We start from the raw sequence: 121,896 nt of genomic DNA, 5'->3' as shown, positions 1-121,896 counted from the left end.
GCTTCCCCTCAACGCCCCGCCCCCAGCCGGGCCCCGCCCCCGTCCCCTCCGGTGCCCCCGCCCCTCGCTATAGCTAGACTTCCTTCGTCCTTCTATGGGTGACTTGGCCAGACTCTGGCTTCAGCCCCACCTCTCGCACGCAGGAAGGCTCCGAACGCGCCTCAGCCAATCGGCGCCCGCGGTTCGCTCCCCGCCTTCTCAAGCCTCGCCCCTGCCCTTAATCCTGGCAGCTTCCGCCCCGTGGGCTCAGAGCCACGCGGCGCGGCCGGGAGCTTCTTTTCGCACCCGCCACCGTTACCTCCCGGGGTTCCGGACCGCCGCCTTCCGTACCCAGGGGCCCGGATCTCCCCTCCCGGACTCCAGAGCCTGGCTCCCCTCTTCCCGGAGCTTTGTCTCCCGCCCCCCAGGTTCAGGTTCCCCAGCCTCGGTTTCCAGGACCCCGGCACCCCGGATCCCTGCCTCCTGGATCTCCGCTACCAGGACCTGGCCTCTTGAGGACTAGAGCCGCGTGGACGTCTTCAGCCTTCCAGAGCCAAGGACCCCAGGTCCCAGCCTGATAAACTCCCGTATTCCCATCCCTGGGGCCGAGAAACCCAAGTGCTCCCAGATTTCGCCCGCCGGACGCAACCTGGGAGAGCAGAAGAGCCTCAGCGCCCAGCTTGGGGAATCTCAGACATTCCAGGAACCGAGGCGCTGTGAATTCCCAACTCCAGGGAACCGTCCAAAGTTCCAGCCTCCAGGCTGTGTTACAAACTCTCCGTTCTAAGGAACGCCCGCGTCCCAGGAAGGAGTCCCAAGCGCGCCCAGCTTCCAGGCGCTAAGGAACTCCGGGGCGTTCATCATGGTGGCCGAATCGCCTCGGGGAGACCCGAAGGGGTTCGCGGCGGCTGAGCCCACCGCGAACGGTGCCCCGACGTTGGTCCCTCCAGAGGAGCCAGGCGCGGCAGGAGGCGGATGTTCCCGGGACCGGGTGCGCCGCTGCCTTCGCGCCAATCTGCTGGTGCTGCTGACCGTGGTGGCGGTGGTGGCCGGCGTGGCTCTGGGTCTGGGGGTCTCGGGGGCCGGCGGCGCGGTAGCTCTGGGCCCCGCGCGCCTGGCGGCCTTCGCCTTCCCGGGCGAGCTGCTTTTGCGCCTGCTGAAGATGATCATCTTGCCGCTGGTTGTGTGCAGCCTGATCAGCGGCGCCGCCAGCCTGGACTCGAGCGCGCTCGGCCGCCTGGGCGCCTGGGCGCTGCTCTTTTTCCTGGTCACCACGCTGCTGGCGTCCGCGCTCGGCGTGGGCTTGGCGCTGGCCCTGCAGCCGGGCGCCGCCTTCGCCGCCATCAACGCCTCGGTCGCGACCACGGGCGCTGTGGAAGAGGCCCCCAGCAAGGAAGTCCTCGATTCGTTCCTGGATCTTGTGAGGTCAGACACCGCCCCCCCGGTGGAGTGGGGGGGGGAAAGGGGGTGCCTCAGCCACGTGGGGAGGGGACGCGTGTTAGGGATGGCGGGAGTGGCCACGTGAATAGGAGAGGGCATCCCCGGGGCCTGGGAAGACAGGACGGGATGGTGAGGGATGGTGATGGTGGCCCTTTGAGGGTCAGAGGACAGCGGGTGAGGACAGACCCCTGGGGAAGGAGGCTTCTAACGTGGGCGCCTGGAGACATAAGCAGGGACCCTACAAGAAGGAGATGATGAACAAGGAGGTCTTATAGAGGGAAGAGAGAGTGATGCTTGGGGAGTTTGTAGGGAGGGAGGGGACATAAGAGGGTCTCTTGGGAGGGGAGAGGATCCTGGGAGGCGGGGAGACTTGGAAGGGGATTTGGGGGCTAAGAGCCTTGGGATGGGGCTTTTGGATCAAGATTTTAGTCCAGGGTCAGAGGGCTTGTAACCCCTGGGTAAGGAGTCCATGGGGGACCTCGAGGAGATCTGAGTGACCTCCAGCCCCAGGACTCCCCACACTACGTGTCACCCGGACACAACCAGGTTCTTTTCTCAGCCTCCCTTCCCCGCCCAGTCTGGCAGCTTCCCTTTTATATGTTCCTGCTAACCCCTGCCACCTCGTCGACTTTCCATTCCATTTCCTCCTGTCTGGGGAGCCTGTCTGGGCTTTCCCTCCACCACCACTGCCCCCCCCCCCAAACCCACAAGAGGCTGCTTAGAAGGGAGCCAGTTAGAAAGGGAGCAGACTCTTTTCTTTCTGATCTCTGCTCCCCACCCAAGAATGGCTCTCCCCGTTTTGAGGAGGGCAGACCTCTGGGTCCACACGGCCTTGCCTTTGGGGGCTGTTGATTCAATATCTCCAGGCTGGTTGGGGACTTCCTGGAAGTGGTGGGAGGAAATGATGAGTCACGGAACTGGGTTCTCCCAAGCACTTGGGGCCTCCGGGTCGGCTGAGATGAGAGACTTGGGGGCAGGCTTGGTGTCTGGAAGTTGCAGTGGGTGGGCGCCTCCTGGCTGGGGGAGATTAGCAGGGTCCTGACCCTGCCCTGTCGGGCCTGGGCGGGTACAGGCCTTCTGGCCAATGGGCACACCCACTCGGAGACTTGATGTGTACAGGCTCCCGCTGCGTGCCAAAAGCGGACTGCTACTCGGCCAGCTCCCCGGAGGCTTAGCTGGAACATCTCAGAACCGCACAACTTCAGAGCCAGCTGGCACACAGCTGGACACACACTCAGCCGCAGCTGCGGCCTCTCACGCTGACGCATGGCCTTAACACCAGTTGTCACACGTGCACTCGCGCACACAGGATACTAGCATCCCTTGATGCAGCCACTCAGGTGGCAGTCACCACGCCAGTACATCGAGCGTTGCCCAAACATCCGTGCTCAAGAGCCCATGCACACCAACACTGTCCCACGGCTCTGAACACGAACCCGCACAGCTGTCCACCCACCTCCGGGGAGGGGGGCGCGGGGTGGTGGTGGGCTGGAACTACGCAGCCTGGGGCTGGGGCAAATCCCAGCTCGGCCACTTCCCAGCCAAGGCAGGTTTCTTTCTCTTTCTGTGCCTTGGTTCCCTCTTCTATAAATCGGGGATCAGAGGGCTGGCGTGAGGATCAGATGAGTGGATTTAGGGGCACCCAGGCGGCTCCGTGGGTGAAGCGTTGGACTCTTGATCTCAGCTCAGGTCTCCATCCCAGGGTCGTGAGTTCAAGCCATGCTGGGCGGGGAGCCTACTTACTTTTTATTTATTTTATTTTATTTTTTTTCAAAGATTTTATTTATTTATTTGACAGAGATAGAGACAGCCAGCGAGAGAGGGAACACAAGCAGGGGGAGTGGGAGAGGAAGAAGCAGGCTCCCAGCGGAGGAGCCTGATGTGGGGCTCGATCCCAGAACGCCGGGATCACGCCCTGAGCCGAAGGCAGACGCTTAACCACTGTGCCACCCAGGCGCCCCCTTTTTATTTATTTTTAAAAAAGATTTTATTTATTTATTTGAGAGAGAGAGAGTGCACAAGCAAGGTGAGGGGCCAAGGGAGAAGCAGACTCCCTGCTGAGCAGGGAGCCCGATGCCGGACTCAATCCAGGGACTCCACAATCATGACCTGAGCTGAAGGCAGACGCTGAACCCACTGAGCCACCCTGCTGCCCTGCGGGGAGTCTACTTAATAAAAAATAAAATAAAATAAATAAAGGAGTGCATTTACGTCAAGCACTTCAGGGACTGTAGACACATTTGCTGTAATTTTCGTCCCACTCTGAGACACAAGAGGCTGTTGTCCCACGCCCTGACATGCTCCCTGGGGTTGAATGCACGCCACCGCACAGATACACATTCACGACACAGACAGCCGTCCCTTGTCACTCTCTCGCTGCCTTTCTGACACACCTAGATCTTCCCCATACCCCCTGACCCACTCAGCTCGGCCCCTGGGGCCCGAGCTTTTCTCAGCCCTCTGGGAGGAAATGGCTGATGCAAGATGCCCAGGGTATTAAGTTTGCTGCCTGGGGTGGAGCTGAGGCCCTGGGTGACCCTGCCCGATCCTGCCTTGGGAAGCCAGCATTCCTCACATCCAATCCACAATCCCTTGGGGCTGGCCGGGGCTAGCAGGAGCTAGCAGGCCAGCCTGCAGGGCCCTAGCAGGTCAGCTCGGACTCCCCACCCCCTGGGAAAGTGAGCAGGCCAGGACCCAACTCTGCCTGCCCACACCTGGCCTGATGCTTGGGTGGGGTCCACTTCTGGGTGCCAACGGGGCCTCCAAGGTTCTTCCCATCCCAAGAGGCCAATGCGGCCCTTCAGACACCTAGCCTCCCCCTGGGGTATTTAATAACGTGCCCCCCTCTGTGTCTGTCTCTGCAGAAATATCTTCCCCTCCAACCTGGTGTCTGCGGCCTTCCGCTCAGTGAGTCCTTGGGGGTATGTCCCGAGGGGTGGGGGGCGGGCAGGGAGGGAGACAGCCAGTTGCCCCCACTGGGTGCCTGCTTTTGGGTGGCCTGTGAAACCCCTCCATTGCCTATCATCGAGAAAGGAGAATATGGGTTCTGAGCCCTTCCGGGTTCTCATTCTAGCTGGGTGGCCCTGGGCAAGTGCCTTTTCCTCTCTGAGCTTCTGGAAAATGGGCACATGGTATGAAAATCCCGCCTCAGTGGGGTTGCTGGCAGGATGCAAGGAGATGGTGTTTAGGGGTGCTTAGGAGCACTGTTAGCGCCAGGACGGGGTGGGAGAGCCCCGGGGGGGGTTGATACTGACTCTTTCCCACCCCCACTTGCAGTACAGTACCTCCTATGAGAACAGATGGGTCAACGGAACCAAGGTGAAGGTGAGAGCCGGGGAAGGGGGGCTGGGGCCCCATCCCTCGGCCCGTTGTTGGGGTTTTTCCATTTTGTTCCCACCCCAGCCTTTGTTTGCTCCCCCCACCGGTGTCTTCTGACGTTTGGTGGTATTTGTTTTATCCTCTCCGCAGCCGCTGCCCAATTTCTCTTTTCTGGTCTCTCCACTTTTGGCCCCTTCTTCTCCCTCCCCAGTGCAGACTTCTCTTCTGCCCCACCCCACCCCACCCTGCCCTGGCCCCCTCTCCTGTGGGCCCCTGGCTCCTCCTGTCCCACCTACCCTCAGCCTGGCACAAAGTAGTCTTTCCAAAGCACAAACCTGACCTTGTTTCTCCCCTACCCAGAGCCCCGTTATGCTCCCTAGTGCCCTCGGAAGAAAGCCCAGGCTCTTTGCCACAATCCGTGAGACCCTGTGAAGTCAGGGTTCTGCCCAGCTGCCCACCCAGCCTCTTGTCTTGACTGTGGCCGGCCTCTTCCAGCCACAGTGAATGTCCTGTGTTCCCACAAGGTGCTCTCATTTCCAGACTGTTGCACGTTGTTTCCCCCTCTCCAGAACCTTCTACCACCTCTCTTTATGTGATTAATCCTCCCGTTCTCCTGATCTCAGCCCCTTCCTCCATGAAGCCCTCCCTGATTCCCCCACCACACCACCCGCCAAGCGGGCATCCCCCCTCAGTTCCCACACTCCCCTGGGTTTCCCTATTCTAATCACTCTTGATGACAGGTCTATTTCTCGTGGACCTGGACTGTGAGCCTTGGGGAGAAGGGACAAATGAGCTCCAGGAGCTGTTTTGTCCGCTTTGGGTCCCAGCAGGGCCCAGGACAGGCCCTTAGTGACTGTGCAGGTTGACCGAGCAGCCTCCTCCCATCCCAATCTGTTCCTTCCCCAAAGGTGCCCATTGGCAGGGAGGTGGACAGTATGAACATCCTGGGCCTGGTGGTGTTTGCCATTGTCTTTGGGGTGGCCCTGCGGAAGCTGGGGCCCGAGGGGGAGCTGCTCATCCGCTTCTTCAACTCCTTCAACGACGCAACCATGGTGCTGGTCTCCTGGATCATGTGGTAGGTGGGGGGGGAGGGGAATGGGGATGCGGGAGGGGGCCACCCTCCGTCTATCTGCTCCTCGTAGCCAGATGGCCTGGATTCACACCCAGCGTTCACCGTCCTCTGGCTTTGTGACTTTACGCAAGTGACCTGCCCTCTCTGTGCCTCAGTGTCTTCATTATAAGATGAGGGCAGCGTTGTAGTCCGTGGGTGCCGAGACTTGACACCAGCACTTTCTGGATCCTCCTGGAAGTGACAAAAAGCCAGCCGAGCTGTGGCCACAGCTTAGTGAATGCATCTCCCTTGCAGAGATTTGAATGGGATCAAATGTCCCAAGTTACCGTGAAGATGACATGAGTAATAGGAGGTCTAGGTAAAGCACTTATAAAGTGTTTTCAATGTCTAGCACCTCCTGAACGTTCACTTATGTTAGCTATGAGCATGATCATTAGGACTTCCCACCTGTGTGCCCTATAACAAGTTCCTTATCGCACTCTGCCTTGGTTTCCCCATCTGGAAAATGGGACTGACAGTACCAGGCACAAATGAGTGGAAACTTCTTGGGACACCGTCTGACCTATAGCATGCCGACAGTGAACAGTATCGGCTAATATGTATCAAGTACGTCACTTGTGTAACTCCTGGGCACATGCCCCTGGCCGGAGCTTGGGCATTTGGCCAAACCTAGCTGCGCAGGTGGCTGGGCTACTGGGCCTTTCTTCTGTTACCAAAGAGGGGAAGGGGTTTGGGCGACAGCTAGCCGTAGTGATCAAACCGGGACAGCAGTTTGGGAGGCCTCCTGGCTGGGAGGCACGAGCCCCCCTGGGATCGTCACTCCAGGAGAAGGTGATGATAATTCCAGCAGAAGTTTATAGACCACTGTGTACAAAGAGCTTTCAGGGCACTTCCCGGGGCGCCCCACTTCCTCCAACATTCCTACGAGGCCGGTAGCCTTAATGTCCCTGTTTTACAGACCTCTTACATTTTTTTTAAAAAAGATTTTATTTATTTATTTGACAGAGAGAGAGACAGCCAGCAAGAGAGGGAACACAAGCAGGGGGAGTGGGAGAGGAAGAAGCAGGCTCCCAGCGGAAGAGCCCGATGTGGGGCTCGATCCCGGAACTCCGGGATCACGCCCTGAGCCGAAGGCAGATGCTCAACGACTGAGCCACCCAGGCGCCCCTACAGACCTCTTAGATTTTAAATAGGAGCTTGTGTGGGATTGTGGTAAAGATTCAGTCATGTCCAGGGCTCAGCTCATCATAAATGCTTCGTATCTGTGGGTTGTTATTAAGACACGAGCCATGGACTTTTTATTTCTCGTGATGTGGGGAGAGATTGTATCGGCTTAAATCGTCCTAGCTGCTTTAACAAACGAACCCAGAACATGTCAATGACTCACTCACGGGGGCCACGTGTTCAGTGCAAATCTGGTTAGTGATTCTACACCAAGTGGCCATAGAAACCCCAGGCTGCTTCATCGCCCTGCTGCGGTATTTTCAAGGGGAGAGAGCTTGGAGGATGGCAAGGAAGGTGCCCGAACTTCAAACGCGGCTCTGGGTGTTTCCTGCCCGCAAGGGAGGCCGTGGTCGGGCCGTGTACTGAGCACAGAGCCTGGTCCTGCGTGGACACATGGTCAGAAGCCGCAATCTGTCTCCTGGCCACTTAGGTATGCCCCAGTGGGCATCTTGTTCCTCGTGGCTGGCAAGATCGTGGAGATGGAGGACGTGGGGATGCTCTTCGCCAGTCTCGGCAAATACATCTTGTGCTGCCTGCTGGGCCACGCCATCCACGGGCTCCTGGTGCTGCCCCTCATCTACTTCCTCTTCACCCGCAAAAACCCCTACCGCTTCCTGTGGGGCATCGTGACAGCGCTGGCCACTGCCTTCGGGACCTCTTCTAGGTACGGCCTTGGGACAGACGAGTGCAGGATTTTTAAGCTTTAAAGGGACCTGGCGTGGGCATCAGATAGCTGGAGACCCTTGAAATTTTGTATTTGGGGACACTGGATCTGGGTACAGGGGCCATACTTTTGTGAGTTTCTCATAAGATTCTGGAACAACCTCCCCCCCCCCATTAGAAAACCACTGTCTTAGAGATTTCTTCTTTCCTTCCTGAGAACCCCTCCTGCTCCACAAGGCCTGGCCTTGGGGGACAATGGTCTAGCGCTCCACCCTGGATCCAGTCTCTAGGAGCCCCACCCTGGATCCGCTCTCTAGGAGCCCTTTCCAGCCTCTTCTAGGCATTTTGTCCACTTGTGCCCTCAGCACCTGGCCCTCCCCACAGCAGCGTTCCCAAGAGAATAGCAATTCTTAGCCAAGATCTGTTATTGGTGGAGCGGGTAGGGAGTGTAGGTCAGTGAGCTCCGAGGCATTATAGAATTTAGGCTTGAATTTTTGTGTGTATTTTGCAGGATAGCAGTCTGTACTCTCCCAGCGGGTCCAGGACTCCTATATTTTGGAATCCTGGCATTCTGCAGGATCCCAGAAGCCTCTGGCTTTGGGAAAAGAAGGGCAGGGAGGGCTGGGGAGGGCTGGGGGTGGGTGGGAGGGGTCTAGGCTGGTGGGCGGAGCCTGCAGTGCGCTGATTGGCCAGTGGGTGGTAGGATGGGCGGGGCTTCGGCAAGGGGCGGGTCACATACGCTGACTGACACGCCTCCCCTCAGCTCTGCCACGCTGCCGCTGATGATGAAGTGCGTGGAGGAGAGGAACGGCGTCGCCAAGCACCTCAGCCGCTTCATCCTGCCCATCGGTGCCACCGTCAACATGGATGGTGCGGCGCTCTTCCAGTGTGTGGCCGCGGTGTTCATTGCACAGCTCAACCAGCGATCCCTGGACTTCGTGAAGATCATCACCATCCTGTGAGTGTGGGGCGGCAGCGGCCAGGACCCCCGGCCCATCTGACCCCTTCCCCGAGAATGGACACAGGCTGGAGGGAGCCAGCTTCTCCCGCTACCGAGGCCCCTCTCCTTGACCTCCGCGCTCTTCCCCCAGGGTCACCGCCACGGCGTCCAGTGTAGGAGCTGCGGGCATTCCCGCCGGAGGCGTCCTCACTCTGGCCATCATCCTGGAGGCAGTCAACCTACCGGTTGAGGACATCTCCTTGATCCTGGCTGTGGACTGGCTAGTGTAAGTGTGGCTTTGGGGCTTCAGGGGCCTAACGGGTAGCTCTCGGGGAAAGGGGGTGAGCAAGAGGGTCATTGAGAGTCTGTGGGCAGAAGAGGAGAGGAAGAAAGGGGATGGTATTTTGAACATTGTAATCAGTGGGAAGGAAGGCATCTTGGGGGTTCTAAGAAGGACCCCAGAGAGGGAGTGTGCCCCAGTGGTTAATAGCACCGACTCTTAGGCCAGGCTGCTTGTGTTCAAATCCCAGTGCCACCTCTGATAGGTACTATGACCCAGGTCGAGTCCTTTATCTCGTCTCAGTTTCTCCATCTGTAAAATGGAGAGAATAGTATCTCCTTGAGGATCAGATGACATAAACATGTAACTCCCTTATAAGAGCCCCTGCTAAGAGTTACTGTTTCTCAGCCACATCGCTCCTAGGTATAATGCCAAGAGAATTGAAAACATGGTCACAAAAACTTGTACGTGATCATTCATAGCGGCATTATTCATAATAGCAAACAGGTGGAAACAACCCAATGTCTGTCAACTGACGAATGGGTACATAAAGTATATATCCATAACAATGGAATATTATTTAGCAATAAAGTGAAATGAAGCATGGGCACATACATGCTATCACGTAGTGGACCCTTGAAAACCTCATGCAAAGTGAAAGAAGGCAGAACACAAAGGACCACGTATTGTACGATTCCATTTCTGTGCCATGTCCAGAATAGGCAACACTATGGAGTGTAGATTAGCAGTTGGAGGGGGGCTGGGGGAGGCGGAGGGAATGGGGGATAACTGCTTGGTGGGTGTGGGGCTGTCTTTTTTAGGGCAATGAAAACGTCCCAGAATTAAATAGCGGCAATGGTTGTACAACTCTGAATATACTAAGAACTGCTGGGTGGTATACTTTTTTTTTTGAGAGAGAGAGAGAGAGAACATGTGCATTCGTGAGGGAGGGGGCACAAGGGGAGGGGCAGAGGGAGAGAGAATCTTAAGCAGGTTCCACGCCTAGTGTGGAGCCCGACGCAGGGCTTGATCTCATCACCCTAATATCATGACCTGAGCTGAAATAGAGTCAGACATTCAACCAACTGAGCCACCCAGGTGCCCCCCGATTGTATACTTTTAAAGCGTGAATTTGGGGCGCCTGGGTGGCTCAGTCGGTTAAGCGTCTGCCTTCAGCTCAGGTCATGATCTCACGGTCCTGGGATCGAGTCCTGTGTTGGGCTCCCTGCTTGGTGGGGGGTCTGCTTCTGCCTCTCCTTTTACCCCTCCCCCCTGTTCGTTCTCTTTCACTCTCTCTTTCTCTCAAATAAATAAAATCTTTTTTTTAAAGGGTGAATTTTCTGGTATATAAATTATAGCTCACTTCTCTAAAATGGCACACACAAAGTATAAAGAGGAAGTGAAAAGAGATCTTCAGGATTATAAGTAGAAAGGCCTGAGTGAGGAAGTAGTATTTCAGGGGCAAGAAGAGAGGTGGATGGGTCTTCTGAGGCCCCAGGAGACGGAAGGTGGAGCAAGTGTGGGATACCTTGGGATTCCACAGGAAAGAAGAGAGAGAGGGGGCCTCTTGGATTCTGGATGAAGAGATCTTTGATGTTCTAGGAGGAAGGGATACTTGGGATCCTGTGAAGATGGAGGGATGAGCTGGGTCTAGGAGTCGAACAGGGTTCCATGAAGGATGGCGCCATGGGGACTCCAAGCTTTGGGGGGAGAAGCAGGAGGAAAGCGAGAGGGTTGGGCCCTACCCTCTCCCCTCCCACTCACTTCCCTGTCACTCCTGCCCCTTTAGGGACCGGTCCTGTACCGTCCTCAACGTGGAAGGTGATGCCTTTGGCGCGGGACTCCTCCAAAATTACATGGATCGCTCCGAGTTGCGCAGCTCGGTGCCAGAGTTGATCGAAGTGAAGGGTGAGGCGCCCTTGTCTTCACTGCCCATCCCCACCGAGGAGGGGAACCCCCTTCTCAAACGCTGGCCGGGACCTGCTGGGGATGCGGATCCCTGCGAGAAGGAATCAGTTATGTAAACCCCGTAGGGAGGTTCCCTGCCCTGATGGAGGCGCTCTGAACATGGGGATCAGGAACCGGGGCTCTGGAGACCCTGCCTGCACTCTCAGGGGATCCAGGGGCCCCCGCCGCTCTTCCCACTGCTCGGACATCAGATCTGGGAGGCCTCAGTGCTGGGGTATATGTGTGTATGTGTATCTTCTCCCCACATCTTCCCCAGCCCTCAATTCCTGTTCCCACGCAAGGCTAGGAAACAAGATGGAGAAATAATGTCAATGTGTCCTTCTGGGCTCCCCCTCTTAGGGCACAGGTCGTCACATGGACTTCTGCCCTCTTTGAGAAGAAGGATGTTCCAGTGGGTTGCTGGCTATTTTGGTGGCTGTAGTTGTGTGTGTGTGTGTGTGTGTGTGTGTGTGTGTGTGTGTGTGTGTGTTGTGACTCTAGGGTACATCCCACCCTGTCCCCAGGCCCTCTGTTCCCTCCACAGTAACAGAAACACTCCAGAGGACCCTGCCGGGGTGGGGGAGACCAAGGACAAAGACTGCTGTCACTCCAAAGGACCTTTTTTGAGCAATAAAATTGTCAAGCCTATCTCATCAGATGTGTTTAAGGCTAAAAGCACGAGCCACACAGAAAAAAACAAACATGATAAACTGGGCTTCGCTGACATAACAAGAAAATACCTGTTCATCAAAAAACACCACTGGAAAAACCACGGTGGGCTGCCAGCGCACACACTTGGAAAGGCAGAAAGCAAGTACCGAGTGTGGCCGAGGAGGTGGACTGATTGGACAGGAGCCCCACGCGCTGCGGGCGCGAATGCGTAACAGTCCAGACACTTTGGAAAAGTCGCTGGGCAGTTTCTTAATCAACATACCTATACTTAAACCAAGCAGCCCAGGAGTCCCCCTTAGCAAAGAGAAAAGAAGACCTCCGCCCACCCAAAGCCCAGTACGCAACTGTCTGTAGCCACTCTCCCTAAGTGCCAAAATTTGGAAATGTATCCATTGATAGTAGAATCGTTCCCAGGATGGGATGGCCATGCAGGAAAAAAAAATGTACGGTCTATTCAATTTGGATGCATCTCACAGATAACATTTTGAGTGAAAGGAGCTGGAAATAGTTCATGCTACCTAGTTCCATTTCTATGAGGGTCCGGAACAGGCTAAACTGGTCTGTAGTGAGAGAAATCCAAACCGTGATGACCTAGGAGGGTGACTTCAAGCCTGGGAAGGCGTCCAGGAAATCTAGCAAACGTTCCATATCTTGAGACAGGTGTTGCTTAAACAGACCTAGATGCTTAGAAAAATTCACCTGTACACTTAAGATGTGTGCATTTTAGCCTGCATAGACCATCTTCTCGTTGAGAAATTTCATACGACTCCTGGGAAGAAATTGATTTTCCAGTGTAACCACCTACATAGGAATGCGGGTGTCCCCCTGATACTTGAACTCTCACTCTCCGGACAGGACAGTGCCCGTAAGGACTTGTCCCCTCCCTCTTTTTAAACCCCGAATTTGCTATTTGAATAAAAACCCCTGCTGTGCAACTGTTCTTTTTTTTTTTTTTTTAAGATTTTATTTATTTATTTGACAGAGATAGAGACAGCCAGTGAGAGAGGGAACACAAGCAGGGGGAGTGGGAGAGGAAGAAGCAGGCTCCCAGCGGAGGAGCCCGATGTGGGGCTCGATCCCAGAACGCCAGGATCACGCCCTGAGCCAAAGGCAGACACTTAACGACTGCGCCACCCCGGCGCCCCTGTGCAACTGTTCTTAAGTCCTGTTGGAGTCCAGGATGTGGATGACATCAATCGCGCCTCACGTGCTCTGACGATCCTGCCTTGTACATTGCTGAAACATGTTACACATTACTGATCGTTATCTACCCCTCCCAGGGCCCTATGTGGGCCCCTGCCAGGTGCCTGGAGGCACCACCAATCTGAGTCCAATTATAGATGGTATCTTGAGAATCTTTATTTTATTTTATTTTGGTTTATTTAGTTACATCTCATGATCATTGCAGTGGGGACGGAAAATATAATTCATATCTGATTCTGTGCAAAATTGTGTATCGCACACAAACATAACCGCTAATGAGTTCATTAAGTGTTTAATAATGAAGTAATTGGCGTTTTCAATGCTTTCTATTATGCCAAAATCCTTGGTGGGTGGTTATAAAAGTGTTTTAAGGGTTTTAATGGTATTTGGGGAAATTGGTTGGGGTCGTTGGAAGGAGCTGGGAGTGCATTATTTTCCCCACTTAAAATAGTTGTTCATCTTCAAATTTTCTATTTAATGCTTTGGGGGGAATGGGTCAGACTTAGATTATGAAGGATGCCTGTTTAAAGAGAGGTACACACGCATGTGTAATATATTGCATATCCTATGTATACAATATGTATACAAAGGAATCCATAACTAGGCCAAGTTCCAATTTCCCCATTTTTCTTTTTTTTTTTTTTAAGACTTTATTTATTTATTCGACAGAGATAGAGACAGCCAGCGAGAGAGGGAACACAAGCAGGGGGAGTGGGAGAGGAAGAAGCAGACTCATAGTGGAAGAGCCTGATGTGGGGCTCGATCCCAGAACGCCGGGATCACGCCCTGAGCCAAAGGCAGACGCTTAACCGCTGTGCCACCCAGGAGCCCCCCAATTTCCCCATTTTTCGATTCCATTTTCAAGACTTGCTGGGCACATGCCACTAATTTTGCCTAAGATGCTGGTCTGGGTCATTTAAAAAGTCTGGAACTGTTTCAAGCCTCCTGTGTGTGGACAGGGGCTCCCAGACCTGGTGTCCACTAGCATGTGCACTCCACGAGGGAGCCATCTCTGTCCTGTTCACCACTGTCGGCCCGGAGTACAGCATGGTGCCTGGCACATGCGGAATGAATGAATCGGGCTTCATTCAGCTACAGCGCTGCCTGGCTAGAAGAGGCTGTCACCTGGTTGAGGTCCTGCTTCTGTGGCCTGCCAGCACTGCCTCCTTGTGTAAGCACGGTGGAGTCTCGCCCTCTGGTGACGATGGCTCTGTTATGCCTCTCCCAAAGGCCACTGTGAAGGTTACATAAGAACAGAAGGAAAAGCACCTGGACGGCCACCCTCCCGGGGCCCTGCTCGCACCTCCCTCTCCCTTTCTCCATCCACCCCTGTTTTTGGGACACCCCTCTTGCTCCTTCGAAGGAGCCTGGCTTGGGAGGGAGTGCTCACACTAGCCCTGTGTTGGGCTTGGACCGGCATTCTAAAGACTCATAGTAACGGGATGAGGGGGCTGGCAGGCGCAGGGGAATGACAGCTTTGTCTCTCCTTGCGACAATGTTTCTGGGCCTGTCGGACTCCCTCCCCCAATCTGCTTTTTTTGGGGGGTGGTCAACCTTATTAAGGTATAATTTGCATACAATAAACTACATCCATTAAAGTAGGTAATCGGATAAAATGGACAGATGCAGAGTTAGTGAAAACCACCACAATCAAGATACACGATATTCCCACCCCACCCCCCAAATAACCCGGTGCTCCTTTGCATTCTATCCCCCCCTCCGCCCCCAGGCCCAGGCAACCACTGATCTGCTTTGGGTCACTGAGGATTAGTTTGTCTCTCAGAGAATTTCGCATTAGTGGAATCCTATAGCAGGTGGCTTTTTGTGTCCTGCTTCTTTCATAGCATAATGCCTTTGAGATTTAGTCATGTTTCTGCACGTATCAATTTATTCCTTTTCGTGTTTTTTTTTTTAAGATTTTATTTATTTATTCGACGGAGATAGAGACAGCCAGCGAAAGAGGGAACACAAGCAGGGGGAGTGGGAGAGGAAGAAGCAGGCTCATAGCGGAGAAGCCTGATGTGGGACTCGATTCCATAACGCCGGGATCACGCCCTGAGCCCATGGCAGACGCTTAACCGCTGTGCCACCCAGGCGCCCCATTCCTTTTCGTTTTTAATCACCGACGAGTATTGCACTGTCTGGGTGTACCAGTCTGTGTATGCAGTCACCTGAAGTGGACACTGGGTGGTTTCCGGTTTGGGGCTACTGTATACAAGGCGCATTTGGACACAGGTGTTTTGCCTGCCATCGACTTTCCATAGCAAATCTTCTGTAACGCCCAGAAAGGATACACGAATATTTACTGCTTGGTAAAGGGAGCAATGCATCCAACAGCACTGGAGACATGAACCTCCTTCCTTCCGGCTGTGCCCCGTGTTAACCCTTTGGCTGCTGGGGTGCTGGAGGGGAGAAGTCCAGGGAGTCCCCATGGAGAGCCAGGGGGGTAATGATGGGGGGAGGGGTCGTCCATGGCGATGACCATTTACCAACAGATCAGTAAGCTCTAATGTGATATTTTCATGTTTTAATCACCATCGTGGCCACAGCCGTGCATGTGTTGGCTTGAATGTCAGCTCTGGGAAAATCCTCTGGGCTCTGCTGAAATGAAGGTCGTAGATAGTATAACCTACCTGCACATGATTCACATGATTTTATGTTATTTATTTTTTGAAGTTGTTTGTTTTATTTATTTATTTATTTATTTATTTATTTAGTAATCTCTACCCCCAACGTGGGGCTTGAACTCACGACCCTGAGATCAAGAGCTGCATGCTCTTTCCGACTGAGCCAGCCAGGCACCCCTGCCCAGGGCTCAGATAATTTTTTTTTAAAGATATTATTTATTTATTTGACCGAGAGAGCCAGAGAGCGCAAGCGGGGGGGGGGGGGCATGGCAGAGGGAGAAGGAGAAACAGGCTCCACCCCACCCCCCAGCAGGTGGCCGGACGCGGGGCTGGATCCCAGGACCCTGGGATCATGACCCGAGCTGAAGGCAGACGCTCAACCAACGCTCAACCAACAGGGCTCCGATCATTCTTAACCGGGTTTTGGTTACTCTGCACTAGTATGGATGTGCTGGTTTTTACAATATCGAAATACTTCTGTTCTGGCTAATCGTACGAGAGGAATTGAGAAAGCACTAAAAGGCAGTAATAACACATCCTAATATAAACTCATTAATTCAAGTTAATTGTTGCAATAGGTCTTCTGTTGTACGATTACCCAGTCGATGATAAAGGTACTGATTACACAGAGCTGTCAGGCAATATTATAAGAGCTACAGAAGTTTTTAGTCTAGTTGTTGTTAGTTCAGGAACAAGGAAGAGAGGAGAAAACGCCAAAACACTGTGGATAGTGCTAAGAAAAATTCTTTATCTGCTGAGACCCCAAGTCACCTAATGGCACTCGGTTTAATGGGAAGTTGCCAGAAGCACTGGATGTGGTTCTCTTATCAAATCACAGCTAAGCCAGGGTTATTTTATATATATTTTATATAATAAATTAAGTAATTAAATAAATGAATATATATGTGTATGTGTGTATATATATATATATATATATAGCATATCAATCAAGAAATTGCACCACCAATTTCTAAGTAAGTTTCTAGATCAAACAAAATCATTGCATGATTTAAGAATGATTTGAGCTTCAGCTTAGGTTCTTGGCAAACAAGTCAAAGAAATATGTATCTAGAGAGAGAGCGTTTCCATTCTTCAGAGAAGAAAAAAGAAATATTTAAACATTTTGATGCATATATTAACATATATATTAATTTATATCATCATACCAGTTGCAAAAGACTTCGAACATCACACTTCCATGAATGTCCAATGGGACACCTCAAAACCGGGCCGGTGCTTTATTGTTCGGAGACATCCTGCAGTATTATGACATCTCCGCCCCTGGGCTATGCCTCCCAAGAGCCAAAAGCACCACCCCATCCCAGTGATAACCCAAATCATCCCCATATGTTTCCAGAATGCTCCATGGAAACCCAACAGTCTCTGGGAGCCATTTGCAGGTTCAGTGGCTAAAAATAGAGGCTGTGTTCTAAGAAGTTGGACTTTGGATGTCTGAGCCACGTTTGAGATTGGGCCCGACTTGCATTACCTTCTCTTGCTGGTCTGTGACGCAGCCTCCTCCAAGGGCTTCGTGCTTCTGCAGTATCACCCATCCCCCACACCCAACCTATAGGTCCGAGGAGGCAGTGACTTGCCTAAGATCACAAGGAAGTAAGTGGCCACGCTGGGAGCCAAACCCAGCCTTGATTCCTGAGCCCTTTACCACTCCAGTGGCTCACAGCACCCCTGTGGGGTGAACGTTCATGACCCGCATTTCCCAGGTGCAAAGCAGAGGTTCAGAGAGGCAGGGTCACTGTGGCCCAAGTTCCCAGTGGGAGAAAGTGGCAGCACTGGGTTTTGACCCCAGGCCTCTCATGCCTCAGAGCCCGTGTTCCCAAAAGCTGGCTACACACACCCAGGGGGTGTGCAGGACAAGTCACCGAGATGAGCCAAGTAAACAAAAACCTCTATATTTATTTTAAATTTTAAAATGGAATAATTTAAGCCTTATTACTCATATACAGAACGATCGTAGTACCTGTATATAATCTATAAATAAATACGCATATTGGGGATGCTTGCCCAAACAGCGTTTACTCTTGGGCGCGTGATGACAAAAGGAAGGCCACCATGGCTTCACCTGCTAAGTGGTGGGGCCTGCCGGGACCCCCCTCTCATGTAACGTTGCTAGAGAGGGGCAGAGCATCCAACTTCAGTGTGGGCTCCAGCCTGACTGCCCGGGTTCAAGTCCCTGCTCCGTCACTTCCTAAGCTGTCTGACCTTGGGCAAGTGACTTTCCCATTCTGGCCTCTGTGTGCTCGTCTGTAAAATGGGAATAACAGCAGCTCGCGCCTCAGAGGGTTGAGGTGAGAGGTCCATCAGTGAATCCTTGTCAAACGCTGAGAAGGATGCCTGGCAACACCATACGTGCTGAGTAATGTGAGCTATGATTGCTGTTTACCCCGCCTTGCAAGCGGGCTAACAGGTGCAGGGCGCTAAAACAATGAGGTAACGCAGTTAATACGGAGTGGGTCTGGCATCCAGAGCCCGGTTCTTAACCACAGCAGCAGCTCAGGGCTGAGTCTGTTTCCCCCTCTGTAGGATGGGGTTAACAGCAGCATGCACCTCACAGGGCTCTCCCAGGAGGCAAGGAGATCCCATTCTGGAAGAAGGGAGATAGCCATTCTTCCCCGCCAGGACCAGGGGATTAGAGAGCCCAAAGTCTCAAGAGTTAGGAAAGCTACCGGAGGAGGTCCCGGGCTTACCCGGGCCTTGGCCCCAGAGCAGGACGAAGGCGCCCTCTAGTGGCCGAAGCAACCCCAGCCACCAAGCGCCCGGCAGGCTCTTTGTGAGCTACGCTGCGAGGGCATTCACTAAATCCTGGAGGAAACGGACACGCCGAGAAGCTGGGACACTCGCCCACGCCTGCATAACGAGTAGGTGGTAGAGCTGGGGTTTTAATCGCGGCAGTCCAGCCGCAGAACGTACACTTCTTCCTCTTTACAAAGCTGTCCGTGCTCTAAATAAAACCCAAGCTCTTGGAAATCTTGGGCAGGGCATGTCTTCGAACTCCAGGACCGTGCTGGGCCTCACCAGGCAGCTTGGCATCCCCGGCCCGCCCACCAAATGCCAGCAGCACCAAAGCAAAGGACAGCTCCCCGTGCACGCGTGTTCTTCACACCCCAGGAGCGGGGGCTGGAGCTTCAGCCGCTTCCTGCCAAACTCAGGAGTGACGGGTTGGGGTACTCGGGGTTCTCGATGACCCCGGGGCCAAACTTGAGCTCCAGGAAGCGACGGTAGTTGTTAGGCGCCTGAGCCACGAAGCCAGCAAAGGACAGGGGCACGAGAGGCTGCAGGAAGTGTTCGGGGAACTCGACATCCTGCCGGTGGTCCAACCACGTGTCCTTGGTCATGACCCCGTTACGGGGGTAGAAAGGCCACAGGTCGACGTGCAGGTGGTTGCTCTCGCTGTACTGCACGCGGAAGAAGTCGCCCTCTACCGCCTTCTCCCACACGAAGCCGCGCTCGTCCACCACCGAGCCCGCCTCGGCCCCTCGCAGCTGCTCGCAGTTGCCCACGTCCTCCAGGTAGATGCCCAGGTCCACGTCGTAGTCCCACGGGATGATGTCCCCGTGGCGGGCAGCCCCGAGCAGCGAGCCGCCCTCCAGCCAGTAGCGCACGCCCGCCGCCTCCAGCACGCCCACCACATAGCGCGCGGTCTCCCGCAGCGCGCGCAGGCAGCACGGGGGCGTCCAGCGCTCCTCGTAGAGGTAGGCCGGCGTGTCGCCCACCACCGTCCCGAAGCAGCGCGGGGTCTCCTTGCTGCAGCCGAACCACTCGAGGCGCCCGCCCTCCCCGCTCACCAGGCGGATGCCCAGCGAGCGCAGCAGCGCCGCCCGCCGCGCGCGCCCCTCGCGCTCCGCCTTCCAGCGTGCGTGGGCCGTGGCCAGGGGAGGCTGGCGCGCGGCGCCGAACGGCTGCTCCAGCAGCTGCACCGCCCAGCCGCGCAGGGCCGTCTGCAGGAAGAGGCCGGTGCCCACCGGCCGGGCCAGGGGCGCCGACAGGTTGAAGAGGTCACGGGCGCGCAGGAGCACCACGGCGTCTCCGTCCAGGGCGTCGCAGCGGGGCGCGGAGGGCGCGGGGCCATAGCGGGCCGTCCATTCCCGCAGGCTGACGTTCAGGGCCAGGCACCGGGCAGGGTTGGCCGAGGCGACGGGGGCGGCCACCAGGCGAGCCCCTCCCGCCCGGAGCACCTCCACCATGCGCTCCAGCTGGCCCGGTGCCTCGGCCCTCGCCCCGTCGGGCACCAGGGCCACGAACTCGGTGGCCACATAGGTCTCAGGGCGCGAGGCCGCGGCGGGCCGGTCCAAGGCGGGCTGGAGCAGCGCTAGGCGAACGTTGGGAAGGCGGGGCAGGGCCAGGGGCGGGTAGGGGAGCGTGTCGGCGGCCACCACCACTGGCTGGGCTGCGTCCTGTTGCAAGAAGGAGTCCACCAGCTCAGGCACTGCGTTGTCAAAGGCTTCGAACTCCCGCACCAGGACGGTGACTCGGGGGCCGGCAGCAGCTCCACGGCGGGGACCCCGGGCCCGGGAGTTCCTGGGCTGGTGCTGCAGCCATGAGACATAGAAGAGGACCAGGAGGTTGAGCGTGATGGCGGCTGCCAGGGCAGCCTGGCAGCGGGTGAGACGCATGGGGCCACAGTCAGGCCCTAGCTGGGCTTCCAGGGCATCCTGGGGAGGGGAGAACGAAAGGGGAGGCTGGAGCTGGTTGTCAGAAGCCTCCTGCCCCACCCCCACCCCTCCCCTCCTCAGCGCTGCCCTTCTCTCCCATCCCTTTCTCTATTTGGTTTCAGCTCCGACTTCGCCTCCTCCAGGAAGCCCTCTCTGACCTCTCATCCACCCCCTCTGGGCTCCTTCAGCTCCTTGGCTTCTCCCACCCTAGCCCACCACTCCACCCCATTTCTGCGTGGGCACAGGTATCTGTCCTCCCACTGGGCAGGTTCTGAGCTTGGTTCAATCACTGCTGGTCCCTAGTTCCACCCAGCACAGAGCCTGGTGCTCAGCAAGGTTTTATCGAATGATTTACCTTCCCTTCTTCCTTGTTCAATCGCACCTACTCTTTATCCTTTTCTTTGGCAACTTCTCATTCAGGTTCCGGTTCACTTATAAATGTCCCACTCCATTCCCAGGCCCAGCTTGTACCTTCTGCTCCACCATTCCCTCCTCCAGGAAGCCCCCCCTGATCTGTCTCTCCTGTCCCTCTCCCACTCTGGCTTGGGCTCCAGGGTGAGGCTGCTGCTTCAGCATTGGCCTGCCAAGCCCCTCCCCCACGGTCCCCTTCGCACTTCCTCAAATCCTGTGCCATCTGGTCATCTCCTTCCCGATGGTCAGCCAGATCGGTTTGGTTTTGCAAGGGAAGCTAGAAGTGTTTTCTTAAATCACAACTATCCCAATTTTTAATATTGACCAGTAATTGATTAAAAAACAAAAACCAAAGCAATTTTACCATGTGTTAACTAACCAGAATTTAAGTAAAAACCTGAAATTAAAAAAAATACCTTGAATGCTAAGTCCTACCAAATAATAGATAAAAAATAAAATAAAAATAAAATATCTATATCTATCTATCTATTTTAAAGATTTTATTTATTTATTAATAGAGAGATAGACAGCCAGCGAGAGAGGGAACACAAGCAGGGGGAGTGGGATAGGGAGAAGCAGGCTCCCAGCGGAGGAACCCGATGTGGGGCTCGATGTGGGGCTCGATCCCAGGACTCCGGGATCACGCCCTGAGCTAAAGGCAGACGCTTAACGACTGAGCCACCCAGGCGCCGCTATCTATATATTTTTTTAAAGGGGACTGGGCAGCCTCTTAAGATACGTGGCTAGGGGCCATCGGACACACCCACCCTTCCTTCATCCGCGGCACTCCTAAGCAACCCCCAGATGGCGCTGTCACCCTGTCCCCATCACAACGCGAAGCTCTGGCTGGTTTCCAGCACCTGAGGTGTAACTAACTCTCTGGGCTCAGCAAATACTCAAAAAAAAGTTTCCCCATGAAGGATTTCCACAGGTTTCTACTCCTCCCAGAAAGCGGACATCAGAGACCTGGCTAATCTTCCTACCTCCTCAATACTTTTTTTTTTTTTTTTAAGATTTTATTTATTTATTTGACAGAGATAGAGACAGCCAGCGAGAGAGGGAACACAAGCAGGGGGAGTGGGAGAGGAAGAAGCAGGCTCATAGAGGAAGAGCCTGACGTGGGGCTCGATCCCAGATCGCCGGGATCACGCCCTGAGCCGAAGGCAGACGCTTAACCGCTGTGCCACCCAGGCGCCCCCTCCTCAATACTTCTGACCACAGCTCCCCCTTCATTCCTGGTCCACCCAAATCCCCACTCAGCCTCCCCTGGTCTCTTGACCAAGTCCGCTCCTCGTGACACCCGGAGGGGTCTTCATAAAGCACAAACTTGACCTCTCCCTCCCTGAGCAGAACCTGCCATGGCTACCCAGTACCCTGAGGAAAAAGTTCAAGTTTCTTACGACCTCCCGCAAGGCCTTGGGTGACCTTGGGTCTCTTGCTGGCCCACCAGTCCAACTCCATCTCCTGCCATGTGTCAAACTCTGCCTAAGCCACCGTGGACTTTTCCTCCAACAGATGTTATTTCTAGGCCTCTGTACATTCTGTTCTTTCTGCTTAAAAGATTTCCCTTCCCGGACACCCCTTCTCCCCATGCTTCTTTTCTCCTGGAGAACTCCTCCTTATGCTTTAGGCCTCAGCTCTGATGCCTCCTCCCCCAGGAAGCCATCCCTGAACCCCAGGCTTGGTCAGAAGTCCTCTATGGGCTCTGGAAGCCCCTGGGCTCCCCATCCCAGCCCTGCCCATTCTGGCTGGGTATCATCTGAGGATGGGTCTGTCTGCCCTACTAGACTGTGAGACCCGGGAGGGTAAAGCCAGGGCTTCCTCGATCACCTCTGTGTTCCTAGCCCACGGGTGGGCGCTGAAAGTGCACCTGGTGGAAAACTGATGCCCAAGGCCAGGGTTCTCGGAGTCTAGAAGGCCTCAGGTTCCTGAAGCCAGACTCTGTACTGTGGCTTGGGGCCCCGGGTCTTCCTGCCTCCTCTCTCCTCTCTCTCTCTTACCAGGAATGGCCTCCTACCCCTCTTCACCTGTCCCAGGTCTGCCTGTCCTTCTCGGACCCAGCTCGCTGGCTCTTAAGAGTCGGAGTTGCTCTTTAAAACCTTGGAATCACCTTCTGGATCTTAGACTGATTCTTCCTTCGGTTCTTCCCTCTTTGTGGAACTCCTACAATATGCCAGGCATTGTTCTAGGCACTGGGGACCCAGCAGCGGACACAGAGCACACAGAGACAGACAATAACCCTGACCTCACATTACTGGGGGGGGGGGGGAGCGGGCTCTGGAACCATAGAATCTTCTGGGGTCTTCAAAATCTTAGAATCTTAGAGCTTATGTACACAGAAGCACAGGAGAGACCACTGATGGTTCTAGAATCTTCTGAAGATTCTAAAGAGACCATCTTCCTGCTCTGTTCTCATCCCCCCCAGTCTGTTCCCCACTCAGCCCCCCGAGGGATCCTGTGAAAACTCAAATTCGATTTGAGTCCTGCATCTGCTCAAACCCTTCTGTGGATTACAACTCACTCAAAGGAAAAGCCAAAGTCTCCACCGGGGTCCGTAAGGTCCCACGTGATCCCTCACCCTCTCTCACTGACTTTGTCAGCTCCAGCCGCACTGGCCACCAAACACCAGTCTTCAAATACTCCCAGGGCATTGCGGCCAAAGCACTGGCTATCCCCTCTGCCTGGACGCTCTCCCCCAGGTATCTGCATGGCTCCTCCCTCATGGCCCTCTGCTCAGATGTCACCTGTCCAGTGAGCCCTTTCTTTGTCCACTCTTTTTCCAAATGCATCTCCCTATCACCTACAAATTTCCTGTGCCCCATCCCTGCATTCTTCTCCCCTAGTCGTTATCACATAGATTTTACTTATTATTTTGCTCAGTGCCTGGCATACAGCAGGTGCTCAATAAATGTGTGTGGCACGAATGGCTGACTCCAGTTGTTCCAATGGGGAAACTGTGGTTCAGAGACAGAAAGGACTCAAGGAGAACCCTGATCTCTACCGCCCAGGCCCTGGCTCTCGCCATGCCCTGTCTGGCTGACTCTGGGCCAGAGGTGCCCAGAAGGACAGAGGACAGAAATCGGGTCCTCAGAGACCAGTGGGTACTATAGCCAGACCAGCAGGTGAGGGGACCAGAGAAGAGAAAGGAATCATCCAGTACCCTAACACGGTTGGTCCTGGCTTCCCCAACTATAAGGGCTCAAAACTCCTTTATGGAGGCAAAGGGTATGAAATGATGATTCTGAAGGTCCAAATGTTCTGTTTCTCTGACTCACAATACGATGATAGTATCAACAATTCTAGCTGCTCACAATAGGCCGGATCCCTTTCTAAGCACCTTACTTAAATTACCTTGTTCAATTTTCATGTTCTGATTACATTTCAAGATGAGGAAAAAGCACAGAGAAGTGAAGTCACTCATTCAAGGCCACATAGCTGGGAAGTGGTGAACCCAGGATTTGACCCACAACACTGGCTCCAGAGCCATGTTTTCAACCAATAAGCTCTGCTGTCTCCCTTGGGTCCACTCAGACAGCCCAGCTCACTGTCCACCTTCAGTGAGCGTTCTGCGGCCCTAACCTGACAGGTGTTTTCAAAGCTGAATATGGCACATTACTTAATAAATTCAACCCATTAGCCCAAAAGACAGATATTAACTGAGTACCCTGTGTGCCAGACCCTGTGTTCTGGGGACAGGGAAAGATCGAAGCAGTCACTGGGCAGGGCCTCTAGAGGTAGGAAGATAAAAATCACACACAGAACTTCCAGATAGGTCAGGAAACCAGCGGGGAGGGGGGGCTGTGATAGAGAAAAGGTGGTCGGGGGGGAGAGGTCAGTAAAGCTGAGACTTTGTCTCTCCATTCCCCACAAAACAATGTAAGCGGATCTGGATTCACTTTAGGCCTGGGTTCACCTGGCCTGAGCTCTGCTCGGGACTGAGCCTCAGCTGCTGCATCTGTGGAATGGGAACGTGACAGGCAAAGAAAATGAACGATATAGGGGAAGGGCAGTTTCCACAGGAGTGCTGGTGACACTGAGGAACGTCTTACCTCCTCGGTTGCTGCGGGAGCTCCGGGTGGGCAGTTCCAGCCCAGCTCAGCCGCACTGCTGAGGGAACGAGAACCAGAAAACCCCAAATCAGCCAATTTTGCACAGTAGAGTACGATTTCACCTTACCTACAAAAGTGGCAATGAGAAGGTCAGAGAATCCTTTCTCTTTGAAGTTCCATATGCTCGGGCACCACCTGGGGTGTCGTAGGAATGGGTGGGAAGGATGTCAGTTATCACAGCAATCTATAACCATCCCTTTCTTATGAATGTGTCCAGAAAGGTGGGGCTAGAAGTGACCAAAGCTGTTACCATGACAACCCCTTCCCTAGACCTACTCCATCCTGAGACCCAATCTTAAAACTGTCCTCCACCTTGGTGGGCCTGGTTCTTAAGGTCACGGGAAGGGGGACTGTCCTTGTTACCATAGTAACCAGGGGTTGGCCTTCCCTGTTTCCATCTCCTGGTCCAGGCCCTGTAACCATAGCAACGCCTCCTCAGCAGAGCATCTTCTCTAAATAAAAACACCTGGTTGGTTTGGTCCATGGACCTCCCACCATGAGAAAGAGGAGGGGAAATGGTTGCCATGGTAATCCCAGCTGGGTGGCTACGGGGAGGGGTTGGGAAAGAGGTGTTCTCTCAGCAATCAGTGTCCTTGGAGCTGGGGTCCTTTCTACCTGGGTGCTAGGTGACGTTGCCATAGTAACCAAATGAAGGTGGGGACAGAAGGACCACCAGGGACTTAGGTTACCTTAGCAACCTCCTCCTGGGGCAGGGACAGGTGAGGTTTGGGGCTCCAAACCACAAAGGGGGAGGGTTCCAGGCTGGGGAAGGGTTACCATGACTACCGACCTGGGCCAGGATCAGAGAGGATGGGGCCATTGCTGAAACCACCCCTGGTGGTCGCCCTTTCTCTCAGAGGGACAGGGTCAAGGAGAGTGACACTTCGGTCTGGAGGGAGTTAGAATTTTCCTTTGGGGCGAAGCAGGAGGAGAGGGGCAGAAAGCGGCTCCTCCCAAAGTCCCGCTCTTCCAGGCGCGACCCTCGCGCTGGGTCTGGGTCTCAGTTAGCCCTCCTCGGGGCCCGCGCCTCCGCCCCGCCCCTTCCCGCCCACCCGCACGTGCGCGCGCGCTTTCGGGGTCGACCCGGGTGGGCGAGGCGCGCGCCCGGCCTCGTTCCCATCACCGGCCCCCCCCCACCCGGCCCCCGCCGAGTGCGCGCGCGGGCGGGGGGGGGGGGTGGTGCGGCCGCGCAGGCGCGCGAGACACAGCGGGCGCGCGGGCCGGCCCCGGGGCCTCCATGATGGAGGAGCGAGCGGCCGCCGCGGTCGCCGCCGCCGCCTCCTCCTGCCGCCCGCTGGGCTCTGGCGCGGGCCCCGGCCCGACGGGGACGGCCCTGCCCTCTGCCCCTGCCCCGGGGCCCGGCCCGGCTGGTAAGGGAGGCGGCGGCGGAGGCAGCCCCGGGCCTACAGCGGGACCCGAGCCCCTGAGCCTGCCCGGGATCCTGCACTTTATCCAGCACGAGTGGGCGCGCTTCGAAGCGGAGAAGGCCCGCTGGGAGGCCGAGCGCGCTGAGTTGCAGGTGAGCGCCGCCCCGGGACCCACGACCCCCCGCCCGGCCCGGCCCGGCCTCACCCGCCGCCGCCGCCGCCGCCATCTTGGAGCAATGGCCGCCGGGACGGCCGGGGGGGCGGGAGGGGACCGCGACCGGCCCGGAGACGAAGTGAGGGGCCATCCGAGGGGGGTCCGGAGGGCACCCGGCGGCTCGAGGCGGGTCGGGGGGCCCCGGGGCGGGAGGGTCCGGCCGGGGCCGGCCGAGAGGAGGGGCGCAAGGGACCGGAACCGGCTGGGAGCTGTAGTGGGAGTGAGCGGACCGGCAGACGGGTTCCCTGGACAGGGACCTCGGGCCCTGAGGGGAGCCCAAGAGCACTCAGCAAAGGGTGGTAGGAGGAGTTGGGGGGGGGTCTTGTTGTTGGGAGTGAGCAAAAGCCCGAAAGGTGCCGCCGGGCTCCCACCCCCGTCCCTGACCAGGTGAGGGTTGGAGGTGGAACCTGATGGGCTTCGGGTGGGAGAGAGGGGGCGTCGGGGGAACTTGGGAGCTGCCGAGGGCGAGAGCGAGTCGAGCGGGGAACTGGTCTGAGTGGAGAGAGGAAGTCACGGAGCCTGGGACCGGGTGTGTTTCGGAGCGTTTGGATGGGGGAGGCGGGTAGAGGGAACTGAAAGATGGCTATATGAGGACTCGGGATGAGAAGAAGGCCTCGGGGGGTCCCAGGAGGAAGATGTGTGCCCTCCCCTCTAAGGAGGAAACTTTGGGGAGCCCGGCATGTGTGGCTATCGAGTGTAGGGTGGGGTCCCGGGAGTGGAAGCATGAACAGGGCCAGGACTTGGTCTGGGAGCCTGTATGGAAGAGATGCAGAGCGGAAACTCCAGTTTGAGGGGTGTGGAGGAGTGCGGGGGGGCCGGGGGCGGGCATTGGCCTTGAGATGGGACGTGTGTATGGGATGTCAGTTGGAGAACCCTGGACTGGAGTGCGGTGGCGTCCAACGTGGTAGAGATAAGGGGACCTGGGATGGAGACAGGAGGACTTGGGGGGGGGGGTACCTGGAGGGTGGCGGGGAGATTTTGCAGAGCAGCCAGACAGCGTTGAAGAAGCATTTCAGAAGGCCTCTGGGAGATGCGTTTGTGGAAGTTTCTGGGAAAGGACCCCATGGTTTGTGGAGTAGCTTGGGAGAGGAGTGTGCCCTGGGATGATGTCTGTTAGAGCCCGAGGAGTTGGACTGGGTTTCGTGACCTTGAGAAGTGTGGGTCTGTTTGTGGGGTGTCTGGAGGATGGAGCATCAGAGCTGTGAGGTTTGGAAGGGACCCAGGGATGGGCCTCGAGGATTCTCGAGGGTTCCTGGGCTGGGGTATAATTAGCAGAAGCCAGTATCTACTTCTGCCAGTTCAATTTTCCCCTTCTGGTTCACGGTTTCCTGTCTAGTTGATATGGGGACCCCAAATAAATAACCAATTAGAATTTTGTCCAGAGGCTGAATGAAGAGAGCATTCTGCAACACCCCCACCACCACCACCACGTAGGGATCTGAGCTGTGTGGTAGCTGAGGCTTGGCATTGAGGTGGGAGAGGAATCCTTATGTAAGCACCCCTCACTTTTGTGTTCAGCTCTGTTTCTGGAGCTCTTTCCCAGCATCCATCTCGCTAGATCTCAATACCCCATTATGGAGACCGGGCAGGTGTCATTGCTCTCACTCAGCAGTAATGACAGCAGCTGCTGTTTATTGAGCACATATGAGGTGCCAGGCACTGTACATAGCACTTTGGATACTTGGTATCATTTAAGCCTTGGAACATTCTGGGAGGGTGAGTGATCCTATTCCCCCACCCCCTTGCTTTTTGAGAAAAGAATCCAAAGAGGAAAGGGAGGCTCTGAGGGAGGGACAGTCCGTGATTGATCTAGGATCACAGCCTGTGGGTGGCCGGGCTGGTCTGTGGGCTTTTAAGAACCCATGCTCTGTACCTCTCTGCTGCCCAGTACAGATGAAGAGAATGTTCCACTGAAGCCCAGTGGCCTCCTCGGGATCATCCAAGCAGTCATAAGCAGACCTGGGATTGAATCTTGGTCTGGGGGACTTCCCGCCAGTGCACCTACAGCGCCCACCATACCCGTACCACCTTCTCGTCTTTGAGACTGACAAGAGAAAAGCGGTGTTTATGCCCTCACCTAGTGGCCCTTCTTGGAGTTGGAGAGGAGTGTGTGGAGAGCCCCTGGTTAGGCTCTCCCATGTCTAGGCTGCAGCACCACTTACTGTGTACCTCTGCTTCCTTTTGTTCTGTCACATTAGTGAAAACGCAGAGGTCTCAGAAGTGTGTGTATGAGTGAAAAGGGAGAGCCCTCCCCCCTTCCCTCCTCTTCTCTGCAACTGTTCTTGTTAGAGAAGCAGTTCAACTCTGTGTGTATAAAACATGAGGTCACATACAAATCATTTTGCGACTTTTCACATACCCGTGTCTCGTTGTTCCTTTCCTGTCAGTGCGGAGAACTTGCGGACTACTTCTGATAACTACATTCCACTGGATGTTGATACCGTAGCTCCTTTAGTTGACCCTTGTTGACAGACTTTTAGCTTCTTTCCAGTCCCCCCCCCCATCAGAAATGGCTGCAGTGAATATCTTTATATTCCCAAGTGAGTAGAAAGCGGAATAGCTGGGGGGAATCGTAGAACAGCTATGTTTATGAAACGGTGACCAGTTCAAGCTGCCCCCACGGTTCCACGCACTCCCTTCAGCGGCACCTCATTTTACACACCTTTGCTTGGACACTTACCTCTTAACAGAGGTGTGACTTCTCTTGTGAGATCCTTGAAGGCCTGGCCCGTGGCAGACCTTTGTGAGGAACCCTGAATACCTTTCCTCCAAATCGCGAGTACCTCTGCTCCAGGCGCAGGAGCCGCCGTGCAGTCAGTGTTCTCAGTGAGGACGTGTGGGGGACGGTCGGAAAGGCAGCCCCTCATGAGGTCCTGCCAAGAGGTACCCAGAGATCGGAGCAGGGAGGTGGCGTAGATGCCATCTGACAACAAGCGGGACTTTGTCAGGTGGGGGATTCCAAGAAGCAGGCAGTGTGGTTTCTGCCCTTCAGAAACTTCCAGGCTAACAGAGGAGGCCCGTTTGCACAAGAGCCTGCAGAGAACTGCGCACACTCACACCCAGGTGGGGTTGCTTGCGTGTGTGGCTCTGCCGGAAGCACCATGATCGTTTGAATGTAAGAAAGCATAACCTATTTTAATGAGAATGTGAGTTAAGGTCATAAATATTTCCGATTTTAAAGATACACGTGTGGTGCATTTAAGGTAAATCAACACGGGATAAGCACAAAAGGTCACGTGCAAACCCTGCATAGTTTATAGATCTGCGGCACTTCTGGGGAGGGGAGCTCCCCGAAGACAGGAGGAACCTGTCGGGGGATTCTCAACTGGACACTCGTGGAGGAGCAGCGATAGGGAGATGTGAGGAGCGTGGTGACAGCAGAGAAGGTGTAGAACTGGCCCCTCCCCACCTCCAGTGGGGGTCCAGTGGGGAGGCATCCCTGCCGGGAAGGGAAGGAAAAGTGTCGGAGATACAGGGCCAGGTGGTCCAGGAGGGAGATACACAGGACTGGGGGCTGGGACAGAAAGGTCAGCCGCAGGGTACAGAGCAGCATCCATCAGCTCCTGGGAGGCTCCTCGGGAAGCCTTTCCAGTGCCGCCTGGCTGGAGAGAGGGAACAGCCGCAGAGAGGCCTGGGCACGGTTCTGGCGGGGGGGGGGGTGTTCTAACAGTCTGGCCAGGGCGAGTGGCAGTGGGTGGTTATGGTGGGTAGAGAACTTCCAGCTCCTGGGCTCACCTGTCCGCCCGCCACGGCACTCACAGATCAGGCGGTGCTGGCTGCTGGCATTTTCGGCCGTAGGAGGAACTGGCCGCCAACACTTCCCCTTTCAGTGGGATTCCACTGAGTTGGTTCACTTCAACCACATTTTTCTGGTTCTCTCTTCTCCCTTCTTTGCCAGGGAAGCTGGGAAGGGGACAACAGAGCAGAGTGGGCCATGTCAGGTTCTCGCACCATAATTAGGAGAAGAGAGATGGGGCTTGCTGTGGTGAGAGCAAGGAGATATTTGGCCAGGCTGAGCAAGTGTGAGGGCCTGATATGTTCTTGACTTTTCTTTCTTTCTTTCTTTCTTTCTGAGCAAGTGTGAGGGCCTGGTATGTTCTTGACTTTTCTTTCTTTCTTTCTTTCTTTCTTTCTTTTTTTTTTTTTTTTAGATTTTATTTATTTATTTTACAGAGAGAGAGACAGCCAGCGAGAGAGGGAACAGAAGTGGGGGGGGTGGAAGAGGAAGAAGCAGGGTTCCAGCGGAGGAGCCTGATGTGGGGCTCGATCCCAGATCGCCAGGATCACGCCCTGAGCGGAAGGCAGACACTTAACCGCTGTGCCACCCAGGCGCCCCATTGACTTCCTTTTCTTCTCCCCACAGACTGAGTCACCTGTGTTATCAGTCCTGCCTCCTTATTACTGCAAATCCACTAACCCAGCCCCCCTTCCTAGTCCAGGCCACCGTCATTTCTCCCTGAGATTTCTGGGACTGCCTCCTGTGACTGGCCTTTAGCTTCGCGGGCATGCCCCCGCCCCCAAACCCCTAGCCGTCAGTTCTCTGCAGTATAGCTGGAATTGTCTCGGTAACATGCACTGATTACATCTCTTTTGCTTAAAAGCCTCCCGTGGCTTCCCCTGTGCTCTTAGGACAACCTTCAGACTCTAACTTGGTCTGCGGTCCTTTCTCAGGCCTACAAGCCTCTCTGCCTTTCCTCACTAACCCTGTTACACATTCTCATGTGGCTGTACTGGCCTTCTTAGCGTTCCGTAAGCCTGCCATGCAGCTCTTGTCTGTGTCCTCGGCCAGCAGCACACGCCACTCCCCTGGCCAACTTCTAACAGCCTTCAGGTTTTGGCCGAACGGTGCTTCTTACCTCCAGGAGCGGGTTGGGTGTCCCTCCTCCGGTAACATCCTTTACTTCCTCACCGTGCCTAGTCCCATCATATGTTGGGTGTCGATGCTCCTGCCTGTCTCCTGCGCTGGCTGAGAGCTCCGTGGGCCAGGAACCACTCGTCTTCTCCATTACTCGCAGGCGCCTCACGCAGGACCTGGCTGTCTAGGCGGTCACCAGTTGCCGGATGTCGAATGAACGCGGATGTTCAGCAGGCTGTACCAGCCTGGGAAGTAGAAGGCTCACTACGGAAGCCCCAGAGGGTAGGGAGGACAGTGAGGAGCTAGTGACTTGGCGCTTGGGGTCGGCGATTGACCTTTTCTTCTCCACCTCTCCCCCCACCTTCTAAAGTGACCGGACAGGGTAGATTTGGGTGATTGAGATCATACACAAAGGACAGAAATTCAGACTGCTGAGGTGGTGACCACGTGTGACTCTGCCTGTCTGGCCTTAGGTATTTATGCGCATATGTGTTGATTTACAGTGTTGAGAGAAGAGAGTGTTCAGAAGGGGGGAAAAGTCCTATTCCCTCAACAGGCAGATGCCCCCCCCCCCACCACAGCATACCTGGTGACATATAGTGACCTGTTCATATTTGTCCCACACCCCCTTCTGGAACATGTCCCCCATCTTGTTCAGTGCTGCATCCTCTGTCTGCAGCTGTACATGGTACACAGTTGGGCCTCAGTAAACATCGGTGTCGTAAACGAATGAATGCATGATACCTTTGTCTTACATCAACGCACGTATACTCCTTTTTATTTTCTCGAAGGCAGCCTACATTGCAGTTACGCCTGTGGGCTACATCCCCAGAAGTGGACCTGTCAGGACAAAGGGAGTGTGCATTTCACATTTTGATAGATATGGCCGAATTGCCCTCCAGGAAGGGTGCATCGATGTATGACCCCACCAGAGGTATAGAAGTGCCCGTTTCCCCGGTTCCCGGCCAGAGCCAGGCATCATCAGCACATGCTTAGTCTCAGCTCACTGGAGGGAGAGACCTGGTCCCTGGAGCAGGACCGAGGCGATAGTGGGCTTGCGGGTGCAGAGCTGTGCCACACTCCCAAGTGCCCGGGGCAGGTAGGTCCTCCAGGCCCTTTGAGCCTAAAGGAGAGGGAGAGCAGTGCGGGTGGGCATCTGAGAGGCTGCCAAGAACTTACAGTCCTGGATCCGGGCTTTGAGAATGGGCACAGCCTGGAAAAGGCGGCCAGGCCCGGGGCTTCTGGTGGAGTCATTGACGTTCTCCAACAGCACGTGATGTTTGGGGATTGGCTCCAGGAAGCTGCAGCTGCCTGTGGGGGCAGGAGGCCTGTAAGCCACGGACATCTCTGCTTCATGGGGCGTGGGTCTTAAAGAACTGGGCCTGTTTCAACGTTATGGAAGAACGGACAGGGAGAATAAAAATAATAAGAGGTAGGAGCTGGCATTTATTAGCCCTTCTTCTGTGCTAGGCCTCGGACTGAGAAGAACTTAACACATGAGGGGCAGGCACTCTCGTGAGCCCCATTTTCTAGAAGGGGAAATGGAGGCTCAGAGAAGGCCGATGACCTGCCTAAGATCATGCAGCAAGTAAGTGGCCGAGCCCGGCCTGGAGCTCAGGCTGTCCCAGCCTGTAACAGTGGAGCACTTGGGGAGAAGCCAGGGTTGAGCCCTGCTCTCAGGGCTTTGGCACAGGACTTCTGGAACATGGTCAGGGGCCAGGATCCTGCCTCGAAGGCCGTTGGCCCAGTGTCTCCAAAAGACCTGTTGACAGACCAGAGCAGACTGGGGTAGCCCATGCCAGCAGACGGTGTGAAGTGGTTGGCAGGGGCCCTGGGTCATGTCTGTGGCATGTCTCGCTCACCCTGGGCAGACTCCAGCGGGACGCTTGGTCCCCGCGGTGGGGGTTGGGTGGTAAAGCTTTTGCATTGGAGCGGGAGCTGAGCTGAGCCACCCACTCTTGTCCCTAAGCTCCCAAAGTAGCTTCCTACGCCTCCCAGAGACAGATGCTCTGGTAGAAATAGTGAGACACCACCTCCACCAGCAACCTAGGGGACAGCACCTGCCTTAGGGTGGGGGAGAAGGAGCCTGGGGCTCTTCGTGCCTACCCCCCCCCCCACCTTCCTCCCTGATCTGACTTCTCCCCAAGAGGCAGGGGCCAAGTTACCCATTTTAATTTCAAGGGTTAAGGACTCCTCCTCAGCTCTTTCATGGTGGGTCACACGGCAGGGGACTCTGGAAACAGATCCAGCATGCCCTGTCACTGCTCCATTGAACCCTGGCTCAGGGTCTTCACGCCTGAAGAAGTGGCTGCTGCATGTCTTTGTGGGGGTGGGGCTGGAGCTGATTGTCCTCGCAGGAGTGAGGGACACACCACTGAGCCTGAGCCCTGCTGTCTTCCTGTTCCCTTCTGTTCCCCCAGGCTCAGGTGGCTTTCCTCCAGGGAGAAAGGAAGGGGCAAGAGAATCTCAAGACAGACCTGGTGCGACGGATCAAGATGTTGGAATATGCGCTGAAGCAGGAAAGGTGAGCCCTGCTGTCCCGGGTCCTGCTTTCTGAGAAGTCAGGCCCGCACGGGAGGGTCAGGAGGCCGGCCGCAGTGCCTCCCAGCCCAGGGAGGTTTGGCACCCGGCGTCCTCTTCTCCGTCACCCAATACTGTGTGATTCTAGCGCAGGGAGACAGAACAAGACATGGAAGGTGGAGTTCAGGGTCAGCGCTAGTAGCAGTGTTCATAATGTTGTTGGCCCCCCTGTATGCTCGTTGCCTCATTGACCCCTTCCAGTCACTTCACGGGTACGGGTGAGACTTCCAGAGGGGGAGGGCTTTCAGGGACTCCCAGAGCTGGGGTAGCACCCCAGTCTGCCTGACTCCAAAGAGTGGGTTCTTCATAATGCCGTGTGTGGTGCCTCTTCCACCAGGGCCGCTTCCTAAAGGGGGAGTGAGGGGTGGGGCTCAGCTTCAGCGGTGGGGGAGAGGACTGCGGGAGGCCTGGGATCTGGGATGCCTGAGGTGAGCGCTGGCCCTGTCTATTTCTCTGCATCTGTCGTCTATTAATCATTTGCTCTTCTAGGGCCAAATACCATAAATTGAAGTTTGGGACGGACCTGAACCCAGGGGAGAAGAAATCAGAACCAGCAGAACAAGGTGCCCACCCCCAGATCCGCCCAACTTGCGCACCACCCCAGACAGCTCAGCGTGGTAGAGTTGTGCGGAGTTGGGCCACCTCTTTCTTACTTTGCTCCACAGCAGGCAGACTTGGGGGGGGGGGCGCGGCTACGGAGGGCTTGAACTTCACTCTCAGTGCCCCCTTCACGGACTGCTCTGCAGGACCCCCGAGTGGTGAGGGGGCTGGATCGTGGTGAAGAAGGCCAGTCCTGCCTGCTGTCCCTCTGTGACGCAGACGGACACTGTCCCTAATACTCTAAGCTCCTTGGAAGAGGGCTCTGTTCACCAGCAAGTAGGCAGGGCAGGTGTTCCAAGGTGAGGGTCCCGTGAATGGAAGCGTGGCGACGTGAAAGGGCTGGTATGTGAGGGGATGGGGAGTTACCGGGAGTGACTGGAACAGTGGAAGTGAGGGCCCGGGTGACCCATCAAGACCTTCGTGATGTTGTTCCTTACGTCAGACCCCTCCCATCAGAACGGGAGTCCCACGAGGGCAGGGGTCTTTGTAGCCCGGGCACCCAGCCAGGTGCCTAGTAGATGCCCGGTAAGTAGTTGGTGAATAAAATAAGCAGACGATCTCATTCAGTCCTCACGAGAATCCCAAAAGCTAGGTGCTATTAACTGACTTTCTTGGAAGAGGAAGCTGAGGCTCAGAGAGGTAAACCGACCTGCTCGAGGTCACACAGCTGGTGAGCGCCAGAGCCGGACTCGAAGTATAGAGTCCACTGTGCGTGCTCGCGCAGGACGGGGCCGGCTTCCTGTGTGGCAAAGTGACATAAGTAGGTGGGAGTCTGAAGGTCTGGGGGTGGTTTGGGGAGTGACCTCAGGAAAGTAGAGGGCGTGGAGGGGTGAGGGTAGGTTTCAGATGCCCTCACGAAGGGACTCGGCAGGATGTGTAACCGTGACCAGTTGTGACTGAGGCGGGTTTGAGGGGGAGGAAGGTGGAGGAGGTGATGGGTCCATGGCACTGCTCTAGACAGCCTGCCTCCTTTGTCTCCACTCTCCAGTCTCCAATGGCCCCGTGGAGTCGGTCACCCTGGAGAACAGCCCGCTGGTGTGGAAGGAGGGGCGGCAGCTTCTCCGACAGTGAGTGTGCGGGCAGGGGTGCAGGGCTGGAGTGGGGAGACGGACACGTTTGGCTCGGGAGATAAGCCTGAAGACTCCACAGCTCTTCCTGTCCCCCCCTGGGGGTGGGATGCTGGACTCTTGGGATCCCTGCTGGTGACGCTGGGGGGGGGGCAACGCAGCCTGGGAGGGAGGGAAGACTTGCTGCAGGCAGCATGTGGGGGCCTCTGCTCCCGAAGAGGGACTTCACTCACTTTAAAGAGTAAAAAGGGTAATGTTATGTTTTACTATTAAAGAGATTACTGTGTTTTAGAAAACTCAAGAAATACAGGGAAACACACACACACACACACACACACACAATCACTCATAATTCCACCACCCAAGGAATCTCGTGTTTTGGCGACTCCGGTGGGGCTCTGTGTGTGTCTTAGTAGGCGTGTGATTCTGTGTTTTCTGCTGCATTGTTTTTGCTAAGCGTTGTAGACGTCCTTCCATATGATTTAGTTAGGTTGCATTGTTTTAAGAGCCGTGTGATCGTCTGTCACGTGGGTTACCATCACTTTCCATAGCCGGTCACTTGCACATGTCATCAAAGATGGTTCTGTGGTGTGACAAGCATCAGGGAGATATTTGTCCGTATCCCTGGTTTCCTTAAGCCGAGCGTCGGGAGGCTTGCAGGCTTACGGTGTGTGCCAGCAGCGACGACAAAACGATTCCAGCAGGTGACACGTGCCAGGGGCCCATTATGTGCCTGGCACTGTGCTGAACGTTTTACACACACTGATGCCTGGTGTCAGTTCCCATGCGGTAAACTGCCAGTATCCCCCCACCCAGAAAGGTGGGGAGGGCGTGTGTGGGCTGGCGGAAGATGACCCAGCTGTGTTAAGTGGGGGGTTTGAGATGTGAGCTCGGGCACTCGGCTCCCAGAGCACCACCACCGTGCTCGCCTGCCTCTTCTCGGGTGGGGAGGTGGCCTCGGCCGCAGGCAGGCAGGCAGGCAGGCAAGCGGGTCAGACAGCAGGGGAGACAGGTGTGCCCCAGCGTGCAAGGGGCGGACTTGGGGGTCCCGAAGGGACCAGGTCGCGGTGAATGTAAAAGGCTCCTGGAGGAGCCTCCAGAGGACCAGATATCCACAGATACCCACAATTGATTTTTCCCCCTATTTGTAACTTTTAGACCAGTCTCAGCTAGCTTCCATTTTTTTAAATTGCGGAAGTAATAAACACTCATTTGTAGAAGTGAGTAGAGTGAGCTGTAAAGGTTGCTCTTACGTCTCTGATCCCTTGTTCCGAAGGTCCAGGGTCGCTGCTGGTGCATCGAGTATGTGTCTCTCCAGGCCTCGTGGGGGCATGCTTCAAATATGTTTGTGGCCCGTGCTTGCACGCACGTTAGCTCTTTCTTCTTCTTCTTCTTTTTTTTAAACACATGAATCGTGTGGCTCACATAACTTATGGTTTTCGTTAAGCTGCTTATTGTGGCCGTCTCGGCCCTCTGCGTCCTTTATTTTCTGCCTCGTGTCCCCGTCCGTCATTTGCAGCCACAGTCATCCCTGGGGGGCGTGTGGCGTGGCCTCACGTTTTGGCTCTCCTGCACGGCATCCCCGCTAGCATCTGTGTGACCACATTGGGCCTGTATGTAAAGGCTTCCCCTGGAAATAGACTCGAAAGTGACGCAGCAGGGCCCAGCGTGTGCTTATTTAAAATACAGGCGTGTAGTTTTCGGTTGCTTCTCCAAAAAGCCTGTCCCCGTTTGCATCAGCCCCCATCGGATAGAAAGAAGCCAGGAGACGCCTGAGCCCTGCTGGTTCTGTCTCCCTGCAGGTACCTGGAAGAGGTGGGCTACACGGACACCATCCTGGACATGCGGTCCAAACGCGTGCGCTCCCTCCTGGGCCGCTCGTTGGAGCTCAACGGGGCCGTGGAGCCCAGCGAAGGAGGCCCCAGGGCCACGCCAGGCCCCGGGGGGCTCAGCGGCGGTGAGTCGCTGCTGGTGAAACAGATCGAAGAGCAGATCAAGAGGTGAGCCCTTGGTGAGCCCTGATAGGTCTGGTCCTCTGTGTCTCCTCCCGGTGAAGACCAGTGTCACAAAAGTCAGCAGTGCTCCCCGGTGCCCCGGTGGCCACTTCCTTCCTGGAGTGTACTGTGGGCTGGTTTGTTCCAGAGCCCTCGGTCCCTTCACTGTGGGATCCCTGGAGCCTGTTCTGGGCCCCCCTGCACATCCTGTCCCGTGGCATCGTGTTCGCGCCGATTCGTGCCACAGCTCACGCCCAGCCCAGCCCCCCTCCCGAGGCTCAGGCCTTAACGCTGCTCAGCACACGGAGCACGTACTAGAGGCCGACCCCGGTGGCGGACCAGGGCCCAGTGGGGAGTGAAACACACGGCCACCGTCCCGGGGAGTTCTTCGTGCTTCCTTCCTTACTCCCTCAGTAGTTGTTACTCGTCAGCGTCAGTAATTTAACATTTGCTGCAGAGAAAGGTGGGAAGAAAGAAAGATTGGGAAATGGGCGGGGGGGGGCCCTCCTCATGGGGGTGACATCTGGGTGGAGAACCGCAGGAAGTGGCAGAGTAAGCCACACGAGTACTAGAAGGAGAATGTTGTAGGCAGAGGGAATGGCGATCGTCGGGGTTCCGCTCGGCACGTTCAGGAACCTGCAGCGAGGCCAGCGTGGCTGCGGCGAGTGCGCACATGGGCTTGTGGTCTGTGGTGAGGTTGAAATCTCGGGAGTCAGATCAAATGGGGCCGTAGCGGCCACGATAGGGAGTTTGGAGCCTACTCCGCCAGTTGTGGGAAGCCCGTGGTTTCGAGCAGGGGTGTGACACAATCCAGTGTGCTGGTCTGCTTTGAGGAGGAGGGGCCGCGGGGCCGAAGTGGGAGCAGGAGAGTGGCTGGGGGCCTCCTGCACCGTCCAGACGAGACGTGGTGGATGTGAGCAGCCAGGCTCTTCGCAGGTTGGCTTTTTAAAGAAGTGGATGGGGGGGAGAGGAAGGACCTGGGGGTGGCTCTGGGGTTTGGTCCAAGCAACGGGAGTGGCATTGACTGCAGTGGGGAGGACGAGGAGTGGAAGGAACTTCCAGGGGTCCGTCGAGGGCCGGTGGAATTCGTGGTGCCAGGTCGCCCCCCGGACGGGGATGAGTAGCCAGCCTGGAGCTCGGCCGGGGGGCGCTGCCCTCCGAACTCGCCTCGGGTTCACCAGCACGCAGGCGGGGTTTGAAAGCTGGAGGCAGCGGCAAAGGAGGCTGAGCGGGTGTGGCCAGGGCTGTGGGGGGAGACCTGAGTGGTGAGTGGTGCTGGGCAGCCGCGCGGGCTGCCGAGCGCAGAAGTGCTCTCTGGGAGGCTGTGCACACGGCGGCTGGGGAGGGAGCACTGGAGAGACCCGTCCTCCGAGTAGTAACCATATACCCGGGCAGTTGGCAAGAACCCTCTAGAGCATTGGCCTAGGGGTAAGAAAGGAGGATGTTTGCATTTATCCAGACTTTGAACTCCACCTGCTTTTCTACCCGGGACTTGGGTTTGGCAGATACATCCTTGTTAAAACTGGTCATCCAGCCGGAGGCATTAGACAGTCGGCCAGGAGTGGAAACAGGAGGCCATCTGTCAGGCAGGAGGGGACAGGCTCATTGACGGCGAGGCTGGCAGTAGGGACCGGTTCCTCTTTCCCGCCGGGCGTGTCTGCCCGGCCTGACCTGTGCCCGGGGTTCGCCCGGACCGTGGGAAAGGGGGCTGCTGAGTCAGTGGCGCTTTCTTGGCCAGCTGTCCTGACTCAGCACGTGCGGACAGATGTGTGGTCAGGGCAGGGCCTCTTGCTCGGGGGCTCAGAGCTCAGGAAGGATGGGCTGGCTGTGCTGTCCAAGCCAGGGTGGTCGGGTCGTGGTGAGCAAGTCAGGCGGAGGCTGGGATTGGAGCCCCCTATGTGAGAGGGGTTGAGGCTCCTGTGGGGTCACAGTGAGCTCATCCCTCTTGAGAGCGGGGTCCAGGCTCTGGCCACGGCACCTCGGCGCCCTCCCATCTGAGCTTTGTCGCCTGGCGGGACTGATGCCCCCTCTGCCCCCCTGTTGTGGGCAGGAACGCGGCAGGCAAAGATGGCAAAGAGCGCCTGAGTGGCTCGGTGCTGGAGCAGATCCCCTTCCTGCAGAACTGCGAGGACGAGGACAGCGACGAGGACGATGAGCTGGACAGCGTGCAGCACAAGAAGCAGCGTGTGAAGGTGTGCTTCCCCCTCCCCCTGCAGGGGGGCGCCCGCTTTGCGGCCTGGCAGCCCAGTGCCCCTGTGGGTGCTCTCGGGGCTCCCTTTATGGCCCAGTCTGTGTGTGGCCTGACCCTGTTCCTTCCCAGGGTCCCTGTCTCTTCTCCGGCCAAGCTGCAGCCTCAGTGCTGTGTCACAGCCCGCCTCTTCACCCCCACCCCTGTCTTCTCCCAGCCCCCCTTCCGCTCGCACACGTTCCTGAGAGGCCTGAACTCTCCAGACAGGGCCAGCCATGCGCGGCCCTCTCGCAGTGTGCTCTCCCGCAGGCTAGCCTCGTCACTGTCGCACCGAGATATTTTTCGTGTGGCTGTGGCTTTCTGTCTTTTCCCCCAATAGATTGTGAGCTCTGCCAGGCAGGGACTATGGGGGTTTCCTTGCTCTTCTCTCCCCAGCAGCCAGAGTAGATGTGGCGGGACCCCAGGCTCAGCCTGGGGCCGGGTTGGGGATCCCGCGGGGGACTTTGTAGGTGCGAGTGTCCCGTCTGTTCTTGTGTCAGGACCTAAGCCCAGGGGCATTGCTTGCAGGGTGGAGTCCAGATCTCAGCTTGGCTTCACAGTAATGGCTCCCACCCCACTTCACCCCTGCTCCTCAACTTTTCAAGCCACCGTGCTGCTGCCTTTTCAGCGGCACTAACCTCAGGCATGGTCTGGGCCCCCTGGCCGGTAAACATCAGTTTGGGCCTTTGTGGGCCTAGCCCTGTGCCAGGAGCAACGACGCGGAGACAGAGGTCCAGTCCCTGGCTTGGGGGAGCTTGTGGCCAGCGGCGTGCCCATGCAGAGGGGCTTGTGTGTGGCCTTCCCATCAGAACCCCTCCGTGCCTCTTTCAGCCTCACCTTAGCACCCCTCCTCCAGGCAGCCCTCTCTGACCTCTCACCAGCCCTTCCTCCCCTTCCCCCGTCAGGGTTGGAGCCATCTGGACCTGGACCACTCCCGGTCCTCCCTGCCTCATGTCCCCATGGCTATGTGGGGCCACCTCTGTCTGCAGTGTCCCTGGTGTGGCTCAGTACAGGGTCCCGCCTGGCGTGGGTTCGCAGGGCATGCGCAAGAGCCAGCACACTAGAGCTGGGTTACAGGAAAGTCAGGATGGTGCTGAGTCTGGGGCCTCCTACCCCTGTTCCTGCTCTCTCCCGCCCCTGTTGGGATTTTCACTCCTTTCTCAGCTCTTACCTCATCCTCCTCTGGGAAGCCTGCCCGCTCCTCTCTGCTCCTCCCAGCGGAGATCATGGCTGACTTTCCGTACTCCCTCAGGCCTTTGTGTATGTGTCACCGCGCTTGTCCCGTGGGCCCTGTGGGTGGCTCCTTGTGCAGGGGTCTCGAGCCTCCCCAGGCCTGCTCTCTCACCCTGCAGCTCTGCAATGACCAGGCTGATTCCAAAGACCTCCGAGACTCCCAGAGTGGCTGCTGGCCTGGCCGTGTGCCTACGGGCACGTGATGCTGTCTTAGCTGCAGTTTTAGAGTCCCTGCCGCTGGGTTGTTGAGGATTTAATTAACATGAACTCACGCACAGAAAGCCCTTGGCTACGCTGTGGCTGGCCACACTGAGTGCTCGGTGGTGGCACGGTGAGCAGTGCCGGGCACAGCGGGCAGAACAGAATTGGGAACCCTCTCTTGCGGACCCTGGAGGACGCCTGTTATGCTGCCACGCTCCTCTAGAGCCCCGGCGCCCCCATTGCCTCTCTGGGCATGCTGGCTTAACCTGGACCCTGGGTCTTCCACAGGGAAGGGAGGGGAGGTCACCATGTCCTTTCTCTCTGGTCCTCCCACACAGGCCAGAGGCTGGCCGCTCCCGGATGCCTGAGCAGTTTTGACTCCAGTCCCGGCTTGGAGTGCTGAGCCTGTGGGAGGGTCAGCCGCACCCTCGAGGAGCTTGTGGTCCAACTGAGGCTGGCCCCGGGGGTGCCCAGGACTTGGTCCAGTCAGGGAACACTTAGGAGGGAGAAGCTTCCCCGGAAGAGGTGGTGTTTGAGGCGGTGGTAGTTAGAGCCCCAGTGCTGGGGTGGGGTATGTTCTTAAGCCAGCACTTAAAGCAGAAGGCAGCGATCAAAACTGTTAGTGAAAATTCTGGGGCTCCCTTAAGCCGTTTTCTGCGGCCTTTGAGGTTCCGGGCACACAGCCCTTGGATGGCCCTTTGCGTGTGATGTAGTGACATCACGTGTAAGACGTCATTGTAGAGGCTGTGTGTGGAAGGCATCCGTGTGGGGAAATGCAGGTGCCATGCTGCTCTGAAACCCCAAGTCTGGGCGGGGGTCCAAGCGCACGCACCGAGGAACACCAGAGGGTTGGTTCCTAGGCCTGCTTTAAGACTGACGGTGAGGACCGCCAGCGCCCACCTGCCCCAGCGTCCTGCTTCTCAGGATGGAGGAACGGTGCAGTTTTCCCTCATTCTAAAAGTAGCGCCCGCTTGTCGTATAAAAAAGCAAAGCTTGAAGCAACCAAGAAAGCTCTACGAAGACTCGGAGGATGCCTGGTAGGCTCTCGTCCAGAGCCGTCTCAGTGTATCCGGGACGGCTCGGAATGGGGACGTGAGGTGAGGGGCTCCACTGCTCCGCCTGTCTGCTCGTGGTCAGCGCCGCAAGCTGGTGAAGTCGTGGGACGCCTGCCTAGTGTGCTGGCGCCACCCTTCTCCCCGGGCGTCTAGACGTTCCCACTTGACTTGTGCGCCTCCGTACACACAGTTGCACACATATCTTTCTTCTCTGCCCCGAAACAGGCTGTATTGACTTTTCTTCCCTGAGAAGTACCTGTGCTGAGGGGTGGGGGTGGGGGTGGGGGTGGCGGGAGGGGAGGGAGCAGGAAGAGCGGGGGCTTTTTGGGAGGGAATCACAGGTGGAGGTAGAGACGGCGGTGAGGGGCGGTGAGGGGAGGAGGCGTGCAAAGCCCTCCGCGGGGGTTTGGGGAGCTGGCAGCGCCCGGCCCTAGTAAGGAGCAGCCTCTGAAGACTGCCAGCAGGGGGAGCACAGCTGCCAGAGTGTGCTGAGGGGGGTGCAGGGGAAGGGCACTGAGGGGAGGGAAGTGGGGCTGGTGCAGATGGCCGAAAGGAGGGTGAGGCGGAGGCCGGGAACCTTGGCTTCTCTGCCCTGGAGCCCTGGTGGGCTTGGGCTCCGGCCCGGAGCCTCCTGACCTGTCTGGCTTTCTGCATACCCAGCTGCCCTCCAAGGCCCTGGTGCCCGGGATGGAGGACGAGGACGAGGAGGATGACTCCGAGGATGCCATCAATGAGTTCGATTTCTTGGGCTCAGGAGAGGAGGGGGAGGGCTCCCCGGACCCTCGACGGTGCACCGGAGAGGGGACCCACCATGAGCTGGGTAAGCGGAGGGTTTCCCGGCCAGCCTTCCTCACCGGGCGAGGTAGGGGCACACGCAGCCTCCGACAGCTGCTTCCTGCCCCAGGGTCTCCGCCGGACGGATACGCTTCCTGCGAGGAGGGTGGCCCGGGAGAGCAGGACGCACACACCATGGTGGCTGGGCCCTCACCCTTTCCCTGGAAAATCCCTGCGGGGATGCGGCAGGCCCAGCTCTTCCTGGAGCAGGGCCTCCAGCCCTCCGTGAGGGCGGCTCGTTCTCGGTGGCCTGCGGGGAGGAGCAGGATGAGGGCCCGGTGGGAAGAGGCAGGCAGGGCAGTGGCGCGTCTTCCTCCCGTTCCGTGACTCCGAGCGGCGAGGCCCTCAGCCGTCACGTAGGGTGGCCAGGGACTGAGGCCCCTGCCGGACTGGGACCACAAAGGGTCCCTGCTCAGTCTGTCTCCTCTGCCCACCCCCCACTCCCACCTTGAGCCCTGCTCTCTGGGGCCAGCACTTCCTGGCCGCCCCACATTTGCAGGAGGGGCTGCTAGTGGCTGGGTGTGGACCTGGTGGGCAACTCCAGCCCTGCGCTTTTGTCCCCCCAGAAAGCCGGCGGGTCAAACTCCAGGGCATTTTGGCCGACCTCCGGGATGTGGACGGGCTGCCCCCTAAAGTGACTGGTCCCCCTCCTGGCACACCCCAGCCCCGGCCACACGAAGGTAAGAGGCCCCTCCGCCCTGGCCTGGTCCCCGGGGGCCCACAGCAGAGGGGGGCTGCAGAGCTAAGCCCAGGGCTTCTGTGTCCTCAGGGTCAGAGCCTGGCCTCTAGTCTGCAGCCTCCCTGTCGCAAAAGTTCGTCTGTCTGTCTGTCTCCCTCTCTTCTTGTCTGTCCTGCCCTGTCTGTCTCTCCCTGTCTCTTTCTTTCCAGCTGTGATTCTTGATCTTGTCCTCTCCCTGTCTCTTTTTCTGACTCCTTATCTCCCTCTCTGCCTCTCTCTGTCTTTCTCTCTCTCTCCCTGCCCCTCTCTGCCCCCTCCCTCCCCTACCCCTACCAGGTTCCTTTGGCTTCTCCTCAGACGTTTTCATCATGGACACTATCGGGGGCGGGGAGGTGAGCCTGGGGGACTTGGCAGATCTCACCGTCACCAACGACAACGACCTCAGCTGTGATGTAAGTTCTTGGGGTGCCGCACCCCCGGCGGGCCCCCACTGGGCATCCCACAGCATGCCTGCTTTCACTGAGCTCTGCCTGGGTGCCCTGCTTGCGCTCAGCTCCCCAGTGGGAGGGTGCTGTGAGGTCAGCCAGCAGCTCACCCTGGTTTACAGAGGGGTGCAGACATGGCTGGGGGCGTGGGGCTTGGGGGGCTACTGAGGTACGGGGCCTGGAAGGCTGGGGTGCAGCTGCTGACCGCTCCTGCAGGTGATGCTCCCTTCCATTCCTGGCTCGTGTGCCTCTCGAGTCCAGGCCCCCCACCCCGGGCTGGGTGCAGGGCATGGGGGCACAGCATCCGAGGAAGGGGGCTGTGGGTCGCCATAGCGCGGCAAAGATAATCTTTGCAGGAGATGGGCATTGAGCTGACCTTTGCAGCCAGAAACCAAAAAAGCATGCGCGAGTGGGGCTGGTGGGCAGATGGGCCAGGGTGGAAGGAGACGTCAGGACCAAGTGTTCAGAGCCCAATATCCGCGGAGGGGCCTCTGGCCATCTGCTAGTCTCTGAATTAGGGGTGTGTGTGTATGTGTGCGTGCGTGCATTTCCCGTGGCAGGACAGCCACCACGGCTTTTAGCTGGATCTTAAGTGATTGGTAACCCCAGCAAGGTTGGGGGGCACTGCGTGGGATGCCAGGAAGGGGGGCCAGGGTGGAGGTTTTGAGTAGGGGGGGTGTGCCCATGAGGGGGTAACCGCACAGTGGCAGAGCCTCTGGCCCTAAAGAGCTAGGGCAGTGGTGATGGTGGAGGTGGGGACCGTGGGGGATAGAGCTCATATGAAGGGCTTGGTCAGGTGTGAACCCCATGTTTGGGCAGGACACTGAGTCTTGCCTGACAGTCTGCTCATCATCTTTGCCAGCTTCCTGCCCCGGGGTCCCCCACAGAGAGCACCACCACCGTCCACCAGGGCATGGGCAGCGTCTCTGGGACCCCCCTGAGCGGCCTGCTGATTCTCCTCCCAGTGTTTCCCCACTCTGTGTACCTGTCCCCATTTCCACTCCCCAGCGTGTGCTCTTGTGTGCCCTCCTCTTTCCCTGAGAGGCTTCTCTCCTGACCCCTTAGCCTCTCTGCAGCCACCTGCATCTTCCCCAGTGCACGTCTGTTCCCTGCTCTGAACCCTTCCAGGGCTCCCTGTTTGACTCAGGGTGAGATGCAAGTTTCCGAACGAGGCTGCGGCCTCAGCTCCTGCCGCTCTCTCCCTTGCTTTTAGTAACTTGGGCCTCCTCTCAGGCTCTGGATCCGTTCCGGCAGCCGCAGGGACTTTGCACATGCAGTGTCCTTCCTCAGTCCCCTCCCTGATCTGGTTAAGTCCTGCTGCTTTGGCGTCGCCTCCGGAAAGCCTAGCCGACTGCTACAGAGGCGGTCAGGCTGCTGGGTACCTCTTCCCGGTCCATGTTTAATTGCTAGCACTGCTCGGAGTTCCCAGTCCTGTACACTGTGGGGTGGTCTGACCGTCTTCCCCAGGCCCCCTCTGAACTGCCGGCCCGGAACGCAGCTAGTCCCTGCACACTGTAGGACTCGCTGAGCGAGCGCAGGGTGCCGCGGGCAGAGCGCCTGGGGCTGGAGGCCAGGGTGCGGGGGCTCTACGTCGGTCTGAGTGACCTGACATCCTGGATGCCAGTCAGCATCTGTGGGACTGCGGGGACACTGAGGCCGCTCCCCCCACCCCAGCTCTCTGACAGCAAAGATGCCTTTAAGAAGACGTGGAACCCCAAATTCACTCTCCGCTCACACTACGATGGCGTGCGCTCCCTGGCTTTCCACCACAGCCAGTCTGCCTTGCTCACCGCCTCTGAGGACGGCACGCTCAAGCTCTGGAACCTGCAGAAGGCTGTCACAGCCAAGAAGTGAGCGCAGCAGCCCCAGGGTCGGGGGTTGGGAGGCGCATCTGGGGGCTCTCGGTGACATTGGGCTCCCCCCCCCCCAGGAATGCCGCGCTAGATGTGGAGCCTATCCACGCCTTCCGGGCTCACAGGTAGGGAGGTGCCCCCGAGGGGAGAGTGGCCCCTGCACACGCACCCCCTTGCTCCCGGTGCTCCGCAGATCCAGCGCCCCCATAGCTGGTTCTCAGCCCAGCCTTCGGAGGAGGAAACGGGCGCGGGGAGTCAGGGGAAGGCAGGCCTGGGTGGCGCAGCCAGAGCCCCAGATGCGGAATTCCTTCTGGCCATCCTTGAAAAATCTAGGAGAGGACTTGAAGGTCCCGTGGAGGGGGCCTAGGGAGGGGCGAGATTGAGTTTTTCTGTGCGTCCTGCAGGGGCCCTGTGTTGGCAGTAGCCATGGGCAGCAACAGTGAATGCTGTTACAGTGGCGGGGCAGACGCCCGCATCCACAGCTGGAAGATTCCCGACCTCAACATGGACCCCTATGACGGTTATGGTGAGGATAGCTCCCTCCCCCCACCGTGTCCGTGGGAGTCTCCGCATTCCTTCAGCCCCCGCCGGTGCCTGACGGTGCGCCCCCGGCCCGGGGGAGCAGGGAGTGGCATGTTCAGCATGGGACGGGGGCGGACAGGCTGAGGCCGGAGAGAGGTGGCGTTGGGGGACTGCCTCCCAGAGGAGCTGGTGGGTCTGCTGACTCAATCAGCACTGGGGCCTTGGACCGGCCTGTGCAGAGGCACGGCGGGCCCTGGCAGTGCCTTCCGGGGAGCTGCGTGCAGGGAGGCTGCGAGGAGAAGTAGAGCAGGGGAGAGGGGAGTGGTTAGTTGGGCCAGGTTGCAGGGAGTTCTGCACTTGATCCTTGGTGCGCCTTTAACCGTTAGTGGAGAAGCGACCCTACCGTCACTTCTGTTCAGTGTCCATCCCCTACCTGCTGACGCCTCTTGTTAAGTCCCCTGACGACACGCACGGCTCTGCAGCTTTTTGTCACGGCAGAGTCCAGAGGTCTGTGTCTTCCCTTGAGGAACACACACTGTTTTCCCAAGAATGGTCCCGCCTTGTAAAAGGTCAAGGGTCAGTCCCAGGTAGTGTGTGCTCTGGGCCACGCAAGCCGCCACACACTGGGCGTCAGCAGGGCCTGACCGGAGCAGCCTGTGTGGACTTGAGTGACCGGGGATGCAGGGCTTGTGCCCAGGGCCGGAAAGGCTGCAAGGAGCACGGCTGGGCCGACCCGACCCACAGGGCCCAGGCTGCAAAGGGTCTTGGGGCCGCAGAGCCACCATTGTTCCTTCTCCCCTTAACTAAGTCCTGAAAATCATGTACCAAGCGTCTGCTTTGTGCCAGGCGCTATCGTGGGATGGGCAACGAACGGGGGGGTGGGTCCCTGCCCTCTGAAGCTTCCATTCTGTGTTGCCTCCAGAGCCCTAAAATCTTGCCAGAAGTGTCCGTGGTCAGAGCGTGAGCAGCCAGCTGAGGCAGGCTGCAGGGGTGAAGCTTGGAGGCCGTGAGGAAGCTGGGTCTGAAGCTGGGTGAGCGGGCGGCCCCAGCCCGGCCGCCTGGGTCTCAGCAGAGTTGGTGCTCTCGGCCCTGACGTAGCCCATTTCCTCCCTTCGGTGTGTCCAGACCCGAGCGTGCTGAGCCATGTCCTGGAGGGCCACGGGGACGCCGTGTGGGGCCTAGCCTTCAGTCCTGCCTCCCAGCGCCTGGCCTCCTGCTCTGCCGATGGCACCATCCGTATCTGGGACCCCAGCAGCAGCCCAGCCTGCCTCTGTACCTTCCTCACAGCCAGCGGTGAGTGGGGGAACGGGGCTGGGAGGGACACCGACAGCTCACGGAGGAGTTGTGTAGAGCTGGAGGCCCCAACGGGAGCATGACTCCTCATGAGGGCCCAGGCTTCCCAAATCCCGTCCCACAGCCCCAGGGCAGGACCAGGTCTGTTCAGCAGTCTTCCCTCCCTCTGCCCTCAGATCATGGGATCCCCACCTCAGTGGCCTTCACCAGCACCGAGCCTGCCCACATTGTGGCTTCCTTCCGCTCCGGTGACACCGTCTTGTATGACCTGGAGGCTGGCAGTGCCCTCCTCTCGCTGGAATCCCGGGGGAGCAGCGGTAAGAGGGAGGCACTGGGGTCCAGGGCTGGTATCCTAGTGCCTCCAAGGCTCCAGTCCCTCCTGTGGCTTTGGTGATCTGACCAGTGAGCAGAAGTCATCTTCCCCTGCCCCCCTCAGGGGCTCTGGGTGGGAAGGAGATAAAAGTCCCAGCTGCCACCCTTGTGGCTAGCGTGGGGCTCTCGCGAAGGCTGAGGGAAGAGAGATCATCAGGGACTCAGCCATCAGGCCTGTCAGCAGAGTGGATGGCCCATGTGGGTGGCTGTTCCCTGACCTCTGCCCCCCCCCGGCAGGGCATGGTGCCTGTCTTCCAGATGAAGCACCGTGACCCCAAGCAGGAGAGGCCTCGGTGCCCAGTCCTCCTGGACAGCTGGGCAGGGGGCAGGGCTGTGGGACCGTCATTCTCCTCTTGTCTTTGTCCTGGTCTCCCTGATTTCCCCCATGTCCCTTCCCTCCTTGCCTTCCAGGCCCAACCCAGATCAACCAGGTGGTGAGTCACCCGAACCAGCCCCTCACCATCACCGCCCACGACGACCGAGGCATCCGCTTCCTGGACAGCCGGACAGGTGAGGCCCCGCCTTCCCGGCCCCCGCTTACTCGTGCTCATCGGGGGGCTGCCCAGATGGCAGAGCTCCCGGTGCCCGCGTGGCGGGCTCTCAGCATCCCGTCTGGGCCTTCACCTTCCCAGGCAAGGCGGCGAGGGAAAGTAACCTGCCACCCGCCCTCTGTCCCCTCAGGGAAATCTGTGCACTCCATGGTTGCCCACCTGGACGCGGTCACCTGCCTCGCCGTGGACCCCAATGGCGTGTTCCTGATGTCGGGCAGTAAGTCGGGACCCTCTGGGCTCCTAAGGAGCAAGGGTGTGTGGCAGCGGAAGAGGAGGAGATGGGGGCACTGGTCACGAGGGAGTGCTCCGGGGCTCCCTGAGGCGGGGGAGCAGGGGCACGCAGAGCCCCCGGCAGGCGTTGGCCTACGTCGTGGTTCATCCAGATAACCCTCCTGGGTGCGGCCCACCGTGCAGACGCGGGAACAGGCTCAGAGAAGTGACGTACTTTGGTCACAGCGAAGTGCGTGGTTGCAGGAGTGAAGTTGGGGTCTGTCTGAGTCTCAGTCCCCACAAGATCTGGAGCATTCGGCAGCACGTGCTCTCTGGATGAGGGCGCTGAAGCCCCGCTCCTGCTGCGCGGCTGGGCCTCCGAAGGATGGGGGCGGACGTGGGCTGACGGAGAGGGGGCTGTAGCTGCCCAGGGAGGTGAAGGCTGTGCACGGCTCATCAGGGAGGCCACGGGCCTCTGCTCCCCGCCGTCAGAGCTTGTGGGAGGTGACGAGCAAGCGAGCACACAGCGTGGGGACCCATCGTGGTCTGTTCTCCGTCTGCCCGTGAGAGCAGCAGCTGTCTCCAAGGATGACGGTAGAGGGGGTGGTCCGTGGGATCAAGTCCGGGGCAGAGAGGCTTTGGCACAGGACCCAGGTGCCCCTGTGAGGGACAAGTAGATCCGGCCTCCGCCACAGCCAGCGTGATCCTTCTTTTTTTTTTTTTTTTTTTTTTTAAGATTTTATTTATTTATTTGACAGAGACAGAGACAGCCAGCGAGAGAGGGAACACAAGCAGGGGGAGTGGGAGAGGAAGAAGCAGGCTCATAGCGGAGGAGCCTGATGTGGGGCTCGATCCCATAACGCCGGGATCACGCCCTGAGCCGAAGGCAGACGCTTAACCGCTGTGCCACCCAGGCGCCCCAGCGTGATCCTTCTAACACAGGGGTCAGGCCAGCTCCATAGGCTGCCTCAGGGCCCAGCCCTGTCTGCTCCCCGCTGTCTGACCTCTCCTCCCCTCCCCATGCCCCTGCTCAGGCTGCTGCTGCCAGTCCTCAGAACCTTCCCTTGGCCCACCCTGCTGCCTGCCAGGCTCTTCCTCCTGACCGCCCCTCCCTTGGCCATTCTGTCCTCTCGCTGACCAGCTTGTGCTCACAGTGCTGCTGACCCCCTGGCATGATTCATTCTGCGTTCTTGTTTTCTCTCTGCCACGCTGGAATGTCAGCAGCCCCGGGGCGGGGAGGTCGGCCTAGTATGTTCACCGTGACCCCAGGGCCCAGTACACAGGTGCCCAGTGAATACTCGCTAGCTAGATGGATGGATGGCAGGCTGGGCGTCAAAAGATGGCTGGGCCGAGGTGGGTGGAGAAGAGGCTGGAGGCCTCACCCAGTCCCAAGGGTGAGGTTCAGAGGAGCCGGGGTACATGCTGCGGGACAGCCCTTTCTGCTCCCACACCCACACAGGCCACGACTGTTCCCTGCGTCTGTGGAGCCTGGACAACAAGACGTGCGTGCAGGAGATCACGGCCCACCGCAAGAAGCATGAGGAGGCTATCCACGCCGTGGCGTGCCACCCCAGCAAGGCCCTCATCGCCAGCGCTGGCGCCGACGCCCTGGCCAAGGTCTTCGTATGATGCCCACCTGGCCCTGCCCTGGCCGCCACACCGGCTGGGGAGCGGGGCCGGGCAGGTGGCACTGAGGTGAGAGGCTGGACGGAGGGAGGCTTGGTCTGGGAGGGCAGAAACCCCGTGCCTCCTTACCCTGAACGGGACCTCAGAGGTGTCCCTTTGCCTGGCCCTTCTAGAGGCCATCCCAGGGTGGTAGCCGAGGCACCTCGTGAGAACATCAAGGTAGCCCCTGGGCTTCGAGAGAGGGGGCTGAGGCGGCCTGAGCTCTTGTACCTGGGGTGTCATGCTCCCGTCTCCCTTCCCTTCTGTCTACCTCAGGTGACTCCCAGCCTCAGTCTGCAGGCCTGGAGGCCCGGCCTCTTCCCACCTGCCTGGGAACCTGGTGGTGCTAACGGCCCTTTCCCCAGGAGGCCGTCCCCCACGGCCTGTCCTTCCCGGAGCATCCAGCCTGGGGAGCAGCCTCGTTCAGGAATCACTCTCCGGGGTGGCCTCGGGGAGTTTCCTTTCTGTCCCCTGACACGCAGTCCTGGTATCTGAGCTGCCTTCCCGGATGCAGCACAACCGGGGCTGGGTGTCCTTGGGGATCAGCTTTTCCAAGACGCCAGAAGGTGCCAGGTTCTCTCTTTGAACCCCCGACCCCTCTTCTCCAATTTCCCAGACCTGAGTGGGAGCTGTGCTGGGAGGAGCCCCAGGCGCCCCTGCTCTGGGTCCCCCAGGAAGCCATGGAGCCAGCTGGACCCTGGGCGGTCCTCAGGGGGTGCTGCCTGTCCTGGCCCACCCCAGAAGTACGCCCAGTTCCCCACCCTGTCCTCCAGTTCCCTCCACACAGCTTTCCAGACACTACCCAGCACCTCCAGGGCCAGTAACTGCCTGGGGAATAGGTGATGCCCTCGGGGGAGGCGCCCACCCCTACCTCCCCCACTGCTCCCAGCACTCCTCCAGGGGCAGCCCCCCAGCCCCCACGGGGTCACCTGTGGGGAGAGATGGCCTTCTCTTGCCCCTCCCTGGGGCATGGAAGCTGGAGGGGGTCCCACCGGGTCCCCCACAACTCCCTGTATATCTGTATAAATAAATGGGATGTTAATGGAGCCCCTTCCGCCCCCCCCCCATGTCGTTATCACTGTGTGATAGTCTGTGTCTCCTCTCCTGACCCTCCACTCTCTTCCTCTATTTATTTCACTCTGTTTTTTGGGTTCCACCCTGAGCCCTTGGGCCCCCTTCCAGGTTCCTGTTTATAAGCCCCCATCCCCTCTGCCCTGGACTTGGATGTGAAACTTGTCTCAATAAACCCTTTGGAGTAAGATGGGTGGCGGTGCTGACTGTCGAGGGGCCTGAGGGGGCCGGGGACTTGGGGAGCCGAGTCTTGGGCTCCGCCTGGGCTGGGTGGAGCTCAGGGAGGGGATATGATGGGTTGGGGTTTTGTGGTAGGGTGGGGGGCGGGAAGAGAGGGGCCCAGAGTTTGGGCGGGGTGTGGGTGGAGGCCCGGAAATGGGGGCACAGGACCGAATCTCCCCGCGCCCCTCCTTTCTGTTCCTAAGTACTCCCTCCCCAGGGGCCTTAGCAGCAGCCTGGGGGCAGAGCCCTGACAAGCAGATGATGTGAGGTGACAAATCAAGACCTTCCCCTTCCCTGCTGCTCCGTGTGATGGGTGGTAGGAGGCCAAAGGGCTAGCCCTGAGTGCTTAACCCCGCACCTTCCCTTCCCTCCCCATGTGGGCCTGGGCTTATGTGGAGCCTCGGCCCACATGAAGTGGGGCCGGGAGAGCCTGGGACCTGGCTTGCAGAATGCCTCCGCCCTGCTGGGAGCTGCAGTGATGGAGGTGCCCCGATGAGTCCCTTCCCTTCACCAGGTCAGTTAGCACTTAGCAGGAGCCAGGCCCCGTGCTAAGGTCCTCACAGCAGGCTCAGGAAGTGGGGATGGTGAGCACAAGTTCCAGAAAATGAGATGGGGAGGAGGGGCTGCTCAGGGCCCCCAGCGGGTCATCAGAATTCGTAGCTAGTCCTGTGGGGCTCCCTCTGCACGTCTCTGGGCCTCAGCATCCTCTGTACAACGGGCCTGACGCTAATGCCCACCCCCTGGGTTGCCGGGGGCTGCGCCCCAGTGCCCAGAATAGGACCTGGCCCCTCTCAGGGCCCCAGGAACACTTGAAGAAGGATGCAGGTGGCCAGATGGCCATCAGGTGACACAGGAGCCTAGCTGCGAGCTCCACGTGGCCTCGCTCCCCCCCCCCCCCCCCCGCATCCCTCTGGGCTCTGAGCAGCTTCCCCAGGTGGTGGTTTGGGTTTTCACTCCAGCCTCAGACTTCCTTCCCCAGCCCCAGCCCCAGCCAGCCCCCGGATGTGGTGGCAGAGTCACTACTGTACCGACCTCAGCTGCCCCCCGCAGCCCTTTAGCGGGAAGGGGGCTCCTCTTGAGGCCCCCATCCCCAACCAGCCCTGCTGGTCTGGAACCCGGGTGGGCGGGTGGCCCATCTCCACTGGGATGCCTTTGAGGCTCAAAGCCAGGCCTTGACGCCTTAAGTGAAGGGGGTGGGTGGCAGCAGCTCTAGTGGTGATCTTGGACAAGTCATTGGGTCCCTAGGGGGTTCAGTTTCCTGCATGTAAACTAAATGGCGGCCATTCTTTTATTATTAGCTGGGGAGGAGAAGTCCAGTCTGAGTTGTTGCCGAATGGGCTGGAAGAGCTGTTTGAGCACCAGCCTGGCACACAGTAGGTCGGCATTCAGTGCTTGCTGGTTGACTGACTGAATGAACAGACTCCTAAACACCTGAGGGCTTGAGGTGCCCACCCCTTTATCTCTGCAAAGCCTGCTGAACTTCAGCCCTGTGCCCACAAAGACCCTCTGGGCTCGGTCCTATTACTGTCCCATCTAACAGGGGGGAGCAGGCTCAGAGAGGGGAAGCCACTACCTAAAGTCACACAGACACGTGCACACTGCCCCGGAGAACAATCAGTTCGTGTCGGGGGGTGGGGTGCGTGCGCTGTCTCCCCTGGTCGCTCCGGCCCTTTCCAGCTCCCCCAGGTCTGTGGCTCTTCACTCTCCCGAGGGCTGGCGCCAAGGAGGGAGCTGATTGAAGGAAAGTACACCTCTTCTCTACCCTCCCAGTGCCTGACCAGCCCCGCACAGCTAACCCAGTCCCGGCCCCTCCAGTTGCCTCCATGCACCTCGTCAGGGTTGCCAGAGACAGACGTGAGGCCAGGTCCTTCCGCCCGTCCGGGGGCCTCTGTCTTCCCACCTGTGTAATGGGCTGGGGGACCTCTCCGGCACCGCCTCCCCTGGGCGGGGTTGGGGGGGGGAGGACGACGCTCTGAAAAGTTGCATGTCGAGCCCAGAGGTCCCTGAGCGGGCCGGACCTGACACAGTTTCCCACCCTTTCCCCTGGGTGGGCGCCGGATGCAAGCCAGGCTACACTAGACGGCCCCCTTCCTTAAAGGGCCAGGCGCCTCTTCAGCCCCGGCCCCGCGACCGATGGCTCGCCCCTCCTCTCCAGCTCAGGGAATAGTTAACTTTCCAGACTTGGGCGTGTTGGGGGGAGGAATCAGTCCCGGATCCCTGCCCCTGCATCTCTCACCCCAGACACCCGGACGCGGGCGGGGCAGGTGACGCCCCCAACTCGGAGGTGCGGGGCCCGCCCTCCCCTTCCGCCCCCGGCCCCCAGCAGGCTCCGCCCCTCTCTAGCGTCACCGAGGCCCGCGCGGATTGGCCGACTGCGCCATCGCTCCAGACACTTCCTCCTGGGCCGCAGCCGCAGAGTTAAACTTTGAAGGGGGAAAAAGAGCCATCGGCGCCCAGCGCCGGGCGACCCTCCCTTCCCCCCACTCACCGCCGCCGGTAACGCCCCCTTCTCCGCGGCCCCCGACCGAACTTTTCTCCAACTTCTGAGACCCGTGAGATTCCCTCCTTAGCACCCCGGCCCTCGGGATCCCTTTGCCCATCCCCGGGCCCGTCGAGTCCTTGAGCTTCGCTCGATACCCGACTCAGAGAAAGCTGTCCTCCACCCCCAAGGTCTGATGAATCCCTCGGGCTCCCTTCTTAATTGGATCCTCGTCTTAGACCCACTGGATTCTGGGATTCCCGCCTGCTGCCTTCTCAAGCCTTTCTCTCTCCAAGGGGCTTTTGGATCCTGGGGCTCTCCTGATCGCTGAGATCCCGACCTACTGGATTTTCTTGATTTCTTGGAATCTTTCAAGTGCTGGGTCCCTCAAAGCGTTAGATTTCTCCTTTATGATTCCCGGGCGTTTGACCCACTGGATTGCGTTTCTTTAATTTCCCAGGGTCCCGCCATCCTCGAGTGCCCTCAACCTGCTAGATTTCTTTTCTCGTATCCCCGGGATCCCCGCGCTCCCACCACCAGCTTACGAGCTCCCTCGGATCCAGTGACCCGGGTTCCCCAGGCTCCATCAGCCGCATCCCGGGTGGGCGCCGGGCGGCCGGTCCCGGGACTCCCCCGGCCCCACCCCGCCCATGGCCGCCTCCCCTTCCCATCTCTCCGGGCTCCCAGGCTCTCCCGGGCCGGGGTCTCCTCCGCCCCCCGGCGGCTTGGAGTTGCAGTCGCCGCCACCACAACTGGCCCAGGTCCCAGCTCCGAGCTCCGGGGTCTCCTTCCACATCCAGATCGGTCTGACCCGCGAATTTGTGCTGCTGCCCACCGCCTCTGAGTTGGCCCATGTGAAGCAGCTGGCTTGCTCCATCGTGGACCAGAAGGTGAGAGCAGGGTTCCTCCCAATCAGCTTGGGGAGAGGTCTGGAGGGGGTGGGGGCGCTGGCAGAGGTGTCCTGGAGCCTGGCATAAGGGGAGGGGAAAAAGGAGGATTAAGCCTTGGGCGACTGGGGGTGGAGTGGGGATGGGGCATTTAGCCTCCAGTTGTCGCCTCACCCCACTACCCCTCGGAGGGAGGCCTGGGCAGGGGTGAGGTGCTCCAAAGGCCTCCCCAAATTGCGTGTCCCTGCATGTTGTTTTCTGGGGCCAGCAGGGAGGAAGGGAGGGGCCAGCTAGGTGTAGAAGTGAGGAGGAAGGGGCATGTGGGGGCGCCAGATGGGGGACCTCCGCGTTCAAGCCCATCCCCGACCTCCCGTTTGGTGGAAACAGTAGAAATTGAAGCCGGGCTGGCCATGGCTATCGGGTGACATGTGTGGGTGTGGGTGCCTGTGCGAGCTGCCAGGGGCAAGTGAGGTCTCCGAGCCCAATCTCTGCCCTCCCCCAGGCCTGAGATGTGTGTGGAGGGGCAGGCACCTCTTTGGAAACCCCAGAGGCTCTGGGGACTCTTGTCCCCTCTCCTAATCACAGTGTCCCCACCCCTCAAGTCTGATGCTGGCCTATTAAAACGGGCCTTCCCCAACCCCACCCTACTCTTAGTTTTGGACACCAGGGTGGGAAGCTGGGGACCATGGCAAGAGGGAATCAGGTGGAACTCAATGCCTGAATTCTAGAATGTTAAAAGTTAGGGTAGTGGGTTTCTCTGTTGTTGGAATTCTAGACTGTAAAAATGTTAGAACATTAGAATTCTAGATTGTTCGAATATGCAACTGCTAGGTAATCAAACTCCTCTGATATGAAAGTGTCCAGGGGCACTTGGCTGGCTCATTCAGCAGAACATGTGACTCTTGATCTCAGGGCCATGAGTTCCAGCCCCATGTTAGGGGTAAAAGCTTACTTAAAAAAAAAAAAAAAAAAAGACAGTGTACAAACATTAGAATTCTAGGTTGCTGGAGTCCTAAAACATTAAAATGGTAGAATATTAGGCTCCTGAGTTGTTGGAATCCTAGCATGTTAAAATGTTAGAATTTTGGAATGCTGGGTTGTTGAAATCCTTTAAATGGTAAGATATTCAAATGAATCCTAGTTTATTAGATTCCTAGAACGTGAAAATATCAGACCGCTGCTGATCTACATAGTTGAAATCCTGAAACATATCATGATAATATGTTGGAGGGATCATATATATATATGGCCCAGTCACTGGGCCATGCACTGGAGTATATTATATGGGAGCATGTTGGAATCCCAAAATATCCAAATTCCAGAATCTTCTCAGATTGCCAGAAATGAATTCTTTGGGCTTCAGAGAAACATCGGGAACTGGGCCAACTCCCCCATTTTACAGACAAGGATGCTGAAGCTTAGAGACAGAAACCCCCCCCCCCACCCCCCAGCAATCAAGGCCCAGGCAGTCCCTGTGAGCTGTGGACCGTCTCCCAGCAGACAAGAACAATATGGGGCTTCCCTGACCCTCCACCAGAACCCCAAACCCACAGGTCCAGTTGTCACACCCAACTCAGCCAGCTCTTTGGGAAGACAGATGGGGGTGGGGTTGAGTGCAGATTGTCCCCTGGTGTAATTTGCCCAGTGCCCAAATCTTCGGCCTCCTCCCTCAGGCCTCACCCCAGTTTTGTTTTCTGTCTCCTGTCCAGGTGTGGTAGGGCCCCCTTCCTTCCTTCCAGCTGCCCCACCTGGGTAGTTTCACTTTCTGTTCTACCAGGTTTCGTTTCCTGCCCCCCCCCAGCCCCAGCTAGGGACACCTGGGTCCTTTGGACATTGGGTGGGGGGCACCCTCCCTACCTCCAGCTCTCTAGAGTCGAGCCTTTGCCTTCCTGCCTCCCCGCCTCCTTCCCTCCCCCCCCCCCATGAGTCCTAAGTCCCCTTCTTCCAGCCGGCCCCACCCCAGTGCTGGGCCTGGAGCCAGGTAACAGGGACAATAGATCCAGGAAGGAAGCTGGGGTGGTGTGGGGGCTTAAAGGAGGCGGTGTCCACGTGGCCCCCCCAACCCCACCCGGAAAATTCCGGGTGCTCACGCTCCCAGGGCCACTCTCTCTCCACCCCAGTTTCCCAGTCCAGCCACCAAACTCCATCTGCGCTCTCTCCCAGCACACCTGGGGCCCTGGCACCCTGCCCACTCGCTCAAGCTGCGCCTGGGAGGGAGCAGGCAGGAAGTGCAGGGCTGCGGGGTCTCTGTTTCCGGGGGAAACCGTGGGCCCTACCCTGGGAGTGTTCCAGACCGCTGCCGCCGAGCTCAGAGCCTTTCCGTCACCACCTCTCTCTCCCGCCCCTCAGTTCCCCGAGTGTGGCTTCTACGGTCTTTATGACAAGATCCTCCTCTTCAAACATGACCCCACGTCGGCCAACCTCTTGCAGCTGGTGCGCTCCGTTGGAGACATCCAGGAGGGCGACCTGGTGGAGGTGGTGCTGTCGGGTGAGCGGCGGAGGCCCGCCTGGGGGCGCAGCCTCTAGCGGGGGCGGGACTCCCTTCGGGGGTGGTCCCAGAAATAGGCTTCTTAAAGTCAGGGCCAGTGGTTCGAAGCCTTGGTGGCAAGTTAGAATCATTACCACCCTGGAATGGGTAAATAGGTTGCGTGTGCGCACGGCGGAACTCGCAGGGGATCGAGCGTAGGCGATGTCCAGCAGCCCGGATGAAGCTCACAGACCCGAGACCGAAAGGCGTTCTCTAGACGTCAGACTCCATACTGTGTAATTCCATTTAGAGAGCAGAGACGGATACAGTTAGGAGCGCGTGCCTTCGGAGAAGGGGCAGTGTTCCCCACGTGGGTGAAGGGCTCCACCATCACCTGGGGGCCGGGAGGGAGATTTCTGGGGATCGATTTAAACTTCCACTTATTTATCAGGATGTTGGTGACTTAGTGTGTATAGTGTGACAGTCACTGGGCCATGCACTGGAGATGTGTCTTTTTCTAGACGTATGTTGTACTTTGATACAGAGTTTTAAATATTCTGGTGCCCCTGCCTGCTTCCCACTGAAATGCTGAAGGAAATCAGGCTCTGCAAAGTTAGATGAAGCCCGGCCATGTGGGTTTTCAGCCAGAATCTAGTCACCCACTGGCCCTTCTAAGACGAGCAAGCTCTCAGCACTGCCGAAGAGTGGGCAGCGCAAGGTGCTTCTGGAAGGGTGGGGGATGGGAAGTACTGCCTTATTCTTGGCTGCATTTCCTCCCCCAACCCTTGCATTGCGCAGTGCTCAGTAAAATGGGTTGAATGAATGGATGACAGTTAGCAGAAGTTCGGATTTATGGCCCTGGTGACCTTATTCAAGTTTTAAATACCCTCACGTAGGCTGGCAACTCTTCGATTTTTTTTTTTTTTTTTTAGATTTTATTTATGTATTAGAGCGAGTACAAGCAGGGGGAGCAGCAGGCAGAGGGAGAAGCAGGCTCCCCACTGAGCAGGGAGCCCCATGTGGACTCGATCCCAGGACCCTGGGATCATGACCTGAGCCAAAGGCAGATGCTTAACTGGCTGAGCCACCCAGGTGTCCCAACTCTTGGATTTTCGTTCATCCTGGTCTCCCTTTGCTAAGTCCAAATCTCAGTCATGTGGCTTGTCCCCCTGACATTTTTACCTGGCAGCTCTAGGCATCTCCCAGATGGCCTCTCCAAGACAGAAATCTTGATTTTGTCCTCCTTTCTTCCAGCAGTGTTCTCCACCTTGGTGAAGGGCATCACCGTTCACTCCGGTGCTCATGCCCCAAATCCTGGGGGCATCCTTGACTCCTCCTTTTCTCTCACCCCTTCACTTGATCCGGCATCCAACCAATTGGTCTCACCTTTAACATACATCCCGAATCTGTTTCTTACTCCCTCCTCTGGTCCAAGCAGCAATCACCTCCTGCCTGGACTGTTATCGTAGCTCACAAGTCAGATCCTGACACTTCACTGCTCAGAATCCTCCCATGGCTCCCCATTACCCCTGGACTAAAATGCAGACTCCTCGATATAGCCTCAATATGGCTGTCCATGACCTGGCCCCTGCCAATTCCCTGAATTCACCTGTTTCACTGCCCCCTTACTTTCTCTGTTCCTGCCATGGTTGCCTGTTCTCTGTCCCTTGAACAAACCAAGCTGCCTCCCATCTCCCAGTCTGTTCACTAGCTCTCAATGCCTCCCTCCCCGCCGCATCTTCTCATAGCTAGCTCCTTCTTGCTATTTGGATCCGAGCTTAAATGCCATTTCCTCCAGTGTCTGAAATTTCCTTATGTGTGTTTATGTTCCCTGTCTGTCTCCCCAAAAGATTGTCAGCTCCCTGAGAGTGGGGTGTTCATAGCTTTACCCTGAGTGTGTAAGCAGCGCTTGGCACGTACAAGAGACTCCCCTTTCTGTTGCACGATAACAAAGGAAAACAGCTCAATATTAGAACGAAATTCGGGGGTAGGGTGGGGGGGTAGAAAAGAGGATGAGACTTAGTCCAAAAATGAAAGTTTAAAAATAAAAGCCAACATCTCTGTACTCTGTTTAAAGAGCACTGTTTAAAGAAAAAAATTTTAACAACTTTAAAAAAAATATGGGGCACCTCGCTGGCTCAGTCAGTAGAGCGTGCAACTCTGGATCTCAGGGTTGTGGGTTCCAGCCTCACACTGGGTGTAGAGATGACTTAAAAATAAAATCTTAAAAAAAATAAAAAATAAAGAGCACTGTTTTAAAAGGTTTCCACATGGGGTGCCTGGGTGGCTCAGTCGTTAAGCATCTGCCTTCAGCTCAGGGCATGATCCCGGAGTCCGGGGATCGAGCCCCACATCAGGCTCCTCCGCTGGGAGCCTGCTTCTTCCTCTCCCACTCCCCCTGCTTGTGTTCCCTCTCTCTCTGGCTGTCTCTCTCTCTGTCGAATAAATAAATAAAATCATAAAAAAAATAAAAATAAAAAAATAAAAGGTTTCCACGTATTAATTCATTTAGCCCTTAAAAAAGAATCTATAAAGAATACTTTTGTGATACTGGGCATGTTCTTTCCTAGACACCTGCATGGCTCATACCCTCGCCTCCTGCAGGCTTTTGCCCTACTGACACCTGAAGGGGGCCTTCCTCAACCACCTGCTTAAAGTTGTACGTCATACCTTCCCACTCTCCCTTCTCTGCTTACTTGTTCTCCTAAGCACTTACTGACTTCTAGCTTTCTGTATATATGGGTTTTTTTGGAGTTGTAATTTATTTCTGGAATATATATATATATATGGCATATACTTATATACATAATGTGCAAATATATATAATTTACAACATGTTTTTATATTATATATTTTATATATCATATATAATCTGCATTATATATAAATATACATAGTACATGTAATATATAATAATATACAATATATAGTATAGTATAATAGAACATATATAATGCATTATGTAATGTAATTATATAATATACTATACTATAACATATGTTATATGATATAATGATATATGTTATTTTATAATGATAATATAATGATATATGTGATATATTATTAATGCATAATATATAATTCACATTATATATAAATATACATATTGTACAAATATATATACTTATGTATATAATATATGCATAACGTGCAAATAGATATGTGTGTGTGTATACGTGCGTGTATATATATAATTTTACCCAAGGGAAAAGTGCCAAGTTCTCTGTAGAGGCGCGGACTACAAGTGAGAGCGTGCAAGTGTGTGTGTTGGCTGAGCCGTGTCTTCCAGAGTGCCCAGTTTCTGTTGGTTCTCGATTAATATTCGTCCCGTTATTGAGATACGGAACAGTTGCTTGACAAGTTTTTTTTTTTTTTTGAGTATAGTGTACGCACGCGTATACTTTATTACTTAAACATTTCCAAGAGGCAGTACATAGAGTACTAAAAACATGAACTTTGGAGCCACACTGGCCAGGGTTCAATTTCAAGTTCGATGGCTTGCTTAGCTGTGTGACCCTGGGCAAGTTGCTTCACCTATCTGTGCTACAATCCGCTCATCTGGAAAATGGGAATAATAACAGTGTACCTCCAGGGCTCTTAAGAGAATTGAATTCACAGTATTTTAAAGTACTTGGGGAGTAGTGCCTGGCACCAGGTAACTGCTAGGTTGGGTGATTTTTTTTTTTAAAGATTTTTAAAATATATATATTTCTAAAGATTTATTTATTTATTTATTTATTTTAAAGACTTTATTCAGGGACGCCTGGGTGGCTCAGTCGGCTAAACGTCTGCCTTCGGCTCAGGGTCATGATCCAAGGATCCTGGGATCAAGTCCCGCATCAGGTCCCGCATTGGGACCCTGCTTCTCCCTGTGCCTGACACTCCCCCTGCTTGTGCTCTCTCTCTCTCTGACAAATAAATAAATAAAATCTTAAAAAAAAGTAAAGATTTTATTTATTTATTAGAGAGAGACCGATCACGAGTGGGGGGAGGGGCAGAGGGCGTGGGCAAGCAGGCTCCCTGCTGAGCAGGGAGCAAGCAGGCTGTGGACTGCAGGGCTGGATCCCAGGACCCTAAGATCATGACCCGAGCTGAAGGCAGACACTAAACCAACTAAGCCACCCAGGCGCCCTGATTTATTTATTTATTTGAGAGAGAGAGCAAGCAGGAGGGAGTGTCAGAGGGAGAGGGAGAAGCAGGCTCCCTGCTGGGCAGGCAGGCCTACCTGGGCTGGATTCCAGGCCCAGAGATCCCGCCCAGGAACCCCATTTAAAAAAAAAAACAAAACTATTTATTTGAGGGAGAGAGAGCACAGAAGCCAGGGGGAGGGTACAGAAGGGGAGGGAGAAGCAGGATCCCCGCCCAGCAGGGAGCCCAGCTCTCTGGTCGATCACAGGCCCCGGGGATCATGACCTGAGCAGAAGCCAGACGCCTAACCAACTGAGCCACCCAGGCACCCCTGGGTGATTGTTAATAAGAATATTTATTTTCTTTATTTTGGTTGTCTGCCACCCTTACTAGAGGCCGGGCAGGGAATTTGTTCTGCGTGGAGTCCCTGGGGCCTAGAACAATGCTCAGTAAATGTTTGTTGGATTTCCACTTTAAAGATGAGAAAACTGGGGCGCCTGGGTGGCACAGCGGTTAAGCGTCTGCCTTCGGCTCAGGGCATGATCCTGGCGTTATGGGATCGAGCCCCACATCAGGCTCCTCTGCTGGGAGCCTGCTCCTTCCTCTCCCACTCCCCCTGCTTGTGTTCCCTCTCTCTCTGGCTGTCTCTATCTCTGTCAAATAAATAAATAAAATCTTTAAAAAAAAAATAAAGATGAGAAAACTGAGGTACATAGGTATTTGGGTTTTTTTCTTGACACTCAAGCTCCATCCTAGGCCAAGTAGGTCAGCAACTCTGAGCGTGGGACCCAGGCATCTGTATTTTTAAATTTTATTTTAAAATGTTTAATTGTGAAATATACATGACATAAAATTTACCATCTTAACCATTTTTAAGTCTCCTGTTCAGTAGTGTTAATTACGTTCATGCTGTCGGTGCAACAGTCTCCAGGAATATTTTCGTCTTACAGAAACTCTGTACCCACTAAACAACTCCCCAGTCCCCGGCATAGGTGTCTCGCCCAGTGGTAACGCTGGGCTTTGAACCCAGGTAGAGTGTAGTATGCGAGTAAAGAAAGGCAAGCAAGATCAAACCTTGCGGTGGGGAGGACTGAGAGAAACCCAGGAACAGCCCTTGCTGCCCCGGCTCAACGCTCCGCCCCTCCCTGCCGCCTGCAGCTTCGGCCACCTTCGAGGACTTCCAGATCCGCCCGCACGCCCTCACCGTGCACTCCTACCGAGCGCCGGCCTTCTGCGATCACTGCGGAGAGATGCTCTTCGGCCTAGTGCGTCAGGGCCTCAAGTGTGATGGTGAGGGGAGAGGGGCTGGAGGCGGGGCCCAGGAGTAGGGGGAGGACGGGAGGGTGGGATGGGGGTGGAGCTCGGGGCTAGGGGGCGTGGCTCGCAGGGAGAGGTAAGGGCCCAGAGGCACCGCTTGGGGGAGGAGCTGGGGGCAGGGCTTGAGTGATGGGCGGGGACTGGGGCGGGGCTCCGCTCCGGAGGTGGAGCTCGGAGGGAGAGGTTAAGGGGCAGAGCTTGAGGGAGGAGACGGGGAATGTGCACAGGGAAGAAGGTGGAGCCTATTACAGGAATCAACCAGAGAAACAGCCGGGAGGAGGTAGATATTAAGGGATATTTGGAAGGAATTAGCTTACGTGATTGTGGGGGCTGGCCAAGCAACTCTGAAATCTGTAGGGCAGCCCGTCAGGAAGGGCAGACTGGGCTCCAGGGCAGAATTTCTTCATCTGGGAAATCTCAACTCTGCTTTTTAACCTTTCAACTGATTGAAACGGGCCCACCCGGATTAACTAGAACACTCTCCCTCACGTCAAGTCATCTGATTGTGGACTTGAATCACACCTACAAAATACCTTTACGGCAACCCCTACATTAGCATCTGAATTACTGGGGTTGACACGTAAAGCTGACCATCAGAGTCCACTCCGTACTGACTCGGCCCCTCAGGGCGCCAGGCCTGCCATTACAAAATACCACAGGCCCAGTGGTTTAAACAACATATACTTATAACTCACGGTTCCAGAAGCTGGAAAGTTTAATATCATGCTTCGGACAGGGCTTGGTTCCTAATGAGAACCCTCTTTCTGGCTTGCACATGGCTGCTGTCTCCCTGCGTAGCTCGCATGGTGTGCAGAGAGACAGCTTTTTATAAAGACCTCGGTCCCATCGGATCAGCGCCCCACCTTTATGGCCTCTTGTAACCTTAATTACCTCCTTAAAGGCCCATCTTCAAATACAGTCACATTGTGGGTTAGGGCATCAACTGTGAATTTGGGGGGATGGACACATGTTCAGTCTACAACAAGCACCCACGCACATGTCCTTCAATCATACTTAAAAAAAATAAAGGAACGCACCAGTGTGTCTCAAGTTTAAGGCCAAGTGTCAGGTTCCGCAGGTCCACCCTTCCCATCTTCCACGCTTCTGAGCGAGAATGTTGAGATCTCGCCCCGCCTGCAGACGAAGCCTACATAGCCGCCTTGACGATACACACAGCAGATGACGGTCATCCATTCTGCGAAGACCGTCTGCACCTCCCTTAGAAGCATATTCTCTGATGTTCCATCATCCAAGGATCTCCAGCTTCGTGGCGGTCATGCTCACACGGAAACCTCGAGTCTTCAGTGCCCTGTGTTGCAGGCGACCTGCAGCATTGACCAGGATTGTTATCACGCGGCCCTAAATATACCGGTGGCATGTAAGGGCTCGAGGGATGATAGCCACGTCAGGCCTGCAGAAAACTGATTCAGTGCTGCCATCGTGGACAAACCATATCCAACTCTTGGTGTCTTGACATGGAACCATCGCAGTGCAATCCTGGTGTCATCGTTTGTTTTTTTGTTTTGTTTTTGGGTTTTTTTGCGAGAGAGAATATGCACGCATGTGCACAAGCAGTGGGGAGAGGGAGAGAGAGAATCTTAAGCAGGCTCCACGCTCAACAAGGAGCCTGATGTGGGGCTCGATCTTATGACCCTGAGATTATGACCTGAGCCAAAACCAAGAGCTGGACGCTCAATGACTGAGCCACCCAGGCGCCCCTGGTGTCATCAAGTCTAATGGGCAACTTTAGCACAGACTTCATTGACTCAACATCACGGATGATGGGCCTCATTCATGTGGTTCCAAAGGAGCCCCAAGTGACTGTTCTTAACGCCATTAACACCTTCTGATGGGAGTTTGACTCTCCCTTGATCCTCGCATAGGGAGTCACGGATGAGATTTTGAAATGCCGTGAAGCTCGTGAGTGAGCAAAGGCCAACGCTGGGAAATGTTTCCTATTCGCAAAAGCCATTTGCCATCCCGAAGCTCTTCTCAAAGCACCACCTTCGGGAAAGCCCATCTTGTCAGCCGGGCTACCAGAAGACAGGCTTCATGACGTGGTCCCAAAGAAGCTTCCAAAGGCTAGAGGAACATTCTTCAGTCCAGAACAGGGAGCCATCGTGGAATCATTTGGAATCTCTGGAGATGTATGGGAGCAAGGGTTCAGGAAAACAGCAAGCTGAGCCTGATTCTTTCATGGACGAGGATTTTGTGTGTGTGTGTGTGATAAATTCAGAATGAAATGGCAATAGAGTTATACATCCATCTGATATAGTAGAACCCTCCCAAGTACAACTGAAAACATGCTAATCCTTTCCCCGGAAGACGATGCTTGTTCACTCTTTTCCTTCCATATCCTGTAATCCCTTCGGCAGCACATAGGCTAAAATGGGGCCAATACAGAGAAGAGTAGCTTGGTCCTTGCGCAAGGATGGCATGCACTTTACTAAAGCGTTCCATATTAAAAATTATAAGTATTATGTTAGTGATACAGGGATAGAAGGAAGAAAACAAAAATATTTTATATATATATATATATATATATATATATATATATATATATATATATATATATATAGAAGAACTAGTCCTTGCCAGTAAGCACCTCTTTTGTGCAACTGGTCACGTGGTTGTGGCCTCTTTGTGCCCCGCAGCAAGCGCCTCACCTGCTCATGGTTCTTTGCCTGCTGGACTGGCCCAGAACCTTCTACACCGGTAGCCGTTCTACCTGATTTGGGGTTTTGTAGTTTTCCGTTGGCTTTCATGGCACTCCTCGGGGGCCCTCCCGAGAGAGATCGGCTCTATTCCTAATCCACAGAAAGGGGAAAGGGGGGGGGCGGAGCATTAGAGCCCGGGACTGGTGGAAGTACGTCTCTGATCGTCTGGCGCCCCCCGCAGGCTGCGGACTGAACTACCACAAGCGCTGTGCCTTCAGCATCCCCAACAACTGTAGCGGCGCCCGCAAGAGGCGCCTGTCGTCCACGTCTCTGGCCAGTGGCCACTCTGTGCGCCTCAGCACCTCCGAGTCCCTGCCCTGCATGGCTGATGAGCTGGTGAGGGGCTGGGGAGCGGGCGGGCCGGTGGCGGGGGGGGGGGCGCGCCTGGGCCCGGGTTGGGGCCCCCCCCCCCGCACTAACGTGTCCCGCTCATCTTGCTGACCGCAGAGCCGTAGCACCACTGAGCTCCTGCCTCGCCGCCCCCCGTCATCCTCCTCCTCGTCTTCTGCTTCCTCCTACACGGGCCGTCCCATCGAGCTGGACAAGATGCTGCTGTCCAAGGTGAAGGTCCCGCACACGTTCCTCATCCACAGCTACACACGGCCCACCGTCTGCCAGGCTTGCAAGAAGCTCCTCAGGGGTCTCTTCCGCCAGGGCCTGCAATGCAAAGGTCAGCGGGGCCCCTGTGGGGACAGAGACACACACTCACTCAGCAGCTTGGGGCCTCTCTCCCCTGGGCTCACGGCAGGACCTGAGACTCCCAGTACTCTGGGGGCGCCTGGCTGGGTCAGTCAGTGGGGCCTGCGACTCTTGATCTGGGGGTTGTGAGTTTGAGCTCCATGTGGGGTGTGGAGATGACTTCAAAATAAATCTTAAAAAAAAAAAAAAAGAAAGAAAGAAAAGAAAAACTGTTCTGATCCTTTGGCGCCCAGGGCCTCAGGAGAAGAGTGCCCTGAATCCTGCTGTTCTAGAACGTTTAGAATTCTGGAATCCTAGAACCTAATTCAGACGTAACTTGGAATCCTAGGACCTTTGAAATTTCATCTGTAAGCCACTTAGTATGAGATTCTAAAACTGTAGAACTTGATAATTCTAGAACCATAGAACTAGAATCATAGGCTTCAAGAATTCTGGATCATAGGATTCAGTGAAAAGAACCACAGAACTATAGACTCGTAGATCCTAGAACTCCCAGATTGTAGATTCCTAGAATATTGGAACTTTTTTTTTTTTTAAGATTTTATTTATTTGACAGAGAGAGACACAGCGAGAGAGGGAACACAAGTGGGGGAGTGGGAGAGGAAGAAGCAGGCTTCCCGCTGAGCAGGGAGCCTGATGCGGGGCTCGATCCCAGGACCCTGGGATCATGACCTGAGCTAAAGGCAGATGCTTAATGACCGAGCCACCCAGATGCCCCTAGAATATTGGAACTTTAGAACCATCAGATTTGAGACTATTAGAAGCCTAGAAGCATCAAATGCGAACCTTAGACATCTAGAATCATATACCCTTGGGACCATGGGATCCTAGGGTCCTAGACATCTAGAATACAGAACTCTGGATTATCAGATTCTAGAAGACCAGAGTTCTAGATCCATAAAACATTAGAGCCATCCAATTCTAGAATTCATTGGAACAGTCAAATTCTAGAATCTTAGATGCACAGAGCTAAAGAACATTAGGATCATCAAATTCTAGAATCGTGGGCATATGGAATCCTAGAACCTTGGAATCGTTAGATTCTGGAGGATTCACAGTCCAGAATCGTAGAACTATAGAGTCGCTGATTTCTAGAGTGTAGATATCGAAAACCCTAAAACCTTGGACATCAAGGAGCCTTAGCAGTCTAGAATCATAGAACTGTAGAATCATAGATGTGTCAAGTCCTAAACACTTGGACATTGAAATTTGGAGTCTTAGAACTCTAGAATTAAAAAAAATCTAGAATCATACAGGGATGGGCTACTGGCGTCTAGTGGGTAGAGGTCAGGGATGTCTGCTAAACACCTATGATACAGACCAGCTCCCTCAACAAGGAATTATCCAGCCCCGAATATTCTAGACTCAACAAGGGACAACCAGACAAGGTTCAGCCAGGTTTCCTGCCCCAAACAGCAAGAGCAGAATCTTTTGGGCCTGGGGGTTAGGAGTCAAGGTTCAACCCTTACAGGTGACCTCTCTCTCCCCTCCCACCTGTCCCCTTGTTCCCTGTCCTCATACCAGACTGCAAGTTTAACTGTCACAAGCGCTGTGCCACCCGCGTCCCTAATGACTGCTTAGGGGAAGCACTCATCAATGGAGGTGAGAGGCTGTGGGATGAGTGGGAAGTGGGGTGGGGTGGCAGGATGGGACGGAGGCCCCTCTGATGCCCCCGTCCCCTTAGATGTGCCGATGGAGGAGGCCGCCGATTTCAGCGAGGCTGACAAGAGCTCCCTCATGGATGAGTCCGATGACTCCGGGGTCATCCCGGGCTCCCACTCGGAAAATGCGCTCCATGCCAGTGAGGAAGAGGAAGGCGAGGGAGGCAAGGCCGAGAGGTACCCGGGGCACCCTCCGGGGAAGGCCCTTCCTATCTCTACAATGGGTCGATGTCCCCCCTGTCAATTTCCCAGGCATCCACACTTCGTTTTTAAATTTTACCTTTTTCCTGAAAAATATACATTTCTAGAAAGTTTTCACAGAAGCAGATTTTAATTTAGAGGGTATTTCTTTTTCAGAACTGCTAATCCAGTTATTCAAAAGGTGGATAGTCAAACCCTCCCGCTTCCGCTTCCTGGCATCCCAGGTCCTTAGCTCCTCTCCCCGAGGCTGTCACTCGGCTCAGCTGCCGGCAGGCCCTGTGTTGCAAAGTGACAGAGCAAAGAGTAAGAATGTGGGAATGTGGAACCAGACTGCTGTGTGGCCTTAGGCAGGAGCTGAACCTCTCTGGGCCCTCCGTTTCTTCATCAGTAAGACGGGGATAAAGTAGGACCTACCTTTGAGGCTTGTTGTAAGGGCAAAGTGAACGGATATAAATAAAATACCTCAAATAGTTCCTGGGTGTCAGCTCTTCTCGCAGAGCGGTCAAATCTTAGCAAGGAAGGAAAACCACCCACTTTCTTTGAACCATTCTGGCCTCAGATTGACTTGTATGGCCTAAACAAGTCCCTTCCCCTTCCTGTGCCTTAGTTGGCTCATCTGTAAAATGGGGAAGGGGGAAACCATCCCCAAAGACCTGACGGGCAGTGGCTTTCTTCTGGCTTGGAAACTTTGAAAAATAACAACTTGCTTAATTATAGATTTTTAAATTATAAATGGGATTCCTATTGATTCAGTTCTTCTAGCATATAAGCTCGAGTGCTTGAGGGCAAGGATCTCGTGGATAGAGGTCAGGTCCATTCCCCAGGTGCCTAGGACAGGACCTGGCTTCCGGCATCGGTGCGGACCGCTTGTGTGTCCAGGAGGCAGGGGGGCAGCGGGGTTTCGGAAGCACGGGGCGCTGGAGGCTGAGAGCACCCGAGCCAGGTCCCAGCTCCGCCACTCACACGGCTAGTCCCGTCTCCCTGCACGTCGGTTTCCTCCCGGGGCAATGACAGCACCTGTCCCATGGGGCGATTTTCGAATTCCATTAGATCATGCAGGTCAAGTGCTTTCCGGGTTGTAAACGCTGAGGATGTGGAAAGAGAATCCTCCCCGGTACTCTGTTCTTGAATCCCCAAAGCGCAGAGGGTGGGAGGTGATCCATTCCGGAGCATGGGGACAAATGTATTCATTTCCATTTCTCTTTGCTTTTAATCTCATCTTTTAGATGCTTTCACTTTTTCTGCAGACGTTTTAGAATATTAATATGCTATTATTAGTACATTGTATTAATACAGTAATACATGTATAAAGAAGGGTAACCTGTGGATTGAAACCATCATCGATGTATAAGTATTTGCTTTTGAACTAGATCCTTCCCAGAAGGACCATAAGGACCACTACTCCCATTCCTAGGTTAGAAGATTGAAGCTCAGGGGCGTCAGCCAGTAATTACTAAGAGAAAGGAGCTGAGACTTCACCCCACAGGGCCAGGGAGGCATAAACATGGGGAGGAGGGTGAGCAACTTCCACCAGGCATCTCAGCAGACACTTAATGAGCAGCTGCTGGGTTCTAGAACTTCCAAGCACACGGCTGTGCACCAAACCAGGAAAACTCTCTGGTCTCATAGAGCAGACACTCTAGTTGGGGAGATAGGTAATGAACAAATGCATCCGTAACATCAGGGATTGATAACTGCTACCAAAAAATAAATAAAAATAAAGCAATGAGAGGGGACAGAGAATGAAGATATGCTATTCTAGCGAGGGTCATTAAAGGGGGTCTCTCTGAGAAGGTGATATTTGAAGAGATCTGAAGGAAGAGAGGAAAGGAGACATGTGGAAGACAGTTGGTAGGGGAGTCTACCAAACGAAGGAAACAGCAAGTGCAAAGGCCCTGTGGTAGGGCCAGGCATGTCCCAGAAACAGCATAGAGCTTGGTGTGGCTGGAGCAGGGGGGGCAAGGGGAAGGGGATGGGAGACCAGGCCAGAGGGGAGATGCATATGCAGGTCACAATGATAGCAGAGAGTTTCTTTTTCTTTTTCTTTTTTAAAGATTTATTTATTTATTTATTTGACAGAGAGAGAGAGAGACAGCCAGCGAGAGAGGGAGGGAACACAAGCAGGTGGAGTGGGAGAGGAAGAAGCAGGCTTATATCTGAGGAGCCTGATGGGGGGCTCGATCCCACAACGCCGGGATCACACCCTGAGCTGAAGGCAGACGCTTAACCGCTGTGCCACCCGGGCGCCCCAGCAGAGAGTTTCTTACTGGTGCTCTCTGACCCAAGCTGCCTGGAAGTTCAAGTTCCCTTTCTGCCAGGTCTTTCTTGGAGCGTTTAGTAACAGAGTAAGAGGCTGTCAGAGTTGGATCTTGATGCGCTTGGTTGGGGTGGGGGTGTTGGGAGAGGCAGCCTATTTCACAGATAAGGAAACCAAGTTTCAGAGAGGCAAAGGGAAATGCCAAGGCTAACCGAGCGCTGGTTTAGTGCAGCGATCAAGAGGTGGTTGGTTCTGGAGTTGAGCAAGTCTGTGAATATCTCTCAGCCTTCGTTTCCTCTCTATATTATTAGCATGTGCAAGATAAGGGCACTGAGGCACAGAGAGGTCAAGTCAGTTGCCTAGTGTCACACAGCCAGCTGCACTACCACTGGGCTCAGTACTGATTAGCACTTAGTGGAGGCCCACTGGATGCCAAGCATTGTGCTAAACTCCTAAGAAAGGTTTTCACTCTCACAGCAACCCCTTTGGGTGGAGAAACCGAGGTACATAGAGGTCAGGTCATTTGCCAGGCGGCCTGCCTTCGGAACCCAGCCTTGTAATGTGGCCCTGTCTAGAGTCCCCTTCCTCATGATGGGAAGTGTGGAAACCACAGAAGCGTGGCCAAAAAACCCCAACTTCTGGCTGCCCAGAGATGGGCTCTGCGGCCCCAAGCGCTTATAGGTATTTTCCACTTGTAACCTCTCACCTCTTCCTCTCCCCCCCCTCAGCTCCTTGGGGTACATCCCCCTAATGAGGGTGGTGCAGTCGGTGCGACACACGACGCGGAAATCTAGCACCACCCTGCGCGAGGGCTGGGTGGTTCATTACAGCAACAAGGACACGCTGGTGAGTGGGCGGGGTGGGGCTAGGTGGGGCGGAGCTAGAGTTAGGGGAGGGGCAAGATCCGCTTGAGGAGGCGGGGCTGGTGGGTTATGGGTGGGCGGGGCCTAGCTGGAGGCGGAGCTAGAATTAGAGGGACGGGTTTCACGGGAGGGCGGAGGGCGGAGGGTCAGGGCAGGAGTCAGGAAAGAGGCGGGGCTAAGGACCAGGTCGGGGGAACAGTGGGACCAGGAACGGGGAAGCTGAAGTTAGGGCTGGGAGCGAGAAGGGCTCAGGTGATAGAGGATGGGATCAGGGGGTGCTGGGCCGGGCTAGAGGCCTAACTGGAGGTAACTGGGAGTGTGATATAGGGTGGGGCCAGGTGGGGCGAAGTTGGGAGGGAGGCTGGGGAGGGCTTAGAGTGGCGGGGCCAGGTCTGGGCAGGTAGGAAATAGGGGTGGGGCAGGTTTAGGGGCAGAGGAGCGTGGCTGGGGGCTGACCTAAAGTTGGAAGGGGTTATGGGGCGGGGCAAAGTGGGGTGGAGCCGGAGCCAAGGCGGGAGGGGCTGGATCAATTTGAGAAGGGAACGAGGTGGGGGTGGGGCCGGAGTTAGGGTGGGCGGGGCCTTACTGGAGGCGGAGTTAGAATTAGAGGGGTCGGTGATGAGAGACGGAAGGGGTGGGGCCTTTTGGGGGCGGGCCTAGACTTGGGGGCGGGGTTTGGCTCCAGGAATTGCTGGAGCCCCAGCCAAGGGCGGACCACCTCACCTTCTGGACACCTCTCCCAAACAGAGGAAGCGGCACTATTGGCGCCTGGACTGCAAGTGTATCACGCTCTTCCAGAACAACACGACCAACAGATACTACAAGGTGGGCCTTCCGGCCCCCAGCTCCCCCAGACCTCCTCCCACTCCTCCCCCAGTTGCTTGCCTGCTTGCGTGTCATGGGCAAAGGGGCCCACCTGCCGCCACCACCTTCCAGCTGGGGAACCCAGGCCGCTTACCTCACCTCTCTGCACCTCCCGTCTGGCACCTGTCAAAGGCCTCAAAGACTCGTCCTCGCCGCAGGGCTGCTGCCCTAATTCAGAGATAACTCCGCCAAGCGGTTAGCTTAGGGCCTGGCACGTGTGGAGCTCGCCGTTACCATTACTACTTTATCGTGAATTATTGGATCATTTATAGCAGATTTCCTCACCACCTGCCATGGCCTCACCGTGCTCTGGGCCGTCTCCTCCTGGGTCCTTGCTTCTGCGATTGCCCCCAGTCTTGTCCCACATAGCAGCCAGGGGAGCCAAGAAAACCGTCAGAACCCTCCCTTTGCCCTTAAAATAAAACCCGGACGCCTCGGGGTTGCCTGCCCTGGAGCCGCTTCCCACGGGGGTGCCTTCTCATCCTTCCTGTATTCTCGGCCACACTAAGACGCCGCCCCCACCATGTCTCTGGCACCTGCTTTTATCAGTCTGTCCCTGTTTCGTTCTTGCGTTATTTTAATTCTTTTCTCCCCGTTCTGCAAACGTGCCCCCCCACATTCTCTTCTGACACTTTTCAAAGCACGCTCTTTTCCCTCAGCACAGACCTTGCACCTTCTCTCCCCGTCCCTCCCCCTCCCCCCGGCCCTCTCTGCCTCCTTTCTGGTCTCCTGTCTCAGTCCCATCCTTTCCCGTCCACTCTCCACACACAGCCAGAGACCACCCCCTGCCTTGCTCTAAACCCTTCCATGGCTCCCCAGGGCCCTGGAGACAAAGCCCAGGCTCCTCTCTGTGGCCCATAAGGTCCCTCATGGCCTAACTTCATTTGTTCACCAAACATGGCACACTTCCTGTGTGCTAGGCATCATCCATGTGATGGGAATAGAGCATGTCCCTTGAACACAAGCCTTCCCCACCTCAGGGCCTTTGCACGTGCTGTTTCCACCATCCTCCACCAGCTGGCCTCTTCTTTCCTTTCTGATCTCTGCTTCGTGTAACTTATGGCAGGAGACCTTTTCTGACTACTCTATGCAAATCAGGCCCTTTCCCACTGATACTGGATTCTATGTGCTCTTCTGAGTAAGCGGGGAGCCCCAGGGTCCGCCTGGCAACCTCACAGGTGCTGGTTCTGTGTCCTGCCAGGAAATTCCACTGTCAGAAATCCTCACCGTGGAGCCCGCGCAGAACTTCAGCCTTGTGCCACCAGGCACCAACCCCCACTGCTTCGAGATTGTCACTGCCAATGTCACCTACTTTGTGGGCGAGACGCCTGGTGGGGCCCCAGGGGGGCCCAGCGGGCAGGGGGCCGAGGCAGCCCGGGGCTGGGAAACGGCCATCCGCCAGGCCCTGATGCCAGTCATCCTCCAGGACGCACCCAGTGCCCCAGGCCACACACCCCACAGTAAGTCCCCACCCTGGGCTCTAGAGGATGGGTCTGGAAGGGCTTGTGTGGGGTCTTAGGGAAGAGAAGAGCCAGGGGGAAGGCAGGGAATGACACAGTGGAGAATGTGGCATCTGGACTCAGCTGGCCTGGGTCCAAATCTCCATTAAGCCCCAGACCTGATGTGTGGCCTTGGGCATGTCACTTCCCTTTTCTGAGTCTCGTCCCAGGTGGTGACAACTTCTCCAGATTATGAGTTCAGACTGTTTCATTCAGGTATTTACTGAGTGTCTTCTCTGTGCCCATCCTGTGCTGGACAGTGCTGGGGACATAGCTGTCACCAAGACAGCCCAGAACCTGCCCTCACAGAGCTCACAGTCCAGTAAGGGAGACAGACCTGTCTCCAAGCAGTGATGACCCAAAGTGGGCAGGGCTGGGACAGGAGAGGCAGAGGGCAGTGGGAGCTCAGAGGGCATAGCTCCTCCAGCCTGGGTATCCAGGAGGGCTTCCTGGAGGCGGCAACATCTGAGCTGAGACCTGGAAGCTGAGGAGGGCTGAGAGAGGGGAGTGCAGGTGGAAAATATTTCAAGCAGAGGCACAAGATGATCAGAAAGTCCCAGGCTCCTGCTTTCTGGAGCTCATAATCCAGTATGAGTGACAGACACTAATCAGCTCATCCTGAGAAAATGACAAGTGTAATGTAGAACGTGACATGGCCCAGAGTGACATTTGAACTGAGACTGAGTGAGGAGGAGGATTGAACTAAGTCCAGAGGAAGGGACGCGTGTTCCTGACAGAAGGAACAGCAAGTGTAAAGGCAGGAGACAGGAGAGGACTTGGCTGTATCTGAGGCCCGGCAAGGAGCCAGGCTGTTGGGAAGACAGGACAGCATGGTGGGGGTTGAAGTCAAAGACCTAAGTGAGGGACCAATGCCTGGGCGGCCATTGAAGGGGCTTGGGCTTCCTCCTGAGGGCGCTGGGGAGCCACGGCAGAGTTTGGAGCAGGGGAAGGACAGACTCAGGTTTGTGCGGTGAATAGGAGAGAGCAGAATGGGGGCAGAGAGACCAGGGAGGAGGATAAGGGGCCAGGCCTGGAATGGGAAGGGGGCAGATGTTCAAATGGCAGAAGGATCAGAACTTTGGAAACGTCTGGCTCTGGTTGGGTGTTAGGGTGGCAAGTTCGGGGGGGTGGGGAGCTGTTGGAATCAGTTTGGGCTTTCCTGCTGAGTGAGCCTCAGTGTCCTCTGTAAAATGGGATCAGTGTGCTTCCCTTGGCCCTGAGGTCTTGGGGTGCAGTGCTCAGTGAAATCATTCGTGACACTTCTTGAGGCCCCGTCAGCCTATCTCGTTGTCTTCTCCACTGGCCCTAGGGGGGAGCACCTGTTATCATCCCCATTCTCTAGTTGTGCAAACAGGTTCATATGGGTGAAGATATCCTGAGCCCAGGGCCCCCTCACCTCCACCTCTCCCCTCTCCCCAGGACAAGCTTCTCTGAGCATCTCCGTGTCTAACAGCCAGATCCAGGAGAACGTGGTGAGACCCTGCCCACACCCCATGGTCCCAAGGGTGTCCTCTGCCTCCCATGCAGCCTTCCACCCCACCCCCCCAGTCTCGTCAACGCCCCATCTCAATTTGCACCCTTGACCCTCCCCGTCCCCACCATGCAGGACATCGCCACTGTCTACCAGATCTTCCCGGATGAGGTGCTGGGCTCCGGGCAGTTTGGAGTGGTCTATGGAGGTATGGCTGCTTCCTAGCTAATCCAGAAGGGGTCCGGGGGGTTCCTGGGCTCCAGACCTTTCTCTCTGATTGGCTGCATGCTCACTTCCGGTTCTGGTTGACTTCGAAAGCTAGACCCTCGAGGCAAAGGGGTGCAGGCCCTCCTTTTCTCACTGGGAAAAGCCAATGGGCTTTCTCCGATTCTTAACAGGGAGAGCGAATTCTGCACTCTGATTGGCCACAGAGCTAGTCCCTAGATTCTGATTGGTTATAAATCTAGTTTCCCATGTGATAGATTTCCCTCCTCAGAGCTCTTGTCTTTTACCTTCTTCATTCCCCCTTTATTCCCAAGGTCCCCTACCCCTCACATCCCTCCTGGAGACCCCTCAGAGCTGCCTCGGGGGCCTTCTGCCCACCTTTGTTCAACTATGCCTATGTCTCTGGGGTGGTGGTGGTGGGGGGTGTTCCTCTTACCAGGATTGGAAGGTCTTGCTCCCTTCATCCCGTCTCTCCTACCCTCTGTCCAGGAAAGCACCGGAAGACAGGCCGGGACGTGGCAGTAAAGGTCATTGACAAACTGCGTTTCCCCACCAAGCAGGAGAGCCAGCTCCGGAACGAAGTAGCCATTCTGCAGGTGCCCACCGGGCTCTGGGGCCCAGCTCTGGCCCCACCTAGGAAGGACCTTCCTTTCCCACTTCCTTCTTTCAGGGACCAACTGACCCCAGGCTGGGGGTGGTCAGGGAAGGCTTCCTGGAGGAGGGAATATGCATGTTGAGACTGAAGGGGTGGAAAGGTGTTCTGAGCAGAGGGACCAGCCCATGGAAAGGTGTAGAGAGGAGAGGGAACATGAAGTCTTCTAGGAATTTGAAGTTCGAGGTTACTAGATGGTTTATGTGTGGGGAGGTGGTGGGAGGTGAGGCCACACCCTATGGATTTTCTCCTGAGAATACTGGGGAGACCTGGAAAGATTCTGAGCAACAAGGGGACAGGGTTGGGTGCATACTTTAGGAAGATCTCTCAGGCTGTCCCCGGAGGGTAGGTGAAAAGTGGCGGGACTGGAGCTTGGAGTCCAGGGAGAAGGCCGGGTGGGGACCTGGGGGGTAGAAATAGGGTTCGGCCAGGCAGGGCTTGGGGGAAGAGGGAAGAGGATTTAAAACACAGAGATGCAAAAAGTTCCTTCCCATTGTTCCAGACTTCTGCTCCGTCCCTCCCCTCCTCTGTCCCACAACCCTGGGCCTTCAATAGAGTTTCACAATGTAAAGATCCTTCTAGATACCCAGTTGGTGTGGGGATGTGGTTCTGTCTGGGCCTATGGGAAGCCCCTTCCCCCTCCCCCAGCGCCTCCCCCCAGGGAAGGAGCTGCTGACCCTCCAGGAACATCCTTCTTATTTGTCGTCCATCTGCTCCCATGGCTCGCCTCTGGGGTCCCAAGTTCACGGGCGACCTGAACCCTGACTGCCACCCTACCCTCCACCCCCACCCCAGAGTCTGCGGCACCCCGGGATCGTGAACCTGGACTGCATGTTTGAGACACCGGAGAAGGTGTTTGTGGTGATGGAGAAGCTGCACGGGGACATGCTGGAGATGATTCTCTCCAGTGAGAAGGGCCGGCTGCCCGAGCGCCTCACCAAGTTCCTCATCACCCAGGTGCGCCCGCCCCCCTGCCCCCCTGCCCCCCTGCCCCTGCCCCTGCCCGCCTCCGCCTGGCTCCCCACCTGCCCTGCGCCCAGCTCAGGCAGACCCTGGCGGGAGTCCTAATAGCAGATAATAAAAAATAGAGAAATAATAACAACAGAAAAAATAACAGAACAATAATTTCAAAATAAGAGAGTAATAATAGAATTGACTGTAGAGTGATAAGAGAGTAATAACAATAGAAAATAATAAAACAATAAAAAGAATAGAGCAGTAGTGATAATTATACTTATTAGTATAGAAAAATCAGAAATGATTATTTTATATTTTTTATTCCTTTATAGAATGAGACTCCCTAGGCCTGACTATATTCGTGTAGGAAAAGGGAAGGGGAGGGAGGCCTTTCCGTGGAGAGCTCATTCATCCATTTCTTAGATGGTTCACCAAGCTCTCCCTCTTCCCCTGCTCTGTTCCTGGCCGCAGGCCAGGCAGTGCTGGGGACACAGCTGTGACCAAGCTAGCCCCAGGCCCAGACAGTGATCACCCAGAGTGGGCAGGGCAGCGATGGGGGATGCTAACGTGATACGTCATGCAGCCACTCACCTTTACGGCCTGCGTACCAGGCACTGTTTTAACTCATTTTATCTGCATCGAAACCCGTGCGGTAGCAGCCACGATCGCTCCTGTTTTCCAGCTGAAAATAAAAACCAAGGCTCAGATACTTTAAGTAACTTGCCCAGGGCCACACAGCTGGTGGGATGTGAACCTAGGATCCAGGCTTTTTAACTAGTAATGTCAAACTAATTGGTGTCACCTGTGTGTCGTTCCGCTTCTTACATTCTTCGCTTTAAGAGTACTTCTGGAAGGCTATTCTGTTTCGGTATGTAGTTAGCAGAGCTGCCTCTTTTTCTGAATTGTCTCTCATGATGGATATGACCAAATCCTGTAATTGCTGAGTACGGAGGTTGTCTTCACTTTTCCACCATTACAAACAACTTCCTGTGAATATCTGTCCACACACATTGCTGGGCTCTGGTGGGAGAATTTCCATAGAACATGTTTCAGGTAATAGACTCCTGAGTCCAGGGAAATGTGCTTTAGGATTTTTAAAAAAACATGCTGCCCCGTTATTCTTTAAAATCCCTTTCAGTCTACTCTCAACAACAGTTTGAGGCTGTCTACTTCCTCACTCCTTACTAACTCTGGAAAAAATAATCACCAGTCTTATAGGTGGAAAAATAATACTTTATGTGGCTTCATTTGGCAGTTTACAAATTATGGGTGAAGTTGAGCATATTTTCCTATGTTTTTTGGCCCTTTTCCCATTTTTCGGTTGGATTATTCTTATTGAATTGTGAAAGCTCTTTGTATATGAGGGAACCTTGTCACCTGTGTTGTTCTTTTTTTTTTTTTATCCCAGTATTTGTTTTCCTTTTCATTTCATTCGTGGTTTTTATTTGCCATAAAGAGTTTAACTTATACAGTGTTAAATGTTGCCTTTTCTGGCTTCTGGGTTTTACAGCCTTCCTAGAACGGCCTTCCCACCTGGCTGGTCCTTCACCTGATTCTGGGACTTGTTCTCTTGGTTGCAAAGTCCCTTGTGCTGTGCTTCCTTTATGCAGGCCCAGCACCCTCGCTCTCCCCAGCACTGTGCCTTCGTCAGGTTGGCTTGGCAGGGGGGTGGGGAGAAGCCCACTGAGGCAGGCTCACCCAGACTTCAGGTGGGGAGAGGGAACTGCCTGCCTTCAGCAACTGGTTGGTTTCTCTTTCTGGTCTTCCATCTCTCCTCTTTTCGCCTGTGCTCCTCTTTCTCTGCAGATTTCTGCCCTCTGCCTCTTGTCTGCCCCACCCCAAGTCCTGTGCTAGGCCCTTACCTCATGGGCTTGTTTATGCTTCACAACTGCCCTCCGAGGTAGGTATCACTAGCACCCCCATTTTTCAGATGAGGAGACTGAGGTGGAGGGAGGGTCCATGTCCTGCCCAAGGGCACACAGCTGGGTGGTGGTCCGGCCGAGATTTGAACCTGAGTCTGTCCAGCTTCCAACCTGCCCTCTTTATTCCCTTCATTTAGTAGTAGGGGAGGGAGGGGGTCAGCAAACAAACAGGAAGTCGGGAAGAGAGGTACACGCACCCCATGGATCTCATTCTCCCGGGCAGCAGCCGGAAGATCACACAGAATCAAGGAAGATCATCGTGTCCACAGATAAAGTGGTTGGAAATTGTATCGTTTTTTTGCCTTTTGTTTGGTAAATCAGCTCACCTTGCCGTCACAGAATACTCTTGAATTAGCCGATAGAGCAGAAAAAGCTCTCTTTGACGCATGTGCAGAAATATGTTCATCCACAGGCCATCCCCAAAAGAGGACCAGGTACCAACGAGAGTAATAGCTACATAGTGTTTGCTCTGGGCCAGACACTGTCCTAAGCACTTTCTGTGCCTCAGCGCATTTAAACTTCACAGCGACCCCCGAGGACGGGTACTTTTATTAGCCCCATTTTACAGGTGAGAACACTGAGACCCAGAGAGTTAAAGTGGCTTGCCCAAGGCCACAAGTTAGTGAATGTAGAGCTGGGTTTTCCACCTGGGTAGGATGGCTCTAGAATCCTCTTAGAAGCCTGTTAAGAGTGTTGCATTTGATATATAATGTAGATCATATTGGTATTTGGACTGTTTCATATTAGTTTTTTAATGGATGAAAAATACTTTTTAAAAAACGGAGTCACACAATAGTACCTTCTTAAAGGCTGCTACTTTGCTAAAGCCCTGCTCACTCCCCTTTTAGAGTAAACTCCAGGCCCAAGGGGAGGCTCGAACTCATGACCCTGGAGGTCACAAGTCGCCGGCTCTGCGGACTGAGCCAGCCAGGAGCCTCACTGATAGCTCTTTTTTTTTGTCAGGAGCTTACCATATGCCAGAGGATCTCAGGCTCTTCCCAGACCCACTGTTCCAGTCGAGCCTTTCTGGAATTATCCAACTCTATCTTGAGTGTCATGGTTTTGGGGTTCTGAGATTCTTATTTGGGGCTCCAATGCCTCGCCTGGCCCTGGGGGCCATCTTTCGGGATGCAGAAAGGGGTACGGATGGGGTTTGGAGGGCAGGCGGCAGAATCCGGGGCAGGTGCCTTTCTACCTTTTTTACCGGCCCCACCCCCTCCCCTCAGATCCTGGTGGCCCTGAGACACCTTCACTTCAAGAACATCGTCCACTGTGACTTGAAACCGGAAAACGTGTTGCTGGCATCAGCCGACCCCTTTCCTCAGGTCAGTCATTCATGTCCCGGCTTGATTTGGGGAAGTCCAGCTAACACCAGAGGCGGGTGGGGATTGTAGGAATCAGGATAATTGGACACAGAGACTCAAGATAACAATGACTTAAATAAAACAGACGCTTGTTTCGCACTCACGTAGGGGCAGCATAAGCATTCTGAGGCTGAAAAAGCAGTTCCTTAGGGTCAGGTACTCGGCCCCAGCTGTCTCCTTCTGGCCTCTCTTACGATGTTGCCTGGTCTTCGTGGTTCATGATGGTCCCCATCATGTGACAAGATAGTTGGAAGGAGAAGCAGGAAAGAAATAGGGTGGAGGAAATGGACATACCCCCTTCCTTCCAGAACTGAGGTGTGGAAGTTTACATAGCATCCCATTGGCCAGGACTAGATCACGTGGTCATGGCTGGCTGCAAGGGAGGCTGGGAAATGTAGTCTTTATTCTGCGTGGCCCTGCGGCCCATTCAATTCAAATTTTTTATTATTAAGGGGAGAAGCGGAGAACAGATATTGGGGGACAGCTGGTGATTTCTTCTGTGGGTCTGTTAGGAAAACAGTTCCGATGAGTCTTGGACTGGGCAGTGAGAAGCGCCCCCCCCTCCCCCCCGGCCAGGGGCAGAGCCAGATTGGGTAGGGGTGACGATGACAACAGATAGAGTTTATTGAGTGTCTAGTGTGTTTAAGGGCCTATAGTTACAGGCTGTCGTGTAGCCCTTCCGCATCCTGTAAAGTTTTTGCTTCATGATCTGTGTTCTGCAAACATTGAGTTCATTTCGTTTCAAAAGCCAGAGATTCATTTTAGTCAACTAAGAATTGCTGTTGCCGCCTATGTGCGAGGCTCCGTGTGGGGCATCAGGAACTGCAGTAAGCGAAGCCATCTCCTCTCTATGGCCCAGGAACAGCCATCTCTAAACATCTCTAAACAGCAGGGGTTTACAGCTGGGGCGGTTTCGCCCCCTAGGGGACATGTGACCATGTTGGAGACATTTTTGGTTGTCACAGCTGTTGGGGGGTGGGGAGGGGTGCTGCTGGTATCTAGGGATACCAGATCCCACAGTTCAGTAGCCACACTTAAAAAAGTAAAAAGAAACTGGTGACATTCACTTGAAAGATTTTTAAAAATTTATTTCTGGGACACCTGGATGGCTCAGTTGGTTAAGCGTCAGCCTTCAGCTCAGCTCATGGTCCCAGGGTCTTGGCATCAAGTTCCACATGGGGCTCCTTGCTCATCGGGGACCCTGCCTTCTCCCTTAGCCTGCCACTCCACCTGCTTATGCTCTCTCTCTCTCTCTCTCACAAATAAATAAATAAATAAACTCTTTAAAAAAATAAAAAATAAAAATAAAATAACATAAAATTTATTTCTAAGTCATCTCTGCCCCCAGTGTGGGGCTCGAACCCACAACCTCGAGATCAAGAGTTGCAGGCTTCACTGACTGAGCCAGTCAGGAGCCCCTGGTGATATTAACTTTAATAATATACTTCATCCCAGTATATTCAAATAGTATCATTTTAATGTATAATTGACATAAAAGTTATTAATGAAAAGTTCTTTCTTTCTATACCATGTCTTCAAAGTCTGGTGTGTATTTAACACCTAGGACACATCTCAACTCAGGTGTGAAATTTTTATCAGAAATATTTGGTTTTGTGCTTAGATTTCAAAAAATTAGCAGTTGGAAAAGGAGACTGACATCTCCAAGTTGTTCCATGCATATTTAAAAGTTTTCCAATAACTAAGTCTAGCATTGGTTTTTTGTTTTTTTAAGATTTTATTTGAGAGAGAGAGAGAGAACAAGCAGGGGTGAGGAGCAGGGGGAGAGAGAGAAAGAGAAGCAGGAAGCCCGACACGGGCCTCAATCCCAGGACCTGGAGATCATGACCTGAGCAGAAGGCAGACGCTTAACCAACTAAGCCACCCAGGCGTCCGTTTGTTTTTTTGTGGTTTTTTTTTTTTTTTAATATAGTAAAAGATGATATTCTCATTAACGTTTATTTTGGAAGGGTAAAAGATTTTGACTCCCAGTGGAAACAACTTACATCAACCTCATGGTTTCTTTCTGCTTCTGGAAGTCGTTCAGTTGTTAGTGGCAGCCTGGGATGTAACATAGGATCCATTTTTACTGTAAATTAATGAAAATTAAATAAAATAAAAACAATTTGTCAGTTGGTCTTGCCACATTCCAGTGCTCAGTAGCCACAAGGGGCCACTGGCCACCATATTGGTCAGTGCAGTTAGCAGAGGGAAGAGCAAATATCAGTCACGTTGTCACAAAAATAGAATTGTATCTATGATGAGTTCTGTGACATGGTTCTCTGAACTCACATAACCGTAGAGCCCATTTGGAAGGTCAGAGGAAAAAACATTCTGAAGAAAGATTAGGAGTCTGTTTTCTGGATGGACAAGTATTCCAGGCAGTGGGAATAGCCTGGGCAGAGGCCCTGTAGAAAGATGATCTGTACTTTTTTTTTTTAACAACTTTATTGAGATATAATTCACACATGATACAATTCACTGATTCAAAGTATACAATTCAGGGGCACCTGGGTGACTCGGTTAGTTAAGCGTCTGACTCCTGATCTCAGCTCAGGCCTTGATCTCAGCATTGAGAGTTCAAGTCCCACGTTGGGCTCCACACTGCACTCCATGCTGGGCATGGAACCTACTTTGAAAAGTATACAATTCAGTGGCTTTTAGTGTATTCACAGAGTTGTGCAATCATCCCCACAATCAGTTTTAGAACATTCATGACCCCCCGAAACAAACCTTGTACCCCATAGACATCATCTTCCAAACCTGTCAGCCGTCATCCCAACCATGTAGATTGACGTCTTCTGGACGTTTCGTATAAACAGAACATTCAGTAATAGCATATGTGGCCCTTTGTGACTGGCTTCTTTCTTCTGGTTCATGTTTTCAGAGTTCACTTATGTTGTAGCATGGGTCAGTCCTTCCATTTCTTTTAACAGCCAAATAACATGCCGTTGTACCATCTGGAGAAAAGGGTGGATCTTTGAAAAGGAAAGGATCTTAGGACAAGGCGGTATGGCTGTCACACTGAGTCAGTGGTTGGGCTCTGGCTGTTTTTGAGGGCAGGCAACAGAGGCTTGGGGCTTCAAGGGGTTTGGACTCTGTCCGGAGAGCCATAGTGAGCCACAGAAGGATTTTGACCAGGGGAGGAACGATACATGACCGGAGATGGACTTGGTAGGAAGGAGAGCAGGACCTTGAACCCGGGTGTGGCTGGCTCCAAAGCTTGTCTGTGACCCGAGACGGCCTCTGCCATCATGGGAAAGGTGGGCGAACACCTGTTACTGACTGCTGGCCATCACGGTGAGCAGTTTACACGCAGGGTTCCATTTAATCCCCAGGGAAGCCTGAGAGGACTCTGCTGTTAACATCCCTGATACAGATGATGATGCTGGGGCTGGGAGAAGTTAGCTCCTGCCCCGAGACCAGCGAGGCTCACTCTGACCCAGACACTGCACCCCGCGCTTTACGTGTATTTATTCATTCAATCCATACAACCACCCTTTAAGGTAGGGATTTTTCGGATCTCCGTTGTGCAAAGGAGGAAACAGAGGCACGAGGTGGTTAAGAGACCTGTCCCATGTGGTGGAAGTACAGGGACAGGTGGCATTTATTAAGCGCTCATGGCATACCGGGCATGAATGGTCCCATGAGCCTTAGATGGATTAACTCCTGTAATCCTCATGCGACCCTTTGAGGTAGGTGCTGTTTTGATCCCCCTCCTCATACAGATGAGGAAACTGAGGCACAGAGAGGAAGTCGCTCGCCCAAGGTCCCTCGACTAGTGAGAGGGGAAGCTTGGATTCGAACCAGCATTCAGTTTTCTCTGGACCGCCATGGAGGGCGTGGGGGTGGTCACTGGGTAGGGTGCAGCCTTAACGCCCCTTCCGACCCTCCACCCCACGCCCCCTGCAGGTGAAGCTGTGTGACTTCGGCTTCGCGCGCATCATCGGCGAGAAGTCGTTCCGGCGCTCGGTGGTGGGCACCCCTGCCTACCTGGCGCCCGAGGTGCTGCTCAACCAGGGCTACAACCGCTCGCTGGACATGTGGTCGGTGGGCGTGATCATGTACGTCAGCCTCAGTGGCACGTTCCCCTTCAACGAGGACGAGGACATCAAAGACCAGATCCAGAACGCCGCCTTCATGTACCCAGCCTGCCCCTGGAGCCGCATCTCCTCCGGAGGTGGGTGGAGGTGGGAGGGGGAGGAGTGGGCGGGGCCATAAGAGAGGTGGGCCCTAAACGTCCTGGGCTATGGGGGTGGAGCCTCATGGTGGGTGGGGCTACAGGGAGGGCGGTCCTTTAAACGGCCAGGTACCTTGGACCTGGAAGCTTGGGGCAGGGAGTCAGGGGTGTGTATGGAACTAGTCAGGTCTGGTTCCTAGTTCACAGGAAACGAAGTGCTCCAGAAAGCGCTGAGAAACACACCCGGCGCTTTGGGTTCTGAGCGAGGTTTGGCCTGTCTAAGGCGGGACCAGGAGAGGGACTACTGGACCTGAGGAAGCCATATTGCCGGAGTGGCTAAGAGAAGGGGCGGATCCTTCCTCGCCAGGCATTGGCTGGGGCCTGGAGTCTTTGGGGTTACGACCCCGAAAGGGTTAGCCTTGCAAAAGCAGTGGCGCTGGAGGGCAGGGTTGAGGAACAAGGGCTGGGCTAATGTGATGGGTGCTGGGCAGACTTGGGCCTGGGGCCAGGGGGCAGGTCCGGTGATGAAGGGGCCTGGTTTAGGAGCGTGCGGAGAGGAAGGGCCGGGTCATGGAGGGTTTCTGAAGCTGTCTGGAAAGACCCATTCTGAGACCAAGATCACCTGAATCTTGGGAGCTGGTGTGAGGGGGGAAGCTTAAGGGTAGGGTGCAAGGAGAGGGGAGCCAGGCCCGAGGTGGACACTGGGATCCAGGGGCTTTGGTGTTGTGGCCGGGTAGTGGCACTGGGGCTTGTGACTTGGGCCTCAGACAGTTCCCTCCGGAGGCCTATAACTGTGGGACCCCAACAGATTTGGGGATGGGCCTACGGGGGCTGAGATACTGGGGCATGTTAGGAAGCTGTAAGGTCAAGGGGCAGGCCCTGGAGCCGGAGAGCTCAGGAAGACAGACAGAGGATGGGAGGGAGGTTAGGAAGACAATCACTATTCACAACAGTTTATTCAACAAGCATGTTGAGTGCCTCTTGTGGGCCCAGTCCTGACTGTCCTGGGTTCTGGGAATACTGGGATGAATTGGAGAGAAGGGTCTTGTGGGGAGAAGGTTGTCGAGGAGGGAAGGGCCCTAGAGAGATATGGCCTCATGGAGCAGGCAGGGGGTGTGTGTGACATGGGGGTTAGTGCAGGGAAGGTGGCAGCGGTGGGCCTGAGAAAGGTAAGCACTCAGTGATAAGAATGGATTCGTTAGTACCGGAGTAATACTGGAGGTCCCCAGCGTTGTCTTTTGGGACCTGCCCAGACGTCTCAGTAAAAGTACATCAGGTGTGCGAGAGTGAATCTGGTGTGGACGGACATGTGTGAGGGAGGCCGTGTGGACAAGGCCTATACTCAGAGGGGTTCACACAGTGAGGCCTTGTTCTTCCAAGCTTCTGATCCCGAAGACAGCCTCCAATGAGTGCCGGCTTGTCTTGAATGCCTGACACTTGCTAATTCTCCTTTTTCTAAAGAACAGGCCCAGCTCTGAGCCTCTGCAGGAAGCCACTGACTGACTACTGTCTAATAATGTTTTATTTTCATTTTGTTTTTGTGGACATGGCAAGCGATCTTTGGATTTTCATTGACTGGGGTGATATTTCCATTATAAATAAATTCATTTTCTCCTTAAAATTTTCAAGGGGCAAATGAGTTTTTAAAAAGTGAAGTGATCTAAAGCCACATGTTCTTGATTTTTGCTTTGATCAAATACTGACGTGGCTCAAATTTTTAAATATACAGAAGGGTCTACAGTGAAAATCCTCACTCACTCCTTTGTCATTTTCCCCAAAGGCATTGGCTATTACAAGTCTTTTAAATGTGTACAAGCAAATATTTGTACATATATTCTTTTATTTCCCCCTTTTACACAGGTGGCAGTGTTCTATACATGCTGCCTTTCAATTTGCATTGTCCTCTTCACAATATATCTTGGACATATGGTTTGATTTTTAAAAAATCTATTTTTAAATATTTTATTTTCGAGAGACAGTGTGCTTGAGCAGGGGGAGGGGCAGAGGGAGAGGGAGAGAGAGAATCTCAAGCAGACTCCGAGCTGAGCGCAGAGCCCCATGTAGGGCTCGATCCCACGACCCTGAGATCATGACCTGAGCCGAAATCAAGAGTCGGTCGCCCAACCGACTGAGCCACCCAGGCACCCCTGGCTTAAAGAAAAATATTAAATGAAGAATAGAACCGGTGTACCTGTGTGTACCTCTGTATGACAAAACTTACGGGGGTGACAGAGGAATGGGGAAACTGAGGGAGAGGCTTGCTGAAGACATGTAGGAGCTAGTGTGTGTGCGACGTCGGGGGAGGGGTGGACAAAATGGTAATTTAATGAGGGAATGGGCGGGTGAGCGATTGGTGCAGGTGAGGCTTCCAAGCCACCTGGGCCAGGGCAGAAGGAAGGCCGCGATGGTAGCAGGTCGGCTGGAGTGGCCTGTTGGAGGAGGGGCGGCCCCTACCGCGCAGGGCTTGAACTGTTTGTCTCCTTCCCGCGCAGCCATTGACCTCATCAACAACCTGCTGCAGGTGAAGATGCGCAAGCGCTACAGCGTGGACAAGTCTCTCAGCCACCCTTGGTTACAGGTGATGCAGGGGGCGGGGCTTGAGAGCAAAGGGAGAGGGAGGTCTCATTGGCTGGGTTGGAGGAAGGGGTGGAACCCGATGGCTTATTGGCTGTGTGGGTGGTGAAGGCTGCAGGTACATTTTCCGTGGATCCGGAGCATGGCTGAGCCTCCTATTGGCTGGGCTGTAAGAAGGAGGCGGAGCTGAATTTCTATTGGCTGGGCAGGTTGCGAAGGGTGTGGCTTCACCTTCATTGATCCCGGGCTTGTCACTGGCAGGGCAGATAATGTGTGGGCGCTGCTCAGCCGCTCTGGGCCGTGCTCTGTGCAAGCTAACCCTTGTTCTCCCGGGCCCAGGAGTACCAGACGTGGCTGGACCTCCGAGAGCTGGAGGGGAAGATGGGCGAGCGGTACATCACGCACGAGAGTGACGACGCGCGCTGGGAGCAGTTTGTGGCAGAGCACCCTCTGCCCGGGCCTGGGCTGCCCGCCGATGGGGACTTCGGTGGGGCCCTCCCGCCGCAGGACCACGAGATGCAGGGGCTGGCCGAGCGCATCAGCGTCCTCTGAGGCCATGTTCTCCCACCGTGGTGCCCCGTGATGCTGTCCTCCGGTCCCCGGAGAGCGCCCCTTCGCACCATCTCAGCGAGGAACTGTTCTAAACAGAAGCGGCTTCCTGCCCAAAATGGATGGGACACACCCCGGGAGAGGAGCGTGGCGGGGGTCAGTGGCGGTCAGGGGTAGTTATTTCCAACCTGAATTCCCCAGCAATTAAAATGAACTCATCTCTGGCCCCATGGCCTCGGTCTCTGGCCACACCACACTCTCTGTCATGAGTCTGTTGTTCACCAAGATGGAGTTCATCTGGAAAGAGGACTGTCTGAGAAGGCGGTGGGAGGGAGGGGGGATGAGGGGAGAGGGGGCTGAAGGTGGAGGAGTTTTGGAAGGAGGACTAAAGGAGGTGGGAAGTCTGGAGGGAGGACTGCCAGGAGGGAGGACTAGAAGGGGGAAGATACAAAGGGTGGCATGAGGACAGGGAAGAGGAAAGCACGAAGAGTTCTACATGGAAGGAGTGTGCAGGGAGGGGAGCATGGAGGGAGGAGCGTTCCTGGAGGGATGGAGGGTTTAGAGCAAAGTAATCCCATGGCTTGTTTGATCCACTTTTTTGGTCAGTGGTGTTACTACTCATCACAGCCACTAATAACGACAATGCCATTAGCACAAGTCTGGTCCATTAGAAACCTGATCCACAGTATTTAGTTTTTGTTTTCTTTTTTTTTTCTTTTTTTTTTTTTAAGATTTTATTTATTTATGTGACAGAGAGACAGCCAGCGAGAGAGGGAACACAAGCGGGGGGAGTAGGAGAGGAAGAAGCAGGCTCATAGCGGAGGAGCCTGATGTGGGGCTCGATCCCGGAACGCCGGGATCACGCCCTGAGCCGAAGGCAGACGCTTTAACGACTGCGCTACCCAGGCGCCCATGTTTTCTTTTGTTTTTTAGTATCTTCTTTTACATCGATGTGCTGACTTCCCTACACACCAGATGTGCTCATTCACTGGTTCATCCATTTGTCACACTGGGTGCTGGGTGATGCTGGGGACACGGTGGTGACTGAGACAGCAGTCCTTACCCTCAGGGGTTCACCATCCCGTGGAGAGACAGACCTGTCTGGGGACCTCGATGACCCAGAGTGGGCGGGGCTGGGATGGGGGAGTCCAGGAGGGTGGGGCAGCCTTGATCGAGCCTGAGGGGCGGAAGGCTGGTCTTTCGAGCAGATTTCTCAAGCTTCATCTTTGTCCTGAGGAAGGCAGAGGGAATCATCTCTCCACCTTTGACCCCTGCCCTCTGGTTCCTCAGGTCCTCATTGTCACCCAGACTTTTGACCGTACAGCTGAGGGCAAGTGATTGGGGCGTGCGTCTAAACAAGTTCTCTCTAAACACTCAGACTTGCATGCCACAAAGACTTTCCCGACCCCGGAAAAACAGGCCAGTACCGGGAGCTTCCTCTCTGAGGCTTCCCGGTGTATGTCCGCCGTCCCTCTGCTGCTTCGCTCCACAGCTACAGCTCTTTGATTTAAAGAAGCTCAGAGCGGACGCCTGGGTGGCTCAGTCGGTTAAGCGTCAGCCTTCAGCTCAGGTCATGATCTCAGGGTGCAGGGATCGAGCCCTGCATCAGGTTCCCCACTCAGCAGGGAGTCTGCTTCTCCCTCTCCCTCGGTGCTTTCTCTCTCTCTCTCTTTCTCTTACACTTGCTCTGTCTCAAGTAAATAAATGAAATATTAAAAAAAAAAAAAAAGCTCAGAAGAACCTAAGTCAATGAGGATCTCCAAATGAACAAGAATGCCTTTGAGGCATAATTCGAGCTAATAACACTGGGAAATATTGGAGTCTCTTGGACTGCATCGTGAAGGCCTCTCCTTCTCAAACGGTCTCAAACCGATTGGTTTTAGGCGGTGCCTATTCCAGGGCGTAGACAACAGAGAGACAACTCCATCTCCAGTGATGGAGCCAAGCTAGGAAACGCTCAGGCCCAGTGCTGAACAATCACACTGCTTCTGTCTTGGCTACCAGTTTTGTTAATACCCTGAGACCAGAAATGAGAGATGTGATCATAAACATAATTTTAGGGGCTGGCTCAGTCGGGAGAGCGGGCGACTCTTGATCTTCGGGTCATGAGTTTGAGCCCCATGGTGGGTATAGAGATGACATAAATAAATAAATAAATAAATAAATAAATAAATAAATAAATAAATACTTAAAAAAAAATAGGGCACCTGGGTGGCTCAGTCACTTAAGTGTCTGCCTTCAGCTCAGGTCATGATCCATGATCCCCGGGTCCTGGGATGGAGTTCCCCCCAATCCGGCTCCCTGCTCAGCGGGGAGTCTGCTTCTCCCTCTGCCCCTCCACCCCCACTCGTGCTGGCTCTCTCTCTCTCTTTCTCTCGATCTCTCTCGCAAATATAAATAAAGTCTTCAAAAAAATAAAAGAATTTTTAAAGCCCCGTAATGTCAGCTGGGAAAATGCCTTGACTGCAGAATTCCGCCAGGCAGTGCGACATCACGAGGGGGCCATGGCGGATCTAATCAAAGCCACATAAGGTCACTTAAGGCCCCACAACTCAAACAATTAGAGAGGAAAAAGCCCATCCTATCAGGGCCATCAGATACCACCAACCCTGATCTTGGCAGAGGGCACTTGTAGGGACTATAGAGAAAAGGACCACTAAATTCGAGGGGTAAGATTTCCTCTCCCCAAGGATTCCCTCTTGGCAGGCATTCTCCGCTGTGCCTATAAATACCCCTCAAGCCGCAGGGGAAATGACTATCCCCATTAGTGGGTATCCTACCCCTACCCCATTTTAGACACAGGGGCCACGCCCTCCCCATAAATATCTCCCAGCTCCCCCTCCCCCTCGTTCAGTACACAGCAAGGATTATGATGAATCCCACAGTTTGCCACATGTTTACGCTTGTTGATGGGACTCTGTGACTCATGAAGCCCCCTGACTATCCAGCATGGTTTATACCCAAACTACTCCAAGAAATCTTTCGGGAAGAGATATTCTTTCAGTCCGGAACATCAAGATTTCATGTTCACAAGAGAGCCTATGTCTCGAAGTCCCAGACTGCTCCTATCCATCTCAGCCCGCTACCCTTCCTACTCCCCTGCCGCCCCCAAACCCCCATGAATCTCTCCCTCAAGCCCACCTATTCAGGACACACTGCCCTGCATTCTGATTCTTTTCTTTTTTTTAAGGTTTTATTTATTTATTTGACAGAGAGAGAGACACAGTGAGAGAGGGAACACAAGCAGAGGGAGTGGGAGAGGAAGAAGCAGGCTCCCAGCAGAGCAGGGAGCCCGATGCGGGGCTCGATCCCAGGACCCTAGGATCACGCCCTGGGCAGAAGGCAGATGCTTAACGGCTGAGCCACCCAGGCGCCCCCTGCATTCTGATTCTCTTCGGGCCTCAGCAACATAGGGTGCATCTTGGAGGCTGAACCTCTCTCAGCGTGGAAGTAGAACCCTCATGCCCTTCCTGAAACTGACTTCACATGCCTCCACCCGTTCCCTCGGGGTCTCCTAATCCCAGCTCCCCGGCCCCCGCAGCGCTCCCATCGTCCTTCTGGAACCCCATAGTTACATGGGGATATAGCTAGTCCAAGACCTGTGCACCATAAATAAAATAGTCAAACCTAGGTTCCCGTGAGTTTCCACTCCAAACGCTGTCCTGGCCTCTCTATACCTTCCAGCACCCCCTTCTCCCACTTTCCTGTATTAACACCTCCGCTACACATTCTTTCATATCCCTCTACGTCTGATTCACAGTCTTTTTGTTTTCACCTGGGAAAGTCAACAATACACAGGGACAGGGGTGCCTCAAGAGTTCACTGAAGCCCCTCCTTACTTTTCTGGGACTCTGAATGCTAATTTGCGGGATGTGGTTTTCCCTTGCAATACCCCTCGAATCCAAAATGGGGATGATCCCTCACTCAGCTCACTCAGACGCTCAATACCTACCCCAAGCCCTTGCTCACAGGGACACAAGGGATCTAGGGAAGGGTGACAGCCTCGTAAGGCACAAGCACCCTATCTAGCACATGACTTCGCATCCGAAGCAAACCTCATCCACAGAGTGAATTTATCCCATCGTTAATTTCACCTTCACCCAAGATTAGACGCAACTCCAGTGTTTTCTGGGCCTGTTATGGGTTGAATTGTGTGCCCCCCCCCAAAAAAAAGGTATGTTGAAATCCTATCCCCCAGGACTCAGAATGTAACCTGATTTGGATACAGGATGGATTGAGCACCATCCCCTCAAAGACCCCTCCCAACTCACCACCTGATTGTCCTAGCAAGACTCTGCCTATCCCTAGCCTCTGTGCGTCAGGATTTACATTCTCCTTCCACAACTCCCCTAACGGCCCCTTCAGGGGACTCAGTCTGTGGAACCTTTTATGTGGTAAATGACATGGTAACAGCCCCAATGGCAGGCGCCACCTCCTCACTGAACTCACCCAGATTTCCCAGCTATCAAAATATTGCCGATCCCGAGTCAACCGGTGCCGCTCATAATTTCTCTTGGTATCACCCGTCTTGTGACTCATTTCATGGTCCCAATCCTGTCCCTTCATCTTCTCTTTGGTTTTCCACCTTTTTCCCCCTCTAAGATTTTCTTTATTTATTTGAGAGAGAGACAGAGAGAGTAGCAGAGGGAGAGAGAGAAAGAGAAGCCGACCCCCCGCTGAGCAGAGGGTCCGATGGGGGACTCGATCCCAGGACCCCGGGATCATGACCTGAGCTGAAGGCAGATACTTAACCGACTGAGCCACTCAGGTGTCTCTGGTTTTCCACCTTTAATCAACATTTTAAAAAAACACCCAAAAAACCCCCCAAACCCACCAAAACCACCCACATTTATCTTCTGACTCCTCACATAAATAAGACGATTATTTCCATGAGTCTTGCGATTGCCCCTAATGATGTATATTTTACGTGTAAAGATTTTGCGGACTGATATCTACCTACCAGAAGTTGGACTGGCGGGGGCGCCTGGGTGGCAGAGCGGTTAAGCGTCTGCCTTCGGCTCAGGTTGTGATCCTGGCGTTATAGGATCGAGTAGGATCGAGCCCCACATCAGGCTCCTCCGCTATGAGCCTGCTTCTTCCTCTCCCACTCCCCCTGCTTGTGTTCCCTCTCTCGCAGGCTGTCTCTATCTCTGTCAAATAAATAAAATCTTAAAAAAAAAAAAAAAAGAAGTTGGACTGGCTTCTATTATCTTGCCAATCCTGTATGTCCTTTTCAGAGTTTTGATTCCCCTTCACTCTATCGATGTCTAAACTTCACTCTTTCTTCTCTCAAACCCCCACTGAATTCCCCACAAACATAAGAGATCTGCCACATCCTGTGAAGGCTGAAAGTCGCCCCGCAGAGGCATGATCCAGGATGACCGTGACCCCCTCTTTCATTAGCATCCAAAGGAGGCTTGGAACAAGAAGCCAGATGCTCAGCAGTAAGCTCCGAGGATTTGATGCAGCCTCCAACCATGTTTGGGCAACTGTTGTACCCAGGTTAGGGACTTCCAAGGGAAGGACTGTGTGCAATGGTTGGAAACGTCTGCTGCACGTTCATTTCCGGGGACTCCTCAGACCTCATCGTCATCAGTAAGGACATCAAGAGGCCACTGAGAAAATCTGTAGACTTGCAACCGCTGATCTGCCTCCATCCACCAAGGATCTCCCTGTACCCCCTTCTGGGAACCCTCGCAAACACACTGCCCTCGGGCCTCCAATCTTGGTGTTACTCCCTTGTTCAACCACGAATAATTCTCTTTTTATTTATCTTCCTAGGAATACCCATCTGCGAATGCCCCGTGACCAAAACCTAAATCCATTCCAGATCCAACATTTTACACAAGCAACTGGCTTTGCACAAACAGCAGAGATGAAAAACCAACCCTGACACCACCCCAGACACTAACTACTAAGAAACCTCATTTGAGAGCAAGGCCCTCAGATCTGCCTATCACGAAGACTGTTGAAGGTCAGTCTAGGTCTGTCTTAAACAAGAGGGGGAATGAATATAGTTTGTCTCTACTCAAGTCCAGGCTCATTTTTCTCCTTGGGATTATTTTTTACTTATTTATCAGACCCTTCTGTGGCTCTTTCTACCTGGAAGGCACTGGACAAATATCTCGCTCAGTCCTCAGAATGCCTGGATAAGGTAGACAGTATTATGACCTCCGTCATACAGATTAGGACACTGAGGCACAGAAGTTAAGCAAGTTTCCCAAGGTCACACAGCTAGAAAGTGGCAGGGCTGGGGGTCACCCCCCCCCCCCGGCAGTCTGGTTCCAGAGTCTTAGCTCTCAATGGCTATCACTGCCGCTCTAGCTTACAACCAGATGTTTCCTGGGGCCATAAAAGAGGGGGTCATAAAAGAGGGAAGTTCTCACACGTTCTTCTGGGGCCTGACTTTTAGGGACTCAAGGTCTGTCTGAGAAATGGGTATGAATACTGGAGCTAGATCTTGAAGGTTGTAGGGACACACACTCGGCGTAGTGACACCGGCTGGCCGCCTGAGGGGGCGCCAGCCCGGTTCGCGGAGCCTTGGGAGCCAGAAGGGAACCTTGGAAACGAAAGTCGGGCTCTGACTCTTAGGACCACAGAACGTTGAGAACAGAGCATCTTAGAATGGTGAGAACAAAGCCTCTTAGAACGTCGAACAAAGGCTCCTGGAATCGTAGAATGGTGAACGCAATGCCCCACACGATCTGGAAGACAAAAGACGCTTAGATTCTGTTCTGGTCGAATCACAGAATCTTCCACCCAGGCTGGTCTTACAATTCCAGAATTTGGGATAAAACCGACCTGACTCTGAGAAGCAAGACTGGCTACATAATTTGTGAAGCCTGGCGCAAAATGAAAATGCGAGACCCCTTGTTCAAAAAATAAGAATTTCAAAACCGTAACAGCCAATATTAAACCAAGCGCGGGGCCCTCCTAAGCTGGTCACACGCCCGTGAAGCCGGTCCCGCTTAGAAACATTATTTTATGGAGGGTTGTCGGTCTTAGCTGGCCTCTAGTTTTACAGCTGAGTGTCTGGGAAGGCTTCCTGGAAGAGGAGGCAAAATCAGGGCTCGACTCGATAACCCTTTCCGCCCCCTGCACAGCCTCAGCAGTTTACGGTTGCTAGGGGTGGGGGGAAAGGAACGGTTGCCAAACTGTCACGTGGACCCATTCTCTATTTATAGATCACCCCTTCCCCTTTCGCCGGACAGTCCAATGGTAGCCAGAGCTCGCCCGCAAGGGGGCGGAACCAGCTGCGGGACCGGGGAGGCACGGGCCAATGACATTGGAGCAAGGGCGGACTTGTTTCATTGTGACGCGAGAGGGGGCGTGACTAGGGACCAGCGGCAGGCAAGCGGTGGGGCGTGGCGAGGCCGCCCAGAATCAAAGCGAGTAGGAAGCTGCGAGCATGCGTAGCGTTGGGGGGCGCGGGTGCACCGCCGGGCATCTTCGTAAGGGAGGGTACCAGCCAATAGGCGGCGGTTACTCTGTCGCCGGGGGCGTGGCCATGCAGATAAGGCGCGGGTGGGCGGCCCAATGGGCGGGCGCCTATGCAGATGAGACGGTGACAGCCGGGCCAGCGGGCGGGCGGGCAGGCGGGCTGTTGGGGCGGGGAGGTGGGACCCGGAGAGGGGTGGCCGTGGGGCCCGGCCGGGCTGGGGTGGGGGGCCGCAGCCATGATCCGGGCCTTCTCGTTCCCGGTGAGCCCCGAGCGGGGCCGGCTGCGGGGCTGGCTGGAGGGCAGCCTGGCCGGGCTCTGCGAGTTGCACTGGCTCCGGGAGAGGCAGGAGTACCGCGTGCAGCAGGCGCTGCGGCTGGCCCAGCCCGGAATGGGGGGCGCCGAGGCCGAGGACGAGGAGGACGCCGATGAGGACGAAGATGCGGCAGCGGCGCGCCGGGCCGCAGCGGCCCTGGAGGAGCAGCTGGTGAGGGGCCGCCTGTCCGTCCATCCCTCCGCCCCCGTCTGTGTCTGTCTGTCTGTCTGTCTCGGTTGGATGCTCAGACACCCGTTCCGGTGGGGGAAGGGGAAAGGACAGGGGGTGGGGCTGGAGACACAGGAGTATGGGCGGCGGGCGGGATCTGGCTTCCTCACCCCCAAACTGGGGAAGGGGGACCGCATCGCTTCCGCTGGAGCCTCGTGAAATGCACAGGCCCCTTCCCCAAAGAAAATTCTTATGGGCGCTAAGTATGTGTCAAGCCGGGGCCGAGAATTTGGCATGCGTTGTCTTCTTGCAGCTTGGGGGGCAAAGGGGGTGATGGTCCCCATTTTACAGAGCAAGAAGCTGAGGCTCAGAGATGGCAAGCGACTCACCCAAGGTCACACAGCCGGAATCCAAACCTGCCCCCCTCTGGCCCCGCCACCAGGGCTCCATCTTCCCTAAGTCCCGGTGTGCTTGGAGATCTCTGGAGGGGGCGGGGTGGGGGGAGGGGATCCTCGGGCCTCCTGAGGGAGGGATCACTGCTGAGAGGAAGCTAGCAGTCCTTGAGGACCCCGCGGTGATCTTTACTCTGCGGTGACACTTTCCCTCCTTTCCTAGCTGGTCCCAGCTTTGATGAACCCAAGAAGAAGCAGGTCGAGGCAGCATGGGGGTCTGGCTTCTTAACTCCCTGAGTGCTCTGATGGTAGAAAATGAGGCAGAGGTCTCCAGAATGACTTCGAGAGCACCACCCCTCTCTCCTTCTCTGTCATTCTTTGATTCTCCCGACCTCTTCCTGGATTTCTCTCACTCTGTCTCCCTATTGCCACATCTCTGACTCTCAGCGTCTGTTTCTGTCTTTCTTAATCCTCTTCTCTCTGTGTCTATCTCCGTCTCCCTGGCCTTCTCTTGCTTTCTGCACCTCTCTCTCTTCCCGCCCCACGTCCCTGTCCCTATCTCTCTCTTCCCCTCCCCCCAGCCTGCCAGGCCCCAGACCCAGGCTCCCCTTGCAGATCCCATCCCCAAGCCTGTGTGTGGTCAGAGCTTCCCGTTTGGGGAAACCTGAGCCCGGGCGGCGGGGGAGGGGGCTCTCCCTGCTGCTGACCTCCACTGCCCCCTCCCCAGATGGGGAATGGGGAGGGGGACTGACGCCAGACTCCCGGGCTGTACGCATAGCCCCTCCCCCGACCGGGAGTGGGACCCTGCACATTCTTCTCTGGAAACAGAAACAGCTGTGGGAGGCCCCACCCCCTCCCAAAGTTAGAGACGCGTGTGGGGGCCTTCACCAGCTCCCCCCACCCCACCCCAAGCTGGCTGGGCTTGGGAAGGCACCTCCCACCCTACGTACGAGGAGAGGGAGAGAGTATGGGGATGGGCGAGCTGTGTCCTTCCTTCCTGTCCCTCAGTCTCCCCCGCTGTCTGCCTCAGTCTCCCCTCTCTGCCCTTCAGCTTCCCCATCCCTGCCGCTGAGTCTCCCCCCTTCTCTGCCCCTCTGTCTACCCCGCCCCCCAGGAGGTGGTAGTGGAGAGGCCTCTTCCCCCCGCACTCTCCAGGCAAAGCTCCGTCCCAGCGTCAGGGAGGAGGCGGTGGCAGGCAGCGGGAGGAAGGCAGTGGTGGGGAGGGAGGAACAGAGAAGCGCTAAATATAAACCCCTCTGCGGTTGGGGGTTCTTGGGTCCTTCAGAAGAGGGTGTGGGTACCTCCTCTGATCCCTGAGCCTCTGTCTTATGCCGCTAACCCCTCCCGCCCTGCACCCCCCCCACCAAGGAATTCACAACCTTTGAAGCAGGAAAGATGGAAGCCAGACTTGATTCATTTCTAATAAGAGTGGTGGGGACGCAGGTAAAGACCAGGGTTATCTCAGAGAAAAGAGGTGAGAATCCTGGATGTGGGTAGGAGTTCCCTTCCAGCAAGAAGGACTTAGGCTAGACTTGCAGAAGGACTTCCAAATAGCGATAAAGGGAATTGGACACAGACTAGGGGCATGTGAGCAGCGGGAAACCAAGGTCTGGAACAGTTTGGGCCAAGGGGTCTCCAGGGGTCCTAACCATAAGCATGTTAAACCTGCCTGGACTGGACAGCCACAGGCCCCCTGGAGGAAGGGCTTGCAAAAAAAGGGGAGGGGGAATGAGGGGCATTGTGGGTACACAGGGAGCAGGATTCAGACCAAGGTCCTTCTGGTCTTTTGAAGAGTCATCGCTTTGCACCTGGAAGGGAGGGGGTCAAACTTACAAACGATGGGAGTGTGTAGACTTGGGGTGGTGTTGCAGGGCCCAGACATGGGGGAAGAGGAGACCTCCCCTGTCTGTCCCCCTAACTCCTGCTCTTCTCTAGAGAGCAAGAACTGAAATTAGACCTGCAGAACTTACCCCCCAATCTATCATTTTATATTTATTTTTCATTACACAAGTAAAACATGATGATTTTATATTTTCCTTGTTAGAAATTCATAGCTTTCGTGTAATAATAAAAGCTAGCATTTATTAAGTGCTTAAAAGAAACTGGTGTTTTAAATCATATAATCCTTACAAAACCCTGTAAGGGAGGGAGTTGAAAGATGCCATGTTCCAGATGAGGAAACCAGGGCCCAGAGACGGGGAGTAAACTGCTAAAGGTCACACAGGGTCTCCTCCGAGATCACCACCACTGTCACCTTGGCGTGGGTCCCTCCAGACCTCTTACCGATGCATCTACTTGTAGGAAGAGCTTACATACCAAGAAACATAGAGTTGTGCTTTGCTTCTTGCAAATGCCAGTCTCTTGGGTGAGGTCCCAGAGATAATGCCAGCGGTTCTTAAAGTGGGGCTGCTGGACTAAGCGTCACCCCGGAACTTGTAAGCTATGCAGATTCTTGGGCTCCACCCTGGACTCAGAAGTTCTGGAGGGTGGGACCCAGGCCCTTTGGGTAAATCTGACTCCTGCTCATACTCTGTACTTTCCTTTTTCTGCTCAATGCTGTATCTCAGTGGCGAGTCCTTTTTTTTTTTTTTTTTAAGATTTTATGTATTCATTTGAGAAAGAGAGTGAGCAAGAGAGAGCAGGGTGAGGTGCAGAGGGAGAAGCAGACTCCCCGCTGAGCAAGGAGCCCAATGCGGGGGGGCTCGATCCTGAGCCTCAAGGATCATGAGCTGAGCTGAAGGCAGATGCTTAGCCCACTGAACCCCCCAGGCGCCCCCTCTTAGTGATGATTCTGTGTCGAAATTGCCTCCTTCCGTTCTGGCAGCTGTATAGTATTCTGCTATAGACATTCGTTTTCCTCACACCTTTCCTGAGCCCCTGCTTGGGGCCAGGCCCTGTGCTGTGCGCTGGGGGGTGGGGGTGGGGAAGGACACTGAAGTGAACAACGCAGACAAAAATCTGCCTTCCAGGGATGACAGTTAGTGAGACCGACAATAACCCAGTGACAACATTACTGCTATGTTGCGGGAAGGGGACAAAAGCAGGTCAATGGGTGCAAAATGATGGGGAGCTATTTTGGAAAGACCGGTCAGAGGAGGGATCATGTAGGCAAAGATCTCAATGAAGCCAGGGAGGGAGCCGGGAAGAAATGCAGGGGGGACACATCCTTCCTGGGGTAGGAGCACCGCGCAGCACATCCAGGGAGTGTGGCTAGAGCGGAGTGAGCAAGGAGGCCATTAGTGGGGGACATGACCTGGGGTACGTGGCCGGTCTGCGACGTTTTTTTAGCCACCCCTGTTGGCGGCACAATTCGGCTGCTTTCCTGGGTTCTGCTCCAAGATGACGCCACCCTAAGCATCTCTGCACACCCAGGGCAGGAGCCCAACGTGTTATGATCTGTTGACTTTCCTCCCATAAACAAGCCCAGATGGGGGCTTCTGTTCTGGGGGCGGAGGGGTGAGGACGGGCCCCAGAGAGCAGCCACAGGAGTAGGAAGCTGGGGGAGGGGGGGCGTCTGCGGGGGAGCCGGCCAGTCTTTCTGCCCTAAATAGGCAGGGCTGGGCGCCTGGCCTCCCGGCTCCTCCCCCCTCCTTCCCTCCCTCCCGCCATCCAGACAAGCTGCTTTTGTCTGAGGGTCAACCGTCTGCCCGCCGCTGCCGCCACCTCTGGCCTCACCCAGACCCCAGTGAGACTCTTCCTGGATCCGGCCCTGTTTTTCCAAAATAGGGTTAGGTCCCAGTGTCTTGGAGGCCCCGTCTGGGTTGTGTTAGCCCCTAGCCCCGTCCCTGGTCACTGCCGCTCCCCTAAAAGGGTTTTCACCTTCATTTCTTCCCACCTGATAAGAATGGTCATTTCCTGCAGCAAGAAGGATCCAGGATAGACTCAACGGAACTTTCTCATGGGGATGAGGAGCCAGCGTGGGCAGACACTGGAGGCTTCTGGGTGGAAATGAAGCAAGGGCAGGAGGAAGATGTGGTTCCCTGGGGCAAGAGAACCTGCCGGGGCTTGCTACTGTAGTACCACTACAGGCTAGACTCACAGAAGGACTTTCCAGTAGGCAAGGGGAGGGGGTTCTTCCTGAGGGAAGGAGCAAAGGCTTATAGGAGTCGTGGTCAGCCTGTTTTATCCACACGAGGGAAAGAATCGGTCTGCAGCAAGAAGGACTTAAGGAAGACTTGCAAAAGGACTTTCTGCTCGTGATAAGGGGCAGTGGGGGAAGATGGGAGCATCTGAGAAGAGAAGGTCAAGGACTGGGAAGAGGTGGACTAATGGCTAAGGGTCTACTAGGTCCTGGATACCAACTTTTAGCAGCGAACTGCCCTTACAGTGAGACCGTCTGAACTGAGACTCAAAGACGGACGTTCTGATAGGGGTTCAGGGGCCATGAGCACAAATGGAGGGCACACCTGACAGAGAGGGGGCAAGGGACGGGGCCTTCTGAAGCTTATCCCACCTAAGAAAGGATGAGCACGAAGGACTCGAGTTAGACAGTCAGAAGAACTTCTAATGGGATGAAGGGACAGAGATCTGGAGGGGCATCCTGGGACTTGGGCACTGCTTTTACACTTTTGAAATCAGAGCCTCATTGTCAGAGTGAAACTCTGCCCGTGGCGGGGAGATGTGGGGGGACCAGGTGGCCGAGGATTGGGGGCGTACTGACCATTCTGCTCTCCTCACGCCCTCAGGAGGCCTTGCCCGGGCTCATCTGGGACCTGGGCCAGCAGCTGGGAGACCTGAGCCTGGAGTCTGGGGGCCTGGAACAGGAGAGTGGGCGCAGCTCAGGTGAGCGTGCGTGGAGGGAGCAGGGTCTGCCTGGGCCACCCCCATCGTGTTCCTACTGCCCCCTACCGTGCAGGTTTCCCTGTCTCCACCTCTTGGTCTCTTCCTTTCCCCATCCCTGGTTGCCCCGTCCAGGCCCCTGATTGTCTCTCCTCCTCTCCCTGGAATCCAGGCTTCTATGAAGACCCCAGCTCCACGGGAGGTCCAGACTCACCACCCTCTACCTTCTGTGGGGACAGTGGCTTCTCTGGATCTGGCTCCTATGGACGCCTGGGTCCCTCGGAACCCCGGGGCATCTATGCCAGCGAGAGGCCCAAGTCCCTAGGTAAGGTGGGTGGGGTTGGGGCCCTGAGAACCAGGGAATGGGCAGTAAGAGAATGGTTTTGAGCACAAGCTTCTGAGTCACGCTGACCTGGATTCAAACCCTGGCTGTGACATTCCCTCTTCATGTAATTTTGAGCATGTTGCTTCTTTCGGGGCCTCTGTTTGTCCACCTGTTAAATGGGATTAATAACAGCACCTACCTCGTAGGGAAGTTTTGTGTATTCAGTGAGCCTCGGCCCCCCCCAACTGCCATTGGACTTGGCACTTGGTAGCCACTCGTAAACAGCAACTGTTGTTGTTCCTTTATACAAGTAAGTTTCTGAGCCCCTACTATGTGCCAGCCTAGCTCTGTTTTAGTGGTGACGGATGCGACAGTGAAAAAAAAAAATCCCTGTCCTCATACAGCTGACTTTGCAGTGGGAGAAAAGGAACATATACAAGATAAATAAGATATAGACACAGAGGATGAGAAGAAAGTTAGGGAAGGGGGTTAGGAAGGACAATCCCTTTTGAGTTGGGAGGAAGTTGCAATTTTAGAAGACATGGCTAGGGAGGGTGTCACTGAGACTCTGACATTTGAGTGGCGCCCCGAAGTAAGTGATGGGAGTGGGCCAAGGAGATATCCTCAGGGAACAGTGTCCCAGGTAGCGGGAACAGCAAGTGCAAAGGCCCTGAGGCTCCTCCCTGAGGAACGTGACTGGCGTGTGCTTCCAGGAGGTCAGTGGAGCTGGAGACCTAGAATTATAGAAGAGAGGGGTCAGAGATGGAGGTCAGAGAGGCAGAGGCAGGACACGGTCTTGTGAAGATTTTGTTACGAACCTGGGATGAGGGGAAGGGTGAGGGCAGGGTTTTTGACGACAGTGGACAAGGACGGGGTAGGCAACTAGCCCCTCCTAGGCTCACTGAGCAAGGGCTTCGAGAGTCCCTCCACTCTCTTCCTTTTTCTTTCTTTTTTTTTTTTCCTTTTTTTTCTTTTTGCCTCCCTCCCTAGGAGACGCCAGTCCCAGCGCTCCAGAGGCGGTGAGCGCTCGGGCAGCCGTGCCGCGATCATACTCGGCGCCCTACCCGACGGCCGCCGGCTCTGCGGGCCCGGAGGCCTGCTCCTCCGCGGAGCGGCGGGCCCGCGCGGGGCCCTTCCTGACGCCCAGTCCCCTGCACGCCGTGGCGCTGCGCAGCCCGCGGCCCTGCAGCCGGCCTCCCGCAGACTCGCCCGACGCCTCAGGCGCGGGGCGGCCCCTGGACGGCTACATCTCGGCGCTCCTGCGCAGGCGCCGCCGCCGGGGGGCGGGCCAGCCCCGGACCAGTCCCGGGGGCGCGGACGGGGCCCCGCGGCGCCAGAACAGCGTGCGCCAGAGGCCGCCCGACGTGTCCCCGCCCCCCGGAGGCGCGCGGCCCGCGCCCGAGCCCCCGGTGGAGCGCGCGGGGGGCCGTCCCGCCAGCCCGGCCGCCTTAGGCCGCGCCTGGGCCTCGCCATGGGAGTCGGAGACGGCGCCCGAGCCCGCCGCGCCGCCCGCCGCTCCCTCGCCCCCCGACAGCCCGGCCGAGGGTCGCCTGGTGAAGGCGCAGTACATCCCGGGCGCGCAGGCCGCCACCCGCGGCCTCCCCGGCCGCGCGGCGCGCCGCAAAGCGCCACCACTGACCCGCGGCCGCAGCGTGGAGCAGTCCCCACCCCGGGAGCGTCCCCGGGCCTCCGGCCGCCGAGGACGCATGACGGAGGCCTCGGGCCGCCGGGGCTCGCCTAGGGCTCGCAAGGCCGCGCGCTCTCAGTCCGAGACCAGTCTGTTGGGCCGCGCGGCCGCGGTTCCTCCGGGGCCCCCCAAATACCCCACGGCTGAACGGGAAGAGCCTCGGCCGCCGAGGCCCCGCCGCGGCCCCGCGCCCACGCTCGCGGCACAGGCCGCGGGGTCCTGCCGCCGCTGGCGCTCCACGGCCGAGATCGACGCGGCGGACGGGCGCCGCGGCCGGCCCCGAGCCCCGGCGGCCCGCGGCCCGGGGCCCGGCCCATCACCGTCCGCTCCTCAGCGCCGTCTTCTCTATGGCTGCGCGGGCAGCGACTCGGAGTGCTCGGCCGGGCGCCTGGGGCCCCTTGGACGCCGGGGACCCACAGGCGGCGTTGGCGGCGCCTACGGGGAGAGTGAATCGAGCGCCAGCGAGGGGGAGTCGCCGGCCTTCAGCTCTGCATCCAGCGACTCAGACGGTAGCGGTGGCCTGGTTTGGCCGCAGCAGCTGGTGGCGGCCACCGCAGCCTCTGGGGCAGGGGGTGGTGCAGGTGGAGGGGCGCCCGCGGGCCCCGCCAAAGTCTTTGTGAAGATCAAGGCCTCCCACGCACTCAAGAAAAAGATACTGCGTTTCCGTTCGGGTTCTCTCAAGGTCATGACTACAGTGTGAGTTTGGGAGTTTGCTTGGGCTCCCCCTTCATGGCCTCTGCACCACCACACTCCCAATCACGACCCTTCCATACCTCCCTTCCAAAGACCACCATTTTCTCTGCTTCCAAAGACCCTTCCTCACTGCCCCCATCCACTGCCAGTCTTGGTTGAAAAGGCTCCCCCTCCACCGTAGGGAGGAATGGGGGAGGAGCCCTGTTTGACCCAGTTCAGCTGCTGGCTCTGCAGCCTTTCGGCAAGAAAGTTCCCTTTGTCTGGGCCTCACTTTCCTCATCTGTACTATGGGTGTACTATGGTATGCAGAAGGGGTAATTCAGTTTGAATTTCCCCCATTTTAGTTTAGACACTTAGTCCGTTTGTTCCTGTTCACTTCTGTCACTGAACCCTCTTATTCCTCCTTTCCATGCCCAGATATGGTGTCTTCCCCCACTCCCCCCACATTCACAAAGTGCCCCCGTCCATGTCCCTGGATTCTTAGGATATCCCCTTGGCACCATGGTCAGAGACTCTGTGTCTCACCCAGGTGGTGCCTGCAGAGTGCCCTGAGAAAGGAAGGAGCACTGACTTTGGGGTTTTGAGGGTCGAGTAGGAGGTGGTAACACCTGGAAAGAAAGACTCTTTTACCTCTATCCCTGGACAATTATAGAGGATTAGGAGGTAGAAGAGGGAAAGGAAAATGGCTTCTATCTCGTGCCCCCTTTCTCCCCCACTGAGAGGGAGTGTGGGGAGCCCAGGAAGACCCTCAGCTGTTCCAATCCAGTATTTTTTTTCTTTTTTAAAATTACTGTATTTATTATGACGATGGTGACTCCCCAGTGCACAGGGGGGCCAGACTCTCTGTGTTTCTCTAACCTCTTTGTAAATAAATGCACAATGTTACATATGTGGTGGACTCTTCTTCTGTGTTAAAATGGGAGAAATAGTTTTCCTTTGGACTAACATTTAGTGAGCGATTACTGTTTGCTTTGAGTATAGTGGTGTCTAGAACCAGACAGCAGATCTCAGGGTGGGTCTCAACGTAATTTTTCTACTATCGGCTATTTGACCTCAACAAATCTGACCTTTGATTGAGTTGTGTTTGGGCATAAACATGGTTTCATAAAAATATAGGTAAAGGGACAACCCCAAATCCCTTCTCTCAGAAGTCATCATAATCAGTTTGATGTGTATCCTTGCATGTTCTCCTTTATGTGTTTGCATACGTACGAATCTAAGTAACTAGACAAATACATAAATATTATATACATATACTTACACTATATATATTTACATATATATACATATATAAGTTGAGCTATATATTTGCCTTATCACTGTTTTTTTGGTGGTGCTAAGTCGTCTGTGCCCAGAAATTTCTTTATGGGAAGGTAAGAATCGGATTTTTTAGGGGCACCTGGGTGGCTCAGTTGGTTAAGCGTCCAACCCCTGATTTCAGCTCAGGTCATAATCTCAGTGTTGTGGGATTGCACCCCAAATTGGGCTCCACACTGAGCATGGAGCCTGCTTAAGATTTTCTCTCTCCCTCTCCCTTGCCCCTCTCCCCTCCCTTGCTCCTGTTCTATCTCTCTCTCTCTCTCTCTCTTTAAGATTTTATCTATTTGACAGAGAGAGACAGCCAGTGAGAGAGGGAACACAAGCAGGGGGAGTGGGAGAGGAAGAAGCAGGCTCCCAGCAGAAGAGCCTGACGTGGAGCTCCATCCCAGGACTCCGGGATCACGCCCTGAGCCGAAGGCAGACGCTTAACGACTGAGTCACCCAGGCCCCCCTGTTCTCTCTCTCTTAAAAAAAAAAAAAAAAAGGATTTCTTTGATGGTTCTAGTACTATTTAGCTTTTCTATTTCTTCCTGTGTCAGTTTTACTAAATTGTATTCTTCTAGGAATTTGTCCATTTCATCTAAATTTAGATGACATATTTTCTTATCACTGTATTATTATTTTTTAAAGATTTTATTTTTAAGTAATCTCTACTCCCAACATGGGTCCTGAACTCACAGCCCTGAGATCAAGAGTCACATGCTCTACCGATTGAGCCAGCCAGGTGCCCCCATCACTGCATTATCAATAGCTGCATATGCCTCCACTGTGGGATTGTCAGTTCTCCCAATTCTTTTGCTGTTAGGGACTTTGCTGCAGTAATGTCCTTGTACCCGCTTCTGTGCATATATGTGTGTATTTCCAGAGGCTCCACTCCTAGAAATAGAATTGCTTGGTCGTTATAGTATGCTCACTTAAAAATTTTTAATTGACACTGTCACACTTCCTTCCACTCAGCGTGCCCTCAGTTGACATTTCCAACAGCAATATCTGAGATGCCCGTTTTTCCACCTGTTCTCCTAACATTTTTGCCGATCTTATGGGGGAAAACTGTGTTCTGTTTTAATTAGCATGTCTCTCTCCCTGTTTCCTTGAGTCAACACATACTTTTGTATGTTTATTGGACCACTTTTAATTCTGTGAGTTGCCTGTTCACACCCTTTGCCCATATTTCTATTGGATAAGTTCAGGAATCATATGGGTTTCATGGGTGGGTAAGGAGAAGTTTGGGAAGGGGCCATTGTGAGCCCTGATTGCACAGCAAGAAGGCTGGAGCTAAGGCCAGGACCCAAACCCCACCTGACTCCACAGTCTGAAGAATGACATTTATTCTGCATTGCCCTTTGTGCTTACATGGGTGGGTCCACCTCTCTGTAGCTTTGAACTCTGAGAAGCAGAGACCAGACCTGCTACGCTCACCTGCATGTCCAGTGCCCACTGTGGCGGTGGGGAAACAGCAAGGAACAAAGCAGGAAAAAAAAAGGTTCCTTCCTGTGGAGCTTCCATTCTGGAAGGTGGGCGGGCAGTGTGTATGTATGGATAAACATGTATTTCTTTTAGAGTACCAATAAATAAAATCAGTTTTGAAAGTTTGCCAGGAAAAGCCATTGCTTGTCAGCCCTTTGGGAATATTTGCCCCATCTCCATTCCATCAAAGAGGCAACGACACTCAGAAAGGGGAAGGGGCTTGTCAAAGGCTACACTCGGTGCAGCCATGCGGTGGCCAACATGGTTGAAATCCACATAGGTGACCTTCCTTCTTTTTTAAGATTTTAGTGCTTACTCATTAAAAAAATAAATAAATAACAGTGGGACACCTGGCTGGCTCAGTCAGTTAAGCACGTGACTCTTAATCTCAGGGTGGTGAGTTCAAGTTCTACATTGGGTGTGGAGCCGACTTGAACAAACAAACAAACAAAATGAAAAAATAACAGCTAACAATAAATTGAGCATTTATTACATGCCAGACTCTATCCTGAGTCTAGAAAGATAGATAGATAGATATTACTGTGTCCATTTTATAGACAGAGAAACTGAGGTAAAGAGATGTTAAGTAACTTGCCTGAAGTAAGTTAATAAGTAGCAAAGCCAGACTTAAGTTCAGGCTGCCTAAGAGCCCAGAAAGGTGCAAGAGGAACTGCTTACAGGGATGGGAGCTGGGGAGGGAGGCAAGGGTGTTGACATAATAAGTAAATAAATTCTGTAATTTGTTAAAGGTGATAGGGACTATGGGGGGAAACTGAGCAGAGATATGAGGGAGTTGGGTGGGATGGGGGAGCAGAGGAGTTTGTGATTTTTTTTTAAAGATTTTATTTGTTTATTTGACAGAGATAGAGACAGCCAGCGAGAGAGGGAACACAAGCAGGGGGAGTGGGAGAGGAAGAAGCAGGCTCATAGCGGAGGAGCCTGATGTGGGGCTTGATCCCATAACGCCGGGATCACACCCTGAGCCGAAGGCAGACGCTTAACCGCTGTGCCACCCAGGAGCCCCTTTTTTTAAGATTTTTTATTTATTAATTTGACATAGAGAGACAGCCAGTGAGAGAGGGAACACAAGCAGGGGGAGTGGGAGAGGAAGAAGCAGACTCCCAGCGGAGGAGCCTGATGTGGGGCTTGATCCCATAACGCCGGGATCACGCCCTGAGCCGAAGGCAGACGCTTAACCGCTGTGCCACCCAGGCGCCCCAGGAGTTTGTGATTTTAAGTGGAGTGATCGGGATGGTCTAGTTGAGAAAGCGACTTTTGAACAGAGATCTGAAGGAGGTGGGGGAGTGAGGCTTGTGAATGTCTTGGGGGGACGGACAACAGTGGTGGAAGTAGCCAGGGTGGGGGGCAGAGAATGGTAGGGTCCACCACATTGTGTGGGGCCTCATGGGCCTTAATGACGATTTTGGTTTTTACTTTGAGGGATGTGGGAGCCATGGGAGAATTCTGAGCACAAGAGGGACTTGGGGTTTTTTGGTGCAGGGAGGGTGGTGAAAGGGTTAACAGCTCTACTGAGATACAATTCACCTACCATAAAATTCACCCCTACAAGTACAGAGTTCAGTGGCACTTAGTGTATTCACAGACTTGTGCAACTATCACCATAATCAATTTACGAATACTTCCCTCCCAGGGGCGCCTGGGTGGCTCAGGGGGTTAAGCGTCTGCCTTCAGCTCAGGTCATGATCCCAAGGTGCTGGGATCGAATCCAGCATGCTTCTCCCTCTCCCCCTGCTTATGCTCCCTCTCTCTGTGTCAAAAAAATGAATAAAACTTAAAAAAAAAAAGAATATTTCCAGCCCAATAAGAAATTTTGTGCCCTTAGCTGTCATCCTCCACTATCCCCCGCCCCTGAAAACCACTAATCTGACTCACTCTCTGTCCCTATATATTGGCCTATTCTGGGCATTTCATGTCAATGGAATTACGCAATGTGTGGCCTTTAGGGACCGACTTCCTTCACTTAGCATGCTGTTTTCGAAGTTCAGTCTGTGGCAGCACGTGCCAGTACTTTGTTTCTTTTTATTGCCAAATGATATCCCATGGTCTGGACAGACCACATTTAGTTCTTCCTCTCATTAGTTGATTGATATTTGGGTCGTTTCCACTTGGGCTACTTATGAATCATGCTGCTATGAGCGTTCATGTGCAAGTTTTTGTGTGGACGGATGTTTTCAGGTTTTTTTTAAAGGTAAATACCTAGGAGTGGAATTGCTGGGTCATATGGGGACCTTAACCTTTTGATCTGCCAGACTGTTCGCTACAGTGGCTCCCACATTTTACTTCCCACCACCAGTGTGTGAGGGTTCCAATTTCTCCAGCTCCTCCCTAGTGCTTGCTATTATCTGGGGACTTCGTCTCAAACAGGGTCCCTCTGGCTGCTCTGTGGGGACCCGGATGAGGGAAGCCAGGGAGGAATGGTGGCTGGACCAGAGTGTGGGCGGCAGGGGAGGTGAGAAGTGACTGCGCACTGGGGACAGCAGCCGGAAAGCCGGAGTTAAGGGCATTTGTTACTTGATCAGTTGTGGGGTGTGAGAGAGGGAGGGAAGTCAAGAGTGGCCCCAAAGAGTTACTATCGGATGGTTGAGACTGCGGTCGAGAGGGTCTGGCGGCTGGAATCCGGAGCTCAGCGTTGAACGCGTGGAGTGTGATACCCACCAGACATCCAGCTGGGAATATACAATAGGCGATGGGGTATTCGACCCTAGAGTTACTGTTGGCGTTCATTGCACATTTCTGGAATAATTAAAGCCAGAACTGAAGCCGAATCCAGGGTCTCAGTTTCCTTCTCCAAAAAATGGGCACAATAATACCACTGACTCCTACTCTGCCACTAGGCTGGGGCGATTCCTTTGCAGAGCAAGACAGCAGTGCATACCTGGAAACTAAAGTTATGCGTCCGGTGGAAAGAAGGCTGAGGTCTGCAGCTCCTGCGAGAAATGGAGGTTATGTACGGTTCAAGCAGCGAGGGTCCGTCCGTCTCCCCCGCCCCCCAGCGTCTGGCTGCCGTCAGGGAGGGGGATAGGAGACTGGGTCGTCACCCTGTCTTCCCCCACTCTAAGCTGGGTTTCCTCCTTGGGGGCGGCCCGGGCCAAAACTGCTGATGGAAACCAGCTGCAGGAGGCGCAGAGGCTCGGCGCAAGCCCAGGCCCCTCCCCGGCGCCGGCAGACCCCGCTAAGGGGGAGGACGAGGGCGCCCTAGCTCCCCTCCCCCCTTCCGCACCCGGGCCCGGGGCCCTGGCACGTCCGGCGCGCCTGATGCTTTCCAGATGTGAGCCCGGTTCCCCTCCCCCACCTGGCCCCGTTGCTCCTGCGGGGTTGGGGGTGGGAGGAGTCAGGGTCCTATACCCTCAGATCAAATCGCTACCAGGCACCTGGGCCGGTGTCGCCTCCCAGCCGGTCTCGCTTCCCCATCCAGTCGGTAAAAACCGAATTGGGGTGGGCTGACTGCGTGGAGACGCTCCTTCTAGGACCTCCACCTCTCCCTAACACCCGCCCCTCGGGGCACGCCTCCGCCAGACCACGCCCCTAATGGTCCACCCCCGGACGCGCCCCTTCGGATCCCCGCCCCTAACCCCGCCCCTTCGAACGCCCCGGGCCACGCCTCTGGGGCGCTCCTTGCAGGCCCCGCCTCCGCCACCATCCCGTGTGGGCTGCTCCGTGTGCGAGTTCGTCAGTCGGTTCGCTTCTGTGTCTCTGGGTGTCTGCGTTTCTCGGTCCCCGACTCTGTACATTTCTGTGTGTCTGTCCTATACGCTGCACTTCTCTGTCTCTGCAATCCTCTGCCTGTCTCAGTTGCGCCTAGTCCCTAGGTCTCTATCTCCCCAAATTTCTGTCTCTGCGTCTCTCTCTGCCACTCTGCTCCTCTCCATCTCTCTCCCCCCCTCTTTGAATTTCTCTTGTCCCAGTCCATCTTCAGTTCTCTCCCTCTGGCCTCCAGCCCCCTCCACCCTTCTGTGTCCGTGTCTCCGCGCCGGGTCTGCATGCCCCGCCCGTCCGCGCGGGCACCCCGCCCTCCGAATGTCCACCACCGCCTACAGCTTCGGCGTCGGTGGGCTGCGAGCGCCCCCGTGTGGCCATCAGGGGGCCGTTGCGAGAGGCCCGAGGGCTGAGTGTGGGCGACGCAAGGGTGTGCTGAGGGCAGGAGAGACACCGTGCGTGACCCTGACACCAGGGAATGGCGTGTGACGCCAAGAGACTGTGTGAGTGTGTACTACCGTGCGATAGTGCGTGACGCCAGAGGTTGGTGTGTGGCTGTGAGATTTTGTGACCACCAGACACAGGTATGACTGTGCAACCATGTGTTACACCGAGAAGTCGTGTGTGACTGCGTCTGTGAGATGGGAGAGATGGGACCCCGTGAGGTTGGATGTGCCTGAGACACTATTCGGGGGACTGGTTGTGACATCAAGAGACTATGTGAGAGCGAAGGGTTGTGGGGCACAGTCTGCAACATGGGGAGGACACAAGAGCTGTGTGTGTCACACGGCAGACGATGTGTGACAGAGGGTGAGACCAGATGAGTGGGACACAACCAGAGGTGGCGTGAGAAGGCAGTGTGACAGACCCCGGGGGAATGGGGGTGACAGCGGGACCATGTGAGTGTGACAGTATATGTCAGCCACACCGACGAACTGTGAGAAACTGTGTGACTGTGTGTGATACAGATCGTGTGGGATAGTGAGAGACTGTCACAGTGTTGTGACAGCATGTGAGGGCGTATGTCACTGTGCGGGACACTCGGAGATGAGAAGATGAGTGAGATCTTGTGCCCGTAAGTGTGTGTGCAACACGGGACTGAGGGGTGAGGGCGGGGACGGCTGTGTGTGACGTGGACTGCGCGAGGCTCCCCAGGAGCTTGCGTGCATGACAGTGTGTGTGGGGGACACTCTGTAAGGGACTGTGTAAGATTGCGTGTGACACCGGGAGACTGCAAGAGTGAGCACGACTATATGTGGGGGTCACTGGATGTGTGACTGTGTGTCTCCATGTAACACCATGGAATATTGCGTGACAGTGCTCAACAAAGTTGTCGTGTGAGGAATTCCATGTCACAGTGTGAGACCCTGACTAAGTGTGGATGAGGTTGCTGTTGGGTGCGAGACAGAAGTTTCAGCTGCACGCAAATGTGTGTGACGGACGTCTTGAGAGATTGCATGTGACACTGGGTGAAACTGCACATGGGACACTCTGAGATAAGATGTCTGTGCTTGTGCGAGGTGGCATGTGCCACGCTCTGAGAGATTGCGAGGGACCGGTGTGGCATTTTGAGGGGCCCCGTGGCTGTGGCACTGTAGGACCCTGTGTGTGGAGCACGGGTCAGTCGTGAGACAGTGAGGTAGTGTGCACCTGTGTGAGGGGCTGGGGTGGGGTGACACAGGGGGCAGGCATGACAGGGTGGGAGAGCACGTGTGATGGAGTGACAGGCTGTGTGGGACTCAGAGGAGAGATTCGTGTAAGTGCAGGGTGTGGGGCACGCCGGGAGAGACTGTCTATTCCTGTGAGCGCACGCGCGCGCGCGTGTGTGTGTGTGTGTGTGTGTGTGTGTCAGAAGGACAGAGACAGGCAGAGGCAGAAACTGAGAGGGGGGACTGGGAGAGAGAAAAGGGGAGAACAAGAGACACAGAGAACAGGAGCGACAGAGACACAGAAACAGAAAGACAAAGAAGAGGATGGACATAGAGAGGGGACCCACAGAGACAGATTCAAGGTGGCCAGGGTGCAGGGGAGGTGGCGGTGGCAGCAGAAGGAGGCGGGCCCTCAGGGGCTGCGCCCCAGGGGAGGGGGCGGGGCGGGACTGGGGGGGGGACCCAGACGCAGTCTTCCAGCCTCCCGCCACCTGCCTGCCATCCTGGCCCGGGAGCAGCAACAGGTAGGAGGCTCGGGTCTCCATCCCACTGCTAATCCCTCTGCCCGATGGCAGCCACAGCCGGTCCACCTGGGAATGAATGAATGAATGAGTGAGCGAATGAATGACTTCCTACTTCTGCGTCTGCATCAGCCTGTCTCTCCCCCAGCCCCTCCAATGGCTCCCTCTCTGTCTCCCTGTCCCTTCTCTCCTCTCTCCCTTTATCCCCCCTGTGCCTCTCTCTGCTCCTCCATTTGTCCCTCTCTCTCCCTCCTTTCCTACCCACCCACTCACTCCATCCCTCCCAGGCCTTCCACCTCCCCTTCCTTGTCCCCGCTGTGTCCCTTTGTGCCTCTGTCCCCCTGGATCACTCTGTCCCTTTCTTTACCCCTCTATCTGTCCTCCCCTCCCTCTACTCCTTCCGTTGCTTCATCCCTGCATCTCTCTCTCCCGCACCCCAGTCTCTTTATTTCTTCAGGGCCTCAGTCTTTCCCTGTCACTTTGTCACTCCCTCTGCCCCTCCATTTGTCCCTCCATCCTCTCTGCTCCTCTCCCAGCCATGCCTGGGCTACCCCCCCCCCCAGCCTTCTCTCTGGCTGCTAATGAGCAGAGGAGCCTTTGAGGTGGCCAGGGCTGGGGTAGGGGAGCTCCCCAAGGGGGCCGGAGGGGGCAGCTGCTGCCAATGCCCTAATGAGGCCCCCTCTGAGCCTTTCCCGCCGCGATCTTAATTCCTTGTTCTCCCCGGAGCCACCGGTAATTGGCCTGGGGAGGGCCCCCCTCCTGGCTCCTGCTCTATCCCTGGGGGCTGAGGACACCTGGCTCTTGATCCTGCACCTGTGGCCCTGTTCTTCGGTCCCTCCCTCCACCTGCCTGATGGCCTTGCATCTGTGCCTCCCTCCTGCCTTCCCTCTCCCCTCTTTGTCCTTCCCTCCACCTGACTCTAGGTACCCCATCTTATGTGCCCCTCCACCATCTCCCCTTACGCCTCTCCTCCCTGTTCTTTGGTCCCTCCTTTGGCCTGACTCTTGGTCCCCCATCTGTACGTCTCTTGATTCCTCCTTTTTCTCTGTTTTCCTGTCCCTTTCTCCACCTCTGGGCACCCCATTCGTACGCTCTTCCATCCACAACCCTATATCCGGGTCCCACTACCGCTGCCACCCTTACCTGGGGACCCAGACTTGCCCTAGCCTAACCCTCTCAGTCCCCCACTCCCTCCTGGCTTTTAGTCTTGCCCGCCCTCAGCCATGTCCAACAACATGGCCAAGATCGCGGAGGCCCGCAAGACCGTGGAACAGCTGAAGCTGGAGGTGAACATCGACCGCCTGAAGGTGCGGGGTGGGGGTGGGAGGAAGGCGGGGGCTCCGGGGCTGGGGTCTGGACCGGGCGCTGTTGGGGGTGGTGCCCGTGGGAAGATTCCCTTCGGAACTGGGCTGGACCCGGGGGAGGGGCTCGGACAGGGGGCGTGGCCAGAAGGGCAGGGCGGGGGGGGCTGGGGGCGGGCCCGGGCAGGAGGCGGGGCCTTGGGCGGGGGACGGACATCCCGCGGGCGCCCGCAGGTGTCGCAGGCGGCGGCCGAGCTCCTGGCCTTCTGCGAGACGCACGCTAAAGATGACCCGCTGGTGACGCCGGTACCCGCCGCAGAGAACCCCTTCCGCGACAAGCGCCTCTTTTGCGTCCTGCTCTGAGTCGTCCCGACAGCTTACCCCTCCCCTGCCAAAGTATGGATCCAATAAACGTGGTGACTGTGGTGGTACCTGTGCTTGTGGGGGAACTGAGGCACGCCCAGAGCTTGGGGCCGTCCTGGGGGAACCTCTGTCCCTTCTCCTCCCTTCTGAGTGTGTGTGGAGTGTGTTGGGGGGTGTGGGGGGCGTGGTGTGCGGATGCAGAGGCTTGTGCTGGAGGAAATGAGCACTCTGGGCTCTGACCTCCACTGAGCACTCCACGACCCTGAATTTATTTAATCATCCCGATAGCCCCGGAAGGCAGCTGGCTGCTTGTATAGTATCCATTTTGCAGATGAGGAAACTGAGCCAAAGGAGGTCCCTTACTCCCCAAGTCACACAGCTAAGAGGTAATGGGGTGAAGACTGTGGCCTCCAGCGCTGAACCCCAGAACCTCTTGAGTGGCCTCTGTGCCCATCCCACCTTTCTCACCCCCTGAATGACTCCACCCCCTGCCACAGGATTACCTCTGTCTTTAGCACTGATCTCTGTTTGCTGTTCATTCTTTCCTCCGGTACCTGCTCTGTGACCAGCAGCCCTGGCCTTGCCCTCTTGGGGCTCAGAATCCAGTGGGAGAGACAGACCTATCCCCAGATAATGATGACCCAGAGTGGACAGGGAGGGGGTGGGGGGAGCTCAGAGGGAGTGCTTGACTCAGCTTAAGCGTCAGGGAGGGCTTCCTGGAAGAGGGGACATCTGAGCTGGGACAGGGTGGTAATAAAACCTGGGGACCAGGAGGAGAGAGAAACATGGCTAGAGGGAGAGGAGACAAATTAATGTACCAGTCTTTCCTTCAACAGTTATTTCTTTGTTCTGGGGACACAGGGGTGACTGTGACAGCTCTGGTTCCTGCCCTGTGTTTTCCACTTCACGCAGGGGTGGCCCACAGGACATTTATAGCCTGCAGTTCTATTTATTTTATTTTGTCTTTTATTTATTCATTTATTTTTGGTTCTCTACTTTTGGCCTACATAATGTTTAAAAATGTTCTTGACTTGGTTGCCAAATTGAAAAATAGGAGTCCTTCACTTAAAAGTCCTTATTTCTAGCTTCTCCCAAATTCCGGTGACCTCAGACCCGTATACCCCTCAGGGTGACCATAGGCTAGGAGGTGGGACCCGGGCTTCCCAGCTCACCAAAGTCTCCACCATGCCCTAATGTCTCCTGCTTAAGAAGGCTGAGTGCCAGGTGTTATTCCTCATGGGGCCTGAGTCAGGGGCTTCTCAACAGTGGAACATGCCATGCCTTGAATGTCTGTTGAAAATGAGATGCAGGGACACCTGGGTGGCTCAGTCGGTTGGGCATCTGCCTTCAGCTCGGGTCATGATCCGGGGGTCCTGGGATAGAGTCCCACATTGGGCTTTCTGCTCAGCAGGGAGCCTGCTTCTCCCTCTGCCTGCTGCTCCCCCTGCTTGTGCTCTCTCTTGCTCTCTGTCAAATATATACATAAAAAATCTTAAAAGAAAATGAGATGCAGATTGGGTGAGCTGTGAGTTTGGTCAATCATTTTACCAGGTTGGCTGGAGGGTCACCGAGTTAGAGACCCCCTCCCATCTCCTCACCCCCACTTCCTCTTTTCTCCAGACTAACACCTGTGCTCCCCAGCTTGGGGCTAATGGGGGCTGGACCCCTGGATCTGGATGGAGCCGGCTCACTGGGCCGTGTGTGTTTCTGGCGAGTGCTCCATTATTCACATTGGATTAGGGTCCCCTGGGCCCCAACTCTGAGCTTCCTGTAGGGTTGAGGCCGGAGCAGCTGTAATTACATCTCCCTCCTGCCTCCCACCCCTCTCGGTTGGCTCCAGACTAGTTGCATCATGTCTGTGGGAGCCCCGGGGGACACCGGGGACAGAGAGAGCCAAGGATGAGCTGGGGGGGGGGTGCTGGGGAGGAGGGATGCTGGGAACGAAGTTGCCAGAGGATTCTGGAATTTCTCAAACCCAGCATCCTCACATCTTAGAACCTGAAATGCAGAGGAATCTAGAATCGCAAGACCTCAGAGGGCTGGAATTCTGGAGTCTTTCTACCCTGTGAGGCCACAATCCTGTTCCTTTGTCCGGCTAGGATCCAGAGCTCTGCACTTCAGGAGTGTAAGGATTTCTTGAGCCTCAACTGCTGTGATTTAGACCCTTTTAGCCCTGAAATCTCGGGGCTTTGTAGTGTGGATCCTTCCTCCTTCACATTCTTGGGGAATGGAAGTCAGGAGAAGCAAGGCGGCTGGCTGAGCCAGTGTGGGGAAGGAGGGCGGGCAGGAAGGAGGTCTACCTGGAGGAGGTGTGGGAGGGAGGTGGGGGGAGGGGCGCGGGTGCTAGATGAGCTAGACAGGGCAGGTCCTGGGTGACCAGCATTCACGCAAGCAAACCTGGGTAATCTTGTTAGCAGCTATGACTGTAGTATCAGCTTCTGGGTACCAGATGCTCTTTTTCCGGCCAGCCTCAGCTGTGAGGTCAGCTCTGGGGTCGGAGCTAGGCCAAGAGGTAGAGCGAGGACCGCCTGGGGAAGTGCTGGCTGCTAGCAGTCCCCTCCCACTTCACCCCAGACCCTGAGGGGCCCTAGGCCGCCCCTCCCAGACTGTGGGCCCTTTTCACAGCACAGGCTCTGAGCGGTGCTTGGCTCTGCTGAGGGGGGCTGGGGGAGGGGTGGCCCCGAGCCACAGCTATAACCATCACTTGTTGGAGTCCTGTTTCTGAAGCCCCACCTCACTTAATTCTCAGATAACCCCCCAAAGGACTCTGTTCATCCCATTTTATAGACATGGGATCAGGCACAGGGAAGTGACATCACCTGGCCAGTTGGGGCTTGAGGTTGGAGTGGGCGCCGATGGATGAGGGTTCAGGAAGGGCTGGAGGTGTTGGGGGGGGTTGAAGGACAGAAGGGGGGTATCCCAGGGGAGGGGTCCAGGCCCAAGCAAAGGCAGGGCAGGGATGGTAGGAGTAGAGCCCTATGGCGCAGGGACCAGAAGCAGAGGCTGGCAGGGAGGCAAGGGCCCATTTGGGGTGTAGGAAAGGGTGGTGGGGAGAGACAAATGGCCTGACTGAGGGTGTTGGGACCTGCCAATGAGGGACAGGTCAGGATGGACACCAGCAACTTCTCGCAGCAGCGGGAGGGCACAAGTGGACAGGTAGGCTTGGCAGGTGTGAGCAGCTGATGGGGTGTGCGTGCATGCGTGTGCTCATTCGTGTGTGTGTGCGCGCGCGTGTGTGTGTGTGTGTATGGACAGGGTTACAAGCTGGGGCCAAGCTCTTCCCAGGGCAGGGTCAGGAGCAGGTCAGGCCCCGGGCAAGCAGGGTCTTAGCTCAGGGGCTGGTCCCGATGCAGGCCTGGGCAGGCAGTGGAAGGACGGGCCAGCAAGCGGGCGTGGGAGAGCCCCAGCCCTGCGCATGACTCAGCGGAGGACCTGTCCGCCTGCCCAGGCTCCCGCTCTGACCTTCCTCGCCACGCGGGACCGTGCCTCCATCGGGGGGGCCCTCCGAGTCTCTCTGCGTCCCCCGCCCTCGGCACACAGTAAGTGGGTGAGAGTTTGCTGAAGGAATAATAACCACGCCGGCAGCTGGTGAGGGCTTCCTGGAGGCAGGCAGGGGTGTCTCTACTCTTCACACCACACCCCAACAGGCACAAGGCTGAGCTAGGGGAAGTCATTCTCCAGGGTCACACAGCAAGCGATGGGTGAGGGGTGGAGGGGCACTTCCAAAGCCATTCTGTTCCCCCTGCGCCAGGCAGCCCCTCCGCAAGCACACACACACACACACACACACACACACACACACACACACACACACGGGGAGACGCGGCCATAGAGAAGCACATGGGCCCACAATAAACACACAGGCACAGACCCACCACGAGATGCAGGAAAGGACACAGATGTACAAATAGGCTGTCGAGAAAACTACGCCCACCCGCTGCACACGAGCACACACACTCACGCTGCTAAGATGCTCACTTAGGGGGCGCCTGGGGGGCTCAGGAGGTTGGGCGTCTGCCTCTTGGTTTCGGCTCAGGTCACGATCTGGGGGGTCGTGGGATCGAGCCCCATGTCAGGCTCCACACTCAGTGGGGAGTCTGCTTGTCCCTCCCCCTCTGCTCCTCCCCCCTGCCTAGGATAAATAAATAAATAAATAAATAAATAAATAAATAAATAAATATAAATAAAATTTTTAAAAATGCTCACTTCAGTTACACAGGCCCCACTAATATCAAGCCTGACGTTCACGTGTCCACCACAGCCCCTTGCGCACCCCTTCCTGGGTGCCCGTCTCCCTCCCCTCCCAGGCACTGTGCTGGCCATTCCCGGTTGTCTCTGGGCTGTCCACCCTCCTCTGCCCCTGTCCACGGTCCTTCTGGGGATGTCTGAGTCCTGTTCAAGCCGTGGGAGAGGAGGGAGGCTGATTCACCCTCCCTGAGCTGTTTCTTCCCACAGTTCCCCCACCCCCAGCCCTGGAAGCCGCCCACTCATAGCCCAGCGGGGGTGACCTCTCATCCCAAGGCACCTGAGGGAAGAGGAACCCTTTGTGGCCCTTGCTATGGACGTGGCCACAGCTGGGCAGGATGCCAGGGTACCCAGAAAGTGAGCGGAGGGGGTCCAGCGCTGACACCAGCCCCAGGGACCACTCGTTAGAGTCGCTGCCACCCCCACCTGCCCTGGAGCATACAACGGGATGCCAGGGTTGCAAGGGCTCCCGGCCCCCAGGGGCACAGGTGGGTAAACTGAGGCCTGGACGGGGGAAGGGTGCGTGAGGCCACACTGGGCCTGGTAGCAGGGCGGACTTCCTGAATGCTCAGTGGTCCCTGGTGGGGACAGGAAGCCAGGGGGAGGGAGGCTCCAGGAACCAGAGCTACCCCGCCCCGCCCCCCAACTCCCCTGATGTTGCCACAGGACGTAAACCCGCCAGGCATCATCCCTCATTAATATGATATAACTTCCTGCGTTCCCTCTGGTCTGCCTGGGTATTGCAGAGCACAGGGCGGTGGGGGGAACCGCAGAGCCGGGAGGCCGGAGGCCCATGCGCCCAGGCACCTCTCTGAGCCCCCGGTATGGCTGGAGCTGAGGCCGGAAGCTGGGGATGCCGGCTGCGCAGGGGTGATAGGGAGAGGGGGAAAGGGGTGAGGCAGCTGTGGTCACCGAGGGGCCTGGGTACAGAGAGGGGAAGTCTGCAGCTCCCCAACGTCCAGCCCTTGGGATCGGGAGCATCCCTCCTGGCCTCAGACATGATACATGTGTGCACGTGCTCTCCTTGTTACAAAGAGGGCTCTGGTATGGGCCACTGGCCATGGTTGGCTGCCTGGCCCATGAAGCTGGGGTTACCCCCTTGTACAGATGAGGAAACTGAGGCCCACTGGCTTCTCGTTCTCACCCAGGTCATCACACCACAAAGAGGTGGTGGGATGGGGACAGGAGCTCGAGTCAAATGAGTGAGCTGCAGAGTTTGGAATCTCTCCACTTAAACTGCCTCTCTCAAAAATAAGGGGTGTCTGAGAGGGGCTCTGGCCCTTCTGGGTGGGGAGGCTGCATGGGAAGCCATGGACTCAGTGGGACCTGGGCTGGTGACGCTCTGTGGGCAGCTGGGACATGTGGGCTGAGCACAGGGGCCGAGAGTGGCTGGGGGTGTGTTTGGGGAGGTGTGGGAGAGATGGATGTGACAGTGATCTTGGAGTCCTGAACTCGGTCCGGGGCCAAAATACTATTCCTGGAAGTCAAGGTCTCCGGAGCTTGGCCTGGGGCCTGGGATTGCTGGAGCGAGAAGCAAGAGGGTGGGAGGGCACTCCCCTTTGATGCTCTTGGAAGTCCTGGGGTCTGTCCCTGACAGACTGCTAGACACCAAGGCCCTCCTCCCTGGAATCCCTCTTCCCAAGACTCCGCTGGGTGGATGGGCTTCCGCCCGGGGATAGGCTCCAGGGACTGGCATTCTTTCTCTAGCCTGGCCACCTCCTTCCCCAGCCTTCTGGAAGGAGTGAATTGTGTCCGGGGGGAACAGAAATCTCAGTAGTGCCTGAAAAATACTACATCAGGGAGGAATTTCCTGGTCGTTTCTCAATCCCTGGGCAATGTCCTAACCCCGGGGCCTGAAGCCCAGAATAGATCCCAGAGGCCACCCCCAGACAGCCTCTCGGACTGGTCAGCTGTGCCCCTCAAGTCTTGTCCTGGTGTGCTGCAGGGTGCGATGACTCAGTGATCCCCATGCAGGGCCACTGGGAGACGCTGGGGAAGGGAGAAGGGGACAGACCTATGCGTGGGGAAGCGCAGGTGGCTCAGGGATGGGACCACCAGAGGAAGCAGGGAGGGGAGGCAGAAGGCGGACTGGGCTGCACTGGGCAGGGGAGTTGGAGGGAGCTGGCCAGGCAAGGGGGGAGGGAGGGGGGGGCCTCTGGAACAGGCAGGGGAGGGAAGGCGGGGCAGCGGGAGGAAATGAAAAAGCCGGGGCGAGCAGGCTAGATGAGAAGGGAGGAGGGAGGAGGGAGGGAAGTAGGGAGAAGCTGACTCGCAGAGACCAGAGACCGGTACAGCCAGCAGACGGGAGAGCAGGGCACAGAGAAGGGGACTGAGAGAGAAGGCAGAGGTGCGGTGAGGAGGCGGTAGAGGGCTGCTGGGGCGAGAGAGGGAGAGGCAGACGGGGACACGGGGTGGGCAAGGGGGGAGAAGGACAGAACTAGGGAGAGGGAAGGACGAAAGAGAGAGGGGGAGAGAGGAGAGGCAGACAGACGGACAGCTAGCCGCACATACAAGAACTGGGGGTGGCCCATGGGGAGGGCGGTGGGCATCTGAGTGGGCCTCAGGGGCCGCCCCGGCTCCTCCTCACCCCCACCCCCACCTGCCCCTGGGGACCCCTCTAGTCCACGCTGCACTGGGAGGCGGGGGGATGGCCGACTCCTGCAGGAACCTCACCTACGTGCGGGACTCCGTAGGCCCGGCCACCAGCACCCTGATGTTCGTGGCGGGCGTGGTGGGCAACGGGCTGGCACTGGGCATCTTGGGGGCGCGGCGGCGGTCACGCCCCTCGGCCTTCGCCGTGCTGGTCACCGGGCTGGCGGTCACCGACCTGCTGGGCACTTGCTTCCTGAGCCCGGCCGTGTTCGTGGCCTACGCCCGCAACAGCTCGCTGCTGGGCCTGGCCCGGGGCCGCCCCGCCTTGTGCGACGCCTTCGCCTTCGCCATGACCTTCTTCGGCCTGGCCTCCACGCTCATCCTCTTTGCCATGGCCGTGGAGCGCTGCCTGGCGCTCAGCCACCCCTACCTCTACGCCCAGCTGGACGGGCCACGCTGCGCCCGCCTGGCCCTGCCCGCCATCTACGCCTTCTGCACCCTCTTCTGCTCGCTGCCCCTGCTGGGCCTGGGCCAACACGAGCAGTACTGCCCGGGCAGCTGGTGCTTCATCCGCATGCGCTCCGCGGAGCCCGGCGGCTGCGCCTTCTCGCTGGCCTACGCCAGCCTCGTGGCCCTGCTGGTGGCCGCCATCGTCCTGTGCAACAGCTCCGTCACCCTGAGCCTCTGCCGCATGTACCGCCAGCAGAGGGGCCAGCACGGCTCCCTGGCCCCCCGCCCCCGGGCCCGCGAGGACGAGCTGGACCACCTGATTCTGCTGGCCCTCATGACGGGCATCATGGCCGTGTGCTCCCTGCCCCTCACGGTGAGTCCCCTCTGCAGCTGGGGCGGGGGGCGGGGGGGCAGCACCCAGCTCCGTCCTCCAGCGGGGCTGCCTGGGTCTCAGATGGGGACACGGGGGTCCCGAGAGGTCAGAGGCTTGGGGTGCGGTCCAACAACTCTCAACTTTCTGGAGAGGGCTCTCCCCATTTGCTTCTGCCCCATTTGACTCCTCCTGACTGCTTGGCTCCCCCCTTTCATATCTCTGGCACCCCCTCAAACACACCCCAAGCTCCCCCCCCCCGTAATGGTAGCAAGATCCACCAGTCATTGAGCCCTCATTTTGCCCTGTGCTCTGCGGTTTACAAATTCTCTCTCCCATCCTCTTCAAATGACCTTAGGCACCCATTCCACAAGCACTTGCAAGGAATGGAACCAAGTTCTTGTCTGGTCACTATGTGGCTTGGCCACAGTCACACAGAGCCAGGTCTGGACCCCAGGCTGGTCCGAT

General features: G+C 55.6%; 7 protein-coding genes and 1 non-coding gene across 12 annotated transcripts in view; 7 read left to right on the top strand and 1 right to left on the bottom strand.

The window, feature by feature from the left end:
* The first annotated feature begins 238 nt into the window (after positions 1-238).
* On the top strand, positions 239-12,470 carry SLC1A5 (solute carrier family 1 member 5). Its single transcript, XM_045776315.2, has 8 exons — positions 239-1,404; positions 4,284-4,326; positions 4,696-4,743; positions 5,646-5,812; positions 7,464-7,697; positions 8,460-8,654; positions 8,788-8,922; positions 10,706-12,470. The coding sequence occupies exons 1-8, from the start codon at positions 842-844 to the stop codon at positions 10,938-10,940; spliced, it is 1,620 nt and encodes a 539-aa protein (XP_045632271.2). The 5' UTR covers positions 239-841; the 3' UTR covers positions 10,941-12,470.
* Positions 12,471-17,259: 4,789 nt separating this feature from the next.
* FKRP (fukutin related protein) lies at positions 17,260-26,159 on the bottom strand. 2 transcript variants are annotated; one of them, XM_045776324.2, is made up of 3 exons: positions 26,128-26,159; positions 24,496-24,553; positions 17,260-20,035 (listed from the first exon to the last, which is right to left on the bottom strand). In XM_045776324.2, the coding sequence occupies exon 3, from the start codon at positions 19,994-19,996 to the stop codon at positions 18,509-18,511; it is 1,488 nt and encodes a 495-aa protein (XP_045632280.2). In that variant the 5' UTR covers positions 19,997-20,035; positions 24,496-24,553; positions 26,128-26,159; the 3' UTR covers positions 17,260-18,508. The 2 variants fall into 2 exon arrangements, with proteins under 2 accessions (XP_045632280.2, XP_087727061.1); XM_087870935.1 differs by having other exon boundaries at positions 24,496-24,550; positions 26,128-26,141.
* STRN4 (striatin 4) lies at positions 25,759-51,673 on the top strand. Of its 3 annotated transcripts, XM_045776286.2 has the most exons (19): positions 25,938-26,074; positions 32,462-32,579; positions 33,412-33,515; positions 34,061-34,134; positions 35,160-35,238; positions 37,041-37,238; positions 39,283-39,424; positions 42,609-42,768; positions 43,349-43,462; positions 43,798-43,913; positions 45,621-45,796; positions 45,877-45,924; positions 46,204-46,325; positions 47,447-47,614; positions 47,791-47,931; positions 48,398-48,496; positions 48,668-48,754; positions 50,207-50,442; positions 50,689-51,673. In XM_045776286.2, exons 2-18 carry the CDS (start codon positions 32,571-32,573, stop codon positions 50,374-50,376), a joined length of 2,007 nt encoding a protein of 668 aa, XP_045632242.2. In that variant the 5' UTR covers positions 25,938-26,074; positions 32,462-32,570; the 3' UTR covers positions 50,377-50,442; positions 50,689-51,673. The 3 variants fall into 3 exon arrangements, with proteins under 3 accessions (XP_045632241.2, XP_045632240.2, XP_045632242.2); XM_045776285.2 differs by lacking the exon at positions 32,462-32,579 and having other exon boundaries at positions 25,759-26,074; positions 43,819-43,913; XM_045776284.2 differs by lacking the exon at positions 32,462-32,579 and having other exon boundaries at positions 25,759-26,074.
* Positions 51,674-54,090: 2,417 nt separating this feature from the next.
* PRKD2 (protein kinase D2) lies at positions 54,091-87,861 on the top strand. 2 transcript variants are annotated; one of them, XM_087870934.1, is made up of 19 exons: positions 54,091-54,201; positions 54,985-55,074; positions 57,421-57,559; positions 62,825-62,956; positions 65,882-66,036; positions 66,148-66,370; positions 67,924-68,001; positions 68,084-68,237; positions 71,247-71,364; positions 72,129-72,206; positions 73,447-73,705; positions 75,164-75,216; positions 75,351-75,423; positions 75,930-76,036; positions 76,888-77,049; positions 80,198-80,296; positions 84,245-84,512; positions 87,005-87,090; positions 87,426-87,861. In XM_087870934.1, the coding sequence occupies exons 4-19, from the start codon at positions 62,917-62,919 to the stop codon at positions 87,636-87,638; spliced, it is 2,166 nt and encodes a 721-aa protein (XP_087727060.1). In that variant the 5' UTR covers positions 54,091-54,201; positions 54,985-55,074; positions 57,421-57,559; positions 62,825-62,916; the 3' UTR covers positions 87,639-87,861. The 2 variants fall into 2 exon arrangements, with proteins under 2 accessions (XP_087727060.1, XP_045632243.1); XM_045776287.2 differs by having other exon boundaries at positions 54,112-55,074.
* On the top strand, positions 65,343-65,449 carry LOC123778766 (U6 spliceosomal RNA). The gene has a single exon (XR_006776006.1). It is a non-coding gene; the product is annotated as a U6 spliceosomal RNA (small nuclear RNA).
* A 7,374-nt stretch (positions 87,862-95,235) lies between the features above and the next one.
* Positions 95,236-104,322, top strand: DACT3 (dishevelled binding antagonist of beta catenin 3). Its single transcript, XM_045776332.2, has 4 exons — positions 95,236-95,560; positions 100,635-100,731; positions 100,901-101,053; positions 102,044-104,322. The coding sequence occupies exons 1-4, from the start codon at positions 95,312-95,314 to the stop codon at positions 103,438-103,440; spliced, it is 1,896 nt and encodes a 631-aa protein (XP_045632288.1). The 5' UTR covers positions 95,236-95,311; the 3' UTR covers positions 103,441-104,322.
* An 8,990-nt stretch (positions 104,323-113,312) lies between these two features.
* GNG8 (G protein subunit gamma 8) lies at positions 113,313-113,821 on the top strand. Its single transcript, XM_045776333.2, has 2 exons — positions 113,313-113,414; positions 113,643-113,821. The coding sequence occupies exons 1-2, from the start codon at positions 113,331-113,333 to the stop codon at positions 113,769-113,771; spliced, it is 213 nt and encodes a 70-aa protein (XP_045632289.1). The 5' UTR covers positions 113,313-113,330; the 3' UTR covers positions 113,772-113,821.
* Positions 113,822-120,270: 6,449 nt separating this feature from the next.
* PTGIR (prostaglandin I2 receptor) overlaps positions 120,271-121,896 on the top strand; it is a 4,378-nt gene continuing 2,752 nt past the window's right edge. Inside the window, exon 1 of the mRNA XM_045776335.2 lies at positions 120,271-121,431. Within this exon, the coding sequence (XP_045632291.1) occupies positions 120,664-121,431 (768 nt within the window). The 5' untranslated portion in view covers positions 120,271-120,663. The remainder of the gene's footprint in view (positions 121,432-121,896) is intronic.

Source organism: Ursus americanus, chromosome 21, assembly GCF_024610735.1.
Source record: "Ursus americanus isolate L20-20 chromosome 21, mUrsAme1.1.p, whole genome shotgun sequence".
Taxonomy (NCBI): domain Eukaryota; kingdom Metazoa; phylum Chordata; class Mammalia; order Carnivora; family Ursidae; genus Ursus; species Ursus americanus.
This window is presented reverse-complemented; position numbering and strand designations above follow the sequence as displayed.

What these genes read in the sequence shown, in the direction of transcription:
- SLC1A5 (XM_045776315.2), top strand. Translation starts at nt 842, where the DNA reads ATGGTGGCCGAATCGCCTCGGGGAGACCCGAAGGGGTTCGCGGCGGCT. An exon ending in TCAACGGAACCAAGGTGAAG is followed by an intron (nt 4,744 to 5,645) that starts GTGAGAGCCGGG and finishes CCTTCCCCAAAG; the next exon opens with GTGCCCATTGGCAGGGAGGT. An exon ending in GTGAAGATCATCACCATCCT is followed by an intron (nt 8,655 to 8,787) that starts GTGAGTGTGGGG and finishes CTCTTCCCCCAG; the next exon opens with GGTCACCGCCACGGCGTCCA.
- FKRP (XM_045776324.2), bottom strand. Translation starts at nt 19,996, where the DNA reads ATGCGTCTCACCCGCTGCCAGGCTGCCCTGGCAGCCGCCATCACGCTC.
- STRN4 (XM_045776284.2), top strand. Translation starts at nt 25,793, where the DNA reads ATGATGGAGGAGCGAGCGGCCGCCGCGGTCGCCGCCGCCGCCTCCTCC. An exon ending in CCGAGCGCGCTGAGTTGCAG is followed by an intron (nt 26,075 to 33,411) that starts GTGAGCGCCGCC and finishes CTGTTCCCCCAG; the next exon opens with GCTCAGGTGGCTTTCCTCCA. An exon ending in TATGCGCTGAAGCAGGAAAG is followed by an intron (nt 33,516 to 34,060) that starts GTGAGCCCTGCT and finishes TTGCTCTTCTAG; the next exon opens with GGCCAAATACCATAAATTGA.
- PRKD2 (XM_045776287.2), top strand. Translation starts at nt 54,835, where the DNA reads ATGGCCGCCTCCCCTTCCCATCTCTCCGGGCTCCCAGGCTCTCCCGGG. An exon ending in CCTGCATGGCTGATGAGCTG is followed by an intron (nt 66,037 to 66,147) that starts GTGAGGGGCTGG and finishes TGCTGACCGCAG; the next exon opens with AGCCGTAGCACCACTGAGCT. An exon ending in TCAGCCACCCTTGGTTACAG is followed by an intron (nt 87,091 to 87,425) that starts GTGATGCAGGGG and finishes TCCCGGGCCCAG; the next exon opens with GAGTACCAGACGTGGCTGGA.
- DACT3 (XM_045776332.2), top strand. Translation starts at nt 95,312, where the DNA reads ATGATCCGGGCCTTCTCGTTCCCGGTGAGCCCCGAGCGGGGCCGGCTG. An exon ending in CGGCCCTGGAGGAGCAGCTG is followed by an intron (nt 95,561 to 100,634) that starts GTGAGGGGCCGC and finishes TCACGCCCTCAG; the next exon opens with GAGGCCTTGCCCGGGCTCAT. An exon ending in GGAGAGTGGGCGCAGCTCAG is followed by an intron (nt 100,732 to 100,900) that starts GTGAGCGTGCGT and finishes CCTGGAATCCAG; the next exon opens with GCTTCTATGAAGACCCCAGC.
- GNG8 (XM_045776333.2), top strand. Translation starts at nt 113,331, where the DNA reads ATGTCCAACAACATGGCCAAGATCGCGGAGGCCCGCAAGACCGTGGAA. An exon ending in TGAACATCGACCGCCTGAAG is followed by an intron (nt 113,415 to 113,642) that starts GTGCGGGGTGGG and finishes GGGCGCCCGCAG; the next exon opens with GTGTCGCAGGCGGCGGCCGA.